This window comes from Ostrinia furnacalis, unplaced genomic scaffold (genome assembly GCF_004193835.3).
Source record: "Ostrinia furnacalis isolate ACB-3 unplaced genomic scaffold, ASM419383v2 OfSCF2847, whole genome shotgun sequence".
In the NCBI taxonomy this organism is placed as follows: domain Eukaryota; kingdom Metazoa; phylum Arthropoda; class Insecta; order Lepidoptera; family Crambidae; genus Ostrinia; species Ostrinia furnacalis.
This window is the reverse complement of record NW_021133086.1, coordinates 4,308-126,839: the sequence shown is the minus strand read 5'-3', so window position 1 is coordinate 126,839 and position 122,532 is coordinate 4,308. Positions and strand designations below refer to the sequence as shown.

The following is a 122,532-nucleotide window of genomic DNA, read 5'->3' as shown; positions in this document are numbered from 1 at the left end:
AAAGCTGCCCCACCAAAATGCAGAAATGGTGATGTTTATGTCATGTGGCATTCTCTACCAGTCAACCACTCAAAATCTGTTTTAATAGAACTACTGTAAGTAAATGTGAGGCAAATCAGATTATTTTCACATAAGAACAGAACATAGAGTAGTCAATGGGCTTGCAAGTTGGGGGGGGGGGGGAATGTTTCGTTTCAACCTCTAAGACGGACAATAATAAGCAGTATAAGCATACCTACTTGTAAGCAAGCATAGGTAGGTAAATCTACTTGGGGTGCGTGCGATGCAATGGTGAAGGACTTCCGTGTGGTCTTTTCACGCGGGCGGCTAACTTCGTTACCCCCATCGTTTGCCCGGGTTCGTTCTTTGGAGGGCTGCTCTCGGTACTTCTCTGATCAGCAGAGCTGCCTGAGCAGTGGCATGGAGCAGACCGTAACTCGCTACAGCGCAGCGGGCCGAGGGTCCTGTTTTACCAGGGCTACGAGGAGAAAACCTCTATAAAAATAACTATATGAGGGGATTGGGGGTTCTCTTGAAGCCGGAGAGGCTCGCTCTTGAGCGTGAGCCTCCAGCCTGAGGCTTTCTTTGGACTCCGGTGGACACCATTGGGGTTTAGTGGGTCAGGCCCCGCCTGGAAAGTCACATTTTTTAGGTCAGATAGTTTGACTTAGTTCCTTCAAAGCGACATCATGGCTGCCCCCCACCCCTTTCCTTCCCTGGGTACGCGTAACTAACCCAAGCCTTTTAATCGGGAGTGCTTGGCTTGGTACTTCTCTGATTTGCAAAGTTGACTGAGCAGTGGCATAAAGCAGACCGTAATCTACTACAGTAAGCCGGAGGTACTGTTTTTCTTGGATACAAAAACCTCAATAAACAACAGGCCATCGAGGCCAGTGGTGACGGCACACACAATACACATATGTATTGTGTGTGCCGTCACCACTGGCCTCGATGGCCACATGTACCATTCCTTTCGGAGCCAGGTAGGACTGAGCAGTAGTGGGGCCCCGCCTTTCTGAAAAGGAGAGAGCCTTATAATCCATTTCAAATATCCAGTCCCCGCAAGTTGTGCTGGTGGGTATTCAGTTTCATGCATAATTTTACTATCCCGACGCAAAATGAAAAACGGTCCCATGGGTACTGGGTAGGTTATCGTACTTACATTGAAGAAAAATTTCATGATGAATAAACAAATAATGAAGAATGTTCACTAATTTTGTTTTTTAGCTTTCTGTATTCTCTGTTAAGAATAAAAAATACACGTGAAAGAATTATTTGGATACGTTAATTAGTTTCCAAGATATTGAATTTTAAAAGTGCGGGCGGCGGCCGGCCCGCCATTTTATGCGCGTGACGTCATATTACAACGACTGGCTCATATTTGTATGGGTGGAATCTTGCAAACTGAATTAAGACCCACTTCCAGGCAACCGATTAAGCTGAAATTTCGCAAACACATGTGATTTGGATGACCATGCAATATTATGATGACATGGAGCTGATCTGATGATGGAGCTGGAAGGTGGCCATAGGAACTCTATAATAAAACGACTTAAATGCATCGAGTTTGGGCTCGTTCGTTTTGTATTGATGAGTATTTTAATTCTATATAGTAATCGGGGTCTAATGATGGAGCTGGAAGGTAATTCGCAATAAAACGACACAATCGCATCAAGTTTGGGTTTGGTTCAATTTTAATTTCTGTGATGGGTCTGGGTGTTAATATGTATAATAAGTTTGTATTTACAAAAAAAAAATATTTAAGTATGTTTATATCCGTTTTCTAGTGAGCGGACGCTGTGAATGTACGTCACACGGGGTCACGTGACCGTCGGCGGGACTCAATATTTAAGCGAACTTTGAATGCCTATAAAATCATAACTACTGGGTATTTTTGAATGAAATAAAAACTAATGTATTTGTTAATGTAAAAGCTTAACTGTAACATAGGTTTCAAGTGATTTTGCATACCTAGTAACATTCTCAATTAATTCGATTTAGTCCCGTGTCGGCATTAATACATGAAATACACAGATAAATTTAAAACTAGAAAATGCACAGGCAACAAGTGGTGGCCAGCTCTTAATTGATAAAACTTTTATTTGGGGCAACGGTGAGAAGAGCGGAAAAAATTTTGCTGTTCCCCAAAAATTCACGTTCTACTCATACAACAAAATAAATAATAGAAAACAGCTAAAAATAGCATCCTGTATAGTAATGCTACTTCATCGCCATCTATGCAATTTCTGGAGAACTTTTTGCCATTATTGAACCCCTTGCTCTATGGTGGATTTTTGATAAAGCGCCATCTAGCGATGAATAGATATAGCGAGTAAATAAAGTAACCAAAACCATATTCTGTGCCAAAACCTATTTTGTTGAACATAATAATATTTTAAGTGAACACTGATTAATAAAGACAAGCAAGATATTGATTATGATATTTTATAATGACTGAGTACTTAAATAACTACAATAAATGAAATTGAATTCCCTTGAAATTTTGAAAACTACCATCTACTGGAGTATTACTAAGTTGTACTGAAAATACACCGCATGGAACCATAATAACAATAAAAAATATTATGCGAAGAGATTTTAGTATACAAATTGCTAAAAAGATGGCGCTTTTAGGCAATATTAACTATGATCAAAAGATGGCGCTGTACAGTATATAAAACGCCATATAAATCACTCGAGCTTAGCTTAGGCTCTTAGCTGCTCGAGATGATTCTTCAGAAGTTACGAAATCGAGTATAGTTCCAAAATACTGAACTGTCCTATGCATGACATTGACAGTGGGGCGCCACCAGTGGGTCTAGACAAAGTGCAAATTAAAATCGCAAACCAGTCGAAAAGTGGTCGAAAAGCCCCTTTTTTGTATGGAGTTTTGACGGATTCGATCAAAAAGTGCGTTTTGTCTAAGGGGGCAGGCGCCACCGTCTATATCTGTGGTCTATACCGAATCGCTGGTTTGGAAACCATAATAGTTGAACGATGGTAGCGCCCCCCTGTCATTAAGTTTGGTGGGACAGTTCAGCGTAGGTCATCTATACCCTATAAATAATAGGTACGATTTGATTTGAAGCTGTTTACACGAAAAAAAAACTTTATTTTTGTTGGAATTGTTTTCACTCGACAGGTCAGGCAGATGACTCCCAACGACCTTTGCTTTTGCCTGATTGCGCTGTACATACGATTGTGCTGTAACAACTAAAGGGAAAAATAATTAAAACGGTTGAGATTTCTTATTTTATATTATTTTTATAACTATTTTCTGTCAAGGAGATTAACAGGCATCTTAATTAATTAATTAAACATAGTAGATATTAATTCTACAACAGAAGTCACGATTACAAGAATAAAAACAAGCACATTCGTAAATTTTACATACTAGTCAAATTAATTATATTTATAAAACGTCATACAATATCAAATTCAAAAATAATTCACAAAATGCAATTTCATCAACTGAAATAATTACAAAGGTAATAACTGTAACAATTAATCTATCGAGTCATTCACAAAATATTTACTCACTCTGGGGGTATTTAAGAAATCGATTAAGTATCAATCCATTCATCGGCATGGCATCACCATGAAATATTTATATCACAGCACTTGTAAAAAATTGCGTTTGTCAAAAGACGAAAACATTTATATACAACAAGTCTATTTGAGGATTCCCCAGAGGAAAGACTTCTGAGACTCTTGAAAAAGAGCTGTTAAAATTATGCGGAATAATACCTTCCCATAAAGTTAGTAACTAACATAACGTAACATAACTATTTATCTGCGCTGACGACGTTTCTTTTTGTTCGTGCGGCCCTGGGCTCCTGCCGCGTGTCCGTTGGACGGGCCGCTGGCGGGCGGCGGCACGGGCGGCGCGGGCGGCGGCGGCACGGGCGCCTGGCGCATGCTCACCACCGTGGGCCGCCCGTTCGGAAGCTGCGCCTCGGGCGGCACAGGGGCGGCCCGCGGGGGCTCGTTCATCGCCGCCCGCAGTCGCTGGCGGAGCCGGCGGCGAGCGTTGCGGGACATCTCCCGCGGGGCGCCGCCGTCGTCGGGCTCGACGGGCGCGACCGGCGGCGGCTCCACCGGCGCGGGTTCGGGCTCCCGCTCGACGTTGGGTCGGGCTCCGTTCTCGATGCGGGCGCGCATCTCGGCCTCGGAGCGCACGAGCGCGTCGGCCTCGCGGCCGAGGGTGGCGAACGCGCGGGAGAGCCGGGCGACGTCGTTCTGGAGGTCCTGGAGGAACGGTTCCAGCTCGTCGCGCGCCTGCAAGCGTGTGCCGTCGCGCGCGTTGCCGCGGCTCGCGACGCGCAGCACGGCGCGCGGCTGCGGCAGCTGCGCGAGCTGCTCGTGCGGCGTGCGGCGCACCGCCAGCTTGCCGCAGATGGCCACCGGAGCGACGAGCGCGCGCGCGTCCAGGCCGTTCACCATGAGGCAGCGACCCCGCTTCTTGAGGGAGCCCTCGCAGGACCGCACGGACCACACCTGTGGACCGAAGTGCAAATTATGTACCAACGTCGAATTTATTATTTGACTAGCAAAGTCGCGAATTGTATTTTATAGAGACATACTTAGCATAGTGTGTGACGGTACTCATAGTAGCCTCTACATCAAAATATGTAGATGAAAATGATGTAAATAAAATACATACACAGTCCGAAAAAATTGCTTCTCGGTCGTTTCCAGAAATGGTCACTGTGTAGCAAAACTCGTGGGCTATCCATGGCGACGCGGCCATTGCAAGCCATGCACAAACTGAGTCACCTGCAAACATTTAAAAAAATAATTGTCGAGTTCTTGCTTTAACTGAAAATGCGTCGAATTTTATGAAAATAAATATTTTACTTACTATTTATTTCAATAATCAAGAAGAATACTCCCATGTCAGAAATGCGTACTGCAGTAACAATCCTACCAGGTACGGTAGAAAATTGCCAAGCCTGTACATACTCTCCATTTTCTGACTGACCCTGTGTAGAAACAAATAAAATACTTATTTCAAAAGTTTACATGTGAGCAGTAAAGTAAGGCACTTCTTCCCACACAAGGATTCTGTGTTGTGGGATCCAGTAAGTTTGTTATTTTTTATTGTACACCACAGAAAAAGCAGAATTAAAAGTATCAAGAGCAGCAATATTCGGTGCTGCTATAGCAGTCCATTAACGAAGGTACATGTTGGAACGTGTTTGAATTACCTCAATAAGTTCTGGCGAATGATAATAACGCAGATGATTGAGCAGGCGCGCAGCGGGCAGTCGCTCGCCATTGCCAGTTTTACAGCAAAGGCAGCGAAACAGACCCTTGCATGCTTGTGGAGCTCTAATTACTACTTGCTGAAATAAAAAAATTAACTTATTTTTTGTCTGTGACGTACACAAAAACTATTTTGATGATAATAGCACAATACACTTTCTTACATTTGAAGACTCTGGAGTTGGCTCTTCCTCTTCTTCGTTGACTATCCCAGGTTCTGTAGTTTCGGTACTGGCGGGAGTACTACTTTCAGCAGCATCAGTACCAGTGGTAACTTTGCCACCAAGTTTCTAAAATTACAATACAATTATTAGAAACCAGTTAAAAATTGATTTATTCAAATATTTATGAGAACTGTAGTTTAAATTAATAAATAATGTGAATAATATAAAACAATGTGAAGTAAAATACTTACAAAAGCTCTCAGTTTCCTAACATTGGCTATGAGCTCTTCCATTGCATAATTTCGTGTTCCAAAGAACAGAGCTCGGCAAACAGGGCACATGTCAAGACGCATCTTGCAACGCCCACACACGTGGTGGCCCTCATTGCATTGGAATATCTGGCCAGTGGGGATTTCATAGCACACAGGACATTGCAATAAATCATCAAGGTCCGGAAGTGCCTCAGACTGTAACAAATTAAGATTTATTAGTCTATCAGTTGGTCGGCCATTTGGTGTAGTGGTTCAGAACGGACTTCTATTCTGAGAGATCCCAGATTCGATTCCCGGCCGGGCAGAAATTGAAATGATGAATTTTAATTTCTGTGACGGGTCTGAGTGTTTTCTATGTATGTATTTACAAATCAAAAATGTATTTAAGTGTGTTTATACCCGTTGTCTAGTACCCATAGTACAAGCTTTGCTTAGTTTGGGACTAGCAGCGCAGTGTAAAATGTCCAAGGATATTTATTAATTTATTTATTTACCAGCTGGTGATACATAGAAAATATATTTAAGGATAGCATAATTAAGCTTTTCTTAACTTATTAAGTGTTGAATGCATAGAAAGTTAAATAAAAAGGATTAAAATTGATTTCATAAGAATCCACATGTGAAGGTTGCTTTTTTTATTAAATAAAAGGTAACCTAAAAATTTACAAAGTTATCAGAGCTACTGCAGCTTAATATGAAAGTACCTACCTACATAAAAAATTAAATATTGCCAAATAATGTCAATAAGATGAATAAGTTTATTCATAGTTGACTGAAGGATAAGGCATACAGTTGATACAGCCAACTGTGTAGTATGCCTTGAGCAACATAATTTCGTAACATTGTTTTCCAGAACTATTTTTAGATTGAAGGTATAATATACATTTGTTGAAAAATAATAATAAATGTACAAAATATTATAAATATCTGAACAATATAGGAATAAGAAAGTGGAGACCAAAAGGGTGATGAAGGACAAAATGTACCTATTTGTATGTCAACATTTGCTAAATAAATACTATGCAGGTGGCTGGTACACTGGAGAAGACAAGTCAAGCAATAAAAGGAGGCCAGTGGAAAAGTGGCCCGCTTGGGGTTTTAAATAGAATGAATCGTTATTTATTGCACTGATTTGACTTGATTCCAATCATCGCATCATTCAAAGGCTCGCAAGATATGAACAAATCGCCAAGTAAAAGAAAGCTAAAATTAATGTACATGATGCATGACCAAATTGAAGCACCTACCTAAATATTTTTACGCATTCATTTTAGTAGCGATTAATAATAAATAAATACGTTTAATTTAGTACATCGTGTACATAAAACAATATTCTGCAATGGAAGGTAGATTTCGTAAACTTTATCCAAGGATTTTACGTTATTATTTTGGAACCATCGCAACTGCTAAGCGAAATATTTATTAGAAATCTAGATTTAATGGAATTCGGATACTCAAATACTAGCATCCGTAACTATCGACCAACGGTTAAAGGCAAAGGCTGAACAGAACAATGAAAATTTGAAGAACATGGTCGTTCGTAAATTAATTTTTACAAACCTTTGTCTCGACTTTTTCTGCCATCTTGAAGACTACTCTTCAATAATTACAAATATGTAAATCAGGACTGTGAACGTAACATTTATAAGTTTTTACGCAGAAACAAAATGAACAAAATCGAGGCACAGCTGTCGCTTCAACAAATGGCGGACATACATTAGTAGTGATGTCCTATTGCATTATTTGTTCAAGATGTCCTCGCTCGTGCGTGGCATGGCATTAGTGAAAAAATAGAGATACCATCGGAATGTAAGTGAAGTTTCTAAGTCCATAAAAATCCCTTTTTGGGTGAATGCAATAGACTGGCTAAAATTATCGACATTGCTATTAATAATGAACAGTGCCCCGAATCCCGATTGCGCAAAATATTTTCAACTACAACGCGACTAGACGACGAACGAAAATCACAAATTCGTATCGCGGTGTCGCTTTGACAGCTAATTCAAACGAAAACAAAAGGTATTTTCTGCCAGTTAACCTTCGGATTATCGTCTCGGAATCAATACAACGGTTGAAGGAACCTTGAACTGTTGCCATTTAATTTCGATTATTTTAATATTAAAAAACAGTAACATGAAAACGTAGAGTTTATCAATAATTTTATGAATTGATAAATAAAAAGCCTTGCAAAAACCCATACAAATACCCGTTGAAGCTTATTCTTAAGCTAAAAGAAGAGGTTGGAATTTCTAAAATAATTGTTCTCTAGTCTCTACTAACTTCTTGCAACAATCTTTTGCATATGTGAATATGACACTCATTTCACTTTTGTGAATCGATATTTTTTGAATTTTTTGCAACCCTAACTCTAGCTGTCAAAAACTACGGACAATAGATACCACAGGACGAAGCGCNAAAAAAAAGATACCACAGATATGGATTAGAGCTCGGCTTCATACAATTTTTGACACATGCTGCATCTATCCATATCTGTGATAAAAACCCAAAAACCTATAAAAACTCGGTGGATAGAAAGGTGGATAGGCAATGAGGTATCACTAAATAGATGGAGGCAAAAACAGTGAATTGAGACAGTTGACAAACAAAGTTGGATTTAGGATTGATTATTGGCAGTGCGATACGAGGAAATTATTTCCCACGTAGCTAGGATTAACAAATTCAATATTTTCTTTTGAATGATCTAATAATGCAAATTAAAGATAAAAATTATGTCACACACACGCACGCTCAAATGGTATGTCTGGTCCATATTAATTTTTACAAGTCAATGGATTGACAGCTGTCACTGCTGACACTTGTCACTGTCAGATTACAGACAAAATGAAGTGAAGTGAGGACCTCATCTGTGGTGAGGACTTGAGGAGACAAAAAATCCAATCCTATTTTTCATCGTCAAACTGATTTTTTTCCCTCATCATTTCCTAATTCAATAGCTATTTACTCCAATAAATATGTGCTGGTGCAGGAAGTGAATTTAATTGTGTTGAACTTGGTGTACCATGGAGAAAATGTATATAATTCATCTTTTCTTTACAATTTTTCTTAGTTATCTATCTTGTGAGTATATATTTCAATTATTTACATGAATTCTATGTACTTAACATTACAATACTTTAATTCATTCTGTGAATTGGAAATAGGAATATGTTCTTAGAGACATCGATACTTATTCATAGCAAAAAGTTATTTTTTGTTAGCTGATGTTTGTATTGTCACAGTGTCACAGTCGGAGAGGCTCCATGAGCAGATTTATTCTTCAATAGAAGGTGGAGCTCCATGCTTTCGCAGGTTGAATGGGACACACCAGGCAGGATGTTCATGTAATTAACTCTTTTTTGTAAACAATCAAACATTATATTGTGGACTCTGTACATTAGCATTTATTAACGTCATTAATACTTACAGCAACTAAAAAAGGCGCAGTGGGTGCTGTGCTCATGATAAAAGAACTGAATGATGCAATTTGGTTGACTCAAAATGCCACTAGTGGGTTGTATATGGCAGTCGTCAGCACTGCCTTATTCCAGGATGTCATTGAAGAGTTCCTAAGCCACCCAGAAAATGTAGCTGGTATATTAGTGTATGAGAATGCAAGCCTTATGTGAGTTTTTTAGTATTCATCTTAATAAGTACCCTAGAGTAACCTATATCAGATTTGGGGGGTTTGGCTTCGAACATAGTCCGCTTTTTCGACCACTGACTTCTGTTCTTGGCCACACACAAGCACCTTACTACAAATTTTAATTGTTTTTTAACAATTTACTGTTCCCATTGTGCTATTTGTAATTAAATAAAGTTGTGACTCACTTGCTTTTCTACACTTAATCATTGATTAAAGTTACAGTAATAAGTACAGTTAACAGTAATAAGAATACTTACTTAATTACACGTAAATTCTGAAATAATCTTAAAACTCATGACTCATGTCACTAATATGGTCTGGAACAAACTTACAAAACCATTTTCATATAAATAAACTTCATATAATTGTTCTTTTCAGCACCAGTGCCTTTACACAAGATTCAAAGTGTCCCAACGAATATTCATCAGGGCCAGGAAGTACTTGCTCTTCAGCCGAACCTGCTGGTTCTGTATGGAATGAAAAAGGTACCAACCTTATAAGAAGAGATATACCATTCCCAATCTTCTTTTTGCCTGAATCACGATTGGAAGAAATAAAGAAAATTGAGGAGTGCTATGAGAGGTATGAGTGTACTAATTTAACACCCTTACACTTGTATTCACAAACATTACTATGAGGTCTCCTCACAGTGCGTGTGGACGCACAGTATCACACACGAACCAATCACACAGTTCTATTCAACGCCGTGTGTTCGATTTGCTGCTTCACTTAAGCAAGCATTGTTTGAGAATACAGGTGTAAATATCCATGGTAATCATTTGTAAAGTACAGATTTTTATTGAAAATTCAATGTTTCAGATATAACTTGGACAGAAGTGATCACAATGGTAGACCTCTATGCTCAGTTCAGCTGCGCTCTTTTATGTATGCAGCTGTGAACACAGTGGTTTGCACGAGAAGGTAAGTAAAATGAATTATAGTTGCCTCTAAATCTTACCATTTGTGTATTTTAATTTCCTTCTAAGATCTTTTTTTCTTTTGTTTATTTATGTCTGTAGATATGTGTGTACCAATTTTGTTGTGCTGAAGATGGACAGTTAAAATACTCACCTCTTAGGGTCGCCGCACACGGACTTCACGCCATAGCTACAAAACGCCACCACACGAAAATGCATGTAAAAACGCCGTTGGTGGTCGCGTTTGTGGCCGTGGCGTGAAGCCCGTGTGCGGCGACCTTTAGTTTAGCTGTATTTTTTTATTGTTTTCAGGTCGGCATCATCAGCGATTTTGACCCCAACTAAAGTATGTGACCCATTGGGTGATCAAAATGTTTACTACTCATTGTTTCCCCGACCTAAGGTTTGTTATTTGTTACAACATGGTGTTGTTGAGTAATTAAAATTTGGATTAAATTTTTCATTGAGTTGACCGATTTCTTTTTCTTTCACAGGAAAATAAGGATGCCAAAAAACCCGTGATATTAGTAACTGCGAGAATAGACTCAGCTTCATTATTTGATGGTATTTTGATTGTGAATTTTGTTATCCCTTTCGGACCCGCGCTTAAACTAGAAAGAAATTTGTAATTTTGAAGATGAATTTTTGGTAATTTGGGGCCGCAGATTACGAATCTGCTATAATTTTCCAGATTTTCCGCCGCCATCTTGGAAAATTCATATACCAACAATTGTATCAAACTGGGCCCTTCACTTCCCACGTACAATTGTGAGGGCCAAAATTGTAAGGGTTTTGGAAATTTTATCAATGGCATGTATTCCGAAAAACGTATTTATAACCAGTAAGGAATAAAGAGGTTTCATTTTTATACCAGTATTTGCCATTTAATATTGATTTGTGGGCAAAACCATCGGTTCCATGAGCTCAAGAGTAAATATAGCGCTCGAAATATTCCTATGGAGTTTTAATATCTCCTGGATCATGAACAACATCTCCTGGAAGATGTTAACGATTGAAGGGCTTCGTCTGCTATGCCGCTTACATACTCAGACGTACGTATCGTCATGAATGTCTGAGCCTTCATCAGAAGAAGAGGAGTAGTTCATCTGAAGTAGCCGAAATTAGCTTTTGTCGTTGTCATCGCTCTCATCCCCAGATGCATTGAGCATCTCTGCGATAGTAGCGTCGTTTAAAATCGGAAACATGGTGCGGAAAACAAGAAAAATTAATAATTATGAGAAACTTAAAATACGCATAAGGTATTGTAGGGCCCACGTCGATACAATTGTGTCAGTAAAGTTCGTTAAGCCGTTACGCCAAAGTCTTTGCTTATAAGTAGTCCCTGTTATCACAAAAAGATGCTATTTTTATCTATTTGTCAAATCAATAACTTGTATATTACTACAATTACAAAATAAAACCATAGTAGGTACTTTCTTTCACCAAGTCGGGGAGCGCAATCAGTCATGAACTGTACAGGTTGTAACCTGCTCACCAACTGCGCTTCGGACAAAATTTTGCACGGGAGGTGAAAGAACGCATCCCGCACAATCGTACGATACTCAGCCCATCCACTTCCGATGTAAAACTAAAGAGATAATCTCGATTTTGTAACCCGCACAATTGTATTGGAGGGGTCCGAAAGGGTTATTATATATTTCGAAATATTTGGATTACTTTCCTTTCATATGCGTTAATTTTCTTGCAGGTCTTTCTCCTGGCACAGCCAGCTCGGTAGTGGGCATGGTGACGCTGATAGCAGCAGCTGCTGCATTAACGGAGATGATACCACAGAGCAAAGCCGATTCGTATGGTAAGAAATAGCAATGTCACTGTACAGCTAGCCTAGATTGTGCCATTATATCTTTTATCAAGATTTATCGATATTAATCCTTCAAGGCCTGCTAATCTAGACACAATAGATAATCAATTGTTATGACATTAATGAATGCCGTCTGGGACTCAAGCGGTTAAACGATAAACCCATACATTTGTCGTCTAAAATCGACGATAAGATTATATCGTGGTGCGCAACCTAGGCCGGCTGGTTTCGTAACTGGTTACGAAAACAAATCTAACAAAAGACAGACATAGTCAGACAGGCTTTTGAATGTAAACAGCATACTGAGCATAATGGCTGCCCTTAATAACAAAACAACTTGCTAAACTCAAGTATGTATGTATTATCTTTTGTTTTAGATACGAATGTTTTATTTACGCTTTTCAACGGCGAAGCGTTCGACTATATTGGGTCTCAGAAAGTAGCGTACGACATAAGTAAGACCGCGTGGCCGCAAGTTAACCCGCTGTCGCCGGCTGACATCCCACTACATATCGAGTTGGGGCAGATCGGTGGCGCCCTCTTGGCTAATAGAGACAACCAGTCGTGGCCGTTCTACGCCTTTGCTCCGACGCTCGCTAATACTATGAGCCAGGTATAGACAGTACCTAATATAACATTCCATATAATTTCGCCAATTCGTGATTGCAACACTATTTTCTCAGTGTTTTAATTTAAGACCTATCGTACTACCAGGAGTATTAGCTGTAGTAAGTATGGTGGATTCGAGGAACCAATGTTGGTTATTTAGCTTGTCTCATTGATAATTCGAAGTGAACTATGTTCTCATTTAATTGAATACCATTAGCTTACATTATTGAATACCGTATAAGTGATGTTTTATTTCACAGGTGTCGGAAATAGTCAACGAATTGTCTTTGAACCTCAACCAATACAACATGAGCCTGATCCTGACCGCCACAGACAACATACCGCCGTCGTCCCTGCATTCCTTCAGGCGTATCTTGAAGAACGTCACGGAATCCGGGACGTTGGCCGAAGTTCTGATCGTGGACCACAATGAACATTTCACGAACATGTTCTATAACTCGGCGCTAGATGGACCTGATAAGATCGGCTTTGAATACCACAACATCAGTATCAGTAGTAATGGGACTTGTAAGTTGAAATCGAATCATATTATCTTAATTTTTTATGTGACGGACGCTTGAATTTTATCTTAAACTTATTTTAATTACAGTTATATCGACTGAAGAACTCATAAAGAACGGCACTATGAAGGAAACAGAATCGCAAGTGAAAATAGCGCAGCTTGCGACATCATTAGCACGAACGTTGTATAAAAAGGTTACGAACGAAAAATACACTGGCGATGTGTCAGCGTCTGCACACTTGGTAAGCTAATGAAACAAGCAAATATATTATCTAACAGTAACATTAATTGTAGTCGGAAGCACATATTACGCATTAAGCGTCACACTTGAGCTCAAATCTCACAACTATAACCACAATCTGCCACAGTTTTTACTTTAAGGCTAAGAACTCACGGTGCGATATTCACCCGCGCCCGCGGCGGTTGTGGAATTGCGGTTTTATTTCAAAAGTCACGGGAGCGGTTATTTGCGCGGTTATTCTAAGACCCGATTACAACCGCGCCCGCTGCGGGCGAAAACCGCCTCGTGAGTCTGTTGTGCATTAGTTTTTCTTTTTACATAAGTATCTGCATTCTACAGAAGCTGCGGGCCCGCAACCGCCACGGGCGCGAGTGAAAATCGCGCCATGAGTTCTTAGCCTAAAGTGCCATCGTCCTTACAATACATTTATTAATTGATTAAAGCAACATTTCTTTTTCGCTTACAGATAGACGAGATGCTCTACTGTTTCTTGACGAGTCAAGTGTGCCGCCTGCTGCTAGCAGCCGACTTCGGCCAGAGCGGGGCTACGGCAGAGAGCTTCCCGCGTAAACCGGCTCCGCTATACGTGAGCGTGTCGCACTACGGTGGCACCGCGCCATTGTTCGCCGGCCATTTACTGGCGCTGCTCACTGGCACGCCACTCCCCGCTGTCAACCGGACGATGTGCGATAAGCCCGACAACAAGGTAAGTAGTAATAAGTCGCAAGTGAGACTTGGAAGCAGACGGTAGATACATTTCTACCTTATAGTGACGCTACTGGCGCCACTTGCGAGTGACAGGACCTTAGACCACAGCTGCACAGTGGCGCCAACTTAGTGAAAGCAAATGCACTCGCCAGTTGGCGCACCGCAAAAATTTTGCCGCATCACTGTACACATGTGGTATGCGGCGCCACAATACGGCACCGTCACGCTCAATCGAAGTGCGGTGTGCCTGCGGTGCGGCGCCGGAACGCACCGTCTGACATATCATTGATTTTTAAAAAATTTATATGCAGGACGCCGCTGCGACATCGCTCCGGCGCCGCGCCGCGATCGCTCCGTGTGGCTTCTCCCTTAGCCTTCTCACTAGCGAGTGACATGACCATACTCGCCAGTGGCGCCAACTAGCCCTTGTTTCAATAATCTTATTCAAAAAATTACTTTATATTGTTTGTGTATGTTAATTAATGTTTCTTTAATACTGGCACTTTATTCTGTTTTCTCTCATTTTCAGGGCTTCTCATATCTCTACCTCAAGGGATGGAACCACACTGGCATTTGCATAAGGACCACTATGAATTTCAGTCAAGCAATAAGTCCAGCATTTACTTCCAGAGGTTCGTATTTACTTTCTTAACTTTGCCATAGCCCTCCTCCGTTCCACCTAGTCTGCTTGCTATATTATAAAGCCTTGTTCGCACTAGTCGAGTAGATTAGTAGAAAACAAAATTCCTGTTATGTGTTACCATGGGTCACTTAAAAATTAGGGAATGATGGTGAAAACGGGCATTAGTCACCTTTAGTAACTAAACTACTCGCTACTGACCAAAAAACCGTTCGCACTTTAGTACTTAGAGTTTACAAGTAATTGTGACTTATAATATGAACTCGACTGTTTTTTTACGTCGGGAAATGCTTTGCGCATACCCACTGGCCGACGGGGACGGCGAATGGGTTATGTGGGACTCTCCCCGCGTACCCACTAAAGGCGGGGCCTACCCACTAAAACCCGACGGTTTGGTTGGCACGTTAATAAGACATGGGAGCGCGCGCGGTGTCGTCGGTGGCGTGAGATGAAGAAGCGGCCGATCACCGAGCAACCGAGGGCAGCCGAAGGTGCCTGAACAGCTTGACTAACCAATTTAGTAACCTAGTCGACTAAATTTTTGGTGTTCGGACACATTTTGTTACTAAATTACTCCCCACTTGACTAAATTACTATGTATTCTATTTCAGACTACGATTTCACATCGGGCATGTATTCCACTTGGACGGAGTCTGTATGGCAGTTGATATCGGCTCGGGTATTCGTATCAGCGAGCGGCGGTGGCGCGCGCGCAGCCCTGATCGCAGGGCTGGTCGCCACCGCCATCGCGGCCTTCCTGACCTTCTGGATAAAGAGCAATTCGCAGAGGATCTTCGTCAACGCGCCTGCCGGATCGCTCGTCAGCACTGATGCTGCTACTGGGTAAGTTCTGTAGATTTATTTTATTAAGACTGTAACCATAGACACGGTAATAATATCATACAGTATTGTAACTTCATATAAACCGACGAAACGCGAGCATTCCTTCGAATTTCAAATTTCGGTACGCGGTCGAAAGTAAAAGTTAGGGGTGTCGCGAATGTGCCGAACGGACGTCGATGGCCTAGTGTTGAAAATGACTAAGTTGATTGAATTTGACTTACCGTCTTAAACGGTCAAATTTTTCAAAAACTACCTAGTCATTAACTGTCAGAAATGGTCATTTTCAGTCAGTTTGATTTGAAATGAAAATTATATTGTATTTAAAACCAGCTTTGGCCCACGACTTCACCCGCCTGAAATTAAAGTAACCGGTCATTATGATTAGTAGATTCAAAATTATTTTAGTATATTTTTTTAAATTAAATCTACTAACCACTAAACAACACGCATTTTTATCCTATTCCATTCAAAAAGTATTTTGTTTGTCTAAATAAAAAAAAAATACAATCACAATACTAGATAGAAATTCTAAGTAGACAGATGTAATTAGAATGGGTACTGTAGGTGAGCAGCCCTATCGCATGTTGTCATACCGTGACGTACCGCGGGGCTGTTGACATTTATTTCAAAAATATGGCCGAGTTGGAATACTGTATAGATAGTATTACCGTGCCATAGAGATATAGAGAGATGCCAACTAATGTGCTAAGTTCGAAACTCACGCCCGTATTCACAAACATTACTATGAGGTCGCACAGTGCTCGTGGACGCACAGGGTGACACACGAACCAATCACAGAGCTCTATTCAACCCTGTGCCTTCGATTTTCTGCTTCACTTAAGCAAGCATCGTTTGTGAATACGGGCGTATGTGTCGCATTAGAAATTTACACAAAGTAATCAAAATAAGTGCTCATTATCCACTGCGGTGTCAGTTATCAACGTTTGAATAATCTTTAGTATAGATGACCCACGCTGAACTGTCCCACCAAACTCAATGACAGGGGGGCGCTACCATCGTTCAACTATATGGTTTCCAACATGGCAAAAATCTGAACCAGCGATCCGGTATTGACGGTGGCGCCCCACTGTCAATGTCATCGACAGGACAGTCCAGTATTTTGGAACTATACTACGCAAGCAATGAAAACTGTTTACATTTTGACACTGACACACACATTGATGTCACGAGCAATATGTCCCGTTTTTGGGCATATTGCTGCGACACTGACCCCGCCCCCTTTTCACATCTCCCTTTAGTTTCTGTGATCTGTGACTGTAACCTTCTTATTAATGGTAAAACGAGGTCAAAGAAAAGCCATATTCGCATGGAGAGACCACCGTCAATTTCAAGAACCATTTTATGGTTACCGTAGCAAAAGATTTGCTTTTGAACATCATCAAATGTAAGGCAATGTTGTATTTTCCGCTAATGTTATTTGTTTTTGTTTCAGGATACTAAGGACTGTCAATTGTTGAACATAAGAAGTAAATAGAAGAATTAGGCTGTGTTATAAGAAATTATGATTTTAATCATTCCATACTTTACACATCCTATTTATCAGTCAGTATTTACATGAGACTCATTTGATACATAACAATACTGAATTACTGACGTTTAATTTAAAATACTACATAATATGAACTGTAATAATAGACTATAGGTAATGAAATTAGTTAACTTTGCCTTCAACATTATTTATTATATTTCGTGATAGGCTAGCGTAATTAATATAATTTAAATAAATTTAGATTAAGATAATATTTTGTATGCAAATGAACAGGATATTTGTATTTTCAATACACTTTTCTCATCATTTAGTGCATTAGATATCCGGGTCTGTGTGATCATAAAAGCGTTTGTAATACATCTGGAAATAAATAAATAACAAACATTCAATATTCAATATAATTTTAAATTCTTACTGCTCTCTTTAAAAAAGTCAGTCACAAGCCGTTAACTTTCTAACGCAAATATTAACCACTGAAGGCAAACCATGACTTTCAGAATAAAAGAAATTAATCAATTACTTTGCAGTTCGATGTGGCTGCTCTTACTTTTGTAAAAAAAGATCTATTTATATCTTTCTAAAACGGCACAGTTGAATAGAAGCTTGTCTTTTGATAAATCTATTTGGATCATTTTGAATATTGAGTTGATGAGGTTAAGTGACCAGACAATTAATAAAACTAATTCATTATACTTTATGTATTTTATTTTTTATATTACAGCACTAAAGAATATGTTAGCAATTGATTGACCAAGAGATTTTAAGAACACCATGTAAAACGATTGCGATGTCACTTGTTTCCAATACAAGTCTGTTACAGATTCGAGATGTCTTTGTATTGATACTCTATCAAAAATAGTTTCTTTTAGCGCGTTGAATTTCAATATATCCGCAATATTACTTGGTTTGTCGTTTTCTTTGGTAGTGTTATTAGAAAATACTTTGGCTAACCATTGCTTACTGTGTAGGAAGTTTGCGTTGTAAATGTTATTGTTATCAAGAAAAATGTTGTTGATAATAGAGTCCTTTTTGCGCGATTGCGTTGATACATTGTTATCGCCTGCTTTCTCGTCTGGCTTTAGTATGAGCGTTGCGCCATTTTTCTGAGGCAGTATAATCGCGCTCATTTCTGACGTTTTGGCGTGGAGTGACTCCGAGTCCGAGTAGTAATTGTCCACGGAACTATTTTCGTCAATATCAGACTTTATAATGTAGTCATTGGCTCTACAAATGTTAGGGTTGCTCTGTCGCTGTGTTTTTGTGTAGGTCACTAAATTCAACTGCCTCCCTTTGTTATGCATATGTAAGTACCGTTTTTGTATCGCATTTTCTAATGTAGCCATTGAAACCGATTTGTTGATGAACAACTGATGAGATTTATTCCAATTAATAACTTCTTGATAAAAACGGTTATCGTATACCATGAATATGCCACTTTTTAGTTTAACGGTAATTTCTATCATGAGGTTTGAAGCGGAGCATGTAATTATAACGAAATATAGCTTCCTCATCATGTTTAACGTGTTCACGTTAATGTTTCTCAATAAAATGCCTAGTAAATATCCTTGTATGATGTTATGAAAATGCCAATTTCGCATGGAAAGTGACGGAACGTTACAGTTAGTATCGTAGCTCGTGGCGGATTTAGAAACAGAAAAGAAAGTTTCTAAAGCTTGAAGGAAGTCTCTGGAAAATATGTTTAATTTGCATGTGGCTATATTGAATCTCATGCAATGTTTTTCGATGGATATCTTAAATCTTATTGATTTTTCTTGGGTGTTGAATTTGGGGAATGGCTTATAGCAATATTCATTATCATCTTCGTGCCTAGGATAACTTTGGTCTAGTTTTATAACTCCGTCATACCCTGGCATAGGATTTAAAAGTTGTCTCAGATTTGCTAGTTCGACCGATATCGTAAAGATGTTACATTGCTGTGTGTTCTTATTTTCAGCCTTTGCTGTTAGCCTTCCCAATTGTTGCGACGTTTCATACATTAGCTTCGCAAATATGAATAATCTTGTTATATCAATTCCAGTGCAGCTACACCACTGATCGTCTCTACTCATTGTGTTCTCTCGTAGACCTCTGTATTGTTGTAGCATTAGTGCTCTTTTATTATCTTTTTCCATACAGGAAGAATCTACATGGAATATTTCATTTTTTTCATTCGTGAACATATTACACAAATATTCATCAGTCACTTCGTTTTTTGCTTTTGGGACGTACACAATAATTTTACGAGGTATAACATTCCGATGCACCTTCAAGCAGTCTTTGAAGTTATTCAAACAAACATCTTTAATTTGTTTGGAGGAATACTTTTCGTTTTTATATTGCGTGGACGCACTACAATCGTTTAGATCAGAAAGTCGTTTCAGTTCATTGGTAATAGCATCGGTCAGTACTCTGTTACAGGTTCTTTTTCTAATGTGTTTCTTTTTCAATTTACTTCTGATGTCTGATTCAGAATCTAGTTGGTGTCCTTCCATATTTTAGACAGTTTATTGGTGAAGTGTCTATGGTCCAAGGCCTGAAGACAAAATAAAAATAAAACCTTCACTACACATGCTTTACGAACATTGACTGGCATTGATGATGTACGGAGTAGCGTACAGAACAATAGGACTGTAGTGGGCCTAGCTAACTGCCCACCAACATCCTGTGTAGCATAATTTTTCGGAACTGCCGCGAATATAAAATAAATTGTGTAATACAATAGTGATCAGTACCCTGAGCACGAATAAATATAAAGCAAAGTAAAAACCAAAACAGCGCCACTACAGTTGTTTATGGAATATAGGGTTATTAGAGATATTCGTGCTCAGGGGACAGTATGATGTAGTCTAGGTTTCCAGTTAGGTGAATGCAGTCTAGGGTATGGATTATGGATATTGCAGTAAAGTTACTCACCCAATTAAAAACAATAATAAAAATATCAAACGTTGCAATATTACTCCATAAATCTTTGATACAATTAGACCTAACACTTCACCAATTAAATTGTAAAAAATACTACTGATAATATTTCACATGTTTATTTTGATGTGCTGATTTGTAAAGAAATCAAAAAGTCAGCACGAGTGTCAGCACGTAATTTGGCATTTGTTACTTTTTTATCTTATAATCATCTTTCAAAGTGAGATCAAGAAGTTTTAGTTAATGTTCATCGAAGTGAAAATAAAAGCCATCATAAAAGCAGACAAATCCCATCATCCTCGGTCTTCAAGGTCCCATGGATGAGGTCACATCATCCATCAGCATATTTTGCATCCAGGCGCTATTTCTAAATACCCCATTCTCCTTAAAATGCCTCTCTAAATAATAAAATAAAAGGTTAGATGACTGGAGAATTTAGATAAAACCATTTTTAATCGATGTGGATGAAGATTTAATAGCGGAGACTACACTCGATCGAGCCCTAAGAAATAGGCCTAAAAGTACGGGCAGACCAGTACCAGTAAAAAAGGCATCAAAACCACAGAATAAGTAATAGTACAGGTACAGAAGGATTACTCCGCAAGACGATTTAAATAAATGCGAGTCTTGCTACGACGCGATACAGTGGAATTCAGCTCGCACAGCACTACGTACCTACAATTTTATTCACCTACAAGTTTTGTCTCTTTCTATCAGAGCCCCGATTACGGTAACTTTTAACGTCTACAATCCAGACACGCTTCTCGATTCTGCGATACGATTGGTCGTTCAACAGCGTACGTCAGCTGTTTTGACCAATCGTATCGCAGAATCAGAAGCGTGTCTGGATTGTAGACGTTAAAAGTTACCGTAATCGGGGCTCTGGACTGTCCTGTCGATGACATTGACAGTGGGGCGCCACCGTCAATACCGGATCGCTGGTTCAGATTTTTGACATGTTGGAAACCATATAGTTGAACGATGGTAGCGCCCCCCTGTCATTGAGTTTGGCGGGACAGTTCAGCGTGGGCAGTGGCGGGGCAAGACCTAAATTTGATGTGGGCAAGACAGATTTCGCGAGGCCTTGTTCTGCGGCGACCTGAAGACGGATTTTATAAAAAAAAAACGGGTCAACGGTCTATTCATTGACAGTTTCTGATTTCTTGATTCAGTGATTATTTTTAAAGGAATATTGCGCCAAAGAATAATGTTCGTCACTTAAAACCGTGTTGTTGCTTAATTTTGTGTCTGATCATGGCTGAATTTGTTTGGAAAAAAAAAATTTTTTTAACTACATTGTTTAGCTATCAAGAATTTATATTTAATAGTCAATGTTTGCATTTATTGTCGTATTGTGATATTGTCATCTCCACCTTGTATACATTTTTTCAAAATTTTTGAAGCGCGAGGCCCCTTGTTCCGCGAGGCCGTAGGCGGTGGCCCACGTCGCCTACGCCTTACACGCCGCCTCTGAGCGTGGGTCATCTATAGCTTCATTCCTTATCTGTGTCGGCTTCATACAATTTTTGATCTGTGCTTCATTCATAAAAGATTAAAGAGTTCATTCATTTCATTTGTCATTTGTCATTTCCCACAGATTCCACCACAGATATGGACACAGTATGGATCACAGATATGGATTAGAGTTCCATTCCACTGCATTCCACAGTCATTTCTTCATTCATTCATTCATTGGTCAGTGGTCACAAACTGTCAGTTTTTGTTGACGTTCTCTAGTGACAAGTCGTGTCAAAAAACTCAATTGGTCGGTATGTATTGTTTTATCTAATAAAAGGTTAGAATTTCTTTTAAAATGTCTTCGTCGCTGATATTAAAAGCGTTGCGTGTGTGTAATGATTTCAGATTGCCGACGAAAGTGTCGTCGATAGCACACAACTGTCATAATCGTTATCTTCCTTACAAACAGTACTCTATTACTCACAAAGAATTTCCTCAGAAAATGGCTGATAAATTGCTGCCCCAATTATTTAAGTACGTTGATCAAAATGCTGACGCATTCAAGAAGTTATTGAAGGAAGCGGTAGCCATTCCTTCTGTGTCTTGCGACATCAAATACCGTGATGATTGTGTACGAATGGTGCACTGGATGCAGGATAAACTGAAGGAAGTTGGTGCTAGTACAGAGTTGAGAGATGTCGGCTTCCAGACCATTGATGGGAAAGAGGTTAAACTGCCCCCTGTTCTAGTCGGAGTCCTGGGAAATGTAAGTGTACTTTTTTCTACACATTTGATTCAATCAATTAGCACTCCTTATCACTAATTTAATCCTACTCTCTGATCAATATTTTTGATTGTAGGACCCGAAGAAGAACACTATTTGCATCTATGGTCATTTAGATGTGCAACCTGCCCTCAAATCAGATGGTTGGGACACAGAACCATTTGATCTGCAAGAGAGGGATGGCAAGCTTTTTGGCAGAGGCTCCACTGATGACAAAGGACCAGTACTCGGTTGGCTTCATGCCATTAATGCTTACAAGGCAGTGGGTGAAGAGGTAAATACTCCATAACAAAATCAAGATGTACATGTAACATAATATAATTCAAAGTTGACTAATTTTTAACTTATTTTAGTTACCAGTTAACTTGAAGTTTGTCTTTGAATGCATGGAAGAATCTGGTTCGGAGGGCCTTGATGCCCTCCTCATAGAACAACTGAAGCCTGAAGGTTTCTTCGACACTGTGGACTATGTGTGCATATCTGACAATTACTGGCTTGGCACCACTAAGCCGTGCATCACCTATGGTTTAAGAGGAATCAGTTACTATTTCCTTGAGGTGGAGTGTGCCAAAATGGACTTGCACAGTGGTGTGTATGGGGGCACAGTGCATGAAGGTAAGAGATAAAGTCTTGTCTTTGTATAGATTTATTTATTGGGTTATCAACATGAAAATGAATAAACACAACAAATAAAACTAAGGTAAAGGTCTCAAGTTAACTGCTCCCACACAAACATAGATACGCATCATTTGAAGAATATTAAGTAATATTGTTGTTTTATCTCAAAAATCTTAAAAATCTACTCTGACCATTATGATGGCCTTCTAAATAAAACTAATTTCTTATCAGTTAAGGCCTTTTGTTTTATCTGATATTTGCTTGTTGTTACCAAGTGAAGTTAATATTTATCTTTGGCTTCTGTAAATTATATTGTTAGACTTCTTAAGGAAATACTGCCTTAATAAATAGTACCTTATGATGTCAAATTCATATTTCTGAAATTATAGATAACTTTCATGTCAGGTATTTTATTTGAGGTGATATTATCTTGGCTCAACAATATAATGTATTTAATTTATTTTCCAACTGGCATTTATTTCAATGATGGTTTTTAGCAAAAACACATTAGCAATGTTATAGGCAAGCTCAAATTGGTGCTTGCATTTATTTTCCTTATAATGTTAAGCTGACATGTCATTATTAATAATAATGATCAGTAAATTATTTCATGTATGACAGTGTTATCTCTTTGTTTTCCAATAAACAATTTATTTATCATTGTTTGAATGTTGCAGCTATGTCAGATTTGATATATTTGATGGACCAGCTTGTTACTAAGGATGGAAAGATTCTGGTCACTGATATCTACAAATCTGTTGCTCCCTTGACTGAAAGTGAAAAGAGCTTATACACTAATATCGACTTTGACCCTGAAGCATACAGGTACAACTTGGATTAAAGTATATTTAATATTGTAACATAATTGTATTGTAACTGATAAAAAAATATTTTGTAGGAATTCCATTGGAGCACACAAACTAGCTCACAGTGGTGTAAAAGAGCAGTTGCTTATGCACCGCTGGAGGTACCCTAGTCTATCTCTGCATGGTATTGAAGGTAACCTTTTTTGTCATTATCATACTTTTTAAAAATATGTAATACAATGCTACCAAAAAGTCTTTATGTAACACTAATGTTCTGCTCTTTTAAAATTAACTTAATTTTACTTAATATTTATTTTAGGAGCTGCTTTCCAACCTGGTGCTAAAACTGTCATCCCAGGGAAAGTGATTGGAAAGTTCTCAATAAGACTTGTTCCCAACCAGGAGCCCGAAGAAGTTGAAAAGCTAGTCTTTGATTATGTTCACAAGAAGGTTAGTAACTCAAACTTGTTTGTGAAGCAATTTTTTTCTTTGTTCTTTATTGCTGTTAAATGATAGCTAGTTATAGTAATCTGACTTCTATGTACAAAGATCTAAAGTTCAATCTACATTACAGTTTCTCACATAGCTAGTCATCGTTGGGATGTTATAAATTAACGTCGGCAATTCAGCATTGTTGACTCATTGATATCCTTATCGAGCAGCATTATTCAATTGCAGCCGTTATTGTTGGTCCATTATCAATCTGCTCTCAATTTCATTTGCAGATGTAGCTATACTCATGTTTGCTCATTCCAAAATGATTGAACTTTGTAATGAATGACACACACAAACATAATTCTTTACACAAGTAATTAGATAATTGATTGTTTATCTTGATTTTGGGTAAAACAACAAATTAACGTAATAACAATAAACTTGACACGTTACACCTGCTTTTATAAAAAACTAATCAAATGATAATTCAAATTTTATCAAACATTCCTTCTGTTATGAAATCTGTTCAAAAAGACTTATTTTCGATTTATTATAAATATCGTTCGTTAGTTCGTTCGTTTCAGCCGAAAGGCGTCCACTGCTGGACAAAGGCCTCCCCCAAGGATTTCCACAAAGACCGGTCCTGCGCCGCTTGCATCCAGGTACCTCCCGCGACCTTCACCAGATCGTCGGTCCACCTAGTGGGAGGCCTGCCCACGCTACGTCTTCGAGCTGGATTATAAATATATTGCCAAATTAAAATTTAGTTAGATGATTGGCCACGTAATTACTCACAAGAGCTAATTTCAATCTCACTGTTTTAATAAAATTGATTCAATCACAGATCTCTCCAATCTCACTTTTGTTGTTTTCAGTGGGCCGAGCGGGAGTCGCCCAACAAGATGCGTATCACGGCGCAGAGCGGGCGCGCGTGGACCGAGAACCCGGACCACCCTCACTACCAGGCCGCTGCGAGAGCTACCAAACTTATTTACCAGGTACACACAATCTTAATAGGGATGTTTCCTGTGTTAAAAAGCAAGAGTTTGAAGTAGTCCGTCAGTTAACTTATCAAAAATATTCGATACGTTTTTTTTACTTTTTCAAACTTATAAAAATTGAAAGAGATAAAGCGCGCCAAAGTTCATAAAAAGAGTCGCCCGTGACGTCAAAGCGTGCTTAAAAGTGTAGCACTTTGTGACGTCACGCGGAACTTCAACGCACCATAACTCGTCATTGTTTGATGACATATGTCAAATAAAAATATACGTCCAATATTTTTTGATAATGTAATTGACGGACGTAAAGTTTTTTTTAGGAAACTAGCCTATTATCATCATTATCTATGTCTAATGATGCTCGTTATTATCCAGTAACAGACCGTTATAATTAATAATTATTATCTACCATTCGCCTATTGTCTAATGAGGTGACGCTACTACAATGATTTGATATTGTAACTGTGAGCGAGTCCAGTTAGTAATGAACTTTCATTTACGGCCTGTTCACTCCAATGTTTTTGAATTTAATTTATTCAAAACTAGAGACCTACGGCTTTGCAAGAGTGAAATGCTGACATAAAATGTCCATAGGCAAGCTTTACTGAAGCACTTTACTGAAACTCAAGGGGTGGGCATCTATCATCCTTCACTATATCATTTAACCCAAGTAAGTCCCATCCTATTTGGTCCCACTTTGTAACTTTTTTCACTTGGAACTGGAAAATGGCACACATCAAGTCGGCCTCGACGAGTATTGCCAAAATCAAAAAAGAAGAAATAACAAATTTTTATGTTTTCTCCTGCAGACTGACCCAGACATGTCCCGCGAGGGCGGTTCCATCCCGGTGACGATCACGCTGCAGGAGGCGAGCGGGAAGAACGTTCTGCTGCTGCCCATGGGCGCCGGCGACGACATGGCGCACTCGCAGAACGAGAAGCTCAACGTGCGCAACTACATCGAGGGCGTGAGTATACTCCATAGAGATATACAGGGTATTAGGTAAATGGTTATATGAGCCGACACTAGCCCATGTTAACATGGTCATATAAATGGTATGGTGAAGTCAGAAAATTGATATCTTCTTTTTAATAATTAAAATTTTCATACAAATCGGAATTTATAAAATTTATTTTGTATGAAAATTAAAAAAAAATTAAATGATGATATCAAATTTCTGACTTCACCATACCATTTATATGACCATGTTAACATGGGCTAGTGTCGGCTCATATACCCATTTACCTAACACCCTGTAGAGAGACTAGCGGCCGCCCGCGACTTCGTACGCGTGGATCCCGTTTTGCCCCCTTCATCTATCTTACGCGGTTTAGATTTTTTCATACAAATGTTTTTTTCCCGCCAACTCCCGTTCCCGTGGGAATTTTGCAATATCCTGTTGTAACTAAGCTTTAAGTTTACTAAGGTACACATACAATCTGCATGCCAAATTTCAAGCGACTAACTTAAGCGGCTTAGCCGGCCGTTTGGTGTAGTGGTTCAGAACGGACTACTATGCCGAGAGGTCCCGGGTTCGATTCCCGGCCGGGCAGAAATTGAAATGATGAATTTTAATTTCTGTGACGGGTCTGGGTGTTTTCTATGTATAATATGTATGTANGTCTAGTCGCAGTCTAGTCGCAGTCTAGTCGCAGTCTAGTCTAGAGCGGCATAGCAGCCGTAACATAACCGCGCATACCGCATAACAATAAGAGTTAAATTCAATTCGCGCCGCACACCGTTCATAATAACGCTAAGAGTTCCAGGGAGATTTCCACGGGATCTGTTGGTAAGTAGAAAGTAGAGACAGTAAGTAGGTTTGTACCTAGCTAGGGCTTGTTAAGAGTTGGTCCAGATGCGCGTTTTCACTCGCGCTATTGTAGAATTACTAGAGGTACATTCGGTCCGCATGCAGTCGCGCGTATTTAAAACGCGCGAGCGCGCGGCATCTTNCCCGGGTTCGATTCCCGGCCGGGCAGAAATTGAAATGATGAATTTTAATTTCTGTGACGGGTCTGGGTGTTTTCTATGTATAATATGTATGTATTTACAAAAAAAAAAAGTATTTAAGTATGTTTATATCCGTTGTTTAGTACCCATAGTACAAGCTTTGCTTAGTTTGGGACTAGCGGCGCAGTGTAAAATGTCCAAGGATATTATATTATATATTAGATTTTTCATACAAAGGATTTTCCCACTAATTGCCGATCCCGTGGGAATTTCGGGAATTCCTTTCTTAGTGCACCTCTACGGTACCTAAGCTACGTCTCTTCTAAATTTCAAGTGCCTACGTTTAGCCGTTTAGGCTGTGCGTTGATATGTCAGTGAGTCAGTCAGTTTCCTGTCATAATCTCTCATAATATGCTAGTTTAGTACCACGANCTGACGCTAAAGTGGAAATTTACAAAACCTGTGTGGACTTATCTTGATATAATTCTTGAATACTAAACTAATCGCAATATTTTCTCAATTAACTATTTAGACGACGAAATTGCCTAACTATTTATGCCTATAACATATTTGTAGTATTACTGGTTAATGATTGTAACGAGTTGAAAAAGTACTGTTTTTGCGCCAAATGGCGTAAACGCTCTTAACGCTTTGGTGATATGGGTTATTCCCGATCGTGAAAAATTTACGTTGACGTCACTTTTTGCGCGGATAACGTTTCTCGTAACACATTTCATGAATACTTAGAAACTACTAACATACAATAATATACTGTTTTTTTCTTGTTTCAGGTAAAATTGTTTGCCGCATACTTATACGAAGTCAGCAAGTTGTCCAAGTGATTTTTGCTCAATATTTAATGTGATTGTATCTAAGGAACTCTTCACAATAACTAATTAATAATTATATAGCTTTCATAAATAAATAGTACATTAGAAATACGGCATTGGTACATTCCTACAATGAAGTACAATTTTTATATTTTTTTGCATTTAACGCATAATACATTCGTTTTTGTATATAGGAAATAATCAGTGCCTTATTTTGAAACTCTCATAATAAATAAATAATGTATTGTAATCGGATTTATAATTCTAAATATCTCATCAGCAATATTGAAAGTTGTGAATTCAATTGTTACATATATTTAGAATTATTATAAATTCAAAATTCCATTAACCATTGCATTTTGCTGATTCATCTTGACCGATTGTTTCATATTTGCAACAATATTTCTGTGGAAAAGCTACCTTACCTCATACGTCGTCGGCACAGCGCAGCGTATTGCAATTATATTGGCATAAGAATACATTAGTGTCTTAACTCCACCATTTTTTATTGTAATTTATTTTACATATTTACTTTTTATTCTCATACAATAAATATGTTTATCGTTGAACATAAATTGTATTTTTTATCCTTCCATGATCATTACATTCTACACAGTACTTCTACCTACTTAATCAACTCTTTCGTGATCTTGAGGTTAGAGATTGGACTGTCTCAACTTGGTTCTAATCCTAGAGAAAGTAATCTAAAACTTTATCAGGAAACTGTGAAATTGACAATAAGCTGGGTTGGAAATTGGACCCAGCACATACCTGTGATATTAGGATTTTTGCATTTGCCTCAGGTGGAAATTGACCTTTTCACGATTTCGTCAAGTTAAAAATAAAAGCTTGTAAAAAACCGATTCCATTTTTTAATTATTTAATTAAAACAAATAAACACTGACAAAATATGGGACATTGTGTCATCATGCTTGAGGTAACATAAGTGCAGCTCAAACTTGACCTCTTTATCCTGAGAATTCTCAGTAAGTGCAAGATTTTACAGCCATTGTGATCCTGGTACGATACGTTACGAACCCGTTCGTTAGGCCAACGAGCATTTGTCGTGTAGGATATTTCAAATGTTCGTTCGTTCGTTTCAGCCGAAAGACACCCACTGCTGGACAAAGGTCTCCCCCAAGGATTTCCACGTAGACCGATCTTGTAACGATTTAAATGTACTTTACATCATTTTGGTTGAAGGTGCTATATGATCTTTACGATGTAAACATGCATCTACAGAAACGTGTTACCCGTTAACAGTGAAAGGTAAACAAAAGTCACTGCAAGCAGTTGCAGTTTGATGACGTGATGTTAAACATGTATTTTAAAAAAAAACTGGCACGCAACCTTGCTTTTGTGTTGATCATAATCTGGGGTTTTCCTTGCATCCGCAAGCCACATGGCCCATAAATGGCTGGTCTACCATACTACTTTGATAAAAAAAGTAATTTACTTGAGTCTCCCACATAGATTAGAGCCTGAAAAGAAAGTACTCTGGAAAGGTCAGATATTATTGTCCGATATTAAAGGAAAGACGATATTATTATTTAGGTATAGAGCTGCATCATTTCAATATCTCATAAAGGTAAGTGGGGCACCATTCACAGAGAAAGTGTGTGGTCCGCTGACAATGCATTTCGTTCGTTTTGGGTTCATTGTTGGTGGTCAAATCGACTAATAATATCGAGCCTTTCAAGATACCCCACCTTCCTGATTTCTTTTTACCATTCCATAGAATTTGAGAAGAAAAACCCGCTGTATCGTTACATAACTTAGGTATGCGAACCTAATCTATGATAGTCAAAGGTTCAGAATAATAGAGATAGAGAGCGTGTACTCGTAGGTAAATAGGTACAGTCGTACAGTCGAGTTCATAAATATGTTAGCAGTGCTAATGTTTCAAAATATTGTCTAACGATCATATATTTGAATACAAACTCAAAAATAAATAAAATGTAATCATATAAACTGTTTATAAACATGTTGCGATAGCGCAGTATTGACCGCGCTACAATATTTTGAAATATTGGCACTACCAATATTTCAAAATATTGATTAATTTATGAACTCGACTGTACTGTACCTATCAGTATGACTGTAGGTACTAATTATTTTCGTAGTCGATAGTACCTAGTGCTATTATTTTCTGTATTATGCAATCCTTAAAGGTTTGCGTTCAAACACAGGCTTGATTTTAACCAGAAAGTTCTGCGAACTTGACCCCTTTTGTCGGCTTACTCCCGATTTTACTGTCAATTATTACAGTTATGCGACCAACACCAGTAACGGTAAATCTGAGGCGATTAATTATTTTAAGATTACACTGGTCAACAAAATTTTGTAACAAGAAAGGTGCTTGCTAATTTTAAATTACCTACCTACCCTCAATTTATTCCCATATTTATTTTGATTCCATCAGGTCTAGTTTTCGTGTTACAGCTACTACCACAAAATTAAAAATTAACCGTTTTTGTTTCACTTTCGCATTCAGAGAAATTGTTTATTTGAAGAGCGTAGTGTTTTGTTCTGTTTTTAGAGTTAAGTGATTCTTAAATAATGTCAAGAAAGTGCAAAAATGATCCTTACAAGTTGTTTTTTAATTTGTGGTGACATTACTTTCAAAACTCAGCGAAGGAATTTGACACCATTAGTAACTAAGTTACATAAACAGTTTTTTGGCTTTTCCATCGGACAACAAGACAAAGTGAGGGTTCCATACATCTGTTGTGTTACATGTGTGGGTCTTTTCACTGGGTGGGCGAAAAGATCTCGATCTATGCCTTTTGCAATCCCTATGATTTGGGCGGAACCAACGAATCACTCATCTGATTGTCATTTTTGTCTTACTGATACAAAAAAGGTATTACAATTAAACCAAAAAGTAAAATTAAGTATCCTGACCTGCCTTCAGCTAAAAGACCGATCCCTCATAGTGAAGATCTATCGGTAGTCCGCTACCAGAACCACCTCAAACTAGCGATCTGGCCGTTACGCCAAAAATCGAAAAGACACGTTGGATCCTGACTTTGAGGGCATATTTGTTGGCCCTCAAATCAGGGAAATTGATAAAAGCTAATATTAATTTAAAAAAAGCTTAGTAATTTAGAAAAATCAGCTTGGGAATCTTTCATGAAAGTAACTTCCAATTTTCTAGGAAATCACCGATCAAGTGACCATAAATGTATTATTGCGGAGCTTTTATCTACTTATAAGGCTTTGGCCTGTAATATGTCATTGAAAATACATTTTCTTCATTCATATTTAGACTTCTTCCCTGAAAATTTGGGCGCAATCAGCGATGAACGGTGAAAGATTCTATCAAGACTTCTACCATAGAAAAACGATATCAAAGCAAGTGGAGCCCACGAATGTTAGCGGATTACTGTTGGACATTAAAACGAGACATTTCTGAAGCAAAATACAGACGAAAATCATAAAAGGAAATTCATATTAAAGTTGCAATAAATCGAAATAACTTCTTTTTGTTGATAAAAATTCAAAATTTCTAAAATGTTATAAAACGGTATCACAAAAAAACTATTCGTATTTAAAACATTTAAATTGTATTTCTAGTATCCTTATCCTTGTCCTAATCATAACCAGACAAAAGTTTTCATGTTACATGCAAAAGTTGTTTTTTTGTTGACTAGTGTTATATCGTAGTTAACACGCTTTTGATACCAGCAGCCTTCTGTGTGGGCGCTGGAATAAAAGAGGTATTATTTTTACCTTACCTGATGCTGTTGACATGCCGGGTGCGCTCGCGCATACCAGTTTACTATAAACATAAAAGAGGATAGCGACCGGCTCTCATTGAGTCAGTCTGTCTCTGAGCCTCGCTGCAACGCAACGCGTGACCATTTACTTTTACAAAAATATCGCTTGTAACTGAGTAAAGGATTTATTAAATTACTTTAAATATTACTACGTTCTAAGGAGTTTCCACATAATTTTATCTACGAAGAAGAATACTATTTTGAGCAGCCATATAAGGACGTCTCAGGTGAGCTGTTGTTTGTGTATTACCTTAGGATAAACCTGTATGCATTTTAGAATACTAAACGATGTTTTTTTTTAATAAAATATAGCGTGCAAATGAAATTAACTTCGTAATTAAATTTACTGACGTTAATTATTTTCACCAGTTGCTGGTGTAGTTTTTTTTACAAATAGAAAAGCTTTGTTAGATTGCGATTTTCCCGAGATTTCCCACAGTTATACCTAGCGTATGAAATTATATAGCATTGTATAAGGTATATATGAATGTATTGTGTTTAGTGTTTACACGCGTTTACTCGCGGATTGCGCTAACTCACACAGGGACCGCTGGCCGGCGGTCGCTGATTATCATGCACGCTTTCTAATTTACTATGACGAATTTTCGCAAGAGTAGCCACAACGAACATCCATGTCGCTCTGATTTCCTATCCGCGTACTTATGTGGATCTACATAAGCCAATGTTTAGGATTAAATTCAGCTGCGAAAGTAACTGGCTACGAGCAGTTAACCTGTGGTTGACGCGAGTTACTAAAGAAGTAGCTATCTTATTCAACGGTATCTACGAGTAACTACATAGGAAAAAGATTCAGGAATTTCAGACATCCGGATTTCAAAGATTACGAATTCATGAAAAGTTTTCCAAAAGTTTTCTTAAAATTAATATCAGTGACAAAAACATGCATAATGTAGAGCCTAGTCTAAATTGCCTTAAACCTATGACCGGAGTATAAATGTAGAGTTTATTAATCGTGATATTTTTCTTTCCTAAATACAAGTATCTATTAAAATTAACATTAGGTTTAGGTTAGGTTAAATAGAGAAAGCTTCTAACAGACGTATCTACACAAAAAGCAAATGACTTTAGGTACCGACAAAATTTTACGACTGTACAATGTACATTCTACTTTTATGATAATTACAAATCTCAAATATTAGTTAGGAATTCATGAAATATAAGTACCTAGGTACCTACTCGTAAATGGATTATTATCAACCTTATTTATTTTCCAATAAATTCAGAAAACTTCAGAAATCCTACGTACGCAGGCAAGCATTGTTTATTGGACATAACATTAAATGCAAACAAATAACAATAAAATACACAATGAACAACCCCATAATTTTAAACCAGTTAAGTCCGGTGTGTAAATTACTAGCTACATGGTTTGAATCTTATATTTCCTAACTGTTAATAAGACAAAAACAACGAACACCTGAAGTAAGAAACTGGTACTTGACTGAAGTACTTGGTATTCGGGCAGCGCGCGTGTCGAGCCAGGCCGAGGGTCTTATGCAAACGTTACGTACCGGCACCGTCTGAGTGCTGTGGACCTTACGGGTAGCGAATAGAGGTTACATTAGCATATCCATTCAGTGGAGTTCAACATTTTGGCATAGTATATCGAAGCGGCCTCGGTATTCATCTCCAATATGAAGTGGAACAGCTGTCGCCTTGGAATTTTAAGAATAGGATGAAATGGCGGTTTTAGAGTATAGTTCTAACTATACTAATATTAATGCATGCTAATATTGTTTGTAAAATATTTAACTTTAATTTCGGGACTGACTGGACTGGAAGAACCAGGTTGGCATTTACCTGATTCATTAATCTAATTACTCTAAGCAACTTTTTCAAGTAGGGCAGGTAGGTAGAGTCGCAGTCGTACAGGCTACATCTAGGCTTGCAAAAGCAACCCATATATCCAGAGCCAGCCCAACACTGTAGTACCTACCTACTACTAAAATAATTATGTTTGAAACCACCATTCCGAAAATGAAAATTGATTTTATATCAGCAAATAGTTGAATATTTACCTACATATTAATAATGCGGGCAGAGTCATTATTACAGTCCATCCTTCACCCTCATATTTGTAATACGATTTTTAGATTAGCAAATATGCTTTCCGAAATAACTTCAAGGTATAAGTGATTCCGTTAAAATTTGGACTCCTTCGTCACGTATACATAGTAGGTACATATTATTTGCAGTTTCTTATATTTTCTCGTAATATATGTATACATATAGCCTACGACATTGCCTATTCAAAATCAAATTATTAGTAATGTGAAGGCCCTTTTCAGGGTGAATATACGTCCCAAATATGGCTTGCCCTACCATAACTTCAGGATAACATCAGCTGTGCTTGTTACCAAAAAGTTGTCGCTCATTTACCAGAATGAATTATCTGGATTGGGAATCCATCAAAAATCATGGTAATGTATCAAAATATCAGTAAAACAGGATTCTTAGCCATGTTCAAATGATAAGACGTAGTTATCGAGCTTAATGATGACCAATTTGTTTCTAACTTAAATACATTTAGCATACTTCATATTGTTCCGTGTGGTTTAAAAAGCTGGTTACCTTGTAACGAGGTCCGAGAGTCAATTTATTGAATGCACTGGAAACCCCGCCGGACGAAACGGCCACACAATATGTGACACTGACACGAATTTCGCCCGCGTCTGAAAAACCCATGATGTGATGATAGCGTAGAAAGCGTTGAGATTCGCCCCGATACGGTTGCGCAGTATGCGATTGTTTTTATTGTATTGTTCTCCGTCACATATAAATTTCTTTTGTTTTATCGTTTGATGTAATAAACATCACACAATCAATTTGGATTTTGTGTAAGTAGCTGAAAATAACTTGTAACTAACATTTACCTACAAGAGTATACAAAATATGCACTGCTAAATTAGAGAAAATAATAATAATCTAGCTTAGTGTGTAGGTACTTAGTAGTGGATGAGTAGATCAGGTCAGATCGTGCTCTTTAGAATTTGCGATGATTTTATTTATGTAGGTGCTTACCTAGATACTTTCATAATTTTTAACAATGAATTTTCACTTAAGTAACAGTTTAAGTCTTGATCTCTCTTAAACCTTCTCGTTATCCACCGTATATTATGTATATGCATGTATTTATGTAGGTATATATATATATATATATTTTGTATTAATTTATATTATAATATTTTATGTATTGTATTAGATTTTATTTTTTTGTATTTGTACTATTTTGCACCGCCTACTTAAATTCTCTGTTTTGTTTAATTTTCTGGTTAGCTGGAAGAGAATGCCACATGGCATTAAGCTCGCCTGTTGTACCACTGTATTTTTATGTGTGCAATAAAGATTTTAAATAAATAAATAAATAATAAGTATTGTCCTTAGTTGAAAAAACTTCTAGCATTGTGTCGAAGCGTTGTATTCGGATATTACTCACATTGACACGGTTTGCTGGTCCGGTTGTGTAACCGTCGAGCGATGACGTGAGTGTGACTTTCGCTGCTTCTCTGTTAATCCTTAACTGACCGTTTTCGATGGAAATTCCACTCTTTATTTACATCCGAAACAAGTAAATACCCAGAAACGACAAGGAAAAGTCCTTACGCTCAAGGGTCTTAAAACAAACGTCATATAAAGTTGGACTTCTCAGACTGGTACTTACCTAAATCATTTTTTGTTTACGAGGATTTGTTCGACTCTACCATTTAGTAATGCTCTGTTTTACTACGTCAAATAGTTATTTGATTCATATACTTATAAACACGTTTTCATAAGTTTATCGTTCACGATTCGTAACCCGTGGCTAATCCAAAATTGTAATGCAACGCATTCACGTTTTAAATGATTTCATTGAGGATAATTACATTTAACGGCTTAGATAAATTCGTCAGAGTGACTGCCTTACTTAATCATAATGCATGATATTCGGGATTAGCTTCTTTTATAAGAACGCTCAAACCTCGAAGCAATCTCAAGTTTATCATCATCGTCATCATTTCAGTAGCCTCCCCATTTTGCTGACCAATCAGGTCAAAGTCTATACTTGAATTTCAAACTTCAGGGTGAATCGAATTATACTCGTAGAATTTCTCTTCCTTAATTTTATATTTAGATCTAGGTACGTATAATAAATAAAATTACTAGTTATTAACCTAACAGTAGTTACTATAAAATTATTTACATATCAGGTTGTGGTCATGCATATGATCATGTAGAGATATGTTTAACACGAATAGGGAAATCCTTTGACGTGGTTTCTACTGCTATTTTATGCGGTTATGTCCTGTGATTTAGTAGGTGGTAAGTATAGTACGTGTTGTACACCTACTATTAGCTTTTTATATTTATAAAATTTCATTTTTCATATTTCTGTTTCAATAGGTATCATAATAATAATGAGTGACTGAAATAAATTGAAATAAAAAAAATACTCATTTCGCAAAGTAGTTACTTTGCAAATCAAAGTCAAAAAAGTTAACAAGATTGACAATGGCAGACTTATTGTAACTGGTCAGCAATTTTCTAAGTAAGTGTGTCATACAGACTGAAATTGAGGTGATTGAGACTGACCTTAGAAAGAATGATGAGCATTCGTGGTCGTGACATAGTTAATATTCGCTCATATTATTATTTTGCATTATGAATGGATGAATAAACATTTATTTGACACAATACATTTTGAGGACAAAGATGATAGAGTTTGACAGTCATATTCTTTGTGACCACTTTTAGTTTTGGTTAGCTATCAATAACATTTTAACGTTGTCTCATGGAAATTCTTCTCTACCTATTGTTGTTTGGTGAATCAGTGGTTGGACTGATAACCAGAAGAATGCAGGAATCCTACTATCTTTACCGTACCAGAATGATTTGTTGTATTTATTGAGCTTTTTGGACTTGTGATGATGAATGACTTTATGGGGACAAACATGCATAATTTTGTCGTTAAGTGTAAACGTTAGCTAGAACCAAAAATAAAAAATTAACGCTGGTCAATACTGGTTTATTACTCTTGAGACATGTCTCGGAAATGAATAAAAATAGTTATGTACCTATTTAATTATGGTATAAGAACGATTATTAAAAATCATTACTTCTCACGCTGATCTCGCAGGCGGTCGCTGGCCCCGCCCCGCGCCTGCGCTGCTCCGCAGCAGAGAAAGCGAGGTGAAATGTATCCCAGACGTAAACTTGGCTGCCATGTCATTGTTCGTTTGAAGTTAGAACTATATTCAATATCGTTTTACACAGAGCGAAAGCATAAATCATGATTTAGCAAAGAACTGGCCCACATTGTTTCGACAATAGTAAAAGGGTTTACGTAACAACGTGTTTTTTCCTTGAAAAGAAAATTTTCAGTCATTTATTTTAGTTAGTGTGTACCTATTTAGAAGAAAATTTCTACTTTATTACCAGATTACATAACTATCTATATCACAGAAATATAAAAGCTCTGAATACTTAGCTGTATGATTGTACTCGCTAGATATAGACAAATATTATTCAAATTAAGTACCTAATCCAAATACTGATTTGGAAATAATACCTACGTAGGTAAGAGGATTTACCTACTACGAGAAAATACTGTAATTCTCACTATCGCTGCGCAATTACTATAAACAGCTACTTCCATGAAAAATCCCCATTATGACTCAGTTGTATTTTCTACAAAACTGTAAATGTAACGATTACGTAAATTGCTCCATCAAGTGCAAGGTTGCATTGATAAATGTCAAATTACCTTGTTGCAGGTGCATCATGTTGAAGATAACCTTACTGGCGCTGATAGTCGCTTCGACTGTCAACAGCCAATGTTTTTACAAGGATGACTCATCGAAGAAACTGAACCCTGAAGCGCGGACGTCGCTGTACCGAGGGCAGCTGGCGTTTACATTGAACCTGTTTAACGCCATCAACGGAGCGGTCCCCGATGACAACATCTTCTTCTCTCCCTTCTCCGTCTACCATTCGCTGTTGCTAGCCTACTTTACATCGGGTGGACAAACTGAAAAGTCACTGAAGGAGTCGCTGCAAATTGCTGATAATTTGGTATGATTTGAAATTGGTTTTTAATTACAACTAATTAAAGATGTGGACTGCGATTCGTAGTCAACACGCTCTAATCTTAATTTCATGAATTAAGTATGCAAATATTTTTTGTTATGAAAAGTAATTTATTGATTGAGTGAGATTGATATAAATTAAACTTGAATTGGCGAGCACATTAGACTTGCAACACTAGTAACATTTAAACTGTTTATTTATGAAGACTTCTCTACATTCCAGGACAAGATAAACCTAATGACCGCGTACAAGGTGGACAAGCGGTCCCGTTCGGCCAACAACAACAGCGACAGCTATGAGTTCACGAACGCCAACAAGCTCTTCGTAGACTCGGAGCTGCGCGCGCGCCAGTGCCTGCTTGACCTCTTCTCGGACGAGTTCGAGGCGTTGGTATGGATGTTCTATTTTTGAAAAACTTGGTGCCAATACTATTTTTTAAAATCACACATTCTACGACTGGCGTTTGGACCAACGATGTGGCCAAAACGTGTGGAGCCAGCTTTAGTGTATTTTTAAAAGATTTAGGATCAGGCTAAGATCAGGAATCATGCTGCCTAGTCATCCGAATAGGTAGGTACCTACATTAATTCAGACGGCCAGTCTAGCGATTCCTTCATACAACTATTACCACGAATCGGTTAACGGGACTACTCGTATTAGTAATTTGTAAATATACAAATAAACAAATTACTAATATTCTTTTTTAAAAAACTACAAAGCTAAGAGTCACGGGAAATCCGAAGTGAGGGACGATTGTATTGTAGGTACTTAACACGCAACGCACGTAACCTGATTCATGCTTGACTAATATTTTTTACTTGTCATTATACCATTTTATTACAAAGTTTTATTTTATAGCTGAATTGTTCCTACCTACTGCAATGTATGAATACTATTTTACTACTACTAGACCGTGTTGAAACTTCCAAATCTGACTATCACATCACGACGCCTTGTTGATCACAATACAGATTGATTCCCCAACTACGAGCTCTACTATTCATAGCACATATTAGAAAACTGCTACGATGTAATATTGGAAGAAAAAGACAGTCAATTTACCAAATAAATATTGAACAATTAATTCAACTAACTAACCACATCTGTTGCAGCACTTATTGCATTGTTTTTGTTTTTAACTGAAAATAATTAAAGTACAATAACTTCTAAAATTAGACGTTATTACTTAATTATTTTATATTATAAATCATTAAGATTTTTATGATCTCCTTTGCAATGCTACAGGATCTTTATATGGGTTAACTAGCGGCCGCCCGCGACTTCGTACGCGTGGATCCCGTTTTACCCGCTTAGGGGTGGAGTTTCGTAAAATCCTTTCTTAGCGGATGCCTACGTCATAACATCTACCTGCATGCCTCAGCCCGATCCGTCCAGTGGTTTGGGCTGTGCGTTGATAGATCACTATGTCAGTCAGTCAGTCAGTTTGTAAGTCAGTTAGTCAGTTAGCTTTGAGTTATATATATTTAGACGTTGTAAAGAGACAGAGATTTTTAAAATATGTACCGAAAATTCCCTTCATGGCTACTGATTGTTAAAGTATTTATTACTAAATGCATTTTTATAATAGGTAATTTATAAAACGTGACATCTATGAGTGAGTAGTAAAAATAAGAGCAAAGTACTTACTTACCTCTACTTTTTGTATTCCAGGACTTCCATAACGACCCTAAAGGCGCTCGCGACTACATCAACGAGTGGGTGTCTCAGGTCACGAAGAACAACATCAAGGACTTGTTACCAGCTGATGGAGTCAGTGAGGACACTAAGCTGGTGCTGGCCAATGCTGCATACTTCAAGGGCGTGTGGGCTTCCAAGTTCCCCCAAGAAAGGACTAAAAAGGAAGCCTTCTTCGTGTCGGAGACCCGCCAGACTTTGGTGCCTTTTATGAAGCAGAAGGGCACTTTCCACTATAGTAAGTGACATAGATTGATTTTTTTTACATTTCTATCGACAAGAAGTTAAATTAAGTAATGTTTAAGTACAAGTTACCTATTTTTATTTAATGATAATATTTGAATAAGTTTCAATAGTTTATGGTAATTTTGCGTACAAGTGGCTTGCATAAAGGTTATAGTTCCAGGTAGATTCAGCTGCATAATACGTACCTACTACACGTTACAATTGAAAACAAATTCTCTCAGTGTCACTCAATTGAAATCGATTTCATTAATAAAATTTAGGGTTGTCATTCCATTAATAACCAAAAATATCAAATTCAAAATCTATAATAGTATGTAGGTATGCCCTCTTCAGAACACGTGTCCCAATATAGCTTGCCCTACCATCACTTGACTTTGGGACAACATATCGGCAAGTGCAGGGAAGAAAGTTTTCTGAAGTGTTACTTGAATTCAAATTCTACATAGCAAGTCCATAATGTAGAGTATCGAACATTTATTTCTACAATTTGAGTATGTTTTTTGCAGTGGTGAGCGATGAACTCGGCGCGCAGATCCTCGAGCTGCCTTACAAGGGCAACGACATCAGCATGTACATACTGCTCCCTCCCTACTCCATGAAGGAAGGTTAGTATAATATCTCAAAGTGTAAATTTTTGTAGTTTAGTATGTGATTGGTCAAATCCGAAACCAAAAGCGAAGAATACTCAAGTGAGGCCAAGTAATTTATAGACTTGATTAATCTAAGAAGGAAAAGAACCCGACCCTAATCAAATAATTGTATTCGTGTTTGGTTATTTATAGACATTACGCTTGACATCTGTTAGTAGAACCATGTCTTGATATGGTTCTACTTATTAACTTCATAAAGCTTTCATTACACACATTAAGTGAATTCAAAAATCAACTAATTATTACTATTTTAATGTTAGAAGGTTGGATATTCTCACACCCGTCGTGTATTCATTCCAGGTGTAACCAATATCATCCAGAACCTGACCCCAGAGCGTCTAGCGGCCGTCGTGGAGGAGAGCTACATGGGCCGCGAGGTCATCGTGGAGATCCCCAAGTTCACTATTGAGAGGAGCATGCCTCTGAGAGGGGTAAGTGTTAAAGAAATATGATAGAATACCTGTTTTTAAGCGCACCTGAAATAAATAAGTTCATAATTTTTTAAATCTAAACTTGATTGGTTGTAAAAATGTTACATTTTAATACAGGGTGGAAACGATAAGTGATCTCACTCGATTATTTCTAAACTATACAAGATATCAATAAACTAGTTACTGATTCTGAAAGTGCTTCATGAGCTCTATCAAACGGTATTAATAATAGGTTACAGAATAAACTGAATCTATCCGAAAATTCAATGTTTCCAGCTTCCATACATTTGGTAAAGTCACATTATTTAAAAAACTACACATGATATCGTAAAACTGATTACTGATTCTAAAAGTGCTTTACAAGCTCTATCCAATGGTACCAATAATAGGTTACAGAATAAACTGGATCTATCAAAAAATTCAATGTTTCCTTCTTCCATACATTTAGTACTACCACAGTCATGATACTCATCTCTTGACAATATTATAGCAAATAAAACCTAAAACAAATGTTTTCTATGAATAATTTTAAATACAATTTACGAGTTTATTTTAAGAGTAAGAGTTTATTATTAAATAAAAAAATTACACTTCTAATATTGTGTCTGGCATACATTTAGTATGGAAGTTGGAAACATTGAATTTTCAGATAGATCCAGTTTATTCTGTAACCTATTATTGGTACCGTTTGAAAGAGCTCATGAAGCACTTTCAGGATCAGTAACCAGTTTATCAATATCTTGTATAGTTTAGAAATAATCGAGTGAGATCACTTAACGTTTCCACCCTGTATAATCGAGTATCTAGATAGTTTGTTAACCATGGTATATGACACATAGTGTAAATGGGCTATAAGATAGTTCTTCAGTTGCTTGCTGGAAAGAAGATAATACTTCAAAGAGTATGTAAAATTTTTCGCGAAAACCACCCACAAGGTGGACCGACGACATCATAAAGGTAATAGGGATTACTAATGTTTGGCCAAAAAACGTTTCCCAAATTATCACATCGCAAACAACGTTTCGCAAATTTTCATTTGGCAAATTCTCATTTGGCAAAACAACTTATTGCAAACTTTTAGCAAATTATTGTTTGGCAAAGTATGTTTTGCCAAATGTTTCATTTGGCAAAAATATTTCACGATAAACTATTTACAAAATAATTTGATTGGTGCATAGAATGGATACAAATTAGCTTGTGGTTATAATTTTATTTAGTGGGCAGTTAATATAAAATTTGTTCTTAATTAATTTTCTTATTTCATTCTCTTTATCGAAATTTCCAAATGATTCATTCACAATAGAGGTGATTCTAGCGCTCGGCGGCCGCTGCCGCGGCACGCTTCGCTCGCCTTCGCGCATTAAGGGTCACTGTTCTAACCTAACCTAACCTACTATTTTCTGCAATACCTACTTTTTGCAACCATACTATTTTCTGAAATCTCTTTGTTTTACATAAAATTCTTGTGAAAACCATAATCATGTGCCTTATGGTTTGATTTGTGGGTAACGGTGGGTAAGTATGTGAGTGTCAATTTGACCAAACAAATTATTTGGGATATAATATTTGGCAAAATAAAACATTTGCTATATAAACATTTGCCAAGTAAAATTTTACCATATGATAATTTGACCAAATGAATTAGTTGCGAAAAGAACAGTTGCTAAAAGTTCATTTGGGAAATGAAACTTTGGCGATAAGTTGTTTGCGAAGTGAAATTTGGCGAAAAGTAATTTGGCCAAACGGAAGGATACCAGGTAATAGGTATGCGCTGGACGCAGGCCGCTACCAATAAATCAACATGGAAATCCTTGAGGGAGGCCTATGTTCAGCATTGGAATTTGGACGTCCTATGGCTGAAATGATGATGATGATGACTCGATAGTAATATCTATTACTAATCTCTATTTACTTACTTTTAGATCCTGGAGTCCATGGGCGTGGGTGACCTGTTCAACGTAAGCGCAGACTTCACCACACTGTCAGACCAGCCCGGCGTGCTCTTCGATGACGCCGTCCACAAAGCCAAGATACAGCTGGACGAAGAAGGTATGCTACCTCCTCTTTCCTTAAGGATCATAGTTTGAAGACTCATAGGTACACTTTCAGTTTAGCGGGTTCTATTTGATGACTAATCAGGTCAAATTAGAAAATAATATTGTTAAGGCTGGGTTACATCATCTTATTTTGACTTTAACAAACGTCAAAAATCAGTCAAACTCCATACAAAATACACCAGTTATCGTTATAGTCACGGTTAAAGTTAGGTGGTGCAACTTAGCCTAAACTTTCTTGTTTTTTAAACTGTCATGTCGTACCGTTAAGACTTAAAATGATTTTGTAATTAAATATACCTTTCTCCTAAAAATGCAGCAGACGGTATCCCGTCGTAGCACGGTAGTGGGCTGGTAAGGTATCTTACCAGCCCACTACCGTGACTTATTAACTTAGCGAGACATTGATTATGCTGTCGACATTTTCAACTTGTAATTTTAACATGGTGAGACAGCAAGTAACAACTTTACTCATTTCGTTTCCTTAATTTTATTTATAGCAAAACTGGTTTTTATAATTACTAACTGCCTGTAATTGAAATGTAGGTAGGTTGATTGATCGATATTGCAAAAAAGTTGCACAAATTAATATTAATAATATTATCAAATGCGTTTCGACACGATTATTTCTAAATAACAAAAAGCGTAAACCGATAGCGCCGTGAATTTCAAAATGATCAAATTAAAAAAATATATCTTATTGTTTTTATATCAGTAAGTACATGACCAAATCTTGCTTTTTTTCAGGTACCGTAGCAGCAGCAGCGACCGCCATCTTCGGATTCCGTTCATCCCGCCCGGCGGAGCCCAGCCGGTTTGTGGCCAACTTCCCCTTCGTATATCTGGTGTACGAGCGGCCTACCAGCTCCATCCTCTTCATGGGCGTCTACAGAGACCCCAAGAAGTAAACATTTAATTTAATAGTTCAGTATGCAGCTTGATAACAAACTTTAGGCTTAATCAGAACAGTAGAAAAAGATACTACGATTCAAAGATGGTAGATGTAATGTAGCACGTACTGCATTTTCGAAACGGTAGAGCTTCTAATGTCGTTATTTTTGAGTCTATCACCGTCGCTTATACTAGTATCTCTCTATGAGTAAGAGGGTTGAAAGGTCCTAGAATACTGAGAGCACCATTAGTAAAATACACGCAAGTATAAAAAGCTAAACTCAGGTTATGGATAGAAAAGGATGGTCTGAACATACTAAAATTCGACCATTATGAGGTTTGGTTGGATCTCTGTCTTTATCTTTAGGTACTTTTTTGTAAAAAAAGAAAGTACATGCCTACTTAAGCCTTTCTCTAATATAATATTTTGAAAGCGAATTAGTTTGATGCACTTGAACTAAACCAAAATTCCTGTATAATACTTACAGTTGTGGTATCACCACGTTTGGTGTTCATTGTCATTTTGATTTGCTTGAGTAACTTAAATAAGATTTGGAAAATATTAGTGTTATAATAAATATACACCTAAACAGTAAGTTTGCATTTTGAAATGGAACTGAAAAATTCATTATTTTCAAGATTCTTTAAAGGTTTTTTGGAATACTTAAGAAAGTATGAAAATTATTTATTTTGTGATTTCTTGAGTAGGTATTCATAATGTTGCAATCAAATCGATTTTGTATTTTCACAGGTTGTAAGTATTTATCGCTCTTTATTTTTTTGATAAGACTAATGTACAGTAGCGGCGTAAGGGGGGGGGGCGGTGGGGGCTGTCCGCCCCGTGTGCCAGGCATCAGGGGGTGACAAAAGTCGCGCAGATTAGTACTCACAGGCGCATCTGCATGACAAAGATCATGATACTTGGGTGCGATTGGTATCATTATAGCTGATTCGTACTAACATCTTTTTTCTTCAAGTCGGTAACTCAAAAATCNCCCGTGTGCCAGGCATCAGGGGGTGACAAAAGTCGCGCAGATTAGTACTCACAGGCGCATCTGCATGACAAAGATCATGATACTTGGGTGCGATTGGTATCATTATAGCTGATTCGTACTAACATCTTTTTTCTTCAAGTCGGTAACTCAAAAATCCTGGGGGGCACCAGACCTGACCATTCTGGGGTGATATGGGGGGGGGGGGGGGGGTGACCGCCCCGGGTGCCAAGCTATGCTACGCCGCCACTGCTAATGTACTCGTATTAGGATTATACCTATAACTATCAGTATAATGTTTTCTGGTTGCTATGATTTCTTATGATAAGAAAGTAAACACTTACCAAATTGCCGCACTCTGCATTATTATAAATGTACTAGTTTATAAGTACTTTAGGTATTTATATAAGTTACGAGCAAGTTTTAAGTTATTATTATTTCGGACTGTTTTAATAAACAATATTTGTGTCTTCGGACGATTTTGTAATTAAATATTTTATTTCAAAACCCTTATTTCCTTGAGATGACTTTACATAGTTTAGTATATCTGAACATTAGATATCTGGTACATATTAATATTAATAAATGAATTAACTTCTAGAAGAGTACGAGTTACCACTCGTTCACTTAAAATTTCTTGTTCTAGCTATCTGCAAAACACAGTCCAAAGTCCTAAATGTAGAAAGCTGAAAATTTGAATATTTGCTTTATTTTATGATGGAAATATCCACTATATAAAGAGTTTTTAGAAACTTTAACTTAGAATGATGGAAATGGAAGGGTAAAGGTCTTTGAAGGATATAGCCGCAGTTAAACCAAAGATCTTGAAAAACACATTTCACCGTATACCCTACCTATTTCCTCCTGTAGAATCAATCTTATACTTAATGCCTTACACCTTAAACATTTTGATTGACTGTTATTTCCAATTTATAGATTTATTGTTAACCACGAAGGTAATTATAAGGCTTCGACGAATTCGGCTGTGGATTTAAATATAAAATTGCACTAAGGGAGCTTAAATAAACTTTTATTATCTACCTGACTACAGTTTGAGAGGTTTTAGTTTTAACCCACCCATTGACTTATTTTTGCTGTAAAAAGAATCGCAAAAACTGCAATCGGTATTCTTTTTACTCCATTATTTGCAGCAAGCGTTAAGCTGTTTTTTTTTCGAATTAATTTAATTACACCGACGTCAGTCGTGTTAACGTGATCTCCGAAGTATAATTTCCTATATAATATTTTAAACTATTATGTTGCATTTTTTACTATAAAATTATCACTTCACGGGATTTATTGCAACAATATCTATTTTAACCATGACTCGTGCAACCGAGCCGAAACGTCGGGAGGGTAAATATTATTTACCGTTAAAATAGATATTGCAATAAATCCCGTGAAGTGATAATTTTATAGTATAATTTCCTTTTGGCCATTCTAGTCAGTTCAAGCTTTTTGGTCCATTTTGTAACTGGAAATCGAACCTGGTAACTTGGACTACAGATCTACACTTTAATGTAAGTGTAAGTGGTTTAATTTTAAACTTTTTGACGTTTGAGGCGCTATTTATATCTTAAGGCTGTTCTCTGAAATCACTCGTGATGTAGTGTCATTTTATACAATTTTGAGAAACTAGTCTAAGAACTGATCTTCGAGAAATATGCTACTTTATATTAATTCGATTGAAGCAAAAAGCAACTCTGAAATTTCTTGAAGTAGGAAACTTTCCTATGGAAGATTTTACGACTGTAATATTCTCATCTACTCAATCGATATGGAAGAAAGTATAAAGTCCATCGTTAGATCGAATACACTAGATTATACATGTAAGAACCAACGTAAGTAATTAATTAATTTTAGCACCAAATTGATATAGTCAGATAACTAGTTTTCCACAATTTTATCGAAGAGGAGTCATAAAAAGTCTGCCAACCTAAGGCATGAATCATTCTGACCTCCGTCATTTGTGGCTGTGGTTTGTAGCCTTTGGAGGTAAATAGACTCCAATCTTTGTTTTTATTACTAAGATTCCTTAAAATAAATACTTAATGTTAGCGAAAAATCATTATAGCACTGACTTACTTTGCTCGAAAAGCTTAAACGTTTGTGGTACAAGTATATGATCAATATTATTTATCTATAAGCTAAGCATTAGAGAACTCGATGAAATTATTTTTATTGCATTATGAAAACTAAAATTAGCATTTTTTTAATATTGTAGAAGTGTGTAAAAAGAAAAATATTTTGTGAAAGCTCTACATTCAAAAGTTGCATTCTTGAGCTCCGTGTGTAAATACCCCGCTGATTGAAGTGCCTCGCTGAGCTCACATAACCCACTCGTTCTAATAGGTATTTCAAAAAATCTTGTCAAACTACATTAACTTTTTGAACGTGTAGCGTCGTAAGAATCCAACTTCAGCTTTCACAATTATCTCAGAATGCCCATAATATCTTCTTAAGGATCCGCTTGGAATTATAAGCAATAAAGCTCACTCAATGCCTCGATTGTAAGTCGACATGAGCAAGTATCCTCGTTGTTCAATTGAAAATGCAGAATGCCTAGTTTTCACTCATAATTTACGATTTCCTGCAGCGCTAATGGCGTATGGTTGCGTGGCGTCTTTATTTTCGCTTTTGCTATCATTTATCATCAGCTTTGTAGATACTGATTTGCATGAATAGAACCCAGTGTTCCCGATGCCCAACTTTTGTGGCGCAGTGTCGTTAGCGGATCAACATGAAACAAGGATCCACAAGCCATTTTCTACTCGTGACTCGGCCAAAATAATTAGAAAACATTTTCGACATTCGCGGCTAAAACGATCTTGAAATATGTGAGTATTAATGAATTACCCGCTAATGAGTGTGCCTATTTACGGTGAAACCGTTTAGAACGGTCAGACCGCATGTACCACGACTTATCAATCAAAACGAAATTGATGCTGCCCATTAACGTACAAGCACTTATCGCTAACGTTTATTAAATAAAATATATTTCATCGTCCACGTTGTTGATGTGAACTTTTATTAAAGTGATAACTGGAAAATCGTCTCTAACTTATGATGATTGACGGCTCATCACGCGGAGAAAGTTCGAGGGCTCCACAATATTCACATGTCTGTTTACATTAACAACATTACAAGCACCGGTGGGTTTTCTTCGTAGATCATACGTGGGCATGTCTTGACTCTTGATTTATTTCTAGTTTATATTTTATTAGTCACTATTTATTAGCCGTACATGTTGATTTAGCTGATAAAAAGCACTTTCGATACATGAACGTTTTCCTCTCGTAAGTTTTGGATGTATGTATTTGGATACTAAACTGTTTAAGTTATATTACGAGCACCCTAGATTAACTTGTAAAATTTTAATTTTGTTATTCTGATAAAATAAATCTATATATATAAAAGAAAGTCGTGTTAGTTACTTCGCTTATAACTCAAGAACGGCTGAACTGATTTAGCTGAAAATTGTCAGGGAGGTAGTTTAGAGCCAGGAGAAGGACATAGGATACTTTTTATCCCGTTATTTATTGCCATTAAGGCGGAACAAAGTTCGCCGGGTCAGCTAGTAAAGTATAAAAATCAAATACTTACAATAAACTTTGGTATTCTTGGCATCTTGCCAAAAGCGTGTCCCTATATTAATTTAAGTATTTTTATGACCTGCGGAGAATATTAAACGCGGTTCGTAACCGATCAGGAATTTCAAGTGTTTTACATTTCACATGGAGGCGTACGATAAGTACGAGACTCGGGTGGATAATACAGAATATAAACATGGGAAAGTCTTGTCAACGGGTTTATTAAGACCGATCTGGCCGGCGCAGGAGTCGTGCTGGAGACGTATGTATGGACAGGTAAACAAACAATGAGTGGAAAGCAGTTCCGAACGTAAATCCATCGGAAGTGGTCGGCGCGGTCGATACGATCGGCCGCGGTTCTAACACAATAGAACTAATTACCACCTATGGTCTGCATGTGCAGGGCTGCCAAATTGCATACTTTTCAACGTTAAAAATTTCATAAGCCTTATGAAAATTTTAATAATAGACTTTTTTCTGGTCAGAGTATATTATTAAGACCTGATTGACTTTGACCTGTTCTATGCTTTGCCTTACTACTAGGTATAGTTGGCTAATAATGATAATAAAATATGATGCAAGAAGGTCAATAATTGGTTATTCATCAACACTGTTCGTTCAGACTTAAACAGTAAATTCTATCTACATTAGATATTTTTTCTGGTTATTTCGGTTAAATATCGATTATTATGCATAGCATTTTTATTTCTTTACTTCTTCTATTTTATTTATTCCATTTCAAACTTAAATACTAGTAAAACTTAGCTAGACTTATCGATTAGATATTTTAATGATGACTTCCTGAACGGGTTATAAATTGCTAGTTAGCTCACAATTTATATTGTTATTGTTATTTATGCATTCATAATGATGAATGTACTAAGAGTAATATTTCATTCGAAAAAAAAAAACGACTGCCTCAGGTTTCACCAGTGCTTGTTTATGACATCAGAACGGCAAAGCACTAGGCTTATACAATACTGAACCGCAACGCAAATAAAAAGGGTCGGTTAGAAAATCTTTAATATCTTGAAAAGTATCTGACCTGGCTTTATAAAATAAAGACTAAACTAATTCTAGTTTTTTTTTAGTATATGAAAAATGCGTAGTTTTTCCAGAATGTTTTGTTTTACAAAGCTAGGTCAGGCACTTTTGAAGATATCGATTTTATAACTGACCCTTTTTATTTGCGGTCCCGTGTATTTTTCAGTTTCTTTACGTAGAGTCGAAGATTTTTGTGTACTTACTCGTACTTTACAAATGAAATATTCGTACTTATGAATTGTTGACAGCCATAACCGCGGTGGTTCCCGCCGGAAAACAGAACAATGCCTTGTGGCGACCCTGTTGCTTCTCTTTATGCCTTATAAAGTTTTTGTTGGCGTATCTTATAATCGTAAACAATAGGAATGGAAGACTTTGAACATGGCATGTAGATAAAAATTCGGCCATTATCCAAAGGTGTTCTATTAATTAGTCCAAATAGAAACATCATAATATATTTATGAAACGTTCTACCTGGTCATCGTTAAAGTGAATCGGTTTTAAATAACATTATTCGAATACAGTACTTTTATTATTCTAATTAAACTATCCAAGATCCTAAAAATTTTTAGACCATGTCGTAACTTTAGAGTTGTTTCCTTGTAAAATATAACTATACCTAGACATGATGATATCACCAATCCACAGATACATATGCACTTTATTTTATTTTAAGAGATGACCTTATTTATTTATAAGTAATATAAACATACCTATGTCTTATATGTTCAACAAACCTTATGTTTAAATTCTATAAGTTTCCATAAGTCTCTATCTCCAAGTGCACTTGGTTGCTAGAGTTTCAATTGAAAAGCTCGGAAAACTGGTTATCCGACTTTTTCCCTTGTTACTTGCGATTTGTGCCTCGTCTCGGAGATTTGTAGTTCCTTCGCGGCACTGTTTTTAAATTAATGTACCTACAACCCGACGCCGGAAGAATATGTTAGTTACATGGCTTTGTTACACTTTTTGCATGATATATTTTGCTTTAATTTCCGTTTTATGAGTGTATTTCGTTGTATTTCTATATTTATTAAAAGCTCTACAAATTATAAATATAGGAATATTGCATTTACGATGTATTTCGAAGGTTTTTATAGAAATAAAACAGTGTCTATTATAAAAACATTTTATTAGAAAACTAGCGTAGGAAAGTAAAAATATAAGAAAATCAATACAAAACTGTAAATCTGTAAAAAATATGGTAGCTATAATTATCCATTACATTAAACAGACCTTACGGCGTGCGGACGTGACCAGATCTGATCTGACGGATACTCAGTCCCCGAGGTTCGGGTGACGCTTTTGCGCTGCGACGCCGCTTATCAATATTACGGAATGCATACGATATTAGGTACTTGTCATTATCATTAACCTTAAAGTTACGGGCGTAATCACGCAAAAGACTCACACAAACTCACAATTTTGGAAGACTTCAGTGATTGGGCCAGTGCCGCGATGCCTTCTGCTGTCGGCACACGCGACACCGCTAATAGATTACAGATAAGCAAAAATCACAGCTCCGGTTAATCAAAATACAATTATGTTTTTGTTTTTCTTTTTCATCTTAACCATAATTCTACAAATAAATAATGAAATAATATTGTACAGGACGGTTTCATTTTAAGGATGAGGTGGACGGTCTTTCCTGTGGCTACTTTTCCATTTGCCAAAGTCGCCCGCGCAGGGCCCTGCGGCACTCGCGAGGCGCGTGGCCCGCGGGGCATCTCTTCAATAAATAAATATTTACACGCTGTCCGGTTCGTTACTACCGAACACTACACTCATTACAAGCATGTCCACATCGTCCTTAAAGCTACGGATAACTAAATAAAATTAAATTAATCATGCACATATTATTCATATAATTCTTATAGACGATACATAATTCTTAATAAAATCTAATTATCAACTCAGGAACAAATGCAATAAAAATCGATCAATATCAATAAAACCTTTTCGAAAATGTTCTCAATAACCAACATAATTTAATATATTACATGAATATATTAACAACCATTATTATGCTCGCGCACAACATGTAAGGTAGTCATAGTTCTCTTAAAATAAATTGGTAAATCTCTCAAAAGTTCAATATTAATATTACCTTATAAAATCTATAAATTCGCTACTTTTCAAAATACCATCTAATGAGATACGAGTGGTAGAGTATAATTTTACTTCACAAATTAGTTTCCATCTTAAACATTCGATATATTTACAAATAATGAGTATTGTATAAGTAGTGTGTACTGCGTTAGCAACGTATTTTACACACATTGAATCACGGTACATGTAGTTTGTGAATGTAAGTAGTTACACCTTGTGCAGGAAATAACATATTCAAGCATATTATGCACGGAATTATAAATTATTCTGTATGTACTAATTGGGATAGAGCGTAGTTTCTCTTCTTTGATATGTTGGTCAATATATCAATGCTTGTAGATTCGCGGTGTGGGAAAGAAAGATAAGATGTGGCGGGCTCCGGGTGTAGAGTGTACCCGGGTAACCCTTGACTCCGCGTGTGCCGACTCTAAGTGGAACTGACGTGTTGCTCGTGCGGCTCATAAACCTTTCTCACTTATTTAAATCAAAGAACAGCACTGTAATTGACAGTGATTGAAAAGCTGTAAATAAGTAGTGAGAGTAACATGCATTATTTCTACAAGCACACAAAAAGAAACTACGTCTATGAGTATTTCTAATGAAATAATGCAATGTTTTAATATGTTAAAATTTAATTTGTTTCTACTTACACAAGGTGTTTAGTAATCGTGTAATTGTACTATTACAATATTTTGTTCATACACAGTTTGTATTTCAGTCGGGTAGGAGCATTAAAGGCAGTGTTGGTTAAAATATTAATTAATACTAAGTAATCAACTCGTTGTTAAAAGTTCTCATTGGCAAGATGAACATGAAATGACATACGAGTATCCTTTTTGATAGGCACCTTTTTACGAGTACATACATTAAGGGCTGATTTTTCAACCATCGGATATCTTTTAACTGAAGAATAAGTTTGGCACATTGACAGTTTTAGTACGGGAAACATGTCAAAATGACAATGTTATTCTTCAGTTAAAAAATATCTGACGATTGAAAAATCAGCCCTAAATAGAATGATATTTTATAATAACAAGATTAAACAAGTTTTGTGTTTTTCTGTGTAACCGCTAAACGTAACTATGTTAGACTTTATTTTCACCATAAGCTTAGAATTTTTTCGAGAAAGGTGTTAAATTAGAGAGACAGTATCATAAACTACAGATTTTTAAATATTTAAAACAAAGATTGGCTTAGATAGAATATATTGAAATAAGGAGAAATAGAAGAAAAACTTTTGTGTCTAGATTGGTCTTTAAATTGCATAAAACGTAACAGTACTAAGATAATTAAAATTTTACAATACGGATACATGACTATGCACTTTTCCGATTGTAGCAAAATTTAATCATTTTTAAGTAGAGTCAACTAAAAAGAACAATAGAGAAAAACTTTACTCAGAATTTTGATTAACATGGTAATTCTATGGAGGACAGACACTATAGTGTACCTATTGTAACAAATGAATTTACAATTTATACTATTGAACTGTAATATTACATAATTATAATACTTAGTAGCATTGAGCTAGACAATGGGTTAGCGTATTGACCTTAAAACTTAATAGAAATAGTTTCAATAGTGAAAAATATGCAGGCAGCAGGTCATAGCACGCATAGTGACATTGTCCGGGCGTACCCACTTGATCGGCTGGTGACGTGTGACGGTCGAAATATCGAACTGTCTGACCTTAATGCTATTTCAATTTCATTTGATGATTGAACTAATTATATTTAATGTATTTATAAATTGAGACGGCTGAAGCTTTGAAAGATAATTTAACTCGCTTTGTAGTTCCGTCGGTTTACTGAAATCAGTGTTATGCTTGTTTGCCAAGTTTAAACAGAAAAAAGTAAAGAGTAGGTAGCCAATTTCTGTTTCTACCTGTGTGTGACTGTGATTCATTGGGAATTTTAGTGGGATCAAATAATATTGTGTAGTAGCATCAAAAATGGCGGTGTTGATCAGATCGCGCAGCCGCGGTTTCACGCCCGCGCAGAAGCCGCTGCGTCATCGCCGCGGTTCGACACTCATTATAAAGACTAGGTTTCCTGCTATGGAGGTCGGACCAAATCAAATTCATTTTACTTTTTACCTACAAACTGCTGCGTAATCTATTAATGAACAGACATTTTTTAACTTTGTAAGCTTGCGGTTGGTTCCAAATTACCCAGATTAGGAAATATGAATAAAAGATAGTAATCTTTAGAAATGTTCAAAACAGTGAAAGCTCATTGTTTAAAAATCATTAAGTTTATCAGCGCAATCAATTTCTAAAAGCAATAGTGAAATAGATCATGGGATGGTGTCTACGACGCAAGGCAATTACTTTTCACTGATAGTAGAAGCACTTTCATGCTTATGTTCAGGCTGCACCGCGCGGGCGCTGTGTAAACAATGTGAGCCGAGACCATGTACTCTATATAAGTGCTGGACCCGAACAAAGAAAGGCCAATTTGTTAGACGAGAAAGGGAGCACAATTTTAAAGACCATGATTGAACTACCACTTGTATTTCTAATTTATAGCAATCTGGGAGCAATCAGGCTATCTTGGTACCTATGAGGCGAAAGATGTAATATTGGCAATGAGAAACCGCTCACCGGGTTTTCCGATATGGATGGTCGAATAATCGTCCTCGACTTCAAATGGGCTATTTCGAAGAGGCGAATTAAAATAATAGCACGGTGTTATTCGTATCTTAAAATAGATATTATGGAGAAATACTCTCCTCTTAAACGGATATTATGTAAGATCGGCGATTAGCGTGCCAGTAGGTACCGCGCCGTCTAAAATGATAGTGCCATTCATGTGCTGAGTATGAGGAAAAAATAACACCGTGAACAGATCTGCGAACACCGCTCCGCCTTATAGATATTTAAGCGGTGAAAGATGGTAGGTAGTGAATACTCGTTCTTTTACTCTGTTTTTTTTTATTTTTTAGAAAGTTTAGTCGGTCGCACAGCGGGAGAAATTACGGCGGCGGCGAGCAGTAATCCCAGCACTGCTCATCATTGTCGGAGGCGGTTATCTGATGGCTGTTTCATTTAGTTATCGATCGATAGGATTACACAGAACGGACAAAATCGAAAATATGGGATCGTCTGGCTCTGCGTAAGTGGTACGCGAGCGAACAGACATGAATTCAGGACATTTCAGGAATCAAATTACTCGTACACCTACACGAAATGCATGAAAATACGTATGACTTTATTGTAAACTAACATTATTATGACTAATAAATATGATATATCATAATCTCGTAATTAAACACTTAATAGTACCTGTTCTTAGCTAAAGCTAAAAAGTATTCGGTAACGGGCGGAATTACATACGAATTAACAATTAAGATAACGGCCAAGAACCTTCAAATCTCACCTTCGCGACTGCCTTATTGTTCTAAACTACTAAATTAATTAGCACCTTACCAAATTCATCTGTGATACTTCAGCCTTTAGGTATACGTTTAAAGAGTACATTTTGTTTATCACCGAGACAAAGTTCAATTGACTATCAATGTGAAGCGGGGAGGACGAGGCGGCGCGGTTACCTCTTGTTGGGCTTGACCGCACCGTTGGCGGCGGCGGTCTTCTGCGCGATGTGCGTCTGGTAGTGCTTGGCGAGGTGCGCCTTCTGCCGGAAGCTTTTCCCGCACAGCGAGCACGAGAACGGCTTCTCCCCCGTGTGTGTCCGCACGTGCACGTTCACCGAGTACTTATCCTTAAATCCCTTCGAACAAATTGAGCAGTAATGGAGAGATCTTTCTTTTCTTACGCCGTTCGACGTGGACGTCGCCGCCTGGATTGCGGTGCCCGACTGCGCCTGGGCGGCAGGCGGTGAATTTTTATTCTGTAGCCTTTTGTGTTTTTTGCTAAGGGTTTTTGTGCTGGTCACAGTCGGCGAGGCTGTCACTATTTGTAAATGCTGGGGTAACTGGACATCACTGGCAGGGATCATTGTCACTAGCTCACCGTTTACATGATGTATGTTGTAGACGCTTCTGGTAGGATCCAGCGTTTCCACCGTGCAAAAAGTTTGCATAGACTCTCCCAGCTCCGTCGCTATTCGTTTTAACTTTTCGTAGTCCTCAGGGTAATTGGCATCTAGGTTCGATAGCAGAATGTCATCAACGCTTTGAGTTGATGACGGGTTCTCACCATTTGTTATAACAGTTGTATTAGGATCTTCTAACAAAATTGATATGTTTACATTACCGTTGGGTGGCCCTATCGCCATTAAGAGTTCCTGATCTGTTTCCTTATTATCTTGATACATAGAGGGTACATCTGCTTTGTTGTTGTTGTTAATGATAACTCTCTTGAGTTCCGTACTTCCATCTAATTTAATTGTATTTTTTTGTATAGTGCTATATCTAATGAATGCTTTTCCTTGTAACGCACTCCTTAATAACGATTCATTTGTTTCGTTTTGATCTGTTAATTTCCAATCATTATTGTTATTATTGAATTCAACTTGGCTTTCTAAAATGGTTGGTGTTCCGACGATAGGACTGTGAGGGTCATCAGTCTTATCATTACTCGCAAACTCAGTTTCATCGTAGTTGTAAGGTTCAACCTTTACTAAATTACTCGTATTCATATCATTACTTTGATTTTCTGAATCAGCGTCTTCATAGTTGAAGCCGTCTACTTTTGGTAAATCTTGGTTGAAATCGTTGGGGAACCCATTCATGTTCAGTATCGATTCCAAGTCTAAAGATGGCGGTTGTTCAATGTCCGTTGGACTCGACATTGATACTTCTTCGTCTTTTCCCCAGTACCGATTTGTACTCGTTTCATTTATATCTTGGTTGAGTACGGTTAATGTGTATATTTGCCCATCAGTATTACTGATTAGTTTATTTGAAATAGCTGTATCAGAGATAGGATGTGAGCCATTGATTTCACTTTCTGGTGGGTTCCAGTAATACTTGTTAAGATCTTCTAACATGGCTGTATCTATTCGATCGCGGTCGCGATCCACGTTCCAGATAGAGTCAAAACTTTGTAAGGTGGTGGAAGTGGTCGCCGTGGCCATACCTGCGGTGGCGGTCGCCTGCGGACCCGCGATACTCAAGAGGTTGTTGTTGTTCTGTTCCTTGGGCTCTTCCGAGAGCAAGGGATTCGATCTGGAGTCTGGAGATTCCATGAACACATTCACAGATCGCATTTGTTGTTTATATTGGGCATCAGTAACTTCATGCGACGTCACGAAATCAAAGAAATCCGACTTTGACAGTTCTGGGGCAGTGGCCGTCATGTCTGCCGTTTCAATTATTCAACCGAGGACGTCTACTCGGTTCGGTCTTCTACATCAATCGGTTTTGCTACATAAAGCAAACTTTCACTGTTTGCGTTCGCTTTGTCTTTGTACTACAGTAAATACATCTAATTTTAAATAAGTGATTTATAACCCGGTATGACTTGTACTTTATTGGCAGTCGCTAGAGCGTCGGTAACTGAAGTGCAGGTGTGCGCGCGTGGGCTGGGGTGCTACTCGCGCGGGCCCGGCGTGCTGGGCTCGGCCGGCGGACCAATGGAATGTGCGAACTTGATCCGTCCGTTCCTTTTTCCCATTATTCACCCCAACCCTGGTCACTGTCGTCAAGAACTCAGTGTATGAAGCTCTCAGCGGCGGAGGCGTGGTACTTGAATATGCTTTCCATGATGTCGTCGTTGTGGGAGTCGATCTGAAATTAAAAGAAAAGAAACTGTTCAATGACTACAACTTTAAATATTTTTATCGGGACAATTACGGGAATGGCTTGTTCATTTAAGTGTAGACGGCGAACATGAAACGAGATAAAATCGTATCATGTTTTAAAGTGTATCGTCTTAAAATTGGAATATAGCTGTTACTGAATGTTTAATTAACAAGCTCGCGTTGTTGTTCGTGTCTGTCTTTAGATCCTGTACGAAACCAGGGCGAACGAGTCACGCGTCGTGCCTATCAGGCATCACGTAGCCTGCGCCCGCGCCGCACACCGCGCCGCCCGCGCTCGCGACCGCGTAACTGATGCAAGTCTGGCCAAAACTTTAAGCATCACTAATAATAAATGTGAAAATTAGTGACACAACAATTTTTTTTTTTATATTCTTGGACATATTAATACTACGCTTCTAGTCCCAAACTAAGCAAAGCATGTATACCTACTATGGATTAGACAACGGATATAAACATAGTTAAATACTTTTTTTTTTTGTAAATACATAAGGGAGAGTCCGGCAATTTGGACCAGTTTTTTTCAATCCCATTTTACACATAGTTTTCTTTTGTTTTTGCTAATGTTCATGGTATATAATTAAAGAGAAATTATTCAACTTACTATTTCATAGGTATTAATCAACATAATTGTTGTATATTTAGCACAAATCAACAAAATACGAGGTCAGAGCTTCGGTCCAATTTAGCCAACCGGTTCGATAATTTGTACCACATGGTTACTAAATTGGATTTCAATAAATTTCAAGCCTTTAAAAAAACTATTTCAAAATATTATACCATACATTCTTAACAAATTAGGTAACGAAAAGGAGCAGTAGTTAATAACATAGACAATCGATATTGTTTTACACGTTATCACGATTTTGAGTAAAAGTTTTGTAATTTCAATTATCGAGACGCACACTTGCACCTAATATACTTTGCTAGTCTTTTGCTTTCATTTATTGTTAGTCAAACATAACTACGCTATTATAACTTCAAAATATGATTAACTAAAAAAAAATTCAAAATCCTTTGGTAAAGTTCCATACAACTTGATGTGGTACAATTTAGCCGACTAGGTGATAGTGCTTTTAAAAAATCGGTAAAAAATATAGCTTATAAATACCGAAAAATGTTTCAAATAATTGTAATCCACACTAATTTACGCTTCTAAATAATATATTAGAAACATCCTGTGATTAAATTTAACAAAATTACAAAGTAAACATGCATTGTCAAAAGTTACTTGAAAACAATGAAAAAATAATTTTCAAAATAAAACACACGTGTTCGTTGTCACGGCAAAAACCAATTGGCTGATATTAATTGAATTTAGTTGTGTATCGCTAAGTGTTGCAATTACAGACATTCAATAAATACTTTACGAAATATAAGGGTGGTACAATTTACCCGGCGGTACAATATACCAAACTCTCCCCTACATATTATACCTACATAGTAACACACACACACCGTCACAGAAATTAAAATTCAACATTTCAATTTCTGCCCGGCCGGGAATCGAACTTGGGACCTCTCCGTTTCGAACCACTATTAATCAGATTAAGGGAAATATTCAGTCTGAAAAATAATTAGACTAAGATTTGCAGCATGAATTATGATATTTAAGTATCATGAAATAATATCTTTCTGCATCTGAAAAGTCCGTACGTAGTTTGAAGGCGTAAAATGAGAAAGGTCTGTCAAGAACCGACACGATGAATTGGAGCGAGCTCGCGGGACCGAAACACAGTGTTGTGTTTCAGTGTTAGTTGATACAATGTTGATATTTGACCAAACTTGTAGCACACATTTACTACAAACTTACTACTTAAATGACATTATTTGAGACAGCTCAAATGATATCATGTTTAACTATTAAAATACTTAAATATATTTTTAGTTACGTAGAATAAACAAGACTGTGCAATGCGATCAAAACTCCTGCTGGAGGTTCAATCTTAAAATCTTTTAGTTCATAAAAAAGAATACAGCGATGAGTGAATAAACTCCGACTTTTATTTTAGTAAAATGACTTCATTCATCTGACGAGGAACAAAAAACTTTCTCCTCAAATTGAATCTTCATTACCGGTACACAATAGCTATTATTTGTTGGGCCCATTACTATGTTTTATAAGAACGATGGACCCTGCTGTCAAAATATGATTTACAGCAATAAAAATATTGGAACGAATGTTTAATTCACATTTCAGCGTACAGTATAATCTTGGAGGTTTATTAGGCACCATTCACAATTAATATTATTTCGACGTCCGAGAACGTTATTTACTAGTGTACATTTCATGTGAGTTGCTTCACAATTGCAAATCCTGACACACTATAATTATAAGATTTATAGCTAGGTCATAATCTTGAAATGGGAGTTTGAAAATATGGTAATTTGGGTAAAAATATTATAATAAAGATGTTTAGAGTGAAAGACAATGGAAGCATCAAGAGATCAAGAAAAGGTAGCATCGAGAGCCCCAAAAACGAATAAAATCGAAATAAGTAGTACCTCGTATCAAAATGGGCAAAGAATAAGATTCAAAATTGTAAACCCTAAACATAAAACTCATTTACTTAATAGTGAATCTTATAACTTTTTATACATATATGTGTGTAGTGTAATTTGAACTTTTAAGCAACAACTCAGGCTTTTAATTTAGTTTGTACACCGTTCAGCTAACAATGTTGAGTCTAGCAAGTCAAGCTGAGCAGTGACGACCATAAATACGTTTAACTACTTATTGCGACTGACTTTAGGCTGACTGGAGCTCATAAAGTTCTAAACTTAATCAGTAATATACGTCGCTGCATTACAAAGATAATTTAAGTGTACTAAATTTGTCTTCTCTGAGAAAAATTACAACGAAATGACTCAGATTGCAAAATTTATTAACAATACTCAGTAATATTTCGTAAAAGAGTTCAATAACATGAAATATGGATGATTTTAAATCATGTCTGTCTAGTCTATGATACCTAGGTATTATGATTGCATTCCTAATTAGAATTGTCTTTTGGCAATAAACATAGCGTAAACAAATATGTAGGTATGAGAAAATCGTATTAAAAAGCTTTGGTTTAATTTGACGAAAATGTGATTTTAAGTGAATATAAATCGTATAGGCAATTCCGTGTTTCAAAGAAGCTTAATTAATAGGCCGGATATGTCTACATTTCAAGATTTCAGCTACTGAACATATATTTGTTTTATTTTATAGTTAATTATTGCGAATATAATAAACAATAGTATTTATTTTGTAGTTCATTATTTGATAAAATACTGGAAAATGTATAAGTGTATGAGTAACGTACTCAGTTATAAAAATAAATACTAACATTTCCTGCTCTTGATATCTTCATCAAAAGAAAAAAAGTAGAATCAAAAGTCATGTATAAAAATCGGTTTGATTAGGAATCATAATGATATGTGCACTTTCGTAACATACACAATTTAAGTGTCAAGTGTATTTGATTAGTCTGTTACTCGATGTCTCTTTGTGGCTTTAATTTCATCGCAATTTCCCTTGAATGCAGTGAGCGGCGCTTTAGGCTACACAGATGGACTTTAATAGGAATGTGGGCAGAAATCGGATGAGAAAGGCAGAAGCAGGCGAATCCTGAGTCTGTTATTCAGACGCCAAAGCTCTAGGCGATGCAAATGATATTACACTTTGTTGAGAACTTATTGCATGTCATTTAGTCGTAGTATTTAGGCACTGTTAACTCAAGTGTGTTGTTAGAACCTTCACCTTTTATCATTTGTAAACAAAGTTATAACAAGACACTTGAGTTTACAAACTTAAATCTCATGATTACCTAAATAAAAAGCAAACATTATTTATGTCAATAATAAAGGCGACCTTATTCAAATATGAGTCAATACCTATTATACACTGCAGACCGATAAATTCAATAAATTATGTGTAGTAAAATTGTTTATACTTAAGAAATTAATGGACTGATCTTATAGCGGCTGTCATTTTTAACTACGCAATACGTAACAGTCGCGGTTTTCAACGAATCGGGGTCCGCGGCTGCTATAAAATTAACCGATAGCCGCTGATTAACATAATGGGTTTATGTCCTGGTCGCGGCCGGTCGGATATTAAGACAATTCAGAAAACAATAACGGGCTACTAATGACACAATAAAGGTACAAGTCCACCACAAAGCCTTGTATATAAATATGGAGTCGCATGATGCTGGTCCCTGAAAATGTACATTCTTAAAGAGCTGCTATTTTGTTGAAGAATAAGAAAAACTAAAGCTGACAAAATGATAAGACTAAGTGCATAAATATGTATGAAACCACTTCGACAAGTGCACATATTGGTATTGTTTATTTCTGAACAAGTTAATTAAAAGATGTGTGAGGTATACGATGCGTGTTGCGTACATCGGTGGAGTCTCACCTTAATAAATGAGTAATGGCTCAATTTATTTCATGTCGTTATTTTAAAATTTATTAACTTCAATTTAAGCTTGAGAGGTGCTAAAATTAAGAAAAGCATAATTGATGAATCTGTAGATTTAATTTACAAAATAACAAATATCAACATTCATTTTACATGTAAGGAACTCGACCGAAGTGATATTAAAAGATGGAATCATGAAAATTCAATTTATTAATATAAAATCTGACGAATCTACGTACGATTTCACACATTTTAAACTTTATATTCTTAATAAATAAGATGAAATCTATGATTTCATATTTCTAATAGAAGAAATTTATATTAAAAACCGCCAAACACTTTAAGATAAAGAGTGATTAAAAAGGAGATTGCATGCATACCCACAGTATAGACAATTCTTTACAGTAGGTATTCAGTTTCATAAAAAGTTGGTATTTTGTGGGTTTGTTATAAGTAGGTACTTTTGAAGCACCACACAAGGACACGAGCAGAATAAAATTAAAAAGCCAGCATTTATCGTTAGGTACATGTTTTTAGCAGATTCAAATAATGAGAAAATATTTGTAAATGTCAATTTTGATAAAGTACTCAAACTGTAATGACATTTGTGATACAAAGCGAGCGTTAGAATGTTAATACAAAAAATAACCTTTCACCTTTTAGTGGAATATAATTGGGCACCTCTGAAAGTCAACTTTATTGGGACATTATAGTTATAGACCAACAATTCTCCGCCATTAACTTAAATGCTAGAAACCACGAATTACTGTTATGCAGTTGCAAATAACAAATCAGCAGCACAAAAGAGCAGCCCAACTCAAAAGTCGACTTATTATCATTATAAATAAAAAGCTTACACACTTTTTAAAACTTAAAAGTTACGACAAACGTGCTACATACTACGAGTATGTATGATATCTAGGTAAGTAGATAGATGTAACTTTCAGTTTAATAAAATTTGACTTACGACAATTTTATTACTAAAGATTGAAGTTGCAGCTTTGAACAACTCTACCTCTACTTTTGTTGTAAGAATTAAGTGTTTAGCATGTAAAGTTGCCATGTACACCTTAATGTTGTGTAAGTTGTATGAACAATATCAGACCCCTGATGAGTTAACACGGTCATTATCATAATGAAGCAATCGTTATAGTGCAGCGTAAGTCGTCGGGATTTATAGAATTTCTACGGATAATTGTAAGAATTACAAATCACAATAATTCCTATCCGTTTAAGTCCATCTGACGTAATTGACTGGTTTACAGTCGGTATCTATCGACAAAAGATCATACACATTTGCAATGATAAGTTGTGCGCATTACATAATACGCCTAATGATTAATCTAAACTTTGGATGTTAAATATTTATGTATTTAATCATGTTAGTTTAGCGAAGACGCATTCATGTTTATAAGAATAAACATCAACGTGTTAGTAACGCTGTCATGTTGAGTACATTAATGAAGATATTACTGGTTTTACATAATCAATATGCATGGTTTTTATTGCATGCTGGGTTAAGTTCAAATTCCAACAAATTGTTGTTTAAATAATTAACTTGTGTGTATGCAGACGGAAACCCATTTCAAGCTGAAATCGCCGGCACCAAAATGTAATTATATTTTATTTGCAAATGACAGTTTCAATCCGGCTATTCCGATTAAGAGTGAGTATTTTTGCGCAAGTCTGCCATCTTCCTGTGTCGCCGGTAGTCGCGTCCGTTACAAGCTTGCTCGATTGGGATATGAATTTGATAAGTTCGCTTCGCAGCCGAGCCGCATGTGGGTTAACGAGTGTTGCGCCATCCCGCGTGCGCTCGGCTGGCCCACACCGCTCTACAAAACACCGATAAATTATACAAATATTTGATTCATCGATCGACTCGCTGCGGACAAGACAATATTTAACAAGCTACAGACGTTAAATATGTATGCGAATGAGTTACGGATCAAATAGAGAATGTGCATGATATGGTTTGCTTCAGTTTGCAGTTGGCTTTCAGTAAAATAGAGAGAAAACGACTTTCTCAAGCGTTCTAAAAGTGACAGTAAGAAGTTTAAAGGCTTTTTAAACCGAAAATCATGAAAACTACAGGATTTAAATTAAAGGATTTTTAATAATATTTGATTATTTGCTAAGAAAGAGAATTTCATGTTTTAAGTTGCACGTTATTTACGCCAGATGAAAAATAAGGTAGATAAATACTCTTTTTGTTTCTAGAAGTTTTGCAGTAAAATCCCTATACAACGTAACTCTGACGTTTCGATTAACCCTAGCCTGGTTCCCGGCGGTGGACCCTATTAACCCGAGTGATGGCTGAATGCCGCGGGGGACGCCGTCGCTGCCAGATGAACACGTTAAAGAGCTGTTAACTTGCACACGCTGCTGTGATATGTACTTATGACACCCAGGTTATACAGGGTGGCCAGGGAGTTGACGTTCAAAGCTATAGATTCCTTACATCGCTGCTCGCCAGAGTGAGAAAAAAAATTAAAACCAACCATAGGTGATAGTTAAGGATATTCACAAAAAAATCTCCTAAATAAACTAAGCAAAATCGTAGAACATACATGGTGGTGATTTAGATACACCTTGATGTATGGAATCTAAATTTTAGCTTTGAACGTCAACTCCCCCTGGCCACCCTGTAGATAGATGTGTGGCCGTCCGTGCATAGGTAAATAATAAAGAATCCAACAGGTTATTCATGTCATGTTCATGTTCAACCATAATATCAAAGTTTATCTTTATAGTATAAACATAACTATTTCGTACATTGTAAAACTGTACAGAGGACCGTTACCTAAGTACTACACGATAACGCGGCCAATATCGACAAAGCTGGCTTGTTATCTTTAATTAACACGGTATAAACCGACCTCGATATCGCAACCACAATGCGCGACTTTATCTGCGAGAGCCATCTCTGTGCTTACAAATTGAGTTGGGTTTATTTGCGACAAAAATAAGCGAACAATTATCGCTAAAGCCTTGCTCGAGATTGTCTCTGGAAATAGGGCTGACAGAATCTTTAGAATTTACTAATGCTCTATTTGTAGCTATTATTGATATGATCTACTTTATCTATCTTTAATCTTAGGAAATATATTAGAGCAAATCTGAAATCGTGTATTTCCTTAAATACTTAGTAACTTAATCTGTTGATGATTGGAATCAGTTTTTTAGAGGAAAATCCAATCGCTGAAAAATAGCAAAACAGCAATGCAATAGTGTTAACAGCATGTTTAACAGGTGTTGATAAAATATTATTCCTATAATTTTACTTTCATTTAATAGTTAAACTACAAATTGAGATACGAAAAGATAAAAACTACAACAACGCAAAAGCCAAAAAAGTGTCCTTTCAGACGTATTGCAATCCTTGCAGACCGACAGGTAGCCCTTATACATGTAGGCACTGCTGCGGCCAGGCGGTCTACGATCCGCGCCTGATACGCAGCGACAATGAGGCCGCTTAATTGGCAGCCGGCTCGTCGCCCGAGTGGCAGCCACGGCACAGGTGCGCCTGCGCAACTCTAGATCCCCTAAATATCAATTAACTACGTCTCTTAAAGGAATGACAGGTTTATGGGTAACAATTCAGCTGCGACGAACGTCTTAAATTTCGTTTCTATTACTTACGCTGCTGAACTGGACGACTTGAATCAATGATTTTATTTCTACGTTTGATTCGAACTCACGAATATCATGAAGTCCTCACCAAGCTTCACTGCGCACACGGAAGCATAAATCGTATTATATTAATTAAAACGTTATTGTTATAATAAAAATATATCATTGAATAACATTAAAGTTAACAACAATGGCTAATTGGCGATGTATTAAAATTCACTTCACGATGTTTTGATGCAAGAATTTGCGCTGCTATCTAGTCATAAAGAACAATTACTTGACAGGCGCTGACTCTGCGATTTATCAGTTACATCGTATCCCGCGGCTGAATACGAAACGAAAGCTATTCATCGTATTTGCTGAGTAATTAGCTACCGATCTACTCGCGAGATCGATAAATACTAGTCGCTGGCCATAAAAGGGAGCGGTGGTGCATACCAGAGCGCCCGCGATGTCATCCGAGCGCCCGGCATTTGTGCGGGCTAGTGTTGACCTGTCCTCGAACTATGAACATCAAATTATGGTGATTCTTTTTATATTCAGGCCATGAAACATAAACCAATGAAATAGCTTTTACTATTAGACACGTGAAAATCTCATTTTTTCGCAAAGAAGGCATAACAACAAATAATTGGGCTGGGCTTGGGCTTTCTAAAGCTTATTAGGACTCGTTAATTTTCATTTATAATCGATAAAGAACTGCTTTACAAAACTGAATCCATTAAAAAAGTAAAGTCAGAATTGAGTTAATTCTCAAGTCAAGCAATCCCAGTAACGTCGGTATTCCATGCGTTCTGACCCTTGGCATTTAGACGAAGATGACCGTTTGCTTGCACAGCCTTTGATCTCTCTCGTCTATCTAGCTGTTGCAATTTTATGCCAGATTATTATGTATTCAAGTCGGATAGCAGATGAAGTGAAATTATCATTGCGCAGATTACTCCGCGTAACCGTGGACCTCGAGTGACACGCGGTTAATGCAATTAACGACCTCACATCAAATAAAATTTACAAACGCGAAGCTCCTCCTGACAGGTTCCTACTAACGCACACCTATTAGCTACGTTAGAGAACTTGAGTTCGCAATTTCGGGCTCACATGCAATTGCATTTTAGAACCTCCTATTTCAAGTTAAACTATACGCGATGTACCAAATAGTTTCAAACTACGGATGCGGTATCTTTATAACCGGCCATCAGATATGGTAGCTTAATATTACGAGAAATTGATGCAATAAGATTTGCAATTCAATTAACCCAGTAATTATTTTCGTAGTTCGCCCGATATAATTAAGTGTATATAGATAGTAAACGTGCATCGTGGATAGTGGAACACGCGGCCATTATAAATGCCAATACAGGTCTATTGCGGTTTACGTTCTGATTTATAGCGGCCGGGATGGCCGGTGCGTTCGCAAGGATGCACAATCTACTCGTGACATTAACGGGAGTACTTCACTCGCTGCGCTTACGCCGAATTGCTAGAACCTACGCTGTAAAATATGGTCCAGTGTATCAAATACGGTCCAGTTTAACAATTTTCCCACGCAGATTTAACTCTATTTCGATGACCATTTACATTTTAGAATTGCGCTGTACGAGTTATAATGTGTTACGTAATCAAGTTCAAGTTACAAGAAATGATAGGTTTAATAAATCAATAAAATTAAGAAATATGATAAATTAAGTAATTTACTGTGTCCTGTCCATGAGTAAATAACTTAAAAGTATATGAATATGGTTGTTAAAAATTAGATCAATTGAATTAACAATTCGTAAAGATATAATCTGTATGTGTAACCCGTGCTTAGGTGATAAATCATAGATGATTTTATTTGTCAGATTTATATTTAAGTAAAATCTCTGAGCTTTCATTTACATTTGTTAATAGTCTGATGACATCGAAGTTTTATATCTATATAATTTCGAGACCGCTTCATCCATTCACGTTTTACTTACCTATTTGTCGTCATTCTATAGCACGTGTGCCTAGAATAGACGTGTAATCTTGTCAATCTGGTTTAGCTTATATGGCACATCTGAACCAAAATTATACAGCGATGACCAATTCGCCCTATTCTAATATTCCTTTACGATTATCTAATTAGATTGGTTACTAAGATTACGAAATGTGTCTATTTACAAGACTGATGATACCAATTAGCCTTTTCAGTACAGCAAAAACACTGCCGACCTTTTGAATTAAACATTAGAACTGCAAGTGGAGTGTTACAGGCCAACCAGAGCATATTTTAATTAAAACTGATGCTAAGTAATTGATACAATGGGGCACATATTTTTGCAATATTCTGCGTGACATGTAAATGATAATGATTTCCAATAAATAGTAGCATCACTACAATTGGCAATATTGCAACCGCGCGAATTGCGTAGGCAAAGTCTGTTGAGAGTTCGAGACATATGATTTGTATCGATAAGCGTCAATCACTGCATTTCGAAATAAGCCAAGATTGCCCTACATCGCAGGTGCGTTCACAAAAAAGAGAAACGCAGTCGGGGCTCCAAAGAAAATCTTATTATCGACGTAAGGGGCGATATTCGAGCCGACCCGCGGCTGTCTGCTCCAGTTACAGAAAAGCGGAGGGAGCGCCCTCCAATTCGTATCCGGTTTACTCTGGTTTCGTGCGAAACACCTACGTTCACTCTCTTATGGGGTTTTAATCAATGTTATTCGCAGAATGTCCCTTAACCGGCATTGTCGAGATGAAAACCGATACTGTTTCGTGTACTGCCTAAATAGGTGACTGAACACTGAACGCAATTACGAGTAAATATCGACCAAACAAGTTTTTTGCTTCATCGGCGCTGTGTATAAAAACGGTCCATACCTACAGTTTTTGGATACATTCATGCTTATTTACATTTTAATATGGCTAGAAATAGCATACAGCAGAGATAACTGTAGAAATTCATGGCTGCAGACAAATCTTATAATTTAATGCGATATTTCTGAAATGAAATTTCAAATACGTAATCCTGCTTTTGCTTTTGCAAAATATGAGGTAGTTAGATAGGTATTATTAAATATAGTAAAATTATACAATCAATCAAAAGTACCTAGGTAATGAGGATATGTTATTCATCTCGGATCAATCGAAATGACTTTCGAAAATAACCAATGTGCAAAAAGTGCCACCTCAATAAATTCGAAAAGCAAAATCAATCAGCATTTCACGAAAGTGAATTGTAAGGCAAGTTTTAATAGACATTGTGACGTTTGGTCCATCACTGTACAAATAAAAGATCAAATGAGATAATGTTTTGACAGCGGCTCGACGGAAATAAATGAAGATGCTAATTGGTAGTTAACACTCGGCTCCGATTGTAGAGTAATAAAGCACAGCAGTAGACGCATCAAATGCTTGACAGGTGAGTGACTAGCTTTACAATATGATGCGTAATTGTGGGCTTCCAATACGGTCGGCCTAAATGAAAGTGCCTATTTATGGGATGTCGATTTCTTGCTTAATTAATTTTGACACTTATATCTCCATCATGACTAGAAGCATTACTGCAGATGCTCTGTCTCTGATGACGCGCTGACTCTACGCATTGGGTGATACGGTTTATGATTGTAATCCTAAAAAGGAGAACTATCAGAGTATCCAATACCTACATTTAATTAGCACATTAAGGCTGGGTTGCACCATCTTATTTTAACTTTGACAAACGTCAAATATCTGTCAAACTCCATACAAAAAGCACCGGTTATCGTCATAGTTATCGTTAAAGTTAGGTGGTGCAACTCAGCCTAAATTATTTTAAAAAATGATGACAACGGTAAATACTCATATTGCGATAACCGATAACCTTTTTTTTATTACAATAAAATATGCAAAATAATCCTAAATGTGTATGAACACAGGTAGCCGCCGAAATAGCTTTCGTTTTACGAGCATATTATGAATACGGAAATGATAAAAACACTCGGATAACATAGCAAAAACGACCTTGTTTTTGGAGAGTGGAATGTCTGCATTTTTCAAATTGGAATCAAGTGTAGGTATTTAATATTATTTTTATAAAATATAAGGATTTATTTACAATTATTCACGCGGATATAATTAACTTTTGAACTTTTTTAAATACATGTTTTTGGATTAGATGTTAAGGAAAAGTAACCAGAAAATTATTATTTACTTTGTAGAGGTTCACTTTAACAAACAGAAAATACACAAATTTTTGCACCTTATTTAGTCATGACATACAATACACATAGCGCACAAGTCAAAGTAGTAAATTAACAAGTCAATAACATTGTACAGCCGCGGGCACCCAGGAAGCCAAGCGCACGTTACACTGCGCGCTAGTATCAGGCGTGAAATGCTATTTTAATTAAGTACCTACTTTAGATTATTTTTTTCTTTTTAGTGCATTTATATAAAAACTTATAAGTTCAGGAACAGATAGCTTATAGACAATTACCGCATGGAAAAGTTTATTATTTACTAATATCTACTCATAATCTATCACTGTAAGAGTTAAAAAATTGTATTCGGGTCATTCCACAAAAATATGTCAACTCTTAGTCCGCGCCACATTTCACATGGAATATTTGTTAATATTTTATTCCAAAATTGTTAAATAACAGCTCGCAATGTGTTTTATTCATCACCCATTTATATTTTTTTAAACTATTTTTAAAACATCTTAAATTCCTTTTAAATAACCCATAACGTCATTCCCTAGTCATGTCCGTACTCCAAAAGTTTGTGTTTTGGAACCCATATTTATAGAAACATCAACTTGATCCTTTGTTTTAATTAACAAATAATCTATTTAAACGTATATTACACCAAATCCTATTAATATTTTGCGGTTTCAATAAACAATAATTTGATTTTCTTAAGTTGAAAAAGAGTCCACAGCTTTTAACGTCATTCCCTCGCCACGCACTGATTTTATAATTTTGCGCTTTAATAAGTATTTAGAGTGAATGACATTTAGTTGAGTTTAAAGTACGATACGAAGTTATCTTTAGACCATACGGACTTTGCGGCTACCGTTCTTTGAATTAGTGCAAACGTGCCAATTGTTGCGGAAACATGGTGTTGATCCAGTCGCTTCGTCAGTCCCTAGTTGAGTAGCTTTATTGATTACAATAGGAAATTGTATATAATTTAATAGTATTTACGTGTAGTTTTTTGGCTTTTTTCGGCACATCGTTTTAAGCATCTTATAATATAAAATTAATCTGCATTTGTGTTAAGTTTTACTCCAAATCGTCAGTCCCTAGACCGTCAGGCCCTAGCTTTTAATGGCGCTAGGGACTAAGTTACTAGTTATGGAATGACGTTTTTTATAAAGTGAAAATTACAAAACAACTACAGTAAGTATATTAACTTATCTATAAATGTTATGGTTATAAATTTTATACTTTATAAAAAGTCATTTGAGTAATGTAGTATGAAAAAATTTAAAGTTATAATTTCTCCTAAAATAAAGCATAAAGTGACTGGCCCTTTTAGACATAACATAATTAATATATAAACTATTATTTACACTAATAAAGTATTCAAAAGCACCTTAAAAAAGTTTAGGACAAAATGATGTCGAAAATATACACATTTTCATGGAATGACCCATTCAGTGTTTTAGTTTTAGCACCTTAAGCTTAGTATGTGAGCTTTTTTCTTTGCGCAAAAACTACTTGATTGATTTATAATAAACCAGTAGTGCTAATGTTTCTCAATAAACACTAAGTTATATGAATTCTAGACGTCTCAGTGGTGCGATGTACATTCTATAAATCACTGTTATTTTGGTAGGTAATTTAACGAAAACTACTTTCAAAAGTATTTGATAATTGCTTAGTTATTTTTTTGTAATTAAAATCATCGTCAAGCCAATTTACAACTAACATTGGAACACTTTCTAGTGTGTTAATAAAATAAGAAGATGGCCAATAAAGTAACTTGTATGACAACTATGTTTTTTGGTGTTTGAAGTATAAAACAATTAAATAGTTTCTACACTGTAGTTAGGTATATTAAATGTAAGATATATTAAAGCTACAAGGAAAAGTAAATACTACTGTTTAATAGCAAGTAACATAACTTATTACGGTTTCTGCTAAATCGTTTTAGATATCTCCTTCGTACTGGACTAGTATTATATTATCTGTGGTACTGGTTACATTGTTTGGCGACTTGGGCACATATTTTGAAATATGCCTGCAATATATCGGAGATGCTATCGCAACATCTCCAGCAATAAAGCGTATAACTGATCTGCGCTTACGCATGTAATGATAAATATTAAGCTGTTACATCTGTTTAATTAGTACGGCCTCTGAACGGAATCTAAATTATAATTACTTTGGATTAAATTAGCACGAATCTGATAAGGTTAGTTGGGTAAATTCAAATGGTTAAGTATGCAGAAGATAACTGTGAACATTACATTTGAAATAGTTTCATAATTCTGTTAATATAAAAAATGTTTCATCATCTTTGATTAATAAATACTCGTAAATGGCAATTCTATCGCCAGTTTCTCAAGGTAATTTAAAATAAACATTATATGGAAGTAATATGTGATACACAGCGGTGGTACCACAGTGTAAACAGATAAAATGTGATAGTATTATGTTTAGTACTCTGTAATGTAGGTAGTACTCGTAATATTAGCAAACTTAACCTCTTTTAACGCCGTAAACTGGTGTAGATGGCTTCAGTAATAACTCGCGAGTCGTGATCTCACTTGCATCAATTTATTTCGCCATTATTAGTTGGTACTTATTTACAGATATTATCTCGTCCATCGGCCGCTAGGATTTCGCAATGCAGTTTACATCGTTTGCATAGTCTGTGGTGTTGACGTGGAGATTCGTAACTCGCTACATTGAATTGGTTACAAATTATCTATTGATATAACTTCGAAGTGCAGGCTGGTATATGATAATTTATACTAGCTATCAGTTTTTCTGTCATCAGTTAGTATATCAATGCAAGCGTGCTCTACGATCTCAAAGGAGTTGATTATGTCCTACATGGTTTCAATTCTAATAAGTAGCCTTTATCCAAATGTAGAGTTAAGATTTGAAATGAAACGACACAATAATGTATTTTATGCACTCACTTTAAAATATGCTCGTAGACAATGGAATTTTAATCACGAAGTCGAATCTAATGTTCATAGGCTAAAGTATAACAAAAACGTCGGCAAATAAAACAGCTTTAAGCTCAGTCTATTAGTAGCATTTATAATTTTCAATTGCCAATACTGAATTGCAATTTTAAGGCAATCTACAAATGAATTTAAAACAGGTGAATTAATAATCATGATATTTAATTTAACAAGGTAAACCAGATACAACAATGATTAATTATATTTTGTTACAAATCGAATGAGTTTAGGAAATGATTACTTATGTATGTATGCATCTTCAATATATTTAAAGTATTTGAAAAAGGGATTTGTAAAGATTTGTTTAGTTTTTAATTGGATTTGAAAATGTATTTCGTATCTTGTTTTAAATAAGACTTTCATAATACCTAGTTTAAATTGATAAAAATATTACAGTAGTGTAATAATAACAAATAAAAATGCGTTAAATGCAAGTTTTAAGCAACCTGTGAATTGTTTATTAAGTTTCCTTTATACTTAGTCACATGAGCTTTAGAAAAAAGGCAAGAGTTTGTTGAAGCCTTTGATTATTGTGTGTATGTGCCATTTAGGTATTGTGGACTATAGGAATTTACTATCAATTGGATGAACCAGTTTATCTGGCTAGAATTTAAAATATAGGCACAGAACTGTCTCCGGGTAAAAACTCCCACAATCTGTTTTTTTTTCAGACCGCGTGTGAGTTATTTTTATTGAATTATCCGCTGTAATCAATGATTTATTATGGTCAGGTTTTAACTTGCCAAATTAATGAAACTTTTCGTGAACACTAACCACGTTTTTATTTGCCTGTAATATTTATAAACTAAAGAATATTACACAACGATTTATAACTCATAGCATTTATCATAAGATTGATTGGACTTGTGTTAAGCAATGTCACTTTAATTTTTCATAGCTCATAAATATCAATTTTGTTTTTTATATAAATCACACATACGTGTAATATTGTCAAAATAACATATAAAATTAGTTGATATTTTAGCTAGATTCATATTTTGATGTGAACAAATAACGACATTCAACGTGAGCCATTTAGTTAGCCACGAAGCTAATACACGCCACCGTTCAGCGAATATCTTCCATTTGAGGTAATTTATTGGATGTCGTCGCAGCATCTGAGCCACTACGTTCTCGAGAGCATGCGATCGGTTTACGTCAGGACGACGCACGCAAACGACAATTTCCGATTTGTATCCGAAGGCTGCACATTTGCAGCTCAAATAGCTTGTGTAGATTCGCTCCGGCATTTACCAGTGGGCCTGGGATGATCCAGATTCACGTCCTTTCACCGCGCAGCCTTGAGCGCCGGAGCCTCGTCCAGGACTGACCATTACCGACACACCGTTGTTAATGTCCTATCGATTAACATAGATCCGTACTAAGAGATTTACTGCGCGCGGACCACCAGCGCTTTAGAAACTGCACGAATACCTAAGGCCTATTGTGTTACGTTCGCTCGCCATTTACAATCTGCACTGTTTCTATACGACGTTGAGATAAATGACAATATTGGAGACAACATTCAACATTAACGAATGCCTACATTTGTATCAAGGTTTATTGGTATCAAAGTCTCAACATTTGGTTTAAGAAATATAGGCACCTAAATCTAACGATAGCATTTTAAGTAGGTGAGGAAGAATGTGGGATCATTATCCGTTGAATTACATATAATTTAATGGATGATTTTGCAAATAACTAGCGACTTAATAAAAAAATCTAGATATAATTATAGAGTTGGTCCGAAACTTACCATTAGCGGTACACTCTAATATCCGGCACCAATATACATAGATGTACATGTGTAAAATTAACAATGTACAGGGTACAATAATCACGTGTTAAAGTTACTCACGACGGAACCGCCCGACCGCCGGACATGAGCGAGCCGGTGCCAATTAACAAGAAATAACGACGACGCCAAATCTGGCAAACGTGTGACGCTCGTTTGCAATTTAAATCGATAAACGTAATGGTTATTTTTATCGATAATGGCGTTTTTAATCGATCCGCTTCTTTATCGAATTTGTGTGCCCGAAGACTCATAGAATAGACATCAATTACACCGTATCTACAAATGAAATTCGGGCTAAACGAAGATATAAATTGCACGTCATAAATTGGCTGATGCGTGTTGAATACTACGTGCCATCTAAATATAGATTTTATTGTCGATGAAGCTGAATTCAAACGAAAAACGCTTTCAATACTTTGAAATAAATCGCCAAGACGCTCGATAGTTACTAAGTTAGTGTAGACTTGTTTAATTTATTTAAATAAATCTACCTTTCTCTGTTAATTCGGGCTAATGGACGTGTGTCGAATTGCTTAAAGGCTTAAAAGGTAGACCAATCGGAAGTTCCCGAAAATCTCCATGAAATTTTTATTTCATAAGATTCTGAAAGAGTTTTAATGTCCAGCTAACCAAATTAAATATGCACTTTTTAAAATGGTCTTGATATATTTAATATCAGCAAGTTTTTCTGTAGTTGCTCATCACAAAGACATAAAATTGGCATGACAATTGTTCTTCAGCACTCTACAGAGTCAGTTTCGTAATGAATATGGCCAAATTATAATTCCTGAGAGAAGGCAAGTAAGTACACTTTGTGAAACCGGAATACTGAGTTTTAATTGAAGGGTTCATGCAGTACGACTGTTTATCAAGGTAATTGCCGCAAGTTTTAAGTGAAAACATAATTTTATTTAATAACTTTCCTTTAAATTGCTCCAGTTATTGACATTTACTTCGCAAGCACGTACACTCGGATACGTATTCCCTTTACAACAATGTACCGAATCGATACATTTTCAGGTTAGCGCAATTATGCGAATAAGTTTTTCGTCCCACCATTTCGATTCGCGGTCAGCAATCAAGACTGTTTAATGTCATGGTAGATAAAAGTTTTAAATTCAATGGTTATTTTGCATTAGGTATACCTAGTTGTGTAAATAAAAAATATTTTGTATTTTGTAAATTCATCTCTTCTATCTTGTGTCAAGTAGATAACTATGTCGTAGTTTATCGTAGTATCGTGTATCGCTCGTAGTTACTACGAGTACTACACGATACTTTTTTTAAACTTTAATTTATTAAATAATAGGGATATTTTATGTATAATTTAATTTCCATTGTACAGTTGTTGCTGTTAAAATGAATGTTTACGAATAATTGAAATAATCTTGACTTTTCTACTAAAGTGAACGACTTCATGTACAGCCGCTGTATATAGGATCTCTATTAATTACATCCTGTATTCTTGTAATATTATCGGTGAAACTATGAACAAAATAATCAGTTTAATCATATGAGTTCTCTTCAAAATCATAGTTATTCCGTAAACAAGGATATTGACGGCACGGTCTGCCTTGAAGGCAATATCCTGCATACTAATATGGCAGGCCGTTTAATGGAAATGGAGCATTTTAGTGGTTAAACATTCAATAAAATATGACACAACTTAATTTTAAATTAATTTAGCAAAAAATACTAATGGTGACGCATATTTAACGTTTTATTTTTTCTGTATGTACGATTATTATTTTTAATATTTTTATTTATTTATCAATTTGATATGATAAGATGTAAATCTTACACACAATTTATTGTGTTCTTATAATTTAGATAGCAAGGGCATTTTTTTACATTTGCTTCACGAGACAAGTAGATATTTTGCAATATTTTTCGCTACTATATTTTGTAGTCGACTAATTTCGGTAATTAGCATTTTCGGGCTAATCTCAAAAATTAAAAACAGTAAAACTCGTGCGAAGCGGGGTCGGATTGCTAATCAAGTATGTATTTTGTGTTATGTAAGTCCTCAACATAGAAACCCCGGTAATTAATCTAACTTAGCACTAATATCTTTTTTGGTATCTCGATTAGCTTAAATATCATATTTGTAAGTCATTAACATACTTAAATGGAACAAGACGTGCCTTAAATTCATCCTTAGAATATAAAGTGCTGTTTTATTTATTGATTTAAATGTACAACTTGAAGATCGACTAAAAATTGCCTACATATTTTTTCTGAACTGGTTATGTAAACATTGGCTAAGAATACTTAGTGATCTTAGTTAGTCACTAATTTTAATTTATAATTTCGACACGACCAATGGTATAGCGATAGCATTATCTCATACCTACGAGTAGATCGGTAAGACTAATCCGTTCAAATCTAAATGATTTGATATTATCATAATATTGATATATTGAAATAGGGGTTAACTCGCGAGGCGATCTTACGTGTATTTACAAACTAGTAAACGTTGTTAGGATATATGCGTAATGGCTAATAACATATCGTGGCAATATTTACTGTTATATGTATGTACTCTCACTAAACATACCCGCTTCGTGCCAAATTGCAAGCGCGTCTTTACGCCTCCCATGACTTATAGGCCTAGGCATTGCGTTCAGCTGATAGATTTCAAAAGTTATTACCTGAAAAAAAAAACAAAAATATTATAAATAAAGCACTTTAAAATAATTGTGTGATGCTGTCAGAATCATAGTTTGAATTTCTAATTGGCCCCTAGGCCAGTAAGCAAATCATGAATGAATAATTAATATACATAAATCACTATCCCGATTCTAAAAGTTAATTTTCAGTGTCAACGCCGTTTTAAATGGGATTGTTAAAACAGATTTTACATTTAAAATTTCGGATTTCGAATAAATCTATACTTTTCGCAATCCTATCAGTCGGTAGGTTCCTTATGAATGAACAAAATAAAATCTTATTTAATGCTTAGTTATGTAAGGTTTCTAATGTCTTTTATAACATGCCTATTTCATCCATATTCATTTAAGCATTAGCGATGTAGATACGAGTATTACAATGTAAAGCTCCGAGAAAGACTTCCTACAATTCCGAGTGAATATGACAGTATAATTTTCCGGAATGGCCGTCTCCTAAGCTATAATGTATGCGCGCGATTGACACCTGCAACCCGAGTGCGTCGCAAACGCAGCGATTCGCACGCCGCGCTCTCGCATTGGTTGTTACACTGATGCGCACTTGTGATAAATTAGATACGGTACACACGAGAACCAATCTCGAACCTCCGCAATCAGCTTTGCGAAACGCGCCTCGTTTTCCCGTAAATCGTTAGTGGATTAGATGTCTGCCAAATGTACGTAATACTTATAAACCTAATCCCCAGTACACCTTATCACGACGAGCTTAAAGATCAGAATGGAACGAAGTCATCGCAACGTTAAACATCGTAGCTCTTCGGACGACTAATGTGAAACTTTATAATCTGCCTAGCTTTGGCAGTTATATGAGTTTATGAGACGTAATAAAATGCAGTGGTTAGTGTATTAGTTTCGTTCGCGGTATCTATAAGCTTGTTTGTTCCGTGTTAGAGAGCAACAATTAGTCGATTTCTACAGTACATTTAGTTGTGCAAACGTATAGAGTTATTGTACGAATGAAAGTGGATGTTGAGTGTTTTTCCATGGAAACGTTTAATTGCTGTGAAGTCGAATCAAATGTTCGTTATAAGATTTCAAAAAGACACCCGCTTTGCCAGTGTTCGCTTTTCTTGTAAGTTCATAGATAGCCCGACCGAGTCCCACTATTGTTACGTTCTTGTAAAAATAAACAAAGAACTAGAAGGTTCGGCGTCCCTCAGTGAATAACAAATTGCTTCTACTTTCCAAAGTGCTTTCGCATCGAAAAAACATTAAAAAATGTTCGGTAGCCGTCCATTACGAAAATAAACTAGAGTGAACAATCAGTTTCACTTATGATTAATTTGCTACAACAATGATAAAGATTGAACGTCGCTTGAGCAGGCTGCTCTCGTTTTTTGTGATGTCGATATGGAGTTTAACTTTTTTTGTGGACAACGCACTATCTGATTTCCATCTATTACAATACAATGTATCAAGCAGCCGATGTGTAAGCAAATGTCAGGAAATAGGCTAATGCAGTCACGACTCACGAACCTCTTCGGCCATTATCGCAAATGTTGTATGATACTTAAATCTGAATTGGCTCTCTACCTATAATAATATTAACTTATAACAAAGCTTGGTACTTTTTTCAGAAAAACCATGATTGATGGGTTTATTCTCCGTATCTCCTCTTCTAATGGTGTTCGATCTTCATGGAAAATAAATTCATTGTTTTAAATTCTGCAAAACTATTTTTAAGACAGATTCCTTTCAGAATATTTTTCTAGTAAAAGTAAAAGAATCGGCATTCATAATGAAAAACAATATCTCTAATAATTCAGAATAGCAATTTGTTAAGATGAAACTTTCTTCCCAAAGTGTTTCTCAGGCGGTCACAAAAACGGTTATTCAGTATACACGTAGTCCAATAGAATTGGATAGTACAAGTGCGATTGTAGCACGCATATAATTTGATGGATGACCGCTTGAGTGGAAAATCAATCTCACTTGTTAAAAACGCTGTAATTGTGTGAAATAAAAAGGTAACGGTTAAGGTCAAAGGCAGTCGAGAGAAGCACTCGCGCTCTACTTCAAGTGCTTGATTCAGAAACTCGAGCATTTTGCACTTTGACGGAAGAAAGAAATTATTGAATAATTAGATTTGCAATGTGGGAATTGTATTATGTTTTTTTTTATATGAATGAAGAAACTTTAACAAAATAGGTTTACTTATTTTGAGGTTTATTTACAAAACCGGTGTTGTATAATCGTCATTGTTTACCTAAATCAATACCGATCAGATAACGTAGTGTGCGTAACAAACAATTACAGCGCGCAAAAACTACAGACCACAAAAGAAATGGTTTGCAAACGATTAAATAGATAGCAAAAAACGTAGGTACGTAGGTATCTGGCGATAAAAACATAAACAGGATTTGTAGTGAAATCCGCGTCGTGATTAATGCGGAAAACAGCAGTGACATGGACCTCTGTCAAGTTCACGCGGCAAAAAATATCGCTCAGATCGATCCACGTGCAAACCAATTAACGTGTGGCGTGAAAACAGACAATGCACCAACATCGCAGCCAGCAAAGCACCTTGAGTTATAAATGATTTTGTTAAATGAATTAATTGTGATTTAATAAACAGATACTTAATTTTTCTAAAATAGATACTGCGTTTAAGGAAGTTAATGCTTTTGAAGCTACAATATAAAACTAAAAACCTAAGTATAATACTTATAGAGTATTAAAAGAGATTAACATGAAGACTTCAGACGATCCGTTTCTCAGTAATCTAAAAATAAATTGAAATCTGATACACCATTAATCACTCATTTTAACCTGTAATCACGTACAATCAATCATAGATTTAGTCAATCGATAAAAATGCCGAGAAAAAATCTTACATAAAATTGGTTTGAAACTTGTTCGCAACAGTGATGGCTGAAAGTATTCTGTTTTATCATTGTAAACAAAAGCACGTGTTATACGGTTTATAGTACATAACAATAAATTAATAACCTTCACGCTTATGTATATTTTGGTTCAATTTATAATTTAAAAATACCACAAAGTTATTTCAATGTAACTGTAGATAATAATAAAGATTTCAATCGGAATGAGGAAGTAGAATTAGTGCACTGAGTCGTCATTAAATTGTTCCTGATTTACATTAGGCATACCAAGATAATATGAGTAAAGTAGTAATTAAACAAAAGCTTTGTAATATTATTGAATTGTACATGAATAATACATCCTATTTTTTGATAAAAGATTTAATTTATATTTTTATTATTAGTTTATATAATATGTATATTACAATAAAGCGTTTTCAGCAAAATAATGTATAAAAGAAACTTTAAAACATTTAAATGTTCGCATGCTAACGCGTTGATGTCTTTTGTACCGGATTAGCAATGCTGATGCTATTTACTTATGCACTGTACGTACAGTCAGTACAGTATAGTAGAGACTTCTTGTTTACATTCGAGGTAAAACTTATTTATTCAACGTTTGAAAACAAAAATCTATTAGCACATTATTTTTTAGAAATTATAATAATATAGGTACTCTCACCTAGTCGTCCTATTAATTTCTATCTAAGTTGTTTGATCGTTAAGTTTTTATGATAATACCTGGAGACACGCATGAGCCTGAAGGTAGTTCCGTGTCAGCTACGTCCGGCAAACCTTCGACATTTCCGAACACAGTTGAATCACCCGCGCAGCCTGCGCGGGGCCCGCGGAGGCTGCGCCGGCACCGTGCGAACACGCCACGAGGTCGGCATCTTTTTACTCGCATTACCTCCTGACATTCGAACTTAATGGAGCTGCCTTATTGAAATTTAAACAGAACGACTACCGACGTAATGCAACAAAATTGGGTTATCGTAACAAGAAAACGGTCCTCGAGTGGCCATCTTTAAAGCTCTCCGCGGCCCAATAAGAATCCAAAACATTTAGCGTAGGTCGTGAATTTCGGAACGCTAGCCGTCTCTTTCTGACGCTCCCGCGCTGCGCCCGCGAGCAAAGAATAGATATACGAACGCAGTCCTATCGACAAATAGTCATTGTTCTTGGCCGTAATGGAACAAAATAAAGACAGAGCAGCGGTATTCGTGACTGTGAGACGAAACTACTGCACTTCAGGTGATAGAGCGAGATGAAATATAAGGTTTTTAGGGTCGATGGCCGGGCGAAGGAACTTAAAATTGGATTTTCTGAAGAATTATGCTTCATTTAGGACACGTCGATCATGATCTCATAGGTCGAGAGTCTAGCTGTTTAATCATGCAAACAAAGTCGCTCGGCATTTTCGTTTTCAAATAAAACTTGGTAACCTTTGACATTTGTAGGACACAAATTAACTTCTCGTTGTTATCTTATAATAATTGCCCGCCTGATAGATAACGTGAAGTAAGGTGTATAATTTTAGTTGTTAGAATTTAAATGATTTTGAATACAATTCAAGGAATTTCCTTGTACACTTAATTTATCTCGGTGATTGTTCTAATCGATTTGAATATTCTCGTGTATTTTAACTAATTTGTACCAGCTAGAGCCACCAATGATTTTGATTTGCAGCGAATGTTCCACTCATGCGTACGGTAATGAGTCAATTGGCAACATTAATGAGCATGCAACACTTATTATGCTAATAACTCGGAATAATGTTAACGCCGACAGTTTGTACACATAAATTGGAATTATCAATTAAAATTTCCTGAATACAAGTTAAAATTAAATGTTAAATTTAAAATTCTTTTTTTAGTTTCTAAATATCCTCAATAAATACAGCAAGAGGTGAAGGCGTAAAGCATTTCCCATTCTCATTAATTAGTGATAATGGAAAATCGTCAAAAAAATGTTGTTTAAAGATTGCATCCGTGACGTAAGTGGTGACATAACTGGATAGATTACGGGGTCCAGACAGTGTGCAGCCAGACACCAGGGATGTTATGGATATCCGTAACCGTAACCGAAACTATCGGATATCCGAAATAAAAAAATATCCGTAACCGAAACCGAAACCGATTCAAAAGTTTCGGATAGTTTCGGATAAAGGTGGAATCGAAATCTTAATATTTTCAATATTAGTTACTTGTCTGGCACCATTCTGATAACCCGCCTGTTTTACCTTTATCATAAGTACCGTCATAGTACATAAAGTGGCTATGGGTCGCGCAGCATCTTGCTATTTGAATTTTACTTTAATAAAATTCTAATATCCGTAACCTAAATTATTTTATTTTTATTTATTTTATTTATCTTTATTAAAGAAACATACAGCCTTATTTGACACATGCAGCTTAAAATTAAGTGGGTTATACATTGGCCTTTAAAGTTTCTAAAGCTAGGTTGTACAGTCAAAGTTGAAAAGGAGACAGATGTGTATAATAGTGTTAATATTTTCTTTTGCATGCATAATCTATGCATGCAAAAGAAAATATTAACATTAAAACATTATAAAAAATTAACATGGATACACTAAAAATCAAGTAGATTGAAGGAGACGGCGAAACTTCACAATGCGTTCATGAAAGATGTCTAAATGACAAAATGCTGTATTATATTTGTTAGTGGCTCTAATGATGAAACTATTTTTACGATAATTTGATCTACAAATGGGTATACTAAAAGTGTTTCTGTGTCTGACTCGAGGTTTAATACATTTAAAGGCTAATTTACTTAATAAATAAGGACTATCAACCACATTATTTATGATCTTATATAAAAATCTTATCCAAAACATTCGGATAATCCGAAATGATTTTCTATCCGTAACCGTAACCGAAACCGGTATAATATTTTTCTAATGCCCGTTTTCACCACCAATCCCTAATTTTTAAGTGACCCCTATGGTAAAACATCAGGCATTTGTTTTCATAGGGATTACTAAAATTAGGGATTGATGGTGAAAACGGGCATAGTATCCGTAACCGTATCCATAACCGAAAGTTCGTATCCATAACCCATAACATCCCTGCCAGACAGCTAGCTAAGCGGGGTGAGTTTCCCGAAGGCAGTACAGCGGGGACGCGGGGCACCGTTACGCCGGCGTCCTTGGCTGAGTTCTTTCTTGCGCGCAGGTCGGCCGAACTTGTTCCGCGCCGCTGCCTCCTGCGCACGTGTGCGTGCTACGTTAGTGTGAGTGCGCCCGAGTGCCCCGCCATGTGTGCCTGCATTGAATTAGTCCTAACGGATATTACGGAATTGTTAGATAAATGCCTCAAATTCAAACTACCGAGAAATTCTTACAAGCAATGGCATTCGAAAAATATGAACATAAAAATATTAGTACACTATTAATTATTATGCCATGGACTAACCTTTTGCTTTGCTTGTGTTGATCAAGGTTTTTCACTGAAAGACAGATAAGTTTGCGTTGCATCTTTCAGGAAGTGTATATGTATGTTTATTTTATTATTGTAAAACATTCGATGTCCCAAAGAAACTATAAATCTCGTATCCACGTGAATTACGGTATTTTAATTGATTCTGTTAACCTTTTCAAATGTATGAGTTTTATTTATTTATGAGTGCTATTTTGTATTATTTTATACCGTATTATAATAATTTTGACAGACTGGTAGAAGACAATGGCAGCGACTAGTTTTATCCGGCGTCAGACCACTTTTTTTTATCTATCATCAAATATTTCATAGGCCATAAATCTCATTCATTAATCATGCATGAGCGAAGAGCTTATTTAAATGAATCTTAATTAAGCAAAGACTATGGACATTTAGGAGTGGTAGTTGAGTAAACTCGTGTGGCGTGTCAAGTCCTTGGGCGTGACCTTGTATTGAAGTCAGGTGTCACCATCTTCATAGCACATATTGTTTCAAACATAAATTGTGTCTAAACTAGCCCTCAATAGTGCGATAGATACATCTATACTAATATTATAAAGCTGAAGAGTTTGTTTGTTTGTTTGTTTACTTGAACGCGCTAATCTCCGGAACTACTGGTCCGATTTGAAAAATTCTTTCAGTGTTAGATAGCCCATTTATTGAGGAACGAATATACAACATCACGCTACGATCAATAGGAGCAGAGCAATCATGAAAAATGTTGCGAAAACGGGTTTTCACGCGTACGACGTCGCGGGCACAGCTAGTAGAATGATAAAACCGAACATGCATCAGAAGATTATATGTGTATTGTAATGATAAACATCATATACAGATGCTTAGTAATAACAATAAACATAATTAGCTTTGCTTTTATTAAAACAATACAAAATTAACCTTTGCGGTCCAGGTCTCCCAGGAAATGACATGCCCAAACGTGACCCACGGCCAATTCGAGTGTTCCAATGAAATAGATTAGTATCGGCTTTTATCACGTCAGTAATGACATTTATCTATAAATTGCATTGTGGCTTACGCAACGTAAGTTGTTAACAATAACGTTAGGTTACGTGTTCTGTTCGTACAGTCGGTGAGATATAGACTGTAAATAATTCAATAAGTTTAACTTGACTGAAAGGTTTTGTAATACAATTGAATAATGCTTCTCTTGGAGAGTACTTAACATTTATAATCGCCGTCAATTATGTTGTAAATGTAATATAATTAAAAGAAATATGTAATGATGGTATTATTAATACAATTACAATGAAAAAGCACAATATAATCAGTTCACGTGACTTGATTTTATACTCGTAAGATGCGACTTAATTATATGAAACTTTCACTTGTATTATGTAAAAAAAAGCTCTTTGAAGCTCGTTTCATCGTAAATTAATCTAAGTAATTTTTTAATACGTAAAATAATAATGCTAATATCATAAAGATGTGTTTCAAATATTGTAGAGCAGTGTACCGATCGTGTCGAAACAAACAAAGGTCGGCAATCACAAATAGATTCAGCATCGACCCGTCGCATAACACTTAAAACAATTACGACCGATTTAATTACTTGTTGTTCTTATTGCTGGTATTTTGCGCGGAAAGCTTTTAGTGCGATGCGGCTAACGCGAGCACTTATGTTGGGCAAGAGGCAAGGACGCTTGCGGCAACTTCTCGCGCGGGCCTCAGGCTCGGTTATTGCCGTTTTAATTTTAACCAATTAATTAACAAAATTGTTGGATATTTTCGTGTTGTTGAGAGCTCGTGATTTCGAAATTGGTGCGATCTTAAAATGTTTTTTATTAAATTAAGGTTTATTTCAGGATACCGTTCCATAGCATGAAACATTATTCAATTTTTATATCTGAAAACTAAATTATTGAATTCCACTAGTCATAAGTAAAAAACTCTTGTAAAAAAACAATAATTTTTATTTCATTGGGCGTCGTTAATGAGTTACTTGTTTATGTTTTATAACGATTTTGGATGTAACAGTTAGTAACAACAGAAGCAGATCAATTTATTGATCGATATTAAATAATAATTTGAAGATTTTAAAAGTTTACTAGGTGCACTAAAAGTTCAGGAAGTACCAAAAGAAAAGATTTGAATTCTTTTGAAATCAGCGCAATAATAAATCAACCAAATGCGTCATCATATCGTTCTACAAATACAAAACGCTACATTATGTTTATTACATTATAAATTCTATCAATTATAAAATGGAAATTATCACAATAACGACATTTCACTGTGCATTTATATTTACATAAATGCATTAATGTTCACGCTGTCATGAATTCATAGGTGTGTCGAGATAGAGCGATACTGCAAAACATATAGCCGTGCAAAAACTAAAGAAAGTGCCGGCTGAAGCACTTTATTACGTAAATTTCGTCTGCTATTTTTAAATAATGCCCAGACGTTTCCTATTTTACCATATTATTAACTTACTTTCATTGTGTATGATTAATACAACAAATCGGCTTCAAAGAAGCGTGGGTTCTTCGAAACTGACAGTCAGTCGTGTGTACAAAGTACAAACAGGTATTCATTAATTCAACCTGCTGTTTTATTAGTGGTTGAAAATCGGAATTATCATTACATTTTGGTGTTGATTAACCTTTTCATTGGGCTATCATGAATTTGCTCATTCATAGACGTAAATGGAAAGAATTTACGACCAAAGTTAACAAGTCAATTGATGTTGAATCAAAGATGTTTAAAGTGGATTTTCTTTATAGACTAAGACAGCAATTTACATGTATGAGTGTAATTTACTCTACATAACATTATCGGTAGAGCAATACAGTAAAGAATCCGTAATTTACATCTATGACCTAAATTTCGATAGGTTCTAGAAGAAACTACCAAAACATTTAATAAGGCAATGCTGCCTAAGACATCACGCGGCCGTACCTACGTATCACGAGTTCGAGTGCCATGAATCAGATTAATACACGTACACGCGTGTTAGACGCACACAAGCGCGCGCCGCGTGCGCACACCGCGTGCGTACACGCGGCGGAGTGTGCGCGCACTCACACAACTACAGGGGGGTTCAACGTACCAATCGCCAACTACGCGAGTTCCTTGTTCCACTTTACCACTGACACTATATTATTATCGTTCCATTGGAGTTTCCGACTTGGGCAATGCTTTTTTACAAAAAATAATCCTTATTTTTTACATTAATAGCCACAAAAACTAGTCACGGCTCCGTTCGATTTGAGATTGATGTAAAAGATTTAGAGTTTTTGATACTGTACAATCTTAAATAGAATTTGGCTTTATAATTACCAATTGCCTACTTAAAGCTAAAGAACTCAAAAATAGGTACCTCTAAATTAGGTTTATGATTAATATTATTAGCATACAAGTAAGACTTCTTATATTATAAAATCCTGAAAATCTTACTGCGGAACAAAAGGAACGAAGTAAAATGGAGAAACATAATTCAGTAATTTTTATTCACCCTTATAAACGAAACAAAGCATTTGGCGATTAAAATGTTTCTAAATTAATTCTATATTATTATGATAATTACATGTAAATTAAACTTATTTACGAAATTAATAAAATCATTCAGTAGCTTAACAACAGCACTGCGGAAACCGAAAATGGCGTAATGATAAGTTACTTTAACGTTTCGTAAATACTTAGCTCATGTATCAAGTCTTGCTTAAAGTTAAAAGTAAGTGACACACTAAAATTAAGAACCAGATCAGTAATCTCGCACACAATTGGGTTCAATTCGAGATCGAAATCTTGTCGAGTATTTCATTTTTGTTCCAATAACCTGTTTGGGTTTACTTAACAAATGACGTATGTTATAAAGGAAATCGATAACAAGCGAAATGACAGGTGTCATTGAAATTTTAAATGTAAAATATTAACAAAGACAATGATATTAACTACGACTTGCTATTTATAACACGTAAGTATAACTCTAAAAAGCTATGTAATTTTAAGCTTAAACGCTGCCTGTGATTATGTACCCAACGCATAAATGAGATGTCATTTGTTGGTGGCACTAAACAAGCGTCGTGGAAATAAGCTCGCAAACAACAACTGTTATTAAAATAAAAGTCAGTTAACAAGGCACAAAGGCGTAAATGACGCGTCTAAAGCCAAATGTCAAACCCCAAGATTTATGGTGAGTAAACTTGAATACCACCGGCGAAAACCCTTTATTTTAACCATTATGCTGATGGACATAAGAGCGTACAGGAGGGGCACGGCGCTTGGCCCATACAAAAGACATCAACGCGTGGGTTTCGATTCACTATGAGTAGCTCCCTCCGTATAGGTAAGTAGACTGCTAGGAAATCATTCTATGGTGTGTACGGTGTGTATCAAACTCAAAGTTACGTCAATTCCTTTAATGCGATTAATTTACATAAAAATTTTAATTACCACAGGGAAATAGGTAGAGCATGGTGTGGACAGGTTTTAAGAAACATCTTTGCAGGAAAACTAAATTGTAAATTATGGAAATAAGATTGAGTTGAATCAACTATATTTGAGATCGGTGACACGTGATTTTGACTCGCGAATCATAAATGTGTTTAGATCTCTTCCACAAAACGTGATGATGTTCGTCAAGCTGTGACTAAATAGGCTTCCTTTATTCTTACTGCACTGATCGTTACATCGTTATCCAACATTTGTTATTAGAAAAAAATTACAATAAAACATTCCCAGTCATTGCCGTAAAATTATTCTACCAAGCTTCTTCACTCAGAAACATTTCGTGGTGGGCACATATTTGCTTTGTGACTGAACAAATAATAATATTATTTTCCAATATAATCCAGTCATGGGCGTGCTCATTCAACAGAGCTCCGGCGGCTAACACTCGCACATTACACAAACAGGTTCCGCTGCATGCCACGCCAATAAAAACACCTAACCTAACCAATGTGATTTTGACAAAGTTTTTTTTCTCTTTTTATCAGACGTCTATTTAAAGTTTCAAGCGCATACAGGTTTTGTGTTAGCATAATTAACATTTTTGAAAACCAGTTGACCTCTTTAATGTGGATAGATTAAATGGTTTTTCCTATTGTTCCGTGTATCTTAATGGAAATAAATTATGTTTAGTAAACTGAACATTAGAATTAAATATTTTATATCAAATGTATTAAACTGTGACACACGTGCGTATCATGCTTGAGCAGAAATAAAAAATCCCCTGCACATACATATTAAATTAAGATTAAATGGATTGAGAGCGGTTTGTTGGTCTGTTTTTGAGTCACACGAAGAAAGTGACAAGCATGTGTGAATTAATTCGCTAAATGGCCAACTTATAAAATATCACGCTACACACTTTATTGATTATTTATTCAAAATTAATCGATTCAAAACATATAATTTAATGTGCCATTTTTAATTATATCAAAATAAATGGAAAAGATAATGAAACCTAAAGACCGGGTTGCACAAAAAATCATGAGTAAGAATGTAGGTACTTATTTATGTGATATTTCTCAACACACAGCTTTTTTGTCATTTAGAAAGAAGCATTTCATCTTTCAGGTTCTCGTTTTGTACAAAATTGAATGTATCAGCGGGGTTGCTATTGTAAAGTGACACGGAAAATATTAACAAAATAACAGAACTGCAATTTCGGTATTTGTCGAGTAAAATGGGTGATAACTTCCGTTTTACATGTATTTTACCATTTTTACCAATCGGCTGCGACGTCGATATACCATCAACATTTACTTTGCATCGCATTTATCCAAGGCTCTCTGTAATGATATACAATTACACTGCAACTGAAGGAGCTAGTTAAATTTACATATGACAGCTTATTTTTATGTCGTGCCATGCATGCCAGCTTCGACATGCCACTCAAAATTTTAATTCAAGCTTGTGCGGAAACATGACAACTAGGTACTTGTTTCACTGATGGCTTATTTTAAGTGTAAATTGCTAAAAGGAGCCTTTGCAACACACATCATTTTAAATGTATGACACATATTTGTAAATTCAATCCAAATATGATTCAGGTTCAGGATGTTTTAAAATTTATGAAATGCCACCACTATTTTTCAATTAATCGATACTTTTTTTTATTTTGTGCAGCTCTTATTTAAATTATAAGAGCCAACAAGTATAATTAATTTCCTAGCGTCGGAAAAAAATAAGTTTTTGCTGTACTTTTGTGTCGTGAACTTATAAAAGGGAAATATAGTCACTAATGTCACAGAAGTAGGCACTGTATTCGAATGAACTGCAGAAACTCAATACACGTGGAGTGAGGCAGGTTAGTGCGCCGGCGCCGACGCGGAAACAGACGGAGGCCGAACTTTAGGGTTGCTCTACAATCAAGATTTTTAAAAATTTAATCCATAAATTCAGTCGTAACTGATCAGTCATTATTTATTTATTGAGCAATACTATCGATATATATATATACTTGCTGTACGTCGATTGATTACTTATTTGAATAATGAATATTAAAAAATCTTATTTAATTAAAATTGCAAAGAGATCTTCTTAAGAAATATTGAAAAAGTCTCTCATAAGATAATTTTTAATCATAAGTCTTTGCTTCCTACTTTGGTATTTCAATTTCCAATATGTATGTATGTACACAGTTGGTTTACCGTTTACCCATATTGGTTTTAATTTCTGTATTGAAAGCTACTGCAGTAGAGCAATATCGCAACCGTATGACAACCCTACCGACCTGCATGTGGTATGTGTTACCTTCAAGCAAATATAAACTCGAGCAAACGATAAGCGTTTACCGTCGCTGTATGAACTTATTGACAAATAAATTGCATTACGCATGCATGGATAAAACTGTTTCAAAAATTTTAACTATACTTCCTCATATTTTGAGAAAGGTCTATGCCCTGACTGAAGTACATTGGGGAGGTTAAAAGGATTTGAAAGCATTATTTAGTAAGATTTGTATAAAATATTGTGAAGAGTCTAAAACAACACTGCGACTACAAACTAAGGTACACCAGGCTCTCTTGAAACGAAGAAGTTCTATTACTAAATCAAGTTTGGGAAGTTATTTTTAACTACATTATTTTAAAGGTTAAAATGAATTCTTTTTTTTATCCACGGGAAACAATTTGTTAACCTGATTCTGCTACACAATTCTAATATATAATTTAGATGCTTTGTTGAGACAATAGCGATCGATCAATGTTATCATTTTTCATCGCTGCCTCACATTAAAGTTCGCGCGGCACCCTTGACTTTTGCCTGGCGTTTACATGAATTCATGGCCGGCGTTATCTTCATAATCTGCGATATTATGACAGAGGTTGCGGTCTATCTCATCCGCAAAAGGCTTCGACTCAGACGCAGCGTGCGTGAGTTGTCCGTCACCACAACTGTGTTGCCAGTGATTGACAACTAAATCATCCCGAATAGACAATCGAGCATGCTGCCATTGCATAACGTCTAATAAGATATTTCCATCGGATATTCCACATCCTTCATATGTTTCTTAGAAACACGTTTAATTGTGTGACACATTACATTGTACAATCGATTGCATATTTTACTTAATTGGACGCATGTAGTATCCATGCTTACATCACGACCATGGTTTCTTTTATGTCTATAAAATATTTATAACAAATAAATACCTATCTATGATAATGTTAATTTAAGACAATTAAGATATTAAAATCAGCCGGAAGCCGTACGAAATAATAACTGAGAAAAAAACGAATGCAAAATAATTTCGCGGTAGGTTCAGTTATACAATAATGGGTGATTGCGGGTCGGCCGCGGGCCAGTGGGCTGTAAACCGCGAAGCCCCACGGTAACTGGTCCTTGCTCACCAGCTTACACCACCCTGCTACCACAAAATGGACTGACATAGTTCTCATATGTTTTATTTTGGTCACTAAAAATAACAGCTACAAATAGTAGAGGATTTCTATAACTTAATAAAAAAAAAGTAATCACCAGAAAAGTGCGTGTTTATGCAAATTTTTTATGTTGATTTTTATAACGTAACTTGATCTTACCCTTTATCTCGCGTCACGCCCAAAGCACCAAACCGGACGTCTATCTGCAACGAATACATTTAAATAATTAGCCAAATGAAACCATTAAAATGTCGTAAACCACTTGGTAACATATTGGCATTGACGGACCATAGATGAACACTGACGAAAATATTAAATGTTTATTTTATTTGCCTACTGTTATCACGTGTGCTGTGTGTGTGATGTTGGGCGGGCTTATTTTAGATGACTTTGACATTAAAGATACAAAACATATCGTAAAAGAAACCGACCATAATTCCAATGCACTTATTAGTAAAATACTCGTAACTAAACGAGTATTTTAGTATTATAAAAGGAGTTTCCAAGTACAATTTTGGGATGCGAGGCGTTGATCCGATGCGGGATCGAGAGCAAATTGGTTTTTATTATCGAAAACATCAGTATCGAGAATTTCAGTGGAAGTAAACGAGGGCCGCTTTCTACTCGTGGTTATTGGCCATAATCGGACCTCGAGATGACTTGCCCGATTTTTAAGGAGACTAATAACGAGTATGGCCAGAGAGCATCAGAAACCGATGTCGCGACGCAAGACTTTACTGCAAAAGGGCACCTATTTGGTGAAACTTTGGAAATCTTACTCTTTTCACATAATTTTACATAAAAAATATAAAACTTCATATGTCTTAAAGTTCCAAATTCCAATACAACTTTGGTCTCTGTACAGGCCACAAAGAGGAAAGTGAACAACTGTAAAACACTATTTGTAACCAATTGTGTTGAGATCACAATGACTAAAGATATTTGAAAGATTAGAGAGTACTCGTAATAATGCTCTAACCAATGATGACTTGCGTTTTGCAAATTAGTGGCACACAATCGCTTTAATATCTTTCCGAAGTGTAAAATTAATTTGCTTTAGTAATAACATCTAAGTCCGTGTACTTTAAGTGTTATTATAGTATATTACGAACATAGGTGCAGTTGCTCGATAATAAGGCGGTTGTGTAATGATAATGAACAAATAAAGTGTCTCAACAAAACAGCAAATAAATAGTCCGGATGCAGTGTTGTATGAGATTTTATCATCCATCTCTTAAATTGAAACCTGCAATAGATTAATTTAAGACAGAATATTTCAACATACCTTGATGTAATAAAGCCTACTTAAGGCTTTATATACAGTTTAACAGATACAACTTACATCATTATTGTAAATGTACTCGTAAGTATGTAATCTAGCTTGGTTAATGAACTGCAAATGTATATTGCGGAGAAATCTATAATAAGTGTACTTAAGTTTCACGACTACACTGAGATGGACAAGAGATCGTACGCGGTAACGCGATCTCTACACTGTGTGAACAGACCGAAAAATAAAAAACAGCTAAAATTGCACCCGCAACACCAATATTCTTTTTACAAGACATATTTGAACTTGGGAAGCTAAACACAATCGTTTTGATTTCCAATTGAATTAGAAGTACACAGAGAAAGCAGTAGTTGTAACTGTATTAACATAGTGCTCTCTGGACAATATACCACAACGCTACCGTGACTTTATGTAAACTATTTTAACATTTTCACCGCGAGGTTCACGAACAAGACATTAAAATAATTTTCTAGTTTCTACTTGACAGCAACACCGATTTTATACTTGTATATTATTATTATTCTATTATACTGTTTGCTAAATACATGTCATGTTGTTTGAATGTACTTTGCATATACACAATCTAATATGCTCCATATACCTACATACATGTTTGGAGTGCTAATTAAACATGCATTGCAAACTAGACATAACTTATTTTTCTGAGACTAATAATTTACCATAGTTTTATATTATAAACTAGCTGACCCGGCGAACTTTGTTCCGCCTTAATGGCAATAAATAAGCAGATTTTTTTATTATTTCGAACGGGATAAAAAGTATCCTATGTCCTTCTCCTGGCTCTAAACTACCTCCCTGACAATTTTCAGCTAAATCGGTTCAGCCGTTCTTGAGTTATAAGTGGAGTAACTAACACTACTTTCTTTTATATACAGTGTGTCCGGGCATGTAGTGATCAAACTTTAAGGGCGTAATTNAAGCGTATAAATTTTGACGTATTTTAGGCAATTCGCATTTCAGGATTAGTTTGGTTCTTTTAGTTCTTTTTTGCCACCTTAAACCCCTCCAGCTACGCTAAATATAAATGCTTGTATGTATGCGGGCAGAAATTGAAATGATGAATTTTAATTTCTGTGACGGGTCTGGGTGTGACTATGTATAATATTTATGTATTAAAAAAAAGTATATAAGTAGTATATCCGTTAAGCTAGCACCCATAACACAAGCATTAAGTTGCTTACTTTGGGGCTAGCTGGTGCTGTGTGAAATTGTCCAAAGATTTATTTATTTATTTATTTATTATTATGAATGAGTTTACCACAATATCCAGCAGACGAAGGAGTTCGCATTCTTCGAATCTCGAATTGACCAGTCTGACACTGTCACCTTTGGGATATTGTAGCTGTATAGTTTTAATGGGCTATATTATGCATGATATATGGTTCTCTTTCTACTCCAATCATTCCAAGTCACCCCAAACGCGAGCAGCCTTTTTTACCCAGGAAAATCCTATCCATACCTACCGCTGGGGGACGGTAGGTTATGTCGGGCTCGAACCCACTAAAAAAAGTTGGGGTGTTCCCTCTGCCGCATATTGGTCGCCACCTTGGGTACTAGAAACTACCAAGGCGCCTTCCGCGAACGACGCGGACGTCCTGCCCTACACGGCCACTTAATGGGGGGTCGACAGTCCAGAGTGCTGCAGGCTGCTAACAGCGATTTTGGAGATTGGTGGATTCAGGCTCGTCACCTCGCACCTACATTCCATAATATGCACATGCAGTGGTATTTTGAGGACAAAACTGGGGATTTTGAACAAAACTTTCAGCCAAACTGTTATCAAAACGGCTATTCTTTTATTCAAATTTCATACCATGTTCCAGGACTGCACGTAATGCATACGAATGTAACAATAAATCAACTGCTCCAAGATCTAGGGTCGTGTTGCTTTGGATCCGCGAATCTTGTCAAGTCGCCATGATTTAGAGCGCAGATCTGATCTCCATATTGCCAATATTTGTATGAAATATTTAGCAACAATGTTTTATCGATGAATCGTTTTCCAAATTTATTGGACAGCAAATTTTGTATTTCAGTGCTCTTATCATTTTGCATAGATCTAGGTAAATTTAAAACAAAGCAATAGAAGACAGAATCACTGTATGTAGTTTATTGAAGTAAAATTTGTGCAAAAACAACCTTTTTAACTAACGCACGAATTACCTATCGAAGCAGAGCTTATTTATCACAAATACCTACCTATAACGAATAAACATACGCCCGTATTCACAAACATTACTATGAGGTCTCCCAGTGCGCGTGGACGCACAGGGTGACACACTAACCAATCACAGAGCTCCATTCAACGCTATGCGTTCGATTTGCTGATTCACTTAAGCAAGCATTGTTTGTGAATACTGGCGATAATATTCACAGTTGCTACGGGTATTCTTCCATGCCTAATTTTCCTTAATTGATTGAAAACCATTAGTGCAAATTAACATAACTTTTCTTAAGCTCAAGAAATCTGAGTCAACCAGATGTCCCTCGCTAATGTAATTACCAACATTTAAACTTGGACCGTAAGATTGTATCTAAGATGGTCAGCAATTACCTGCCTACCTTCGTATGTGTGAGAGACCCCTTTTAATCTAATATAGGGCTCCCTATCGGCCAATACCATCGCCCTACCTTTGACTACCGAAGGCGTCCATTTCGCTTCATTTTGGCCCTGAATTATCGGGGCCATTCGTAGGTCTTTATTGGGTTGACCTCGGCGTTCGTATGTTTCAATTCGTGGGAATATTTTCCCAACAACTGGCAAACTTTTCCCAATCCCCGCCGTCTTCGCTGCGTAATATTTTAATGCTTACATTGCCTGGTTTGTCGCCGCCCGCGAGTAGCAATTTTGCTCTCCACAATTCACAAAACTGACGTTTTGAATATTGGCACAGTAGAAATAGTTAAGAATATTTCAATTTGTATGTATTATATTGTTGTTTAACTCAGGACGATCGAGTACAATCATGATTCTCAGTAAACTTAGAAACAACGACTGTATTATTGAAGTCGTTGATCCTTTTTAGCAGATGGCTGACTTTCTCTACGTTTGCCAAGACTTGATTTCCTAAGAACTCGTTTTGCTGGCTATACCTCAAGTATGCTTACCCAGCATGCATAGACGGATTAAACCTTTAATTACTGTCATCATCATCATTAACACATCATTTAGTATCCATTGTAAAGGCTCATGCCTTTATTATTTCCTACCAGATAGAAGGTAATGGAGGATTTGGCCCATCCCCATACTGCTGGCCTGATAGGTACTGGTTTTCTGATCCTTCCTTTTTTTTCGTCAGGATAAGCATAAAATTGCATACCCACTGACCCGGGGGGACCAGCCGGTTATGTGAGGCTCTCCCTGCCAGATGGGCAGGGCCTACTCACTAAAACCTGACGGTGTCCTCCCAAAGTCTTTGGGACGGAACTGCGAGTTATTGTCCGAGCTAGTCGGCCTAGACATTCTTTCGCAGCTCCGCCCCAGACTGTGGCTCGCTCTGTTTGAGCAAGCGACGACTGGCTTTCTGAACCTTCCTACCTTATGTCACTATTCCCAATAAGCACACGTGGGATTACCTGTACCTTATTGAATGCCTTTTGGGCGCCGTTGGGAGTACGCGATATTACTCGTAGTCTATTCGAAGAGAACAAATAACGGGTAATGTAATGTAAAATGTATTGACTGAAAACTTGCTTCATAAAAGGTATTCTTAAAACAGATTTCTATATTTTGAATGATAAATTGCTTATTCACGTACGAGTATGTAGAGACGAATTTGACAAAATTGAAAGTTGAAAAGAAGAGGTGGTCATTATCATCATCATCTCAGCCACAGGACGTCCACTGCTGAAAATGGGCCTCCCCCAATGCTTTCCATGTTGCCCGGTTGGTAGCGGCCTGCGTCCAGCGCCTTCTTGAAGAAAAAGAAGAGGTTGTAATAACTAGTAATTATTGCAAACATAAGTCTTATTAAACACTCCGTAGACTACAGATTTTTATCGGCCGATAATTTGGTCAGACTTTTATTCAGGATGAACATGAATAGAGAAGTACGCACGCACATTACACCAATTTGGAATCGGCCGATTCCTCTAACATATTGCAAGCCGACCAAAAGTCTTTAATCAGTGGGGAGTCTTACGCCCGTATTCACAAACATTACAATGAGGTGTTACATTGCGCGTGGACGCAAAGCGTGACACACGAACCAGTTATAGAGCTCTATTCAACGCTGTGCGTTCGATTTGCTGCTTCACTTGAGCAAGCATCGTTTGTGAATACGGGCGAAAGGTATGTGAGTGAGTAAAGCGTAAAAAGTATAGGCAGAAGACTTGCGAATTTCTCAAAATATAACCGACTGAGGGAGGATTACATTTTTTCACTTCTTGCAGCCTTACATAGGCTGTTTTCATTTTGCTTCCAAAAACTTTACGACTAATCATTTCACAAAGAACTTGCAGGCTTATATCTTCAACTTCCGATCTCAGATCCGGATAAACCCATCCCACATTGACATTAATTTAATATTCCCGTCTTAGGTTTAATCTGGAGTAAATTACGCCATTTCATGAGGCCTGACTCTTATTAACTTCAAAGTCTAGGGAGGTTAATTTACAGGAAACCACGCTTTTATTACGAAGGTATTGTAAGCCTGCTAGCTTTTAATTGAGCGATCATTTCTATGCGTATATTTTATGTAGGTCTGATTAAATAAAATCTAATTAATTTATACAGGTTGTTTCCTGTAAGGTATCAAGCTGAAACCAGGTAATAGGTTTAACCAAGTAGGTTAGATTAATCACCAAATTCGTAACTTTTGATAATGGCCGCGGGTGTCGTAAGAGGCGTCTTTGGGCCTACACATCAAACAGAGAACGGGCAGCAGCGCTCTCTGAAAAACCTCTATCTTTTAAACTGCGCTCTCCCACCCGCCTGCCAAGCGTGGGGATTATGGCAAAACCCTCCACTTCAGTGGAGGAGGCTCATAGTCCAGCAGTGGACTGTAAAGGGCTGTTGATGATGATGATGATAATGGCGAAACATTATCGAAAAATTAAAAAAAATAATTATAAAATAAGGAGCTGCCATGGCCTCTCCAAACGTGAAGAGTGTACCTAGGCTAAACTATTTGCCTCTGGTAAATTAGACACATCCGTGCTCCTGCAGTGGAGACTTAAATAATGACCCGATGATGATGATTAAAATAAGGAGTGAGTATTGATTTAGTGAAAAAGTATAGGCACTAACTATCTATACTAGTCTATACTTCTATTATAAATGCGAAAGTTAACTCTGTCTGCCTGTCTGTCACGCTTTCACGCCTAAACCACTGAAGTGATTTTGATGAAAGGCATAGAGATAGTTTGAGTCCCGAGAAAGGACATAGGATATTTTTTATCCCGGTTTTTGAAATAGGGACGCGCGCGATAAAATTTTTCTGTGACAGACAAAATTCCACGCGGGCGAAGCCGCGGGCGGAAAGCTAGTACTGTATCCTTTAAAGTGGTAATAATATGTTGAAATTACTATACTCGTATTTGTTTAAAACTACACCTACGTCCTACACCTATCTCTTTCAATTACAGCGTCATCAATATCATTATAACACCCATTTATCATTCATAATGATGATTGTCGTGTCCGATCATTTTGCAATGAGTCAAGCCACACCGGACAACAATTGATGTTTTACCGTTAAATATTTAATCCGTGGTTCCGTCAGTCAGCATCAGCAAACCAAATGTGCAATGTGCATTGTGTGATTAATCAATTTAAATGTATCCGAGAAAACTGATATGTAGGATTTACTATTTCTTTGCCAATACAAATTTAAGATTTAGAAAATAATTTTAAACATTGATCTACAGTTTCGCCAAAATAAGTACCTATTACATTAGATTAATTCATTTTAAAATTTCATTCTATGATAAGTATAGTTCTGGCAGAGTATATTAATAAAATAAAGATTCCCTTAAGTTGGTACCTTCTTATTTTTTGCACAGAAATAACAAATCAGACGTATTATGTTTTCCGCACATACTTAGGCATCGGCAGAACGGCCATATGGAAAATTAAGCAATCGCGTAAAACCTGTTCGGCCTTACAGGCACCCAGACGTTGCGATCGAAAAAACACACCCGTATGTGTTTTCAGCAGTGTTCGTGAAAAACACCACTCCCAATCTAAGGGACTAAGGGACAAAGAACAGCGTGCAAACACCCCTGCTTACTTACTTAGGCCAAATCCACCATTATAATTTGCTGGTAAATTATTGAATAATTCACTAGAAGTCGAATGAACTTTAAAGATAAACGAGTCCTACAAATTGTTTGTATAGTGCAGCTAGGGTTGCCAGGTCCAAAAACACAAAAGCCGGACTCTGTGTTTCATTTGGCCAAACATTTTAGCCTAAAAGCCGGACATGTGACGGGGGGGGGGGTGTCATAGCTCACGAGTATCCATCTCTTTCTATTATATTATGGTGCCTTGCTTTTCTGTCTGGAGTTTTCATACCTTGTCTACTACTTAGTTTTATATCTGGCACTTAGTCAGAAGGGTATCTTGGACTTGTCATGCTCACTAAAATGTCTTTGGGGTAGTGGCGTGTGAGGCGGGTCGCTACATTCCCTACAATATGGTCGAGTGAAGCGATGGCTGGTTCACAACTTCACACGTNGCTGGGAAGGGGTATCTTTGTTCAATAATTACGTCGAAACTAATAGACGTAGACTAATAAATTTACATTCGTTTTGTAGAATAGCTCAAATACTAATAATACAATGCAAATAAAACATACCTTAACGACCTGGTTTTTCATGTGTTGGAAAATAACTGAAAAAGAAGTGAAAAAAGTAATGTATTTTTCTAATTAAATCCATTCTTACTCCCATAAAATGTATGAAACTTGTGTCTGCTCTCTTCTTCAACTAATAGATAATTTTATTGGCTATTGCATGATATAAAATATTTGCCTATTAATGTTAAGCTACCCACGCTTTCATTGTTTTTTAAAGAAGAGGTGTAAACTAAAAATTAAAAACTTAAATCGATGTAATTTTTCGAGAAATGGGTCAGGCCCCAAATTTGAAGTATTTTCATCGATAAAATTGTCCATAGATTACGCCCTTAAAGTTTGATCACTACATGCCCGGACACACTGTATATACTAGCTGACCCGGCGAACTTTGTTCCGCCTTAATGGCAATAAATAAGCAGACTTTTTTTTTTTTAATTTCGAACGGGATAAAAAGTATCCTATGTCCTTCTCCTGGCTCTAAACTTCCTCCCTGACAATTTTCAGCTAAATCGGTTCAGCCGTTCTTGAGTTATAAGTGGAGTAACTAACACGACTTTCTTTTATATATATAGATAGATTTTCAATTACAAGTACGTGTGTAGAGAAACAGAGGAATTAAAATGATACTAACAAAAACAATTGAAATATGTTTTATCTGCCATTATTTCATGCTACGAAATACGTGCTACGAAAGCTCACGCCATAATGGGTGTTAACCACCATTGTTGTCCATAATCTGTATTATAGTACTTGTATGAAATCTGAAGTCAAGTGATCGAGTAAAAGGGCAAGTAATAAAATGATCTCACGTTTATGGGAGAGCGTTTCAAGATAAATAGTTTAAAACTGAACAACAAAGAATTGTATGGAAACTTTTCTCTAAAAGTTTCCTTTGGTTACTAGAATAAAATGTCCGTAATAAAAGTTTAGTCATGAAATAAACCCTAATATACGTAATATGTATGTATTATTGTAATGTAGACTTAACAAAGGTTATCATTGTTATCGAAACCAATTATAAATGCATTAAGATCTTTTATTAAAACGCGCCTAAGTGTTAAGAGGTCGTTTGCGCTGCACTGGAAACTGGTGCAAAGCGAAGTGGTGCAAACCGCAGAACCAGTCCTGCGACAGGAAGCGGCCTCGAGCCCTCCCCCCTCCCCCCTACCCCACCTGCGCACGACCACCTGATCCAGACAAAGCGTGTCCTTCACGTTGTGACGCATACAAGTGCATTGCACTAATAACAAGTCCTTTCCATGTCCGGTAGGTAACATAGTGCTCCACTACTCGACTGCCACAACGCGATAGTTCTTTTTTCTGACCTTTTAACCGAGTGTTGAGTTGGCGCTTGCGTGTGGGGAAGCCCGTCCGTCGTTATGGGGTCTCTCCGAGAGTAAAAAACCAGCGAAAGTACAGTTAGTAAAAAACAACGGAAGCCCAATATGTCTGTCAAATTACGGACATCCAATATACAATTTGATCATTACACTATGGTTAAAATATTATATTAGCATGTAATAGATATGCATTATTTTCGGTGAACGTTGATTGCAAATGTATTTCTATTTTGTGATTGATATTCTCTTTCATCGACTAAAATAATTCATAAGAATATTTTCCCTATATATCATAGCTGCCAACTGCATTACATATTATGAAGGTACTAATTATCTACTATATAAAAATAAGTCGGGTTTTCCTTCCTGACGCTATAACTCCAGAACGCACGAACCACGGTGCCACGGTTTTGCATTCGTTGGAAAGGTCTCGGGCTCCGTGAGGTTTCTAGCAAAGAAAATTCAGGAAAAATTTCACAGAAAAGCGGGAAGGTGGTAAAACGGGATCCACGCGTACGAAGTCGCGGGCGGCCGCTAGTGCTTTAATAATAAAATACATATAGTTAGCAGTCTGAAACTGAAAAGCATATTTGAGTCAATGACTAAAACAAAAAACTAGCGATCATAATTATAATTAATATGTTACTAAGAAATATATTTGTCTATGCCACAAAAGATTTCGTTCCCACTATCAGCGTTATGGTCAGTTTCGTAAAGGTTTGCAGTTTAATATGATTAAGTACCATTTGACCTCCAAACGGAAATTTGAAGATTTCATCGGTTGATGATGATGAGCATATAAGGTGCTCAGTTAATTTCATCCGATAATCTGTCAATGTCCGTCTTTAGCCGGTTTACGTCGGCAACAGTGACGGAGATGATCTGCTGTAATGAAACCAGCAAGTCAGCAGATTTTAAACTCTATCTTCATATATTTAAGAATAACATACACTATCTTCTCTACAACAACCGAGCCCGGGCGGATACAAGTAAACGCTAAGAAAACGCATTAATTTTAACTAAGCGCACCAACGGATTGTAAATGATTTTCATTTTAAGACAAGAGTGAATTTAGAGAAGTATAGTCCGTAATTTGAACGGTGTGTCAAAACTAAATTTATGAATGCGTAATTCGGCAAGCAGTTGTGTGCTATTGTGAGATTTGAATAAACGAAATGATTAATAGCATAATATAGTAGAAAACTATAACATAAGTATGATGATATTTCATCGATAAAATAGAACGGATTGCGAAATTATCGATGGCTTCACATTTAAAGCATAATGTAAACAATTTTAACATGATGGTATTTTCTAGGGAAGAATCAATTGGAGTTTTCAAAGCTTCGAATTTCTGTAACATAAATCGTGACTGAAATGTATCTTTAGATAGAACAGAATATTGTTATTGTGTAGAGAGTAAAAGAACAATGTTGTCGGCGCACGCGGCGCGCGCACGAAGCGGCGCACAAAGCCTGCGTCATCGCGGCCGAGACCGCGTCTCATCGAACCGCCCAAAGAAACGATCTCATAGAAAGTAGAGCAACTCATTTATTTATTCAGTGCACCGGCGGGTGCGAGCGAGAAGTAGCCGCGAAACTGGCTCATTAAAATAAAAATCCGATTTCCGAGTGCAACTCGAGCGAAGTGAAATAAAAGTTTCCGACGAAATTTGCTCGAGTTATTCCAAAAAAGGCGCGCGGAACGCCTCCGCAAGATGCCGCGACACAAGTGCGAGGAGAAACCGACCGCGGTAGCCTCCGAAACAAGCGCGGTGCCGCGGCTGCACTCGCCTCTCGGTCGCGGATGCATATTTTGTGCATGACCATCGCGATAAACTTCACTCTGACGTGCAATGCAACTAAACAGTCGGTTTGTTGAAGTGGGATTTTCTATTTTAAAAACACAAAAGTTACTTCCCAATTGATTGTGTTATTTTTCGTAAATATATTTTGTGTTGCATCCCTTTACAAAGGGTCCTAATTTTATGATAAGATACGTGAAAATAAGGGAGCACAACGATACCTAAACTTTATTTGGTGTCGTTTAATTACTTTTCCGCATTTATGCCACCGTTTTCACTATAAGCGCGGCGCTATTGTCTAAGCATTACGCAGCTTAGCGTTGCATTAAGCGCACGATACAATGCAGCGCTATAATCATCGTCACGAGCATGCGCACGCGCATTTGCTATGTAAATAACACAATGCACGACATTCCGCCGCCACGCTCCGGCTAAATGTAAATCGATTTAATAAATTTGCATCGTTCGACGCAAGAACTCTCGGCTTAATTATCAAAAATGCATTTATTCGATTGCAAAAACGTTACGGTCATTACAAGGCGAGTGCTCTGGTTTGCATGCCGGGCCTCGCCGGGCGCGGCGGACGGCTTCTGTCATTACTAAATGAGTTCTCCTGGCCGTTGTTCTTCATTAGCTGTTAATGGCAGCCTGACTGATATTTCCAGGGCAGTGCACGTCAATTATTACGCACGCGAAATCGAGCAAAATCAAAAATCGCCGCCTTTCACTTCCGAGTCCTTTCTAGCGATTATTTACGTCTGAACATGTTTCATGATTCCAAGCGCGTATTAAAACGTTACTGCTCATAAAAAAATCATTCACGGTTTATTATTTATTGAAGGAAACTTTTTATTTTGTGATTTTATTATTTCTTGGAGGTGATAAACATAAAGGGGTCAATAATGTTGATTGCTTAATTCCATGACCTACAAAAAGGTTTACTTCATTTATTACAATAATTACAGTTGTTAAAAAAACCTAAATCAACATTTTTCAGTCAGTTACTTACTTTACTTTTCTTGACACGAACGACAAAATAATTTATTCAATAACTTTAGTACCTAGTAATAAACACTTCAAATATTTACAAATGTTTACCTCACTTGAATTATTTATATCATATTGTGCAGGTAAGTTATGCCTCATAATACCTGTAAGCAAACAGTAACAGCAATTATACACCAAGTGTATTTAGCCATTAACATGTCCACTTCCTGCAGTATCTACTTGTACAACAGATTAGTTGCTGCATGTCGTTGCAACGTTGCACACTAATCCAAACTGATATTGTAAATGCGAAAGTAACTTTGACTGTCTGTCACCCTTTTACGCTTAACCACTGAAATATTTAGAATATATTATTAGGTATGAAAATAGTTGAGACTCAAGGGAAAATATAGATTAAATTAATATTTCAATTTTATAAAGGACACGCAAAGTAACGGACTGAAAATTATGCGGGTGAAACCGCGGGCAAACACTAGTACTGAATAACTTCATAATCTATCAAGGAACATTTACATACACAATATTATTGAACTGACCATTGCATTCAATTTCTTTGTTGAGTCTGTGAATAACAAGGTGCAACTTTTTTATCAGCTCGACAATTTTGCTTATCTCTCGGGGATATCGCTTCCACTTAGCTTAACATGGCGCTAAGAATGTAGTTCTAAAACAACTATAAAACTGTTTTAAGATTTCTCCACATACCTAATGTACTTGACACTCCCTAGTTTATTTTGTGTTCATATTCGATCAGACTCCTATGAATTCAGAAGTAATAAGACAAAAATATATAAAGTTTAGTTCTTGAAGAATTGTGGCAGCTCATTCAAGGCACACACCACGCATTCTACGTCGTGACTAACACGAATTTTCAAAGATTAATAAACTATAGAACATGGGCAAATATGTATAAAATAAAATATGTATGAAATGTATCTGGGTTTTGGGATGTATATGCATTACTCTAATTCGCATAATCTGAAACCGTTTTACCGTACAAATCGTATTTGAATCAGTTTGGTGTACGTAGAGTCGCATACAAAATGGAATTCGAATACTTAAAAACTCGACTCCCGTATGTGTTGATCAGTTTTATCTCGCAGCATCGAGGCAGTCGGTGCCGATAAAGGAAGTAGATAACACGATTCATGTTTGTATAAAAAGGAATACGTTATTTCCATTTAACATGTTATTGGTAATGCTACCTACATTAGAACCTATTAGCAAGCAGAAATAATTTATTACCATTTCAGATAGTCATGTATCGGTAACTTATGCATATAGATCCTGACTAAGTAGGTGCCATGGTGAGAGTTAAGCCTTCGCGTACTTAACTAACATAAACGTTTCTTATAAAAAACACTATGTAATAAAAGGGTCTAAACGAAAAAGAAAAAGTATTTTTACACTTTGATATTTTTTACATTGACTTCTGTGACAATATAACTTTCACAAGTAACTTTATACGTAAGTAAACATGACATATAAATGGCATCTGAGGTACAAAGGCGAGCGGCTCAGATAGATCAAGTTATAACGTCAATCACCGAAAGAAATGGACACACAATCCACTTACTTTATATTATTTTCAAAGGCACATACCTACCGACACGATCTTGATGCTTATCGGATACATACACATTCATTATGCAACCATTAAACGCCATCACAAAATCTCGGAGTTTAATGTTAACATCTTGTGTTTTGCAAATACGATGTTGATAGAGTAAATATGTGTTGTCAGCAACATCTCGTCGCCACCCACCTGCGACTACCGTTTTTGTTCAAATACAAACTCAGTAGCGAAGTTGCACAACGAAACGCAATCTAGAAATGTTTTCACAGATCGCAGAAGCCGCACTCGAAAGTTTATTACATGCGGAAACATGTCCAGATATCAAAACATCGACATGTTTGATAGGTGGCTATTCACACGACCGCGCAAATAGTCGAGTTGTGGTCGATTAACATAGAGCTTGAAAGCTAAAGTTAAATAAAGCCATACAAGTGTGTAGAGCTTGTAAACATACAGATTATACATATCGTTATCGACAAATATCTGCCTGCGACACTTTATTTTTGATTTAAAATCTTTTATCTGCTCCAATTTTTGCGAGATTAATTGGAGTTACCGTCGTGGTATTATGGCACTGTTACTCAAGCGAGAAATCACACGACCGGTGCTGTCGTTTTCGACGATTTACCTCTTTTTTATTAATAAGTATTTTTAAATTGATAATAAAAAGCATACAGTAACCAGTCGTAAAGCGAAAAGCTTAAATTAAGCTCAATGAAAAGATTTAGTGAATTACGAAATCACAGCCTTAAATTCATAATTGAGTTTGAATCTAGTTCTGAGCTTCGTTCATAATACGGACCACACACTGCGGGTAAATACGGTATCCGGGTGATAAAAAGACTCACAAGTATAAACGAGTTCAGTAAAACAGTTTAGTTCAACCGCGACCTTGCGCACCCTGCTATTTATACTATACGCAGAATATGAGTTGGCTCAGCTATTTCACGACGTCGGACTGCTGGCACATCCGCGATCAGGTTGCCCCAGGACCAGTCACGGAGCCGCCCGCGATATAAACGCTCTGGTCAATAATGCATAATATTGTTCTATGTCCGCTTTATTGCATAATTGGTACCGGCATGTCTGCCAACAGCTCGTCGCTTTGCTACCGCCATAGTTCAAACTATAATTACTATACTACTTAATTGCACAGGTATTAATCACGCCGTGATTGCAGTCCTTGTTGGCAGCGGCATATATTCAGCGAAAAGTTCGATCAAAGCTTTTGTGTTGAGCTGCCGACTTCTTTTAGCCCGCTTTCTAGCAATCAGCCTAATAAAGGGACCTTAATATTTAAATCACATAAAGTAATAAAGGTAATTGTCTTTGAAATTAGTTGTGGTAATGTAAATTGCAATAATTAAGAAGCATATTATTAGGTTCAGTTTAATAGACACGTTGTAATTAGTTTATTGCTTTTGTGCAAATACAACAAAGCCTTAAAATAGGTTAATCGATTATCGTGTATTTGTGAGACATTATTTGAAGTGTTTTATGATAAATTAAGTTTAAAGTTTCATTTACGGATATTTATGTTTCATCAAAAAACCTGTATAAAATGTATACTCAAATGTGTTATTGACTATACGAATTCATGTTTTTAATAGAGAGAGAGAGAGAGAGAAGAGAGGGCATAAATAGTTGGGGTTATCGATACACATATCTTATTAAGCTACACTCCCATTCATACACCTGAGTCTAGAGATAATCTTTAACGAAATAGGTATTTGTGTCATACATACTCCGCTGGCACAATAGAAATGTCGTCTAATATACATCGGATCGCGGTCAACCGTAGAGAGTTTGGTTGGCATTTCAGATGCTTAAATATTATAAATTCCTGCCATTAAAATATTTCTACCTAAACATTGTCGAGATTGTCAACCTACTATTAAGGCCGGGTAGCAGAGAAAATGGCGAAAATGAGGTTTTCATTTTTCATTTTTGAGGTACTAAACAGTAAAATTAAAGGCTAAGATTTTTATTGGGCATAGTTGAGGATATTTTCTAGGGCTATTAACGGATGGAAACACGATTTGATGAAGTTGACTCGATAGAATATATTCCCAAATTTACCTCTATTCGTTTTCTATTTATGGTTTTATTTTTAAAATAAGCGATTTGAGATTCTAAATCTTTTACTAAACTAAAGTTCAGAAATAACTTGAGGGCTTTTAACGGATGAAATCGATACAGAGCCCCGTACATACGTTATACATAAATTATGGAAAGAAAACACCCAGACCAATACAAACAAATATGTATGCAATTTTAGTATGATATTTTTATTTATTAATAAACAAAAAGACTGAACAAAATTGATGCGTGTACTGATTAATGTAATTAACCACATGCAAAGCTTTGTGAATTGCAACAACTATAATTTATTATCCAAGCTCTAAATAATCGCTACTACGAGTAACTGATCATAAAATGTTTTTCCAATCGCTCAAGCTCCCGAGGATCTACCGATAGGTCGGGTGACGTAATCTTGAAATTCTTTTAGCCGGCGTGGAACTTCCGGAAGGTCGGGTGACGCCACGCCTCTTTGAACCGTGTTTACTTTGGCAGTTATATTCTATATTTATTCGATTCTAAAATATATTCCCAAAAATTTTGAAAGTTGTTTTAATTTGTATCACTTGGATATGATTTGTATTAGAAAGTGCTGTGAGTGTGACGCTTGAACTGAAGGAAATCAACCTAACCTAACTAACCAACTGCGTATTTCTAAACTGCGTATTTCTATACTGTGTAGCCGCGAGAGCTCTTTGGCGCGTTGTCTTCGGCGAAATATTGCGCGCGCAGATTTTGACAGCGCGAAATACCTACTTTAGCAGAAATACCAAGCCTTAAATTGTGCACGGCGAATTTTTAAGTGTTCATGGATGACTAAATCCTAGATGGATTGAATTGTATACTATTTAGATATACATGCACGTATGTACTCGTATAAATAAATGTTATATATCTAGCAAATTTTATTTTCTGAAATTATCTAAAAGCTTACAAAGGTTGAACATCAGATTATAACCAAAAAAATAGTTTTCCGAAATTTTTTACCAATTTTAAATTAACTCTACTTATACTACATTTAGTACCTATCATAAACCCTATATTATGGGTTATCCTCTCCTCTTTACTAGATTTCGTCCAATATTAATTTATGACACTGGCATTATAAATGAGAGGCTGCATATCTAAATAAAAGTAGAGGTAGGAGTCTATTATAGTGAAACGCTTATAAAACGATAAAATGTAACAAGATGTAGTCATAAAAATGTTGACAAATGCAAACCGCGAATTTACAGCTATTTAAATAATGTCTTGTTTATCTTTTATAATAGAAACTATTAGAAGTTTTATTACATGTGGCATGCGCGTGGGCAAGCCGGCCACTCAACTAACCCGTTTTTTACATTATTGTAATGAAACGACAGACCCCAATGCAAGTGAGAGTGATCGAGTTTTTTTAGAAATCCATATAAATAAGCTATCCTTTAATGGATAGTATGTACACTTCTATAAAAAATATATTCTAGGAATGTGTATGTATCAAGGCGTGGGAAACAATAATGTCATGTATTATCTTCTAAAAATAGGAAACACTTCGTTATATTAGAACAAATATACGATGCAACCTACCTTGGTTTTTAAAAGTAGTTGTGAGGCAAGCTGTGGAAAATTTATGAATTTTTCGGTACAAAAATATCCAACGCTGCATAGACAACTCGTTAACGGAACCGGCTACAGCCGCGCACTAGCGCCACAACCGGATGTTGTCCGCCAAATGCACAATCACACTAACACAAACTCTCACGAATTTTTCTCCCAACGCTTTCACGTCTTCCACTAATTATTATCCACTTTATCGGGCATCTTCAATTTGATTTACGTCTAGCTCTTGCACAGCTCAATTGGTACACTTTTTCTTTTCGGCGAGGTAATTTAAGTGTACGTTAGTGTACCGGCGACGCCCGCGACCTCCTTCGACCGCGCGCGTATTGCACCGACCGAACCTATCGGTTAATTAGGAACCGCACGCGGCCATTACCACCACGCTATTACAGGTTACCACTAATGAGATTTTTGGACTTAATTACAAAGTTCGAAGCCCTATTATTACAAATCATTATTTTAACGAAATCTAGTGTTTTACATTTAGTTTAGAAAGTTTACAAATACCACGTAAACTTTATAGTGAGTCATTAAATGCTTGCTTCGGTTGCATTTTATCGACTCTCCGCGCTTAACACCAGACATAAACGTCTAGAATGGATATAAATCGACTAGAAATCTTGTCAAAGGTCTTCCGCATTGATTAAAGTGCAACGGTCATTAAAAACTTAATGAAAGTCAACTTAGAAACATATTTCTACTCAACATAATAAAGAACATGTCAGCGTTAGATAAGTTTATGAAATGGTCGTCAAAGGTGAGCCTGGTGCTCACCTAATAAATTAAGATCATAAATCGCAGCGTACATTGTGTGCAACAAATGAAAATATCTTTGCACAAACTGGTATGTATTTGTTCGTAGTATTGGCCGGCTACGCCGCGGCTGCATCGAGTTACGTAGCGCACACAAATAGAAAACGTTTCTGGTGCATTATTTTGCTGAGCATTTTAATTTCAAATTAGAGATGGCAGACATGGCTGTGACCGATGCGCCGGCGCAGCGATGAAAGTGGCTGCATCTGCCGGCCGCTGCCACCAGACAGTTGCACACGTGTGACCTTCACTTTTGTTTTCAAACCGCAACCAACACCACGCTAACCGATCGTCTTTCCCGATAATTAGACTATTATTATACTAACTAACGCATAACCCTCTTGATCCTACTCACTGCTACTATTTTCTCGGTAGATTGCGAGAGCTACCTACTCAATGTAGTTGAATATATTATTTTTATAAAAGTAATTTGGAGTGCTATCTGTTTGTGTTTAGTACCCTCTTCATTAATCAAAGTTTCAATGGTGTTGGATGCCAATTCATTTTTCTATAAAGATGGAGAGTCTCGAGGTACTTTTAAGAATGACTGATTAAAATCTGAATAATTATTAATTATTTTAAGTGCCCACTTAGCAATTAGATTAATATAATTATAAATAGATAGAAAATTCAATATGTTAGCAGGTGTAACAGCTATTTATTACTGCTGTCACGGTACAGAAAGCAAACAAATAGGATAACGCTCGAGGTCAATTGGTCAATCAATAATGATGATGCATTGACTGACAAGCGCGACGGGTGGCGAAGAAAGTGCTCATCAGCATTGGCGAGCAGCGCTGATTGATGTCTCGACCGCAAAAAATTGGTCTAACCTGGGAGAGAAATATTAGTGGCAACACTTGGGATGGCGTGAATCATTCGGTTAGAGATGTAAATGCAAAAATGTCAAGTGGTCTGTGGTGTAAGGCGTCATGACTTTCCTCCGTTGTCTCTTTCGGCGTCATCGGCGGGGCGGCGTGATGCAAGCGACATTAACCGTAACACGCCGCAGCGGTCGTCTGCGCATCTCGCCACGTAGCGCTGAATCACTATGAGCCCGACAATACCGGGGGCCTCTTGCCGCATTCGTGATATGTCATTGTAATTGTAATGTCGATTTATTCACAAGGTTTCAGGTTTTTATACGGCCATCATTGAAGAATGCACACGAACAAAACATCACAACATACTATGGTTAATTCGTTTGGAAATCATCTGCTGTTATCAAAGTCTCCCATAACTAAACGAGGGTTTTTACATCATAAAATGGAAATATCCATAATTGTTCAGCTATTAGAAATTTTTATGGTGCTCAGTCGAGCTCTGGACCGCCTTGCAACAATGGGTACACAGCGGACTCATCGATGAATTGACTCACGAACCACTCAATACAATTAAATGAGCGTAACTCTAGGTATCGACTGGCATTGATATTAGTCCTGAAAGCTGATCTACTTTTCGATAATAGATAATAATTAGAGAGATGTATCATATACAATTTATAAATCTTTGCAGAACGTTAAGTAGGTATTACGAGTTTATGTTTTGTAGGTACTGGCATCAAGAACAAAGCTTCAAGTGCGCTGTCAAAAGAAGCAAAGTACGGCATTACAACACTAGGCAGGCGAGGCCTGGCGTGACGGTATGTCGCGGGCCGCGTGAGCGCCACGCACGCCTCCGCGCTCATATCGCAGATTCTATCGTAACACAATATTTACTACAACACACATTTCCCCGTTCTGGAGCTGAGCATTTGCGAAACTCAATAAACTGCAATTTTCAACTTGGGCAGCGAAGTCGTCAATTATCCGCCATTATTAGTCATTCCTAATTTACAGCCGCGCAGTTATTGTGAGTCGTACGTAAATAATGCGATAATGTTCTTGTTTTATGGCGAAAAAGTACGAAAGCTCAGCGGCGGCGGACAAAGAGAAGCGAATAATGGCTCAGTGTGTCGAGTGATCATTTCGGCGCGATAATAGCGCAGAAGGCGTGGGTGCAGTTGGTGTTCTACCTAGGGCTGTCTCTTGTAACATGCAGTTCAATATTTTTATTCTAGTTAATAAACCTAAGTTATTTCCCAGCATAATGTTGATATCAGAGATTTCTTTACATTATAGAATGTCTTCCGAGTTAACGTATGGAAAAGATTTTGTTATTCACAAATTCGACAGGGACTTTCCCAGGCAGCCTACTTTTTCATAAAAGTAACAATTAAAAATATTATTATAAATATTAAATTGAAGTTATCACACAAAATAAAATCTGTTTAGTATTTATAAGAACTTCAGCCCTAGCTGTTCTAAACCCTGCGCTAACCGGATCTAGGCGCATTATAAATCATGCGCCAAGGCAGAGTTAGACCACTCCTCCTCCCGCGGCCCAGCGTCTACTGAACTAAACTAAACCGATTTTTACTGTGGACATCCAATACAGGTTCAGTAAGAAATACAATTGTTTGGCTGTGTGCTAAACATTATCATGCAACTCATTTAATAAAAAAAATTTGGGCATTTCTTGAAATTTTCAGGGACTAGAACTTTTTTCCTTACTACCCACATAAAACACCTATATTCAATAAACAATTTTATACAAAATTGTCTTAAAACCTGCTTAATATGTCGAGTTCTGATTTTAAAATACATATTATACCAGTCGACTAAGTCGCGTTCAAATACAGATATTTACAATTCCACTAAAACCATTTGTATGCAATACGTGTGCATGCAGTTTCATTCAACAGTGAATAATATATTGTCCAAACGGTTGGTAGAAACATGAATACAGATGAATTTTAGTGGTTGTTGTAGTGATAATAAAAACTAGTCTATAGCTAAAAACCAAAACTTGTTCTTTGACATAATTTTACAACTAACTAAATGAATTTTCTTGTGTGTTAAAACTATAACTTTTTATAGTGCGCAAGTCACTAGACTAGAAGTCGCAAGCAACTAGAGTTAATAGTAAAATCTTAGACACTCTAAAAAGCCCTCAGGCTTCTTTATGATCATAAAATGAAATAGAGTTAATTTAAACCGACAATTTCCTTGAAAATATAGGACTATCAATGCTCAATAGCAATATCTTTCAAAGATAGGGTAAGTTTAGAATATGATTTTTATGTGTGATAAGTTGGTAGTGTACATATACATAATCTTACGCTAACATAATCAATAACTACTCAATACCTACTAATTAAAGGCATGTAAGCACATGGCATGTAATGTATAACAGTTTAATTAATTACAGCATGAAGTATACCGAACTACATATTGCCGACTGACCGAAATTACCACCGATGTATGTAGGTCAATGGTAAGAGTTTTGAAATGCTCACATGAAACGAACTAAAGATTACGTTTGCGTGATTCTATGTGTGTTTTGTGTTAACTTTTATTTTTTAATATTACAAAATGTGCGTTAACATAATACTAAGACGTCAACATAAAATTGTAGCGTAAAAGCTTCAACTGTAATATTTTATTTCACTTTTAAATTCATTGCCATCGTTACAACTATCTGGCTACTCATAGATTAGCGTCCATACCGAAACAAAGCGTGAAATCGCTATTATAAATAATTTAATAGCCACCAATGAATATCCGACCGGTTTCATCAGTTTGGCTGTAGACGACATAAAAACTGCACTCGTTAAGTTGATTCGGAATTGATTTCACTTAACCTCTCCACCTTAGTTATTATTAGAATTAAAATATTTAAGACACTCATAGTCGCATGCATTAGGTATTAAAGAAAACCAAAAGTTATCTTGTTCCATTCTTCTGCTTATATCTTTGAGTTAGCTTTTATAACTTAAACTACTTAAAGATTTTGTAAATGTCTTTTCTATTAGTAAAGTAGTAGTCATATTTACTGGATTACTTAGTAAGTAATTTTATAAGTAACAACATACGGTTTCCACGTATAAATAATACTAGGGTTACTCTAGTGCAGATTAAAGTGCAAAACCTTAATGTTAATTTGTCCTCATGTAGATAGCGCTGCCGTGCAATTATTTCTCATGATAATAAATAGAGACGAGGTAGTAAAGAGTAATAACGTTAAATTATCTAAAGCTCTCACACGGCTACTGGTTTTAAACTTGCACAATGTTAAATGAAAAGCAATCCTGCACGATAGTGACTATTCAATTTACGCTGCACGCCAGACTGACATCACAATCGCACGCAAACTATGGATGCCCCCATTTCACATGTGCTTGATGGCTGGATGCTGAAACCTTACCGCCTTCATTCCAACAGCAGGACTTGTTAGCCTCATTATAATGCGCTGCTCGATGAAAAGCCATTTCTATGACAGTCCACAGTCCTCATAAAACACATTTCCATTTAAGGGAGAACGTAATTGTGCCGAAACAAACAGCAACAGTCTGAACACTCCGTCACTAAATTAATGTAGTTTTTTTCCATTATACCTATTAACAAGATATGTTTTATTCAAATACCACACCACGTGTTTCAGCTACTGGTATAACTCTTAATCAATCTAATATCAATTATTTTTAGACTAATTAATCAAACGTCTTCGTTGCAGACTAGAATGATTTGAATAAAACTTTCTCACATTCTTAAAGCGTTAAAAGTGATTTAATCTGCATTTACGACCAGTAGCTATGCGCACTTAAGCCAGTCAGATCATTTATTCATCCGATGTTTTCCAAATATAGATGTTTATTTCTTCTGACCCAAGTATTAATAGTGTCATTCTCGTGAGTTCTGTAATAACGAATTCTAAAAATAACTTACCCAGCAGAAAACCATTCTTAATCTTAAGTATCTATTTTCAAAAGTATGTCAGCAATAGACTACAGACTGCCAAAAAGATTCACAGTTATTTGCTTAGTTAATATAAATTGTAAGTCAGTTTCAGAGACAAATAAATAATGATATATTAGTAGCGAGCGTCCGCGCAGCGTCGCCGCGTCGGTCGCAGCCGCGGCGCGGGCACTGCACTCGCTTCGATTTCACTTTTATTAGCAATCCACTTAATTGGATACCACTGTTGCGGTTTTATTCATTTCGCAGATTCATCTGAGAAGCATTTTTAGGTATTATGGAACGGAAACCTAATGGATGACTTCCGACGTCTCGCTGTTATACCGCAGAATATTACTATTAAAATAGTGAGAGCTATTGTCAAAGCGTAGACTAATAAGTTTGAGCTGCAAATTATTTGATTACGGGCTTCTTTTGTGGTAATGAGGTAGTCACGATGCAACATAACAAGGATCCAATTTAAATAATTTCCTAATAGTAAATTACAGTATGTGAAACGAACAAGTTGGAAACGGTTTAATAAAGAAAAGTGTTTTTTATAAAAATCTCGATAGCTCTAGGCCATGTATGTATACCTGTTTGTAACATGATTGAAATGACATTTTGCCATCGTTACACAACCTAGTCTTACAAAGGCATTCTAATTTACATAAAATATAAAGCGATTTTATCCATATAACGTGTCATGACAATGTAAAAAGTATCCATTGAATCGTTGCTGAATAAAGCTCATGTATAGAATAGGTACTCAAATTGAACTGACTAACTCAAGTGTTACTCTACATTGTTATTTAGTTAAAACTAAATTAAAAAGAAATGCAGAGCGATAGACACATGTCTATCTGATCATTGTTCATTTTGTCTGGAGCTATCTTTCTAGACTGTTTAATTATGTCTTCTCGAACGAACCTCACTAGTATCTAACAATACACACAAGTTGTTGTGAGTAGTGAAAGTCAGGATATACTTGAAGCCTGTCGTTATTCATTGTTCATCAACATTCAGTTTTAATATTTAAGACTTCTTGTTGTGCCTATCTCATGACAACTTTAGCGATTTATAACGCGGAACACCGGCCAGTTACAAAAATGTTTGTTTTAAGCTCTACAAGACAAGATAAATGTTCCAACTTTATCGTTAAAAGCTGAAGGTCAGTCGAACTGCTGGAAAAGTACAAGACAAATTAAAACTTAATTCATACCTAAAACTGCTCGTAATCCCACGCTCGAGAGAACGATTAAATGACATTAATAGCGTTTTTGTTCCGTGGCGAAACCGCAGCCAGCTAGTGTACAATGAATTACTCGTACAACCTGAGGAATGCTAGACGCACTACGAATATATGTTATTGCGCTAACTGCGAGCCTAAAATATTCTATATTTATACTACGCATAATAAATAAACGGCTAGACAAGCTTCCTCAATTTTAACAAAAAAACTGCAAGGACGTCTCTCAAATAAGTCCTGTATTTAAACGAGACTTACCTACATAACCAAATCACGTAGATATAATCGCAGTCTTGTGAGGTCAGTAATCTTATTTGAACCGACAAAAAGTTATCAAAGCACAAATTGAATTTTTCTATTTATTTATTGTCCAATCAAATACCTGCTTACTGATTCGTTCATGCACCGAAATAAATTTAGACGCCTAGTAAGTAATTCAGTACGAGTCTTGTTTAATTTCCGCGTCCAAGTGACACTGAAGGACGTTTGAAAAGCTGTTATCTCAAATTGGAGTTAGTTGTTCGTAATAAAGTAATTATTTTTTTATTTTTAAACTGTTTTACTTTTGATTCAGAAAAAGTCAATTGAATTCAATCAATGCTAATGATGTCTAAACCTATTATTTTGATTTAGAAGATAAAATTTTAAAGGAAAATACAATTCAATAGCCCAAATAAACACACTTTTCAAACAGAACTAAATTATTTTCATAAAAATATATAGGTTGGTACGCGCAATAAATCTTTATATGTATATGATAAATAATTCGATATATTAAATACTAATAATACTAATAAACTTAATGCGCGCGGTTCAGGAATAACTTTAGTAAGACAAAATACACTGACTTTTACGTTTTACTACTAGAATTTCCCTCAATAAAATAACCAAACAACTAGTGACAAGCAGTTGTCGCTATTGATGTTTAACAAAAAAGTAAGACTTGCTATGCTAATTAACGATAAAAAAACTTAGATAAACCGGAACTGTTTATGTACGTTGATCATGACTTTCACTTGCACTCCATCTTCGAATATTCCGACAACAAACCAGTTATAATGAATACTTGTTAGGATTTTAGCTTTTAGCCACAGCTCTGACCAACATAGTGTTATTAATTTGATTATCATAAAATGATAAGTTAATGGCACTTCGTATCGAATTAATTACTTTAACTGACAACTTCGTAGGTAATTAATTACGAGATAGAAACAAAATATTTTTTGCATTGCAACATTTATTTAGATGAATGCACAACATGTAGTTTCCGATGCAAGAATTAAAATTAACTAAATAGTCTAAAGAATTATGTGTCAAACTAATTATTAGATTTAATTTGAGAGTCATCCATATAGTAAGAAAAAAAAACCTATGCTCTATCAGGTAAGTGTGTACTAAGCACAGCTGAAATAGGGCTAAACTTGGGCCAGAAGCCAGAAGTTCCTGCTAGGGTAGCAAAAATAACCAAAACAGGACTATTTATTAAGGGCGCAATTATTCATAGAAGCCAGCACCAGGCGAATAAAAGTCTAATTACAGAACTGGTGGCAACGCAATGTTGGAAAATCCAAACTGTGTAGTTATCAGGAAAAGACAAGGTCAAAGAATGCTTGTTTGTAGGTAAAATTACTGAACAAAAATATTAAAAGCACAGCCTAGGAAGTTTGTCTCACATTTATAATATTTCTTGTTTACAATATTTTAATAGTTATGTAAATAGATCCTGTTTAGTACTTGTACTTAAATACGTATGAAGCTTTCATAAACAATATTAATCGCGACGGTAGGTATTAGCTTTAAATAAATAAATAAATAATTAAGTGACTGAATTGCTAATGCACTTCGTTCATTTAACATTTTCTTTTAATTTAACGAACCGCCTACGCTGCCAGATCAGGTCTGCGTAGATATCATGCATATTAATATGAAACTAGTTGCAAGATAACAGGATCAGTGCCAATTAAATCTAAGAATGCACCAAAACGTGAAAACAACTTTATTGATAACATTTTTTATGAAACTGTGAATACGTTTTCATTTTCCGTTTCAGTTTCTTATAGAACATGGAATATGCAGTTATGTAGAATGTAGGTAGCTATAGTACATATTCTACACGGAAGACAAAAGCTAGTCGCGTTAAAATGCAAAACGGAATGACCTCGATCTCTCGTCTAGCCACAGCCTATTTGTTGACATACATACAAAAAACTACTAGCATGACTCAATTATTACTGATCGAGTTTTGTAATGAGTGTAACTAAGTAACAAACTCAATTAAGGTACGTAGAGAACATGGTTTTATACTGTAAGAAGCTCTTTTCATAGCTGTTAGGTCTGATAGAAATTTAACGTAAAATGACTAAGTATAAGATGTAGTCGTACTGAATACATGTTAATTTGTTGCGGAATCCGAGAGCAATAACCGACGGTAGTGCTAGCGGTATTCGGCGGTTTCTTCGGTTCTAATATTCGACAAAAACAACCGCCGCGCATATGTCTGTGTCTACATGCATACGCGGCACGAACACGTTAGCATTTATGTTTGGTTTGAGTGTATTTCCACATATTAAGCTTAATGCGAAGATTAGTCACGCCCGAGCCTTTTAAAGAAACAAGCACGCTTTGCTCAGACACAAATAAATGTAAAAAATTGAAGTCTAGATTGTTTATGAGAACATAAAATCTTCATCATTTGTACACGATACTCTTACTGCTCATTACCTACTTACATAATGTAGAAGAAAGTAATGTATCGAGTAGTATCAAATGTGGTGTTTTCTTTTTGTTAATACGTAACCAATTTGAGCTTCATTTTACTTTTTGTTTCAATCAAAAATCGTGTAATGATATTCATGAGATATTCATCAAGTATTAGAGATAAATGCAACAGCAATCAATCTATTCAATGTAGCCATCGTTTGGAACTTGCCAAATCTTACAAGAGGCCAGCTAGCAATAACGAGAACCCCACATCGCGAGGTGATCCAAGCATAATTGATAGCATTATCTTCTTATGTACACATGCAGATACGTTTGTAATCACGACTCTTTATTTTCTAGACTGGATCTATTGATATAATCAGCTGTATGTATCTTGTAAGTACGAGTAATGTCGTAACGAACAAATTGATTGATTGAATCTTTTGGACATCATGTGTTGTACTATCGCAAGTGTATCTAAAAATAATAATAATGCTAGATTGTAGATTTAATCTTCTGGCATAGATACAGTGTCCAATACACTAACTAGTTATTTTTTTTAGAAATCTAATCTGTTCCTATGTGAAGTGACTTACCAATACTATTTTTACTATACTATAAAATATTATTTTTATGGTGCAATATCCTATTAAACTATATGTATTTACCAATAGTGACATACGTCAACACTAATTAATTAAAATCGGACGCCAGTCATTAGGACTAATTTATAAGTTTTGTATCTAATCGTTTGGTACTCGTAAAATGTAGCACACCTTACCAATATTTATACATTTTATAAATCACTTGAAATGTTTTATGTATTTAGAAAGCTACACTTAGTTGTTAAGAAACGCAAATATCAAAATGTAAGTTGCAATAATGACTTGTGCAAGAAATGCAATTTAAAATTTCATGCGAGTTGGCCGTTTTCGTACATGTGAGGTACTTAAGTATTTTTAAGAGCTATTAAGAACTTGGTTATTCTCTTACATTAGGGCTATTGGGTAGAATAGGATATTGCACATTTTTATTTTGAATTTGTATGTAATTGTTGTTTTAATTGTTTATCCCACATGCCTGCTACATCCACATCACAAGGTATAGTTTCTTACAAGTATAGAGAGTTTCTTACAAGTGCATGTACGTACACCTTACGTCTATGTATACAATGTGTAATATGCATGCGTCTTTTTAACCTACACAAAGTACGAGTGCGAGACGAGAACAATGTGAGTATGTAGATGGTATAATGAGATCGTGTGGAACGAGCGCAGTTAGACCTAGCTCTATTGAGCGCTTGTTTTTGTTTCGGGGCAGAGGTTGTACTGTCGCAAGGACACACACTTTCTGCGCGGGAGTTGGTCGCGGTCGAGCGCCCAGCAGTCTTCCGCGTCGCCTAGCCATGCATCCGACACGACTCCATAGGGTCAAGGCTCTACGCGTTTGATCTCTTTTTATTTTCTATCACTATCCAATCAATGGCTAATCACCGTAACAATTTGATGGAAAATTTCCATTGTTTTGGGTCCAATTGTTATCTAAGCGGACATTTGGTACGGTCTTGAACTTGAAAATGTTAATTCAAGATCAAAATATGCATGCGAAATAACAAAATTAAGAATTTGAAGTGATGATAATTCAAAAAAGTAATTTGGACATCCTGGATATTTTACACTACACCTCTAGTCCCAAACTGAGCAAGCAAAGCTTGTACAATACCTACTGGACAATAAATAAACTACATAACAATACATATTCTGAATTCACGTATGCACAAATCACTACTTAAAATTCATAATAAATATCATATCAACTAACCCTTCTAGTAAACTTACATACTCGTAGCTACTACAAACAAACTATAAAAGTTCCTAAAAAACCTTACTTATTTTCTTTATCTGCAGGTTTAATATTATTCTATCCAATGTAGGTATAGTTTTAATTTGACTCAAGTAATCATTAACTTAATGAATTATTGTTAGCCTTCGAGCTATCGGAACCCTAATCCAGCCATTGTTTATCGAACAGTAATAATGCAGTGTGTCTCTTTTCTCGTAGCGCGTTGCGCGTACGCAAGGTTCTCTAATGAACCTATTAATATGTGCATGCTAAATGAATGATGAGAAACAACCATCGTAGTTATTAATGACTGCATCGAATTTTGTTATTAATCACAACCTAACCTAATGGTCGTAATAATTTGATTACACGTGTTATATTTTGTGGTAACTTTAAACGATTTTATTTTTAAATTAGTCAATGCTAAATGTTTTGTGCAGTGTCAACATATGGTCTTCAAATTCAAATTGAGTTGCTCGTCAATCGATAAATGAGTCTAAAAATGTGCGCGGGTGATCCAGAGCGGGTTAGTAAGTATGCAGTCACGACTCCATTTGGCAGTCAGAAGCTAGAATAACCATTTCCAGCTGCGAAACAATTTTGCCGAGGCGTATGAAATTGGGACGCGATCAAATGAGACAAAAAGGACAAGTCGTGATGTAGTCTATGGTATAGTTAAAATTAGCTATTGCAGTGTGACGGCTGTGTGGAGCATGCGGGTTACATAACGAGATCACGGCTCACCCGCCGCTTCGGCCGAGCGCTAGGGATGATCGATAAATCAGCGCTTTGAATAAAACATCGACTTCGTGATGGTATTACAGAAATAAGACTGATACCTAGCTGTGAACCTTGCAACAAAAAACTAAATGGTTATCTTCATAAAATGTACCGTAATAACTTCAGTACTTTAGATAAAGTAAAGAGTATTAAATAAAAAGCAAGGTTTTCAGGTCAATTAAAAAGCTTAGTGTGATGTTATTTTATTAAACGCATAGCTACTACGAAAATAATCTTCATTTGAAGCGCATACAAACGAGCATAACATAAAAATGTAAAAATAATCATCTAGTTTTCTAATTTTGGAGCAACTGAACCAGTTTACAGTAAATCTACATTTACATTTTCACTAGATTTCGTGAACTTTAGCTGCTTGTCAACATCGATGTTTCACCGCTCATCTCTACTCGTAGTACAGTCGCGGAATGAAAAGGTTCGTCACCTTAGTGTCGGTTTTCGCTTGCACTAGGTACTGTAAGAGTCAAACCTGCCAACATAACAGTGCAAGAAACAGTGCTGCTAACATTTAAATAAATATGACGTTTGCTAACGAATAAGGTTTTGCTTGTTTATTTTTCTATCCCATCAGTGCAATGCAATGATGACATTGACCAATTGACAATAGTTTTTTTTATTTAATAGAAATAATAATGGCAGGTTGAACCAACAAGAAGGTTTTAGTTTATCAATCATAATAATCTTCTTGACAAGTTAAATCGTCAAACAACTTTGATCTAAATAATTTTGAACTTTACTGACGAACAGTTAAAGATTATTTTCTCTAACTCGAGATTATTCTGTAACATAGTTTCAAAAGGTAATATGTGCTCGCGATTTGTTGAAGGAATCAATTTGAAAACTGACGAACCTTTTCATTCCGTGACTGTACATTTATCGCGAGCTTGCTACGAACAATGAATGCCGTAACGCCCCCTGCCGCACCCCCCGCCGACTACCTTAATGCCATCTTCATTGTATACACGGTGGATTCGAGCCACGAAGTTTATCCTTTGTCTAATTCAATACTACGCCCAAGGCAACGCCGGTGCAATTGGAAAAAGCATCAAAATGCCAATTTTAATACCCATGCACATTACGAATTCCGAAATCTGTTAATTTGGCACCATAAAAAATCACCTAAACAGCTTTATAGCCATGTTCCGGTCGTATGTTATGACCACTAAATATCTTTAACAGTTAACTGTAATTAATTGATTTGCGATAGGCACCGGCCACACTGTCCGAGGTACATCCGTTGCGGCGCGGCCCGATGCATTTAGTAACATTTGTTGTAAAGGCTTTATCACAAGATACATTTAGTTAGTAGTGGATTTAATTTTGATTTTTCAGGATATATTAATTAGGTACCTATTGTATTTTAATACACAGTATTTAATGTAATAATGGTCCATTTTGTAGGGTACAAGAATATTTTACATAGATAGATAGATAAAATCAGTAAAACAAATTCTAAAATTGAGTCTTATATCAATCAGCAAAAAAGACATCAACGCGTTCCTTCAACTTGTAAAAATATTGCGAATTAGAAACTTCAAAAAGCTTTAATAACTTTATTTAAATATTATTACCACATTAGATAAAAGTTTTGTGTCATGTAAAATATTAGTCTATACCTACTGCTATTTATTTATTGCGAGCTAGGTAATATTGTTAAATAAGAGTCAACGCTAGAGGGCTACAACCATCTTATGTGACCCGATGATACTTATATTCACTTTCGTAAAAATTGTTAACTTTTGTACTCGTACATAATTTACATTTGTACTCGTAATAACAGAATTATTTCATT

General features: G+C 36.4%; 6 protein-coding genes across 8 annotated transcripts; 3 read left to right on the top strand and 3 right to left on the bottom strand.

The window, feature by feature from the left end:
* Nucleotides 1-3,539: 3,539 nt before the first annotated feature.
* Nucleotides 3,540-7,441, bottom strand: LOC114356665 (uncharacterized). The gene is made up of 7 exons (XM_028309958.1): nucleotides 7,262-7,441; nucleotides 5,681-5,896; nucleotides 5,430-5,555; nucleotides 5,208-5,345; nucleotides 4,862-4,982; nucleotides 4,664-4,776; nucleotides 3,540-4,497 (listed from the first exon to the last, which is right to left on the bottom strand). The coding sequence occupies exons 1-7, from the start codon at nucleotides 7,283-7,285 to the stop codon at nucleotides 3,790-3,792; spliced, it is 1,446 nt and encodes a 481-aa protein (XP_028165759.1). The 5' UTR covers nucleotides 7,286-7,441; the 3' UTR covers nucleotides 3,540-3,789.
* A 1,149-nt stretch (nucleotides 7,442-8,590) lies between these two features.
* On the top strand, nucleotides 8,591-17,849 carry Nct (Nicastrin). Its single transcript, XM_028309934.1, has 15 exons — nucleotides 8,591-8,779; nucleotides 8,941-9,042; nucleotides 9,128-9,323; nucleotides 9,723-9,926; nucleotides 10,164-10,265; nucleotides 10,574-10,664; nucleotides 10,756-10,825; nucleotides 11,970-12,074; nucleotides 12,461-12,696; nucleotides 12,953-13,220; nucleotides 13,303-13,457; nucleotides 13,923-14,162; nucleotides 14,694-14,796; nucleotides 15,416-15,647; nucleotides 17,101-17,849. The coding sequence occupies exons 1-15, from the start codon at nucleotides 8,722-8,724 to the stop codon at nucleotides 17,123-17,125; spliced, it is 2,187 nt and encodes a 728-aa protein (XP_028165735.1). The 5' UTR covers nucleotides 8,591-8,721; the 3' UTR covers nucleotides 17,126-17,849.
* LOC114356649 (uncharacterized) lies at nucleotides 17,714-20,469 on the bottom strand. Its single transcript, XM_028309936.1, has 2 exons — nucleotides 20,071-20,469; nucleotides 17,714-19,690 (listed from the first exon to the last, which is right to left on the bottom strand). The coding sequence occupies exon 2, from the start codon at nucleotides 19,647-19,649 to the stop codon at nucleotides 17,868-17,870; it is 1,782 nt and encodes a 593-aa protein (XP_028165737.1). The 5' UTR covers nucleotides 19,650-19,690; nucleotides 20,071-20,469; the 3' UTR covers nucleotides 17,714-17,867.
* A 1,270-nt stretch (nucleotides 20,470-21,739) lies between these two features.
* Nucleotides 21,740-28,519, top strand: Cndp2 (Cytosolic non-specific dipeptidase 2). The gene is made up of 10 exons (XM_028309937.1): nucleotides 21,740-21,845; nucleotides 21,940-22,300; nucleotides 22,395-22,592; nucleotides 22,672-22,933; nucleotides 23,614-23,761; nucleotides 23,835-23,935; nucleotides 24,062-24,192; nucleotides 25,053-25,175; nucleotides 25,985-26,143; nucleotides 27,918-28,519. The coding sequence occupies exons 2-10, from the start codon at nucleotides 22,037-22,039 to the stop codon at nucleotides 27,966-27,968; spliced, it is 1,437 nt and encodes a 478-aa protein (XP_028165738.1). The 5' UTR covers nucleotides 21,740-21,845; nucleotides 21,940-22,036; the 3' UTR covers nucleotides 27,969-28,519.
* Nucleotides 28,520-31,764: 3,245 nt separating this feature from the next.
* serpin-6 (serine protease inhibitor 6) lies at nucleotides 31,765-44,344 on the top strand. Its single transcript, XM_028309957.1, has 8 exons — nucleotides 31,765-31,962; nucleotides 37,507-37,804; nucleotides 38,042-38,209; nucleotides 39,491-39,752; nucleotides 40,267-40,365; nucleotides 40,711-40,841; nucleotides 42,764-42,890; nucleotides 43,643-44,344. The coding sequence occupies exons 2-8, from the start codon at nucleotides 37,514-37,516 to the stop codon at nucleotides 43,801-43,803; spliced, it is 1,239 nt and encodes a 412-aa protein (XP_028165758.1). The 5' UTR covers nucleotides 31,765-31,962; nucleotides 37,507-37,513; the 3' UTR covers nucleotides 43,804-44,344.
* An 8,979-nt stretch (nucleotides 44,345-53,323) lies between these two features.
* On the bottom strand, nucleotides 53,324-108,915 carry LOC114356654 (transcriptional regulator CRZ2). Of its 3 annotated transcripts, none has more exons than XM_028309945.1 (3): nucleotides 108,531-108,902; nucleotides 91,205-91,248; nucleotides 53,324-57,209 (listed from the first exon to the last, which is right to left on the bottom strand). In XM_028309945.1, exon 3 carries the CDS (start codon nucleotides 56,777-56,779, stop codon nucleotides 55,067-55,069), a length of 1,713 nt encoding a protein of 570 aa, XP_028165746.1. In that variant the 5' UTR covers nucleotides 56,780-57,209; nucleotides 91,205-91,248; nucleotides 108,531-108,902; the 3' UTR covers nucleotides 53,324-55,066. The 3 variants fall into 3 exon arrangements, 2 of the variants coding, with proteins under 2 accessions (XP_028165746.1, XP_028165747.1); XR_003656230.1 differs by lacking the exon at nucleotides 53,324-57,209 and adding an exon at nucleotides 76,772-76,882 and having other exon boundaries at nucleotides 108,531-108,915; XM_028309946.1 differs by lacking the exon at nucleotides 91,205-91,248.
* Between the last annotated feature and the right edge of the window lie 13,617 nt (nucleotides 108,916-122,532).

Coding starts and splice junctions, on each gene's coding strand:
- LOC114356665 (XM_028309958.1), bottom strand. CDS start 7,285: ATGGCAGAAAAAGTCGAGACAAAG. Junction 5,897..7,261: donor CAGAAAAAGTCGAGACAAAG/GTTTGTAAAAAT, acceptor AATTTGTTACAG/TCTGAGGCACTTCCGGACCT. Junction 5,556..5,680: donor TTAGGAAACTGAGAGCTTTT/GTAAGTATTTTA, acceptor TTGTAATTTTAG/AAACTTGGTGGCAAAGTTAC.
- Nct (XM_028309934.1), top strand. CDS start 8,722: ATGGAGAAAATGTATATAATTCATCTTTTCTTTACAATTTTTCTTAGT. Junction 10,665..10,755: donor CATTGTTTCCCCGACCTAAG/GTTTGTTATTTG, acceptor TTTCTTTCACAG/GAAAATAAGGATGCCAAAAA. Junction 13,221..13,302: donor TATCAGTAGTAATGGGACTT/GTAAGTTGAAAT, acceptor TTTTAATTACAG/TTATATCGACTGAAGAACTC.
- LOC114356649 (XM_028309936.1), bottom strand. CDS start 19,649: ATGGAAGGACACCAACTAGATTCTGAATCAGACATCAGAAGTAAATTG.
- Cndp2 (XM_028309937.1), top strand. CDS start 22,037: ATGGCTGATAAATTGCTGCCCCAATTATTTAAGTACGTTGATCAAAAT. Junction 22,934..23,613: donor TGGGGGCACAGTGCATGAAG/GTAAGAGATAAA, acceptor TGAATGTTGCAG/CTATGTCAGATTTGATATAT. Junction 26,144..27,917: donor TGCGCAACTACATCGAGGGC/GTGAGTATACTC, acceptor TTCTTGTTTCAG/GTAAAATTGTTTGCCGCATA.
- serpin-6 (XM_028309957.1), top strand. CDS start 37,514: ATGTTGAAGATAACCTTACTGGCGCTGATAGTCGCTTCGACTGTCAAC. Junction 39,753..40,266: donor GAAGGGCACTTTCCACTATA/GTAAGTGACATA, acceptor TGTTTTTTGCAG/TGGTGAGCGATGAACTCGGC. Junction 40,842..42,763: donor GGAGCATGCCTCTGAGAGGG/GTAAGTGTTAAA, acceptor ACTTACTTTTAG/ATCCTGGAGTCCATGGGCGT.
- LOC114356654 (XM_028309945.1), bottom strand. CDS start 56,779: ATGACGGCCACTGCCCCAGAACTGTCAAAGTCGGATTTCTTTGATTTC.